The sequence below is a fragment of the Oncorhynchus masou genome, chromosome 18, assembly GCF_036934945.1.
Source record: "Oncorhynchus masou masou isolate Uvic2021 chromosome 18, UVic_Omas_1.1, whole genome shotgun sequence".
Taxonomy (NCBI): domain Eukaryota; kingdom Metazoa; phylum Chordata; class Actinopteri; order Salmoniformes; family Salmonidae; genus Oncorhynchus; species Oncorhynchus masou.
The window spans coordinates 69684116-69822148 of NC_088229.1; the positions used below are offsets into that span (position 1 = coordinate 69684116).

General features: G+C 43.8%; 5 protein-coding genes and 2 long non-coding RNA genes across 10 annotated transcripts in view; 4 read left to right on the top strand and 3 right to left on the bottom strand.

Annotated features, from left to right (window-relative positions):
- Positions 1-5947: 5947 nt before the first annotated feature.
- LOC135503777 (urotensin-2 receptor-like) lies at positions 5948-7093 on the top strand. The gene has a single exon (XM_064921922.1). The coding sequence runs from the start codon at positions 5970-5972 to the stop codon at positions 7062-7064; it is 1095 nt and encodes a 364-aa protein (XP_064777994.1). The 5' UTR covers positions 5948-5969; the 3' UTR covers positions 7065-7093.
- Positions 7094-22813: 15720 nt separating this feature from the next.
- LOC135559420 (2-oxoglutarate and iron-dependent oxygenase domain-containing protein 3-like) lies at positions 22814-43006 on the bottom strand. The gene is made up of 6 exons (XM_064993571.1): positions 42989-43006; positions 42719-42751; positions 42180-42244; positions 41861-41921; positions 41321-41470; positions 22814-23019 (listed from the first exon to the last, which is right to left on the bottom strand). Exons 1-6 carry the CDS (start codon positions 43004-43006, stop codon positions 22975-22977), a joined length of 372 nt encoding a protein of 123 aa, XP_064849643.1. The 3' UTR covers positions 22814-22974.
- A 1158-nt stretch (positions 43007-44164) lies between these two features.
- LOC135505197 (cytochrome b-245 chaperone 1 homolog) lies at positions 44165-49655 on the bottom strand. Its single transcript, XM_064924361.1, has 6 exons — positions 49440-49655; positions 48921-49008; positions 48725-48766; positions 46794-46964; positions 45416-45560; positions 44165-45204 (listed from the first exon to the last, which is right to left on the bottom strand). Exons 2-6 carry the CDS (start codon positions 49006-49008, stop codon positions 45039-45041), a joined length of 612 nt encoding a protein of 203 aa, XP_064780433.1. The 5' UTR covers positions 49440-49655; the 3' UTR covers positions 44165-45038.
- Positions 49656-50797: 1142 nt separating this feature from the next.
- LOC135505198 (nuclear prelamin A recognition factor-like) lies at positions 50798-70418 on the top strand. Its single transcript, XM_064924362.1, has 11 exons — positions 50798-51108; positions 52083-52154; positions 52357-52566; positions 53713-53845; positions 57167-57301; positions 59784-59902; positions 61879-62008; positions 66352-66424; positions 66592-66729; positions 69267-69424; positions 69619-70418. The coding sequence occupies exons 2-11, from the start codon at positions 52098-52100 to the stop codon at positions 69861-69863; spliced, it is 1398 nt and encodes a 465-aa protein (XP_064780434.1). The 5' UTR covers positions 50798-51108; positions 52083-52097; the 3' UTR covers positions 69864-70418.
- Positions 70419-71977: 1559 nt separating this feature from the next.
- On the top strand, positions 71978-86125 carry LOC135505200 (uncharacterized). 3 transcript variants are annotated; one of them, XR_010450231.1, is made up of 5 exons: positions 71978-72318; positions 73235-73308; positions 77118-77426; positions 77899-78069; positions 78160-86125. It is a non-coding gene; the product is annotated as an uncharacterized LOC135505200 (long non-coding RNA). The 3 variants fall into 3 exon arrangements; XR_010450232.1 differs by having other exon boundaries at positions 77118-77805; positions 77899-86125; XR_010450230.1 differs by having other exon boundaries at positions 77899-86125.
- A 17127-nt stretch (positions 86126-103252) lies between these two features.
- mmp25b (matrix metallopeptidase 25b) lies at positions 103253-121618 on the top strand. 2 transcript variants are annotated; one of them, XM_064924363.1, is made up of 11 exons: positions 103253-103297; positions 103441-103570; positions 107482-107614; positions 108054-108198; positions 108450-108760; positions 108959-109138; positions 112106-112205; positions 113274-113356; positions 120228-120380; positions 120658-120945; positions 121327-121618. In XM_064924363.1, the coding sequence occupies exons 2-11, from the start codon at positions 103460-103462 to the stop codon at positions 121575-121577; spliced, it is 1755 nt and encodes a 584-aa protein (XP_064780435.1). In that variant the 5' UTR covers positions 103253-103297; positions 103441-103459; the 3' UTR covers positions 121578-121618. The 2 variants fall into 2 exon arrangements, with proteins under 2 accessions (XP_064780435.1, XP_064780436.1); XM_064924364.1 differs by having other exon boundaries at positions 103259-103355.
- Positions 121619-135326: 13708 nt separating this feature from the next.
- The window catches only part of LOC135503778 (uncharacterized), a 3464-nt gene continuing 757 nt past the window's right edge, over positions 135327-138033 (bottom strand). The window contains exon 3 of the long non-coding RNA XR_010450001.1: positions 135327-135609. This is a non-coding gene — a long non-coding RNA (uncharacterized LOC135503778). The remainder of the gene's footprint in view (positions 135610-138033) is intronic.

A 138033-nucleotide genomic window follows, 5' to 3' on the forward strand; every position in this document is an offset into this window, starting at 1 on the left:
GTTATTGGAATGGTGAGAGGTTAGCATGTCTTGGGGGTATGATATAAAATGCTAACCTCCCCTGTTATTGTAATGGTGAGAGGTTAGCATGTCTTGGGGGGTATGATCTAAAATGCTAACCTCCCCTGTTATTGTAATGGTGAGAGGTTAGCATGTCTTGGGGGTATGATATAAAATGCTAACCTCCCCTGTTATTGGAATGGTGAGAGGTTAGCATGTCTTGGGGGTATGATATAAAATGCTAACCTCCCCTGTTATTGGAATGGTGAGAGGTTAGCATGTCTTGGGGGTATGATATAAAATGCTAACCTCTCCTGTTATTGTAATGGTGAGAGGTTAGCATGTCTTGGGGGGTATGATCTAAAATGCTAACCTCCCCTGTTATTGTAATGGTGAGAGGTTAGCATGTCTTGGGGTATGATATAAAATGCTAACCTCCCCTGTTATTGTAATGGTGAGAGGTTAGCATGTCTTGGGGGTATGATATAAAATGCTAACCTCCCTGTTATTGTAATGGTGAGAGGTTAGCATGTCTTGGGGGGTATGATCTAAAATGCTAACCTCCCCTGTTATTGTAATGGTGAGAGGTTAGCATGTCTTGGGGGTATGATATAAAATGCTAACCTCCCCTGTTATTGTAATGGTGAGAGGTTAGCATGTCTTGGGGGTATGATATAAAATGCTAACTTCCCCTGTTATTGGAATGGTGAGAGGTTAGCATGTCTTGGGGTATGATATTTATGCCTCTTTAACTTTCTCCTTCATTGTTATTCACAATTCATGACTATCCGTAACCATGGTAGCATCCACATTAATGTAGAAGTGTTCAATAAAATGTATTACACCATCCATTATTTACCATTCATTTCTATTGGGCACAAAATATTCTGAAACAGAACCAAAGCAAAGAGCAAATGCATCCAACAAGTATGTAGAATCACAAGCTTGATTGTGTCATTGTGTACTAGGAATATGGGACCAAATACTACACTTTTGACTACTTTAATACACATACATTCATTTACACATACGTTAATTTGTCCAAATACTTATGATACCTTCAAATGGGGGGACTAGATCCACAAAGTGCTTTAATATCTAAACGGTAAAACAGATAGGAAAATACCCTGAAATAAAAAGGTGACATTCTTCTCTGTCACCTCATATGAAACATTTGATCTCAAGTCCAAAATGGTGGACTATAGAGCCAAATTGAAAGCTATATTTTCACTATTGAAATAAATACATTTGGGTATATCACAGGTATACATAGTGGTAACACACACACACACACACACACACACACACACACACACGGAGGGAGTGAGCAGAGAACAATAGGTTGGCCTTGAAGACTGATGATGTAGTGTGGTTGTGTCTGACAGTGGCGCAGTGAGGCGGGAGAAGGGGTCCGTTTTATTCGGGCTTACTGTTGTTTTCTTCAGGGACACACCACCTGTTGTTGCTCTCTCCATCCGGAAACAGCATGACCCCCTCTGATCAGGAAAATTACCCGTACAGACACCTGACCTGTCTGCCCTTTCCTGAAGGAGCTTTTAAAAGAGCGAACTAATTGGAAATTAAATAATAACCGCTTGTCAAAATCTATATTTTGCGACTGGAATACAGAAGCCCAAAGTGCCCACACGTTCTCCATAAATTGGTAGATTACTGCTCAGGTAAACTATTTCCTCGACATCATATTTTCACATTTAATCAAGTTAATGGTATGTTATTATATGGCCTGTGCAGCATTATCAGCCTACTATAAATGTACAGGTGAGAAAGATTATGATCATGAGACCCTTTTCATGAGTTTTTATTACTACATTTCCCAGCCTGATTTACAGTCGGAAGGTATTCAGACCCCTTGACATAGTCTGAAACCAGATTGAACTCTTTGGCATGAAGGACAAGCGTCACGTCTGGAGAGAACCTGGCACCATCCCTACGGTGAAGCATGGTGGTGGCAGCATCATGCTGTGGGGATGTTTTTCAGCGGCAGGGACTGGGAGACTAGTCAAGATCAAGGGAAATATGAATGGAGCAAAGTACAGAGAGATCCTTGATGAAAACCTGTTCCAGAGCGCTCAGGACTTCAGACTGGGGCGAGGGTTCACCTTCCAACAGGACAACAACCCTAAGCACACAGCCAAGATAACACAGGAGTGGCTTCGGGACGAGTCTCTGAATGTCCTTGAGTGGCCCAGCCAGAGCCCGGACTTGAACTTGATTGAATATCTCTGGAGAGACCTGAAAATAGCAGTGCAGCGACGCTCCCCATCCAACCTGACAGAGCTTGAGAGCATCTGCAGAGACGAATGGGAGAAAATCCTCAAATACAGGTGTGCCAAGCTTGCAGTGTCATACCCAAGAAGACTCAAGGCTGTATTCGCTGCTAAAGGTGCTTCAACAAAGTAATGAGTAAAAGGTCTGAATACTTATGTCGGCTGTGTCATTATGGGGCAGTGTGAAGATTGATGATCGAAAAAACAACAACTATTTATTCAATTTTACAATAAGTCTGTTAAATAACAATGTGAAAAAAGTCAAGGGGTATTAACACTTTCCCAATTCACTGTACATTAAAAGGGCACCTTGGAGATCAAATTAGAGAGCAGTCGAAATGTATACAATTGTTTGCCAGGAGGAAAATGGGGGAGGGTCATGCCATTTCAATTTGAGTCACGGGGGATGGTTTAGTAATTTTTTTAGTCAAGGGGGAGGCTCATGTCATTTGTAATCGACTAATTGTCATATTGCTTAGTGTTAGAGAATTAATTGCTTATTATATCTTGATATTTACCCCCCATCCCTGATTCTCTGCTCTGCGCACAATACCAAGTGTGCCTAGTGTGGTCTCAATCAAATTACGCTCTGAGAAGGCACAGGGCAAAGTTAAATTTCTAACAAAATGTACTTCCTTTCCAGAGTTGTTTTGCTCTGCCGAGATGGTGTATAAAAACCAGCCTCCACTGCATTACACACTGCGGTGGACATGCTATCCCAATCATTAGCACCGGCCTGCCCAGCTCTAGCTGATGTTAACCCTTCTGTGCTGCCTGACCAATGACTGCACTTCAGGAGGCAAATCAAAGGCTTGTTCTGAAGAAGAACAAAAAATGTGTTGGTCAAAAAAAATGTCATATCTGTGCGAATGGACTAGGCCTACTGATGTTCTGTTCAGCTTGAGGGGTAGAGCATGAAGAGGACGAGGAGGACCGGAGGTAAGCTTGCTACTGCTCTAATTCATTTGAATAAAAACAATGTATTTTGTCACCCCTAATGAAGTTATTGACCTCACAGTGAGCCATATTCCAGAAATGTATATAAGATACATTACTTCGAAGCGGCATCAACGGAAAAGGACTGGGTCTGAAAGTAGGCTAATTCGAGAAGGACTAATTCATTTAAACTGTCTTCATTTTAATTGGACTTTAGGCTACTAACAACAAGAGTGCTTTGTGTCGGAGCCTGTTTCTTCCTATTCCAGAAATCAGAGGTAGGTCTACCTGTTAGACAGACTAAATGTAGTCTACTCTCCATAGATTTGGTCAGCCTATTCCTTTGGTCAGCCTATTCCTTCGGTCACCGTGCACTCGAGTTGAGGGGCTATGTGAGGCCATTGTTGCTAAAAGCATGGACCTATCCTTTGTTAGCATCAGATTGTTTTTTACTTATTAAATGGACTTGAGGGGTGGCCAGAAGAGGACTGGCCACTCCAGATAGCCTGGTTCCTCTCTAGGTTTCTTCCTAGGTTTTGGCCTTTCTAGGAGTTTTTCCTAGCCACCGTGCTTCTACACCTGCATTGCTTGCTGTTTGGTGTTTTAGGCCTGGTTTCTGTACAGCACTTTGAGATATCAGCTGATGTACGAAGGGCTATATAAATACATTTGACTTGACTTGATTATATAAAGTGATCTATAGCGACTCTTTAGTCCGCAATGCATTATGCTAGAAACAAACTATTAAATGCAGGGGAAAGACGTGACTCCAACGCACATGGGATATCTTAAGTTTGTCTCTTGCTGCCCTACAACTTTCTGTAGCCAAGGAGACAAAACTGACTTTTCCTGGGAAGTGGGATGAATGTGTGATTCTGTCACTGTCACAGGTGGCCAGTGGCACCTTATTCGGGGAGGACAGGCTCATAGTAATGGCTGGAATGGAGTCAATGGAATGGCATCAAAAAAATCTAACATGTTTCCCATGTGTTTGATACCTTTCCATTCACTCCTGTCCAGACATTATTATGAGACGTCCTCCCCTAACCAGCCTCCTGTGGTTGCTAGTAATTGACGATTGACATTTCAACAGGCTGTTAAACAACATACTAACTCTTAAGGCAGTCATGTGCAAGCCAGGTAGCATAAGAAGGAATGAAAATGTATGCTTTAGGCTATATTATTATTAAGCCAAGGCTATAGCCTGCAATTTGATCAATTAATTGTGAAGCATTTGTAGCACACTGCAGACTGGCAGGAGCACTCAGCATTTCAACAACAGCACTTCAACAACATGTCCATACATTTCACATTTAAGTTGTATAAAATAACATTTAATAAACTAATTTATAATTAAATAATAATGAAATGAAAAATGCCTTATTAGGTTACACAGTGCCTTTGAATTCAATTTTAGAAACACGAGTTTGACCAGTCTACGTTTTAAGGATCATCAGTATGCATGCCTACAGTAGTTTGTTAATGTAGCCTAGCGGATGTTCTTATAGTCCCACGCCCCAATCACAGTCAACACAAACCTATTTTGTGACAACAATATCATGGAATAAAATATAATACATTTGAAAATGTTTGTTTCCCACATGAAGAAAGAATACCTGGTGATATGCGCCTGTTGTGTGAATAATTGTTTTTTTTCAGCTTTTTCTCTAATCTTTTGACGATCAGATACTTCATTCGTAACTGGCTCTGCTGCGCTCACATTTTACAGTGGAAAGACAACTTTAGTATTGTTCGAAACAGACTGTCGTCATCTTAACAATAGCCTGTGTAGACATCAAAACGTTTCAGGTGCAGCTGCATGCGCTCATTCATTGTCATGCTCTGTTGTGGTACTAAAAAATATTCTGCTTGTCTCCATCATGTGACAGTAGAACTGCATGAAATGCGTTTCGAAAAGACAAAACAATTCAAAGACCACAAATAAGATGATAGATTCACACAGTGGTCTGGGAACCCACAACCTTGAAAAGTAATGCTTACAAAATGATTTTCTCCAGGTATCCCTCCTTATAAATAATGTACAGTCCCTTAGCGATGGAGACAAGTCACTGTTGTGTTAATAACCCCGAATGTATGTACGTAAAAGTGTCCCGCGCTCTGTCCTTGAAATGGGCGTTGTAAACATTTTACAACGAACTGTAATGAATCTGTAGAAAGAGGCAGCTGCTGAAGGCAGGACGGCTCATAATAATGGCTGGAACGGAACAAATGGAATGACATGGTTTCCATGTGTTTGATGTATTTGATACCATTCCGCTCCAGCCATTACCACGAGCCCGTCCTCCCCAATTAAGGTGCCACCAACCTCCTGTGGTAGAATGTCGACACTCAATTAATCTTCGTTTACCTTGCCTGCTAAAAATCCTGCATGAAAATGCAGCTTCTTGTTTCGAAAATTGATTTATTTTCTCACCTCATGGATGAACTCAATGAATTAAATACAGTGTAGGCTACTATATAGGGTACTGTATATTGTGTTATGTTTTTATATTTAATGAAAGACCCACGAGAGTGTCACTGGGGAAGAGTTCGATGACTGACGTCAGGAGAAGCCGAGAGGCGCAGAGGCAGCGAGCGCAGACCGATATCGCCAACGTTAACACACAACCTGCACCGGTGCGCTTCTCTAGCAAATTAAACTGCTGCGTCTTTTACAACTTCTCCACCATAAACACAACACTGTTACAACAACGGAACGACATCGGAGAGGCTCTACGCGGCGCGATGAACCACAACAGTACTGTTAACCAGAACGTCAGTCTGCCCGCTCCAAACAGCGGCTCGGGGAGCATTGTGGATGAGCTGGTTATCACCTCCACTTTCGGGACCTTGTTGTCGGTCGTCTACATAGTCGGCGTGACGGGGAATGTGTACACTCTGGTAGTGATGTGTCATTCTATCCGCTTCGCCACCTCTATGTACATCTCCATCATTAATCTAGCGCTAGCGGACCTCCTGTATCTCTCCACCATCCCGTTCGTGGTGTGCACCTACTTCCTCAAAGACTGGTACTTCGGAGATGTGGGCTGCCGCATTCTCCTCAGCCTGGACCTGCTCACCATGCACGCGAGCATCTTTACCCTCACTGTGATGTGCACGGAGCGATACCTGGCCGTCACCAAGCCCCTGGACACGGTCTGGCGCTCCAAGAGCTACCGCAAAGCCCTGGCCTGGGGGGTCTGGCTTCTCTCCCTGGTCCTCACCTTACCCATGACGGTCATGGTCACGGAGACCACCAAGAGCGCGCCCGACGGAGCAGTGAAGAGAATGTGCGCGCCAACCTGGGCACCCCGGGCGTATAAGATCTACCTGACCGTTTTGTTTGGCACGAGCATCGTGGCGCCTGGGTTGATTATCGGCTATCTGTATACAAAGTTAGCCGGCACTTATTTAGAGTCCCAGAAGAACTCAGTCGTCAACAAAAGGAACATGCGATCCCCAAAGCAGAAAGTCTTGGTAATGATTTTCACTATAGTTCTGGTGTTCTGGGCGTGTTTCCTTCCGTTCTGGATATGGCAATTGTTCCCGTTGTACCACAACAAACCGTTAAGCCTAGCCTCTAACACGCGCACCTGTATTAACTACCTGGTGGCCTGTCTCACCTACACCAACAGCTGCATTAACCCTTTCCTCTACACCCTCCTCACTAAGAACTACAGGGAATACCTAAAGAACAGACACAAGAGCTTCTACCGCTACACGTCGTCGTTTAAGCAGCGCGCTCCCAGCTTGTATTCCTGCGGGAAGTCGGCATCCTCCTCGAATCAGTTTGAGTTTAACTCGGAGACGCTGGTGATGGGGACTGTGAGGGGACAGTGAGCGTTACAAAGGGAGAGTGTTTTTTTAAAAACCGCAACAGGTAACCAGTCTATTTATTATCGTCCCTTTACGAACGAATATCAACCCTTTTACGCTCCTGTCAAGAGCACACACGTCATTTGTTAAGCTTTACATTGTGATATGGCTGGATATATTATGGTTGCTGTGTTATGCAAGAAAAAAAAGGAATGTCAGCAACTCTAGTATGGTGATTTTATCAGACACACAAACAATACAACATTTTGATCCTAGTTGAATCTTTGTCAAGTAATACACCTTATACATAGCAGCGGGAAGTAGGGGTGCTACAGCACCCCCTGATAAATCACAATAACTAAATATATATTAACAAATAAATATTCATTTGGGGAAATAAATATTTTTTTCACAAAAGTAGTGCACTGGGCCTTTAATAGTACTTGTATGGACCGATATTGTCTCCTGTGGAAAGAAGAATTTGCAGCCAAAAACAATTTCTGTTGTATTTTCCTTCCTTGCTTGTTTCCCTCCCCCTTCCTTCATTCATTCCTTCCTCCTTTCCTCCCCTCCCCTCCATTTGTTTCTTTCTATCCCTCAAGTTAGATATGACTGGACAGTGGACAGGTCAATCAGAGCCCGTGTCAACTCAGGGCAGAGAGAGTGCGTTTTTACGTCCTTTTGACTCTGAATTTCTTGTGCTATGTTCTACCTGACTTACTCCTGTTGTCTTTCAACGTGTAGTATCCGTGGAGACAGTGAGGCAGGTAGACTCTAAGTACTTTCATTGAATACCACCAGGGAGGAAGACACACCGTGGAGGTGGAAGATACAGCTCAGCAGACTGAACAGACAGGTGACGTGTAAATGCAGAGGTAACTGCCAAAATAAACACCAACATAGTGTTTTAATAAGGCCTTGGGCCACCACGAGCCAGAACAGCTCCAATGCACCTTGGCATAGATTCTACAAGTGTCTGGAACTCTATTGGAGGGATGAGACACCATACTTCCACCAGAAATGTGGTGTTTTGTTGATGGTGGTGGAAAACGCTGTCCCGGGTGCCGCTCTAGAATCTCCCAGAAGTGTTCAATTGGGTTGAGATCTGGTGACTGACAGCCATGACATACGATTTAAATCATGCTCATTCAACCATTCAGAGACCACTCATGCCCTGTGGATAGGGGCATAGCAATTGGTAGCCAAAATAATGGCCTTCCCAGCATTTCTATACATGACCCTAAGCATGATGGTATGATAATTGCTTAATAAACTCAGGAATCATACCTGTGTAGAAGCACCTGCTTTCAATATGACTTTCTATCCCCATTTACTCAAATGTTCCCATTATGTTGGCAGTTACCTGTTGATCAGTAGACTGAGTCACACAGAAGTAAAAGCACTTCCTCTTTCTGCCCTGGATCGTTGCTGTCTGGCTGAGAAGAACTGGGGGCAACTCAGTAGTGGAACATAGCTTCATATTCAAACGTTTCATTCCCAGCTATGAGGCAAGCCCAGAGCCTGCTCCAATGCATTACAACCGAAGTCACTGCTGGAGTACACCTCTCCATCTCTCAATATTGGCCATTTGAGTGATATAAAATAAAGTGTACTATACCTGACATTCTACATAGCCTATCTGAAATAGCATGATGTTTACTGATCATAGCCTATCTGAAATAGCATGATGTTTACTGATCATAGCCTATCTGAAATAGCATGATGTTTACTGATCATAGCCTATCTGAAATAGCATGATGTTTACTGATCATAAAAAGCATGCACTTACTTGTTGCATAGCTCTGATATAGAGCTAAATGTGAGAAATTATTTTGCATGTAATAAATCGTAAATAAGTAATTCTGCTCCATAAGAGGTGATCATATTACAACCAATAATAAGGGCATGCGGGTTTTAGCCACGCTGGGGGTATCGTTCTGCACCTTATTGGTACGTTTATTAATAACAACCTATGGGCTTTCCTCTCTTTCCTGCCCTCATCGCCTTCATTTGCACTAAGGTGAAGAAACTGTGTAGACCGTCCAGTCTTTATCCTCCGAGTGCAGAGTGGCTTCAGTAATACCTGACTGGTCTCTGTCTACTGTCATGTGGTGCTGAAGGCTGGAACATCTGGGGAAAAACGCAATGGCCACTGGCCATGGTGCTGAAGGTCAGAACTGCGGCCCTCCGGTATGACCGATGGCCATGGTGCTGAAGGTCAGAACTGCGGCTCTCCAATATGATCGCTGGCCATGGTGCTGAAGGTCAGAACTTCGGAAAAACGCAATGGCCGCTGGCCATGGTGCTGAAGGTCAGAACTGCGGCTCTCCAATATGATCGCTGGCCATGGTGCTGAAGGTCAGAACTTCGGAAAAACGCAATGGCCGCTGGCCATGGTGCTGAAGGTCAGAACTGCGGCTCTCCGGTATGACCGCTGGCCATGGTGCTGAAGGTCAGAACTGCGGCTCTCCGGTATGACCGATGGCCATGGTGCTGAAGGTCAGAACTGCGGCTCTCCAATATGATCGCTGGCCATGGTGCTGAAGGTCAGAACTTCGGAAAAACGCAATGGCCGCTGGCCATGGTGCTGAAGGTCAGAACTGCGGCTCTCCGGTATGACCGCTGGCCATGGTGCTGAAGGTCAGAACTGCGGCTCTCCGGTATGACCGATGGCCATGGTGCTGAAGGTCAGAACTGCGGCTCTCCGGTATGACCGATGGCCATGGTGCTGAAGGTCAGAACTTCAGAACACCCGTACTATATGAACACTGGCCTTGGTGCTGAAGGTCAGAACTGCGGCTCTCCGGTATGACCGATGGCCTTAGTGCTGAAGGTCAGAACTGCGGCTCTCCGGTATGACCGATGGCCATGGTGCTGAAGGTCAGAACTGCGGCTCTCCGGTATGACCGATGGCCTTGGTGCTGAAGGTCAGAACTGCGGCTCTCCGGTATGACCGATGGCCATGGTGCTGAAGGTCAGAACTGCGGCTCTCCGGTATGACCGATGGCCTTGGTGCTGAAGGTCAGAACTTCGGAACACCGGTATGACCGCTGGCCATGGTGCTGAAATCTACATGTTTGGTTTGTTTTCATCGGCCTTCTACACATCATCACAATTCTCCTTCTCCTGATCATATATCAGTGTTTCATTGATCATCAATGAATGATCATCCTATCAGGGTGTGCTCCAGAATTGATCTGACTGGATCAATATCTTTGTTTCATCCAATAGTTATGTATTTTACATTTGAAAGTATTTATCAGGACAGGGAGTCTGTTCTGGTTGTACTGTCCTCGTGGCAGCTACGATGGATGAATCATACCTCATGCTTTATGTACAGCACGGAATCTTGTTCAGTCCAATCTGCTTCATCAGGAACCGTATCAGTGTCACTTCACACCACCATCTGCTTTCACATCTCTACCTCCTCAAACTCACTGCTCACCCACAGGGACTTTTCTGCCACTGAAAACCTTAGCTGGGCCACCTAAGATGTTTTACTGTCCAAACAGTAAATAAAAAGTTTTAAGAACATACTTTTCTGTTTATGATACATTTTCGGGATGAGAAAACGCTTTCAGTGTAAATTTAAATGACCAAAATCAGATATAAAAGTATCTAGAAAATATAATGGACCTATATCTTTTCCAATAATATAACTTTTGAGAACTAACAATCACCAAAATAGACAGTCAGGGAGAATTGAAAATGTCTCAAACCATGAAGAAATGGCTTAAAAATGCTTATGTTTCTCTACACCGCCAAGATGGGGGCCTCTAAAATGTTTGTGTCCATGTGCTGACTTCACCCATTGCCACACCCCCTTCCACACACACACACACCACCTAAGCCCCTTCTTGATAACCCCCCTCTGAAATAAAACACACTTCCTTTCACACACGCATGCACCCACAGGATCACTTTCCCTCTCTTTTAAGTACCCACTCCCCCCTTGTCTCTGGCTCTCATGCTCTCCCTGCTCTCTCTTTTAAGTACCCACTCCCCCCTTGTCTCTGGCTCTCATGCTCTCCCTGCTCTCTCTTTTAAGTACCCACTCCCCCTTGTCTCTGGCTCTCATGCTCTCCCTGCTCTCTCTTTTAAGTACCCACTCCCCCTTGTCTCTGGCTCTCATGCTCTCCCTGCTCTCTCTTTTAAGTACCCACTCCCCCTTGTCTCTGGCTCTCATGCTCTCCCTGCTCTCTCTTTTAAGTACCCACTCCCCCCTTGTCTCTGGCTCTCATGCTCTCCCTGCTCTCTCTTTTAAGTACCCACTCCCCCTTGTCTCTGGCTCTCATGCTCTCCCTGCTCTCTCTTTTAAGTACCCACTCCCCCTTGTCTCTGGCTCTCATGCTCTCCCTGCTCTCTCTTTTAAGTACCCACTCCCCCTTGTCTCTGGCTCATGCTCTCCCTGCTCTCTCTTTTAAGTACATGCCCCTTGTCTCTCCCATGCTCTCTCTTTTCTTTTAAGTACCCACTCCCCCTTGTCTCTGGCTCTCATGCTCTCCCTGCTCTCTCTTTTAAGTACCCACTCCCCCTTGTCTCTGGCTCTCATGCTCTCCCTGCTCTCTCTTTTAAGTACCCACTCCCCCCTTGTCTCTGGCTCTCATGCTCTCCCTGCTCTCTCTTTTAAGTACCCACTCCCCCTTGTCTCTGGCTCTCATGCTCTCCCTGCTCTCTCTTTTAAGTACCCACTCCCCCTTGTCTCTGGCTCTCATGCTCTCCCTGCTCTCTCTTTTAAGTACCCACTCCCCCCTTGTCTCTGGCTCTCATGCTCTCCCTGCTCTCTCTTTTAAGTACCCACTCCCCCCTTGTCTCTGGCTCTCATGCTCTCCCTGACACTTCAGAAGACTCTCTCATCTGCATATGTCCTCACCGCTGAGGGAGGTCACAGCTCGTACCTTATGACTCCCAGAATCAAAACCTGAACTGATTTAATGCATACTAATCGTATGGAAGTGACGTCATATGACATCTGAAGCAGCTGCGTTAGAAAGCACCATATGTCAAGACCTGAAACCCCCCCCCCCACTACTAATGGTCTAGTGGTCATTTACAGTGGCGGAGACTCCTGATGTCCTTTCATTAAACATGGATTAGCTTGTCAGATCGCTGAGTCAGGCGGTCAGAGAGAGAGGCAGCGGTCACTGTGCCACATGACCTCACAGAGCCGCCTGGGGCACGCTCATCAATAATAATGATCCAAATTAGTCACAGACTAATATACTAGGCCAGCAGACACCACTGGAGCCTTGTTGAATGTTTCTCCGATGTCGTACTCCCAGGTAGCGACGTGTATTATCCCTATATACTACTTTTGATTAGGGCCAATAAAGGAATGGAGGAAAACAAGTAGTGCATTAGATAGGGAATAGGATGGTATTTGGAGCAGAGCCGAGTGGCTGCCTATCACCCATCTCTGTTTGTTATGGTGGAGCAGAGCCGAGTGGCTGCCTATCACCCATCTCTGTTTGTTATGGTGGAGCAGAGCCGAGTGGCTGCCTATCACCCATCTCTGTTTGTTATGGTGGAGCAGAGCCGAGTGGCTGCCTATCACCCATCTCTGTTTGTTATGGGGGAGCAGAGCCGAGTGGCTGCCTATCACCCATCTCTGTTTGTTATGGTGGAGCAGAGCCGAGTGGCTGCCTATCACCCATCTCTGTTTGTTATGGTGGAGCAGAGCCGAGTGGCTGCCTATCACCCATCTCTGTTTGTTATGGTGGAGCAGAGCCGAGTGGCTGCCTATCACCCATCTCTGTTTGTTATGGTGGAGCAGGACGAATAGGAAATTATAACGCAACGCATCTGCTTCAATTGTAAACACTGGGCTGTGCTTTAGCCAATGAAGGCTTGTGTTACTCATAGTGCTCCAGAAGACGCTGGGTCCAGCCTGTTACATACTCGAACCAGGAATGAGAGACAGTTGGAGGTTTTACAGTTGGAGGTTTCTTTTAATGACATTAAAGGGGAATGGAAACACTAGGATTTAGAACGCGAGGTCTATTTCCTAAAGTGTTTACATTCCCCTTTAAGGAAATTAAACTGGACTTACTGTGCATTCGGAAAGTGCTCAGACCCCTTGACTTTTTCCATGTTGTTACATTACAGTCTTACTCTAAAATGTATTAAATTGTTTGTTTTTGCTCATCAATCTACACACAATACCACATAATGACAAAGAAAAAACTGTTTTTTTGGTCAACTTGGCACCCCTGTATTTGGGGAGTTTCTCCCATTCGTCTCTGCAGATCTTCTCAAGCTCTGTCAGGTTGAATGGGTAGCGCCACTGCACAGCTATTTCCAGGTCTCTCCAGAGCTGTTCGATTGGGTTCACGTCCGGGCTCTGGCTGGGCCACTCAAGGACATTCAGAGACCTGTCCCGAAGCCACTCCTGCATTGTCTTGGCTGTGTGCTTAGAGTCGTTGTCCTGTTGAAAGGTGAACCTTCGCCCCAGTTTGAGGTCCTGATCTGGAGCAGGTTTTCAAGGATCTCTCTGTACTCCGTTCATCTTTCCCTCTATCCTGACTAGTCTCCCAGTCCCTGCCGCTGAAAAACATCCCCACAGTATGATGCTGCCACCACCATGCGTCACTGTATTGATGAGGTCAGGTTTCCTCCAGATGTGACTCTTGGCATTCAGGTCAAAGAGTTCAATCTTGGTTTCATTATGGTCTGAGAGTCCTTCTGGTGCCTTTTGGCAAACTCCAAGCGGGCTGTCATGTGCCTTTTACTGAGGAGTGGCTTCCGTCTGGCCACTCTATCATAAAGGCCTGATTGGTGGTGTTGAAGAGATGGTTGTCCTTCTGGAAGGTTCTTCCATCTCCACAAACTCTGAAGCTCTGTCAGGAAGACCATCGGGTTCTTGGTCTTCTCCTTGACCAAGGCCCTTCTCCCCCGATTTCTGTTTGGCCGGGTGGCCAGCTCTAGGAAGAGTCCAGGTGGTTCCAAACTTACTTCCATTTAAGAATGATGGAGGCCACTGTGTTCTTAGGGACCTTCAGTGCTGTATAATTGTTTTGATATCTTTCCCAGATCTGTGCCTCGACATAATCCTGTCTCAGAGCTCTACAGACAATTCCTTCAAACCTCATTGCTTGGTTTTTCTCTAATATGCACGGTCAACTGTGAGACCTTATATAGACAGGTGTGTGCCTTTCCAAATCATGTCCAATCAATTCAATTTACCACAGGTCGCCTTCAATCAAGTTGTAGAAAGATCTCAATGCTCAATGTAAACAGGATGCACCCGAGCTCAGTTTAGAGCCTCATAGCAAAGGGTCTGAATACTTATGTAAATAAGGTATTACTGATTTTTTTTTTTTTATGAATTTGCAAACATTTCTAATAACCTGTTTGTCGCTTTGTCATTATGGGGTATTGTGATGTCATTAAGGGGTATTGTAATGTCATTAAGGGGTATTGTGATGTCATTAAGGGGTATTGTGATGTCATTATGGGGTATTGTGATGTCATTAAGGGGTATTGTGATGTCATTATGGGGTATTGTGATGTCATTATGGGGTATTGTGATGTCATTAAGGGGTATTGTAATGTCATTATGGGGTATTGTGATGTCATTAAGGGGTATTGTAATGTCATTATGGGGTATTGTGATGTCATTAATTGTGATGTCATTAAGTATTGTAATGTCATTATGGGGTATTGTGATGTCATTAAGGGGGGTATTGTGATGTCATTATGGGGTATTGTGATGTCATTAAGGGGTATTGTGATGTCATTATGGGGTATTGTGATGTCATTAAGGGGTATTGTAATGTCATTATGGGGTATTGTGGGTAAATTGATGAGGGAAATCCATTTTAGAATAAGGCTGTAACAAAATGTGGAAAAAGTCAAGGGGTGTAAATAGTTTCCGAATGCACTTGATGTTTATCTTCCACTTTAGGGTCAAGTAACCGCAAGAACGTTTTCAGCCACGGATGGAGCCAAATCTAAATTAAGTTGATATTTTATTATGGAGAAATGATGAAAAGAGATTCATGATGAAATCTTTTGAAAACACAGCAATGTGGACAGCTGCTCTAGCAGGGTGGTGATGGTGGCCTTCAGTGTCCAGTCTGAACAGTCAGAATTTCAATGTTGTGTTTATTAATTAAACCTTATGTTATCTTGGTATTGATCAAAGTCCCTGTGTCCCTGGGACACATTGAACAAAGTATTTTCAAAAACACTCTTCAAACGAGACTGCATTGGATGTTAACTACTGAATCCCACAGGTTTTCTGTGTGACAACGGGGTAGATGTTTTTATCTCTATGGTGTCCTCAACTGGTTTCGTTACCCGAAAGATCATCTCAACAGACGTACACGAAACACATCCCCTAGTGTGAACCACAATTGTTATGCACAGCACTTCACCGCCTCATGTCTAACTCTACACTCTCCACGGTTTCTTTAACATGTTTTTCCATCCTGTTGTTTCTTTCTTCCGGTCTCTCCTAATTTCACACTCCTCCATGCTCCCTCCCACTCCTCTCATCCGTCTCTCCTCAGAGAGGATAGCTGGCTCTAACAGGCCCCATATGAAGTGCCTGTGAGGATGGGTTATACACCTACTGTCATGCACTAATGAAAAGTACACTTCTATCCCCTAAACAGAGCTTAAGGGAGAGATTTGTAGGTTCTAATGTCTCAGTGACACACACTAACTTCAAACTTTCACAATGTGTATAACAAATACTGAAACGTGCAGTTCTTTTCAATCATCCCTGTATTGATGTTTTCAACATGGCTTCCTGACAAGACAACAAACTGGATTATTAATATGCATCTGTTGTCCAAGACGGACGGACAGACGGCTCTGATTGAGGATGAAATAAACTGACAGATGGGGAGCTGACTGAGGATTTAAGGATCAAGTTAAGACATAATGGGATTTAAACCGTGCCAACAAAGCTTACTGGTCCTGTGTACCAGCCTTCTGCTACGCAACCAGACAGATAGCGCTCCCTGGGCCATAGGAAGTTGGTGGTACCTTCATTGGGGAGATTGGGCTCGGGGTACTGGCTGGAGCCATCTACACCTCAACAGAGCAAATGGTCCCAGACCTACACCTCAACAGAGTACATGGTCCCAGGCCTACACCTCAATAGAGTAAATGGTCCCAGGCCTACACCTCAACAGAGTAAATGGTCCCAGGCCTACACCTCAATAGAGTAAATGGTCCCAGGCCTACACCTCAATAGAGTAAATGGTCCCAGGCCTACACCTCAATAGAGTAAATGGTCCCAGACCTACACCTCAACAGAGTAAATGGTCCCAGGCCTACACCTCAATAGAGTAAATGGTCCCAGGCCTACACCTCAATAAAGTAAATGGTCCCAGGCCTACACCTCAATAGAGTAAATGGTCCCAGGTCTACACCTCAACAGAGTAAATGGTCCCAGGCCTACACCTCAATAGAGTAAATGGTCCCAGACCTACACCTCAACAGAGTACATGGTCCCAGGCCTACACCTCAATAGAGTAAATGGTCCCAGGCCTACACCTCAATAGAGTAAGACCTACACCTCAATAGAGTAAGACCTACACCTCAACAGAGTAAATGGTCCCAGGCCTACACCTCAATAGAGTAAATGGTCCCAGGCCTACACCTCAATAGAGTACATGGTCCCAGGCCTACACCTCAATAGAGTAAACGGTCCCAGGCCTACACCACAATAGAGTAAATGGTCCCAGCCCTACACCTCAATAGAGTAAGACCTACACCTCAACAGAGTAAATGGTCCCAAGCCTACACCTCAATAGAGTAAATGGTCCCTGGCCTACACCTCAATAGAGTACATGGTCCCAGGCCTACACCTCAATAGAGTAAACGGTCCCAAGACTACACCACAATAGAGTAAATGTTCCCAGGCCTACACCTCAATAGAGTAAGACCTACACCTCAACAGAGTAAATGGTCCCAAGTCTACACCTCAACAGAGTAAATGGTCCCAGGCCTACACCTCAATGGAGTAAATGGTCCCAGGCCTACACCTCAACAGAGTAAATGGTCCCAGGCCTACACCTCAACAGAGTAAATGGTCCCAGGCCTACACCTCAACGGAGTAAATGGTCCCAGGCCTACACCTCAATAGAGTAAATGGTCCCAGGCCTACACCTCAATAGAGTAAATGGTCCCAGGCCTACACCTCAACAGAGTACATGAGGTACCTATGCTTTTGTCCTTTCCTTAATCTGCACTGAAATAACTGCACAGGTGAAAGTAATATGGCGGATGCATTGTTCGGTCAATTAGTGCACAAAGGACAATATAAGAAGAGACACTTTCTAATATTAGGATGCAGCCTGTTCGGAATGTACAGTGTTCTATGTATTGATTATCAACTAACTTGTCACAGAATGACAATTGAGTTGATTAGATTCCATGGTTGTGGGAGTGGTAGGGACCCACATGACACAACCATGAAATCTAACCAACTCAATTTCCCTTCTGTGATGAAAGCCAGTTTCTTATTAATATGTTGATATTTGGACTATAAAAGTGAATCTTTGGGAAATGTGCAGGAATTTCTGCTTTTTGAATTATGCCAACTGGCCTGCATTTAGAAGGCCCCTGAGTGAGCGTCACTTGTCCCTCTAATGGAACAGATCTGTATGCATATTCATGACTCCTCCGTGTCACTATCTGACACACTCTTTCATCTTTCCCCCGGTAAGATTTGATCTCAAATTGTTTGGGAGTAAGTGGATTGGAGGGGTGAAGAATAAAGAAGGGCTGCTGATTTGTTAAGGGGAGAAGGCTTCATAAACAGGTGCTTGAACCATGTCCCGAGCTTGAGATTGTAAACTCTGTGTCTGGGTGTAAAATAGGAAAAGGCTCGACTTCTTTAAGGAGCTTAATGTGTTTCAGAAAGCTAAGGGTGAGTCATAAGCCCAATTCCAAAAACAGGTGACTTCCGGATATTTTATTTCTTCCAACAACAAAACACACACACACAGAGAATCTTCTCCTTTCACAGACATATCCCATTTGAACAATGATAAGCTTGACATATAAAAAAGACAAATTGCTTTTCAACTGTGGGGTTTCAACAGATTGATACTTTCACATGAAGATTACCACCAGTCCACCTCTCCAAAAGCCATTTCTCTAAAGCCTGGTTTTGCTTTGAGCCATTCGGTGTCTTGCTGCCATTCGGTATCTTGCTGCAGATCATAGGAATGGCCACAGGCATAGAAAAGCATTGGCGTACAAACACAGAGAGACAACAAGATAGAAATAGAGGACACAGGCATTTGACCCGTTCTGCAACATAATCAATACAGAAATACCAATGGGATGGAGACAACCCGTTCTGCAACATAATCAATACAGAAATACCAATGGGATGGAGACGACCCGTTCTGCAACATAATCAATACAGAAATAGCAATGGGATGGAGATGACCCGTTCTGCAACATAATCAATACAGAAATCCAATGGGATGGAGACGACCCGTTCTGCAACATAATCAATACAGAAATACCAATGGGATGGAGACGACCCGTTCTGCAACATAATCAATACAGAAATACCAATGGGATGGAGACGACCCGTTCTGCAACATAATCAATACAGAAATACCAATGGGATGGAGACGACCCGTTCTGCAACATAATCAATACAGAAATACCAATGGGATGGAGATGACCCGTTCTGCAACATAATCAATACAGAAATACCAATGGGATGGAGACGACCCGTTCTGCAACATAATCAATACAGAAATACCAATGGGATGGAGACGACCCGTTCTGCAACATAATCAATACAAAAATACCAATGGGATGGAGACGACCCGTTCTGCAACATAATCAATACAGAAATACCAATGGGATAGAGACGACCCGTTCTGCAACATAATCAATACAGAAATACCAATGGGATGGAGACGACCCGTTCTGCAACATAATCAATACAGAAATACCAATGGGATGGAGACGACCCGTTCTGCAACATAATCAATACAGAAATACCAATGGGATGGAGACGACCCGTTCTGCAACATAATCAATACAGAAATACCAATGGGATGGAGACGACCCGTTCTGCAACATAATCAATACAGAAATACCAATGGGATAGGGACGACCCGTTCTGCAACATAATCAATACAGAAATACCAATGGGATGGAGACGACCCGTTCTGCAACATAATCAATACAGAAATACCAATGGGATGGAGACGACCCGTTCTGCAACATAATCAATACAGAAATACCAATGGGATGGAGACGACCCGTTCTGCAACATAATCAATACAGAAATACCAATGGGATGGAGACGACCCGTTCTGCAACATAATCAATACAGAAATACCAATGGGATGGAGACGACCCGTTCTGCAACATAATCAATACTGAAATACCAATGGGATAGGGACGACCCGTTCTGCAACATAATCAATACAGAAATACCAATGGGATGGAGACGACCCGTTCTGCAACATAATCAATACAGAAATACCAATGGGATGGAGACGACCCGTTCTGCAACATAATCAATACAGAAATACCAATGGGATGGAGGCGACCCGTTCTGCAACATAATCAATACAGAAATACCAATGGGATGGAGGCGACCCGTTCTGCAACATAATCAAAACAGAAATACCAATGGGATGGAGACGACCCGTTCTGCAACATAATCAATACAGAAATACCAATGGGATGGAGACGACCCGTTCTGCAACATAATCAATACAGAAATACCAATGGGATGGAGACGACCCGTTCTGCAACATAATCAATACAGAAATACCAATGGGATGGAGACGACCCGTTCTGCAACATAATCAATACAGAAATACCAATGGGATGGAGACGACCCGTTCTGCAACATAATCAATACAGAAATACCAATGGGATGGAGACGACCCGTTCTGCAACAATATCAATACAGAAATACCAATGGGATGGAGACGACCCGTTCTGCAACAATATCAATACAGAAATACCAATGGGATGGAGACGACCCGTTCTGCAACATAATCAATACAGAAATACCAATGGGATGGAGACGACCCGTTCTGCAACATAATCAATACAGAAATACCAATGGGATGGAGACGACCCGTTCTGCAACATAATCAATACAGAAATACCAATGGGATGGAGACGACCCGTTCTGCAACATAATCAATACAGAAATACCAATGGGATGGAGACGACCCGTTCTGCAACATAATCAATACAGAAATACCAATGGGATGGAGACGACCCGTTCTGCAACAATATCAATACAGAAATACCAATAGGATGGAGACGACCCGTTCTGCAACATAATCAATACAGAAATACCAATGGGATGGAGACAACCCTTCTGCAACATAATCAATACAGAAATACCAATAGGATGGAGACGACCCGTTCTGCAACATAATCAATACAGAAATACCAATGGGATGGAGACGACCCGTTCTGCAACATAATCAATACAGAAATACCAATGGGATGGAGACGACCCGTTCTGCAACATAATCAATATTCGATCAAGTCTTATTGGTCATATATGTGTTTAGCAGATGTTATGCAGTAATATCTAACAATATCTAACCCTCTAAGGGAAAGGAATCGAGAATATGTAAATATATGGACGAGCAATGTCAGAGCGGCATAAACTAAGATACAGTAGAATAGTATAGAACCAAGTATATACATATGAGATGAGTAATGTCAGAGCGGCATAGACAAAGATACAGTAGAATAGAATACAGTATATACAGGAGATGAGTAATGCAAAATATGTCAATATTATTAAAGTGACTAGTGTCACATTTACTAAAGTGGCCAGTGATTTCAAGTCTATATATATATATATATATATATATATATATAGGCAGCAGCCTCTAAATATGCTAGTGACAGTCTGATGGCCTAGAGATAAAAGCTGTTTTTCAGTCTCTCGGTCCCAGCTTTGATGCACCTGTACTGACCTCGCCTTCTGGACGATATCGGCGTGAAAAGGCAGTTGTTCGGGTGGTTATTGTCCTTGATGATATTTTTAGCCTTCCTGCGACATTGGGTGCTGTAGGTGTCCTGGAGGGCAGGTAGTTTGCCCTTTTTTTAAAGTTTGCAGGGGCTTTAATTTCTTATTTCTCCTGAGGTTGAAGAGGTGCTGCTGCACCTTCTTCACCACACTGTCTGTGTGGTTGGACCATTTCAGTTTGTTCGTGACGTGTACGCCGAGGAACTTGAGGCTTTCCACCTTCTCCACTGCGGTCCCGTCGACGTGGATACCGGGGGGGGGGTGCTCCCTCGGCTGTTTCCTGAAGTCCACGGTAACCTCCTTTGTTTTGTTGACGTCGAGTGAGAGGTTATTTTCCTGGCACCACACTCAAGGAGCCCTCACCTCCTCCCATTCTGCAGCACAATCAACACAGAAATACCAATGGGGTGGAAACGTGACACAGAACAACAAAAGAGCATAAAACCTATTTACTTTTATATAACTTTATTTAGACTGAAGAACATACTGTATAGTAAGTGGAATGTGATGGAGGAGCAGTACAACGTTGTTTCCTTTGCCACTGATAAAAAGGGCACGTAAAGACTGATCCAGAGACAGTTTTGGTTTTGTAGCCCATGATGGAGGAGGGTGGAACTGGAGTATGGAAAACTGACCCGTGTGTATTTTAATCATTTTCATAATGTCTTCTCCTTTGTCCTTCTCCTCGCCTCTACCGTCAGTCATGTGATCAGCACCACATAGACAAGTAAAAAAACATACATTTCTGTTTTAATTAGACACTATATAGGGTATTTCAGGTGTTCCCGAAGTATCAGAAAAATATTTCAGATGTTCCCTAATTATCTAAACAAATCTGACCCCTCTCTCCCTCTTCACCCTCTCCCTCACCCCTCGCTCTCCCCTCCCTCCTCACCTCTCTCCCCCCCTCCCCCCTCCCTCCCTCCCTCCCTCCTCCTGCCCTCCCTCCCTCCTCACCTCTCTACCCTCCCTCCTCACCTCTCTCCCCCCCTCCCTCCTCACCTCTCTCCCCTCCCGCCCTCCCTCCTCACCTCTCTCCCCTCCCCGCCCTCCCTCCCTCCTCACCTCTCTCCCCCTCCCGCCCCTCCCTCCCTCCTCCCTCACCTCTCTACCCTCCCTCCTCACCTCCCTCCCTCCCTCCCTCCTCACCTCTCTCCCCTCCCTCCTCACCTCTCCCCTCCCTCTCCCTCCTCCCCTCCCTCTCTCCCTCCCTCCCTCCCCCTCCCTCCCCTCCTCCCTCCCCTCCCTCCCTCCCCTCCCCTCTCTCCCCTCCCTCCCTCCTCCCCTCCCTCCCTCCCTCCCTCCTCCCCCCTCCTCTCCCCCTCCCTCCCTCCCTCCTCCCTCCTCTCCCCCTCCCCCCCTCCCTCCCTCACCTCCCTCCCTCCCTCCTCATCTCCCCCTCCCTCCTCACCTCCTCCTCCCCTCCCTCCCTCCCTCCTCCCCTCCCTCCCTCCCTCCTCATCTCTCCTCTCTCCCCTCCCCGCCCGCCCTCCTCCCTCTCCTCCTCCCCTCCCGCCCCTCCCTCCTCACCTCTCTCCCCTCCCTCCCTCCCCCCTCCCTCCCTCCCTCTCTCCCCTCCCTCCTCACCTCCCCCCTCCCTCATCCCCCTCTCCCCCTCCCTCATCACCTCTCTCCCTCCCTCCCTCCTCCCTCTCTCCCCTCCCTCCCTCCTCACCTCTCTCCCCTCCCTCCCTCCTCACCTCACTCCCCTCCCTCCCCCTCCTCACCTCTCTCCCCTCCCGCCCTCTTCACCTCTCTCCCCTCCCGCCCTCCTCACCTCTCTCCCCTCCCGCCCTCCTCTCCCTCTGTTGTAGGAGTCCTCCAGGTCTACAGGTGACACTGTCACACAGAGGTGATGGGAAGGGCAGGGTCTGCGATGGTGTGGGCGGGGTCACAGGTGAAGCAGACAGTGATGGCGTAGAGCGTTCCCCAACGAGACCTGCTCTACGTGGTGAAGGTTCTCTGACCCCGAAGGAAAAGATACTCACCCTGGAGGAGGAGGAAGAGAAGAGAAAGAGGAATGGAAGAGAGATGGATTGATGTCTCTCTGACCCTGGAGTGGAAGAGAGGAAGGGGGAGGGGGGGTAGGAATGAGGGATAGAAGAGAGATATGGGCTGGTGACCATCCTTGGAGAGCAGTTGGTTAGACCAGAGGGAGAGTTAGACCAGAGGGAGAGTTAGACCAGAGGGAGAGTTAGACCAGAGGGAGAGCAGTTGGTTAGACCAGAGGGAGAGTTAGACCAGAGGGAGAGCAGTTGGTTAAACCAGAGAGAGAGTTAGACCAGAGGGAGAGTTAGACCAGAGGGAAGGTTAGACCAGAGGGAAGGTTAGACCAGAGGGAGAGCAGTTGGTTAGACCAGAGAGAGAGTTAGACCAGAGGGAGAGTTAGACCAGAGGGAGAGCAGTTGGTTAGACCAGAGGGAGAGTTAGACCAGAGGGAGAGCAGTTGGTTAGACCAGAGGGAGAGTTAGACCAGAGGGAAGGTTAGACCAGAGGGAGAGCAGTTGGTTAGACCAGAGAGAGAGTTAGACCAGGGGGAGAGCAGTTGGTTAGACCAGAGGGAGAGTTAGACCAGAGGGAGAGCAGTTGGTTAGACCAGAGGGAGAGTTAGACCAGGGGGAGAGCAGTTGGTTAGACCAGAGGGAGAGTTAGACCAGGGGGAGAGCAGTTGGTTAGACCAGAGGGAGAGTTAGACCAGAGGGAGAGCAGTTGGTTAGACCAGAGGGAGAGTTCGACCAGAGGAGAGTTCCCAGAGGGAGAGCAGTTGGTTAGACCAGAGGGAGAGTTAGACAAGAGGGAGAGTTCTGAGGGAGAGTTCGACCAGAGGGAGAGCAGTTGGTTAGACCAGAGGGAGAGTTAGACCAGGGGAGAGCAGTTGGTTAGACCAGAGGGAGAGTTAGACCAGAGGGAGAGCAGTTGGTTAGACCAGAGGGAGAGTTCGACCAGAGGGAGAGTTCGACCAGAGGGAGAGCAGTTGGTTAGACCAGAGGGAGAGTTAGACAAGAGGGAGAGTTCGACCTGAGGGAGAGTTCGACCAGAGGGAGAGCAGTTGGTTAGACCAGAGGGAGAGCAGTTGGTTAGACCAGAGGGAGAGTTAGACCAGGGGGAGAGCAGTTGGTTAGACCAGAGGGAGAGTTAGACCAGAGGGAGAGCAGTTGGTTAGACCAGAGGGAGAGTTCGACCAGAGGGAGAGTTCGACCAGAGGGAGAGCAGTTGGTTAGACCAGAGGGAGAGTTAGACAAGAGGGAGAGTTCGACCTGAGGGAGAGTTCGACCAGAGGGAGGGCAGTTGGTTAGACCAGAGGGAGAGCAGTTGGTTAGACCAGAGGGAGAGTTAGACCAGGGGGAGAGCAGTTGGTTAGACCAGAGGGAGGAGAGCAGTTGGTTAGACCAGAGGGAGAGCAGTTGGTTAGACCAGAGGGAGAGTTAGACCAGGGGAGAGCAGTTGGTTAGACCAGAGGGAGAGCAGTTGGTTAGACCAGAGGGAGAGTTAGACAAGAGGGAGAAAGGAAAGAAGGATGAAAGAAATAGTGGATTATAAGGGAAGCGAGAAATCGAGAGAGATGGGCTGTAGGTAAAATATGGTATAGCAACAGAGAGATAAGAGAAAGATACATTGGAGATAAACAAAAGAGCCAAGAAGATGAGATGGGGAACGAGATGAGGTGACAGGAAGTGGCAGAGAGGAGGTAACAATCTAGTAGTATGGAGAGATGAGGACTGGTGCAGAAGGTTCAATAAAAAAATACAAAAAATAGTAGTGAGCTCCCAAGCCAGCACTTTACAAGAAACAGAAAACACAGATGTTCTTAATGTCTGAACATAGACGTAGTCATATGTGCGGGTTGGCCAACAGAGCTGATTGGCTGGGTCAGCGAACAAGAATTAGGCCGAGATGCAGGAGAAAGTAAAATGATTTAAAAGCTCCTTAAAAAAGTTGATCCACTCAATGTTTCTGCTACAGACTGTGCTGAGCTGTTTACATAACCATGCCAGTGTCATTCTAGGGCAGAACTTTGTGTTTTTGTAAAAAAGTGAGTGTCATTAAATTTTTAACATAAAGCTGAAATTGTTTTCTGGTTGTTTAAAAGAGCATTTCCTGGGAGGAAGGTTGTGTGTGTGGTGTGTGTTCTATAGAAATACCCCTAGCTGTCTAGCAGAGGACAGCAGGGGAAATCAGTGCCAGGCGTTAGGTAATAGAATTTACGCTCTGAAAAACAACACAATGAGAAAAAGGACAGAAACAGTAAGGTGACAGCTAACAGAGACAGAGACCCAGACAGAGACAGAGAGACAGACAGAGAGACAGACAGAGACAGAGACAGACAGACAAATAAAGAGAGACAGACAGAGACAGACTGAGAGAGACAGACAGACAGAGACAGACCGAGACAGAGAGACAGACCGAGACAGAGAGACAGACAGATACAGATAGAAAGACAGAGACAGAGAGTATCTGATCTGATTGGTCAAAAAAGTCTCTCTCTCCCAAAATTGGGCAAACAATCAAAATTGAGCTGAAAACACAGTCATTGAACATGAAGGAGATAAGTGTTCTGTCTACCAGATAAAGTACCAAGATGCATCTCAAAAGTACCTGTGGTCTCTTCATATGAACAGACCACATGGGAGCAAGAAGTGTGGATGTAGAAAAGGAGACAAGGGAAGGAGGAAGAGAGAGAGATAGATTAAGACTATTGGCAGGAAGGTGTATGACTAATCGAACCATGTAGACAGTAGATGCTGCTTAACCTGTCACCCTAAAACCAGCCCATCACCAGTCTATCACCCTAACACCACCCTAACACCAGTCTATCACCCTAAAACCAGCCCATCACCAGTCTATCACCCTAAAACCAGCCCATCACCAGTCCATCACCCTAACACCACCCTAACACCAGTCCATCACCCTAAAACCAGCCCATCACCAGCCCGTCACCCTAAAACCAGCCTATCACCCTAAAACCAGCCTAACGCCCTAACACCAGTCTATCACCCTAAAACCAGCCTATCACCCTAAAACCAGCCTATCACCCTAAAACCAGCCTATCACCCTAAAACCAGCCTATCACCCTAACACCAGTCCGTCACCCTAACACCAGTCCGTCACCCTAACACCAGTCCGTCACCCTAACACCAGTCCGTCACCCTAACACCAGTCCGGCACCCTAACACCAGTCCGTCACCCTAACACCAGTCCGTCACCCTAACACCAGTCCGTCACCCTAACACCAGTCCGTCACCCTAACACCAGTCCGTCACCCTAACACCAGTCCGTCACCCTAACACCAGTCCGTCACCCTAACACCAGTCCATCACCCTAACACCAGTCCGTCACCCTAACACCAGTCCGTCACCCTAACACTAGTCCGTCACCCTAACACCAGTCCGTCACCCTAACACCAGTCTGTCACCCTAACACCAGCCTATCACCCTAACACCAGTCTATCACCCTAACACCAGTCTGTCACCCTAACACCAGTCTATCACCCTAACACCAGTCCGTCACCCTAACACCAGTCTGTCACCCTAACACCAGTCCGTCACCCTAACACCAGTCCATCACCCTAACACCAGCCTATCACCCTAACACCAGTCTATCACCCTAACACCAGTCTGTCACCCTAACACCAGTCCGTCACCCTAACACCAGTCTATCACCCTAACACCAGTCTGTCACCCTAACACCAGTCTGTCACCCTAACACCAGTCTATCACCCTAACACCAGTCTGTCACCCTAACACCAGTCTGTCACCCTAACACCAGTCCGTCACCCTAACACCAGTCTGTCACCCTAACACCAGTCCGTCACCCTAACACCAGTCCATCACCCTAACACCAGTCCTATCACCCTAACACCAGTCTATCACCCTAACACCAGTCTATCACCCTAACACCAGTCTGTCACCCTAACACCAGTCCGTCACCCTAACACCAGTCCGTCACCCTAACACCAGTCTGTCACCCTAACACCAGTCTGTCACCCTAACACCAGTCCGTCACCCTAACACCAGTCCATCACCCTAACACCAGTCCATCACCACCCTAACACCAGCCTATCACCCTAACACCAGTCTATCACCCTAAAACCAGCCTATCACCACCCTAACACCAGTCCATCACCCTAACACCAGTCCATCACCCTAAAACCAGCCTATCACCACCCTAACACCACACTAACACCAGTCCATCATCCTAACACCAGCCTATCACCCTAAAACCAGCCTATCACCCTAAAACCAGTCCATCACCCTAAAACCAGTCCATCACCCTAAAACCAGCCTATCACCCTAACACCAGTCTATCACCCTAAAACCATTCCATCACCCTAACACCAGTCCATCACCCTAACACCAGCCTATCACCCTAAAACCAGTCCATCACCCTAACACCAGTCCATCACCCTAACACCAGTCCATCACCCTAACACCAGTCCATCACCCTAAAACCAGCCTATCACCCTAACACCAGTCCATCACCCTAACACCAGTCCATCACCCTAACACCAGTCTATCACCCTAACACCAGTCTATCACCCTAACACCAGTCCATCACCCTAACACCAGCCTATCACCCTAACACCAGCCTGTCACCCTAACACCAGTCTATCACCCTAACACCAGTCCGTCACCCTAACACCAGCCTATCACCCTAACACCAGTCCGTCACCCTAACACCAGTCCGTCACCCTAACACCAGTCCGTCACCCTAACACCAGCCTGTCACCCTAACACCAGTCCGTCACCCTAACACCAGTCTATCACCCTAACACCAGTCCGTCACCCTAACACCAGCCTATCACCCTAACACCAGTCCGTCACCCTAACACCAGTCTATCACCCTAACACCAGTCCGTCACCCTAACACCAGTCCGTCACCCTAACACCAGTCCGTCACCCTAACACCAGCCTGTCACCCTAACACCAGTCCGTCACCCTAACACCAGTCCGTCACCCTAACACCAGTCCGTCACCCTAACACCAGTCCGTCACCCTAACACCAGCCTATCACCCTAAAACCAGTCTGTCACCCTAACACCAGTCCATCACCCTAACACCAGCCCGTCACCCTAACACCAGCCTGTCACCCTAACACCAGCCCGTCACCCTAACACCAGTCTATCACCCTAACACCAGTCTATCACCCTAACACCAGCCATCCATGCTCTCATCAGCAGAAACATATCGATATCCTTCAGACAATGAATCTATTCCTCCCACACTGCCATCATTAATTATCCCCCATTTTATTTTCTTTCTCCACAAACTCCTGGGTGAGTTAGTCATCTGATTTTAAAGTTTACATCTCTGAATTCCATAAATATATTTAAGTGTTTGGGTTGAATTATGTGTTAAAGTAAGGGACTCTCTCCTTTTCCTCTCATCTTCCTTGCCCTTCAAAATATTTACCTCTCCCTCTTCCCTCCATCCTCCCTTCAATCTCTCTCAATCTGTTTCTGTCGTGCTCTCTACCCCCGCTCTTCATCCTTTCACACTCTTCTTCACTTCCCTCCCTCTCTTCCCTCCCTCCTCCTACTTCTCTCAACCAGCTGCTGCTATCCATTTGATCCCTCCGGTTTCTTCTCTTTCTGATTGCCTGTCGTCATAATTAAACTCTATTCAGCAACACCACCTTCTCAAACAGCCTTGTTTATAGCAGTGAGGGGTTCACGACCTCATCAGACCACAGAAAAGGAAGGGTGATCGTCGTTCAACACAACGGCACGAGTCTCTTCCACGTCACTCACTTTGAGATTGTAGAGTTGGCTGTGGTGTAATGTGGCATGGTGAGCCAACTTCCTCTCGTCAAGGCAGGAGGTGCCTGTCAGTCCTCCACCTCTCCTCAAGGTGCCACTTGGATAAATCTGGTTATGAATCTGGCGAAGTGGAGGTGAATTTACATGGGAGGAAAAGGACTGATCCGATGTAACATCATGATTCCTGCTTGACTCTCGTCTCCCTCTCTTTTATCCTTCTTCCTTTGTATCTCCCTTCATAAAGCAGTGGCACACTGACACTCAGTTTCACGTTCTGCTCCATCTCATCTGTCACTCTGAAGGTGTCAGAGAAGGCACACAGCGGTCCCTCTCCCAAACCGTTCTGAGCCTTTAGTTGTCCATCCACCGCCTCCCTGTCATACATGGCTTTTATCTCTTTGAATAATAAGGACTTGGGTGGTGTCAGAGAAGGCACACAGCGGTCCCTCTCCCAAACCGTTCTGAGCCTTTAGTTGTCCATCCACCGCCTCCCTGTCATACATGGCTTTTATCTCTTTGAATAATAAAGGACTTGGGTGGTGTCAGAGAAGGCACACAGCGGTCCCTCTCCCAAACCGTTCTGAGCCTTTAGTTGTCCATCCACCGCCTCCCTGTCATACATGGCTTTTATCTCTTTGAATAATAAGGACTTGGGTGGTGTCAGAGAAGGCACACAGCGGTCCCTCTCCCAAACCGTTCTGAGCCTTTAGTTGTCCATCCACCGCCTCCCTGTCATACATGGCTTTTATCTCTTTGAATAATAAAGGACTTGGGTGGTGTCAGAGAAGGCACAAAGCGGTCCCTCTCCCAAATCGTTCAGGGCTCACCCTCTCTTTTCCTCGTCCTTAGCAGAGAATACATTAGATGTCATAGATACTCAACTGGCGGGTCTGATCCGGACCCAATAAAATACAGGTCCCAAATAAATAATAATAATAATAATAATAATAATAATAATAATAATAATAATAATAATAATAATAATAAATAATAATAATAATAATAATAATAATATAATATAATAATAATAATAATAATAATAATAATAATAAATAATAATAATAATAATAATATAATAATAATATAATAATAATAATAATAATACTAATAAATAATAATAATAAATAATAATAATAATAATAATAATAATAATATAATAATATAATAATAATAATAATAATAAATAATAATAATAATAATAATAATAATAAATAATAATAATAATAATAATAATAATAATAATAATAATAATAATAATAATAATAATAATAATATAATAATAATAATAATAATAATAATAATAATAATAATAATAACAAATAAATACTGTAGTGTTTATTTTTCTCAGGTCGGGCTTCAACCTCTGGTATCATATAAACACACATAAGACATGAAATAATGTTCAGAATGCAGGAAACTGTCTCTGCGCCAACAAGATGGGTGTGAACAGTTTGGGGGTTTCTTACAACGCCGATAAAATTACAATATCCATCCCGACCTTTGCCACCTAGGAAATGTGCGTGACCGGACCTTCTCATATAGCACTTGAGTTCCCCGGCTCTATATTTCATATAGAAATACTTTGGCGACGTGTAATTCTGAAGGTCTGTCACATGAAACACAGAACTCAATTCCATGAGATGTGAAAGAAAATAAATATCCATAGTCCATGAAAGAGACAAGAGGAGTTTCAGCAAAGAGGAGAGGTGGATAAATACAGAGCAGGATACAGAGAAAAGGGAGAGTGAGACAGGAACAGAGAGAGAGACGGAGACAGAGACAGAGAGAGAGACGGGGACAGGGACAGAGAGAGAGAGACGGGGACAGGGACAGAGAGAGAGACGGGAACAGAGAGAGAGACGGGGACAGAGACGGGGACAGAGACAGAGACGGGGACAGAGACAGAGAGAGAGACGGTAACAGGAACAGAGAGAGAGACGGGGACAGGGACAGAGAGAGAGACGGGGACAGGAACAGAGAGAGAGACAGGGACCGGGACAGAGAGAGAGAGACAGGGACAGAGAGAGAGACGAGGACAGAGACAGAGAGAGAGACGGGGACAGAGAGAGAGATGGGGAGATGGACAGAGAGAGAGAGAGACGTGGACAGAGAGAGAGACGGGGACAGAGAGAGAGACGGGGACAGAGAGAGAGACGGGGACAGGAACAGAGAGAGAGACGGGGACAGAGAGAGAGACGGGGACAGAGAGAGAGACGGGGACAGGAACAGAGAGAGAGACGGGGACAGAGAGAGAGACGGGAACAGAGAGAGAGACGGGGACAGAGAGAGAGACGGGGACAGGAACAGAGAGAGAGAAGGGGACAGAGAGAGAGACGGGGACAGAGAGAGAGACGGGGACAGGAACAGAGAGAGAGACGGGGACAGAGAGAGAGACGGGGACAGAGAGAGAGACGGGGACAGGAACAGAGAGAGAGACAGGGACAGAGAGAGAGACGGGGACAGAGAGAGAGAGATGGGGAGATGGACAAAGAGAGAGACGTGGACAGAGAGAGAGACGGGGACAGAGACAGAGAGGGAGACGGGGACAGAGAGAGAGACGGGGACAGGAACAGAGAGAGAGACGGGGACAGAGAGAGAGACGGGGACAGAGAGAGAGACGGGGACAGAGAGAGAGATGGGGACAGAGAGAGAGACGGGGACAGAGAGAGAAGGGGACAGAGAGAGAGAGAGAGAGACGGGGACAGAGACAGAGAGAGAGACGGGGACAGAGAGAGAAACGGGGACAGGAACAGAGAGAGAGACAGGGACAGAGAGAGAGACGGGGACAGAGAGAGAGAGATGGGGAGATGGACAAAGAGAGAGACGGGGACAGAGAGAGAGACGGGGACAGAGAGAGAGACGGGGACAGGAACAGAGAGAGAGACGGGGACAGAGAGAGAGACGGGGACAGAGAGAGAGACGGGGACAGAGAGAGAGACGGGGACAGAGAGAGAGATGGGGACAGAGAGAGAGACGGGGACAGAGAGAGAAGGGGACAGAGAGAGAGAGAGAGAGACGGGGACAGAGACAGAGAGAGAGACGGGGACAGAGACAGAGAGAGACGGGACAGAGACAGAGAGAGAGACGGGGACAGAGACAGAGAGACGGGGACAGGGACAGAGAGAGAGACGGGGACAGAGAGAGAGACGGGGACAGAGAGAGAGACGGGGACAGAGAGAGAGACGGGGACAGAGAGAGAGACGGGGACAGAGACAGAGAGAGAGACGGGACAGAGACAGAGAGACGGGTACAGGAACAGAGAGAGAGAGACGGGGACAGGGACAGAGAGAGAGACGGGGACAGAGAGAGAGACGGGGACAGAGACAGAGAGAGAGACGGGGACAGAGACAGAGAGAGATACGGGGACAGAGACAGAGAGAGAGACAGTAACAGGAACAGAGAGAGAGACGGGGACAGGGACAGAGAGAGAGACGGGGACAGGAACAGAGAGAGAGACGGGGACAGGGACAGAGAGAGAGACGGGGACAGAGAGAGAGACGAGGACAGAGACAGAGAGAGAGACGGGGACAGAGAGAGAGACGGGGACAGAGACGGGGACAGAGACAGAGAGAGAGACGGGGACAGAGAGAGATGGGGACAGAGACAGAGAGAGAGACGGGGAAAAAGACAGAGACGGGGACAGGAACAGAGAGAGAGACGGGGACAGGGACAGAGAGAGAGACGGGGACAGAGAGACGGGGACAGAGACAGAGAGAGAGACGGGGACAGAGAGAGAGACGGGGACAGAGAGAGAGACGGGGACAGAGAGAGAGACGGGGACAGAGACAGAGAGAGAGACGGGGACAGAGAGAGAGACGGGTACAGAGAGAGAGACGGGGACAGAGAGAGAGACGGGGACAGGAACAGAGAGAGAGACAGGGACCGGGACAGAGAGAGAGAGACAGGGACAGAGAGAGAGACGAGGACAGGGACAGAGAGAGAGACGGGGACAGGAACAGAGAGAGAGACAGGGACCGGGACAGAGAGAGAGAGACAGGGACAGAGAGAGAGACGAGGACAGAGACAGAGAGAGAGACAGGGACAGAGAGAGAGACGGGGACAGGAACAGAGAGAGAGACAGGGACCGGGACAGAGAGAGAGAGACAGGGACAGAGAGAGAGACGAGGACAGAGACAGAGAGAGAGACGGGGACAGAGAGAGAGATGGGGAGATGGACAGAGAGAGAGACGTGGACAGAGAGAGAGACGGGGACAGAGAGAGAGACGGGGACAGAGAGAGAGACGGGGACAGGAACAGAGAGAGAGACGGGGACAGAGAGAGAGACGGGGACAGAGAGAGAGACGGGGACAGGAACAGAGAGAGAGAGACGGGGACAGAGAGAGAGGGGAACAGAGAGAGAGACGGGGACAGAGAGAGAGACGGGGACAGGAACAGAGAGAGAGAAGGGGACAGAGAGAGAGACGGGGACAGAGAGAGAGACGGGGACAGGAACAGAGAGAGAGACAGGGACAGAGAGAGAGACGGGGACAGAGAGAGAGACGGGGACAGGAACAGAGAGAGAGACAGGGACAGAGAGAGAGACGGGGACAGAGAGAGAGAGATGGGGAGATGGACAAAGAGAGAGACAGGGACGGGGACAGAGAGAGAGACGGGGACAGAGACAGAGAGGGAGAGACGGGGACAGAGAGAGAGAGGGGACAGGAACAGAGAGAGAGACGGGGACAGAGAGAGAGACGGGGACAGAGAGAGAGACGGGGACAGAGAGAGAGATGGGGACAGAGAGAGAGACGGGGACAGAGAGAGAAGGGGACAGAGAGAGAGAGAGAGACGGGGACAGAGACAGAGAGAGAGACGGGGACAGAGAGAGAAACGGGGACAGGAACAGAGAGAGAGACAGGGACAGAGAGAGAGACAGGGACAGAGAGAGAGAGATGGGGAGATGGACAAAGAGAGACGGGGACAGAGAGAGAGACGGGGACAGAGAGAGAGACGGGGACAGAGAGAGAGACGGGGACAGGAACAGAGAGAGACGGGGACAGAGAGAGAGACGGGGACAGAGAGAGAGACGGGGACAGAGAGAGAGACGGGGACAGAGAGAGAGATGGGGACAGAGAGAGAGACGGGGACAGAGAGAGAGAGAGAGAGACGGGGACAGAGACAGAGAGAGAGATGGGGACAGAGACAGAGAGAGAGACGGGACAGGACAGAGACAGAGAGAGACGGGGACAGAGACAGAGAGACGGGGACAGGGACAGAGAGAGAGACGGTGACAGAGAGAGAGACGGGGACAGAGAGGGAGACGGGGACAGAGAGAGAGACGGGGACAGAGACAGAGAGAGAGACGGGACAGAGACAGAGAGACGGGGACAGGAACAGAGAGAGAGAGAGACGGGGACAGGGACAGAGAGAGAGACGGGGACAGAGAGAGAGACGGGGACAGAGACAGAGAGAGAGACGGGGACAGAGACAGAGAGAGAGACGGGGACAGAGACAGAGAGAGAGACAGTAACAGGAACAGAGAGAGAGACGGGGACAGGGACAGAGAGAGAGACGGGGACAGGAACAGAGAGAGAGACGGGGACAGGGACAGAGAGAGAGACGGGGACAGAGAGAGAGACGAGGACAGAGACAGAGAGAGAGACGGGGACAGAGAGAGAGACGGGGACAGAGACGGGGACAGAGACAGAGAGAGAGACGGGGACAGAGAGAGAGATGGGGACAGAGACAGAGAGAGAGACGGGGAAAAAGACAGAGACGGGGACAGGAACAGAGAGAGAGACGGGGACAGGGACAGAGAGAGAGACGGGGACAGAGAGACGGGGACAGAGACAGAGACGGGGACAGAGAGAGAGACGGGGACAGAGAGAGAGACGGGGACAGAGAGAGAGACGGGGACAGAGAGAGAGAGACAGGGACAGAGACAGAGAGAGACGGGGACAGAGAGAGAGACGGGTACAGAGAGAGAGACGGGGACAGAGAGAGAGACGGGGACAGAGACAGAGACGGGGACAGAGAGAGACGGGGACAGAGACAGAGAGAGAGACGGGGACAGAGACAGAGAGAGAGACGGGGACAGAGACGGGGACAGAGACAGAGAAAGAGACGGGGACAGAGAGAGAGACGGGGACAGAGAGAGAGACGGGGACAGAGACAGAGAGAGAGACGGGGACAGAGACAGAGACGGGGACAGAGAGAGAGACGGTGACAGAGACAGAGAGAGAGACGGGGACAGAAACAGAGAGAGAGACGGGGACAGGGACAGAGAGAGAGACGGGGACAGGGACAGAGAGAGAGACGGGGACAGAGAGAGAGACGGGGACAGAGACAGAGAGAGAGACGGGGACAGAGAGAGAGACGGGGACAGAGACAGAGACAGAGACGGGGACAGAGAGACGGGGACAGAGAGAGAGACGGGGACAGAGACAGAGAGAGAGACGGGGACAGAGACAGAGAGAGAGACGAGGATAGGGGACAGAGGGAGAGAGAGAGACGGGGATCGAGGACAGAGGGAGACAGGGACAGGGACCCGGGACAGAGGGAGACATACGGGGACAGAGGGAGAGAGACAGGGACAGAGGGAGAGAGACAGGGACATAGACCCGGGACAGAGGGAGAGAGACAGGGACAGAGGGAGAGAGACAGGGACAGAGGGAGAGTGACAGGTACCAGGACCCAGACCCGTGACAGAGGGAGAGAGACAGGGACAGGGACAGAGGGAGAGAGATGGGGACAGGGACCGGGACAGAGGGAGAGAGATGGGGACAAAGAGAGAGACGGGGACTGGGACAGAGGGAGTGAGATGGGGACATGGACAGAGGGAGAGAGATGGGGACAGAGGGAGAGAGACAGGAACAGAGAGAGAGACGGGGACCGGGACAGAGGGAGAGAGACAGGGACAGAGAGAGAGAGACAGGGACAGAGGGAGAGAGACAGGGACAGAGGGAGAGAGACAGGGACCGGGAAAGAGGGAGAGAGACAGGGACAGAGGGAGAGAGATGGGGACTGAGAGAGAGACGGGGACAGAGGGAGAGAGACAGGGACAGAGGGAGAGAGACAGGGACAGAGGGAAGGAGACAGGGACCCGGACAGAGGGAGAGAGACAAGGACAGAGGGAGAGAGACAGGGACAGCGAGAGAGACAGGGACTGGGAGAGAGACAGGGACCGGGACAGAGGGAGAGACAGGGACCGGGAGAGAGACAGGGACAGAGGGAGAGAGACAGGGACATGGACAGAGGGAGAGAGACAGGGACAGACGGAGAGAGACAGGGTCAGAGGGAGAGAGACAGGGACAGAGGGAGAGAGACAGGGACAGAGGGAGAGAGACAGGGACAGGGACAGAGGGAGAGAGACAGGGACAGACGGAGAGAGACAGGGTCAGAGGGAGAGAGACAGGGACAGAGGGAGAGAGACAGGGACAGAGGGAGGGAGACAGGGACCCGGACAGAGGGAGAGAGACAGGGACAGAGGGAGAGAGACAGGGACAGGGACATAGACCCGGGACAGAGGGAGAGAGACAGGGACAGGGACAGAGAGAGAGACAGGTACAGGGAGAGAGACAGGGACAGAGGGAGAGAGACAGGGACCGGGACAGAGGGAGAGAGACCGGGACAGAGGGAGAGAGACCGGGACAGAGGGAGAGAGACAGGGACAGAGGGAGAGAGACAGGGACAGAGGGAGGGAGACAGGGACCCGGACAGAGGGAGAGAGACAGGGACAGAGGGAGAGAGACAGTGACATAGACCCGGGACAGAGGAAGAGACAGGGACAGGGACAGAGAGAGAGACAGGGACCGGGAGAGAGACAGGGACAGAGGGAGAGAGACCGGGACAGAGGGAGAGAGACCGGGACAGAGGGAGAGAGACAGGGACCCGGACAGAGGGAGAGAGACAGGGACAGAGGGAGAGAGACAGTGACATAGACCCGGGACAGAGGAAGAGACAGGGACAGGGACAGAGGGAGAGAAACAGGGACAGGGACAGAGGGAGAGAAACAGGGACAGAGGGAGAGAGACAGGGACCGGGACAGAGGGAGAGACAGGGACAGGGAAAGAGGGAGAGAGACAGGGACAGAGGGAGACAGACAGGGACAGAGGGAGAGAGATGGGGACATAGACCCGGGACAGAGGGAGAGAGACAGGGACAGGGACAGAGGGAAAGAGATGGGGACATAGACCCGGGACAGAGTGAGAGAGACAGGGACAGAGGGAGAGAGATGGGGACATAGACCCGGGACAGAGGGAGAGAGACAGGGACAGGGACAGAGGGAGAGAGACAGGGACAGAGGGAGAGAGACAGGGACAGGGACAGAGGGAGAGAGACAGGAACAGGGACAGAGGGAGAGAGATGGGGACATGGACAGAGGGAGAGAGATGGGGACCGGGACAGAGGGAGAGAGACAGGGACCGGGAGAGAGACAGGGACAGAGGGAGAGAGACCGGGACAGAGGGAGAGAGACCGGGACAGGGACAGAGGGAGAGAAACAGGGACAGGGACAGAGGGAGAGAAACAGGGACAGAGGGAGAGAGACAGGGACCGGGACAGAGGGAGAGACAGGGACAGGGAAAGAGGGAGAGAGACAGGGACAGAGGGAGACAGACAGGGACAGAGGGAGAGAGATGGGGACATAGACCCGGGACAGAGGGAGAGAGACAGGGACAGGGACAGAGGGAAAGAGATGGGGACATAGACCCGGGACAGAGTGAGAGAGACAGGGACAGAGGGAGAGAGATGGGGACATAGACCCGGGACAGAGGGAGAGAGACAGGGACAGGGACAGAGGGAGAGAGACAGGGACAGAGGGAGAGAGACAGGGACAGGGACAGAGGGAGAGAGACAGGAACAGGGACAGAGGGAGAGAGATGGGGACATGGACAGAGGGAGAGAGATGGGGACCGGGACAGAGGGAGAGAGACAGGGACAGAGGGAGAGAGACAGGGACAGAGGGAGGGAGACAGGGACCCGGACAGAGGGAGAGAGACAGGAACAGAGGTAGAGAGACAGGGACAGGGACATAGACCCGGGACAGAGGGAGCGACAGGGACCGGGAGAGAGACAGGGACAGAGGGAGAGAGACAGGGACCGGGACAGAGGGAGAGAGACAGGGACGACGGAGAGAGACAGGGACAGAGGGAGAGAGACAGAGGGAGGGAGACAGGGACCCCGACAGAGGGAGAGAGACAGGGACAGAGGGAGAGAGACAGGGACCGGGACAGAGGGAGAGAGACAGGGACAGACGGAGAGAGACAGGGACAGAGGGAGAGAGACAGAGGGAGGGAGACAGGGACCCGGACAGAGGGAGAGAGATAGGGACAGAGGGAGAGAGACAGGGACAGAGGGAGGGAGACAGGGACCCGGACAGAGGGAGAGAGACAGGGACAGAGGGAGAGAGACAGGGACAGGGACATAGACCCGGGACAGAGGGAGAGACAGGGACCGGGAGAGAGACAGGGACGGGGACAGAGGGAGAGAGACAGGGACAGACGGAGAGAGACAGGTACAGAGGGAGAGAGACAGGTACAGAGGGAGAGAGACAGAGGGAGGGAGACAGGGACCCGGACAGAGGGAGAGAGACAGGGACAGAGGGAGAGATACAGGGACAGGGACATAGACCCGGGACAGAGGGAGAGACAGGGACAGGGACAGAGAGAGAGACAGGGACCGGAAGAGAGACAGGGACAGAGGGAGAGAGACAGGGACAGAGGGAGGGAGACAGGGACCCGGACAGAGGGAGAGAGACAGGGACAGAGGGAGAGATACAGGGACAGGGACATAGACCCGGGACAGAGGGAGAGACAGGGACAGGGACAGAGAGAGAGACAGGGACCGGAAGAGAGACAGGGACAGAGGGAGAGAGACAGGGACCGGGACAGAGGGAGAGAGACGGAGACAGAGGGAGAGAGACAGGGACAGAGGGAGAGAGACAGGGACAGAGGGAGGGAGACAGCGACCCGGACAGAGGGAGAGAGACAGGGACAGACGGAGAGAGACAGGGACAGATGGAGAGAGACAGGGACAGGGACATAGACCCGGGACAGAGGGAGAGACAGGGACAGGTACAGAGAGAGAGACAGGGACCGGGAGAGAGACAGGGACAGAGGGAGAGAGACAGGGACAGGGACAGAGGGAGAGAGACAGGGACAGGGACCATGACAGAGATGGGAACAGGGACCAGGACAGAGGGAGAGAGACAGGGACAGAGGGAGAGAGACAGGGACAGGGACATAGACCCGGGACAGAGGGAGAGACAGGGACAGAGAGAGAGACAGGGACCGGGACAGAGGGAGAGAGACAGGGACAGAGGGAGAGAGACAGGGACAGAGGGAGAGAGACATGGACAGGGACAGAGGAAGAGAGACAGGGACAAAGGGAGTGAGATAGGGACAGAGATGGGGACAGGGACCCGAGACAGAGGGAGAGAGACAGGGACAGAGGGAGTGAGATAGGGACAGAGATGGGGACAGGGACCTGGGACAGAGGGAGAGAGACAGGGACAGGGACAGAGGGAGAGAGACAGGGACAGAGGGAGAGAGACATGGACAGGGACAGAGGAAGAGAGACAGGGACAAAGGGAGTGAGATAGGGACAGAGATGAGGACAGGGACCTGGGACAGAGGAGAGAGACAGGGACAGGGGGAGAGAGACAGGGGGAGAGGGAGAGAGACATGGACAGGGACAGAGGAAGAGAGACAGGGACAAAGGGAGTGAGATAGGGACAGAGATGGGGACAGGGACCTGGGACAGAGGGAGAGAGACAGGGACAGAGGGAGTGAGACGGGGACAGGGACCTGGGACAGAGGGAGAGAGACAGGGACAGAGGGAGAGAGACAGGGACAGAGGGAGAGACAGGGACAAAGGGAGTGAGATAGGGACAGAGACGGGGACAGGGACCTGGGACAGAGACAGGGACAGAGGGAGTGAGACGGGGACAGGGACCTGGGACAGAGGGAGTGAGATAGGGACAGAGATGGGGACAGGGACCTGGGACAGAGACAGGGACAGGGGACAGAGACCGGGACCGCTTTCAAAAGTGTGTTTTTTCCCGCAACTACATTAAGGACGTTGTGCATTGACTGGGCTGTTTAGCTCCCTGTGCCACTCGCAATTAGAAAGCGCCTCAAGATGTATATCATTTTCTCGCATAGAATGTGACAAGCTGACCAATTGAATAGGTCAACTATTATTCTATGGGTTTGTCTGATGTTGATTGGCTGAGGAAATAATCATGTGTCTTCTGGATGATCATGGACAGAGTTCTGAATAAAAATCACAGTGTTATACATTAGTTTCCCCACGTCTTCCTGTCAGACATTAGATTAGTGCTGGGGCTGTAGAGAGAACGGTCACATTGCAGCAGAGAGGCCAGGGGTGTATGAATCCACCCCAGCAGTGTGATCGATTGGGGAGGGAACCAAAAAGACGCCGAAAGACATTTACATTTAAATTAGGTTGGGCCAAATACACCTAGGATGGGGGAGGGGACAGATGGGGGAGAGTGCTGGGGGGTTTAGGATGACATTGTTTTTCTCCAGCTGTTGAGGAGCCGAGAGAGAGAGAGAGAGAGAGAGAGAGAGAGAGAGAGAGAGAGAGAGAGAGAGAGAGAGAGAGAGAGAGAGAGAGAGACAGCGAGAGAGAGAGAGAGAGAGAGACAGAGATGATAAGGTGACATAAATTAATATTGCGAAAGACTATGGGATATGAATAATAATGATTGAGGCACCAGAAAATAAACAATGGTGAAAAATACAAATGAACGATTCCCAGAGACACACACACAAACTGATGATGGAGCGCTAGCAAATGAACAACGCTCAAAGATGGTAAAACACACATTAGCAAACAGATAAGAAACATTCAGACATTTCCATCGGGAGCCGTTTTCTGTAGTGTTCAACATGGATAAAAAGTGCAAAACAGTCGTATAAAATGAATAACCCAATGAATTACAAAGTTTGCTTTGCTGAGGACCACAGTCGAATAGCGAATGGGAGGAATCTGGTATGAAATGATCACTTCATTCTATTGCCCTGCTGGCTAAACAGTAATGAGATTCACTCACGTGGTGCAATCAAAGCCGCACAGAACATCTCACAGAAAATAGTAAATTTAAGATGAACCTACCGTCAAGACCATATTTAAAATCACTTTTTGGTGAGAAGAAAAACCTAAATGAATGAGAAGTTTTACTCTTCACCTCCTCACATTTAATATGTTTTAGTGTTCCTTCCATACGTTTTACAAAGTCATTGATACTGAACTACTGTACAAAACAGTTTCAGCTTATTTACATGTATATCAAATCTGTTTCATAAATATTAAAGGGGATATTTAAACACAGCTAGGAGGAAGTGTTGCCTTTGGTTTAGAAGAGTCTTGCTACAGCCAGTGTGTCAGCTATTGTGTGAAATAGAAAAAGGGGTCCTTCATTGCATTGTGGGATGCTATGACGCTTGAATACGTCTTGACTTCAAAACTAAAAGGTAATTCATGACACAGGATAACGCAGAAAAAAGTGTCTGTGTGTGTATATATATATATAATATGTATAAAACCTTACCTTCTATAATATTTTCTTACCTTGTCTATGTGAAGGTGCCAGTGCTCGTCTTGCTGTGTCTTGGCCAGAGCGCTGTTGACGCGTGAGAAGAAGGTGGGCTCGGTGAGGTACAGAAGAGGTGGGTCCAGGTCAAAGGTCGTTGCTACCACTGCCTGGATACGACCACGCACCTCCTTGGAGGGTGGAAATCCCCAAATCAAATTCAACCAATGAAACAGTCAGTCTCTCTATTAAAGAACATGTTATTTATACAGGGGCTTCTCGTAGCTGAACAGTAACCTGGGCCTGTAAAGTGCATTCACAGACACGCACAAACAATTTAAATGTGATGGAAACCAATTGAACTGTTTTTTATTTTTAATATTCTGTTAATTTAACCATAAAAGTAATTTTATGTGAACTACATCAAGACACACAGATTTTACCTGCAACAAGTCAATTTGATGGAAACACATATCTGGTTGGAAAATGAGCATTTTGTGTTGTATGCATATTTTAGAATATTCGCGTTAAAATCTATTGCAAATTGAATGGAAACCTAACTACACATACAAACACACCAACCTGTTGAGTCGGACGTCCTCTTCAGAGAATACATCCATTATCTGCTCCCTAAAGGGCCTGTCACCAGCCGCCACCAACCACCAGCCAGCCAGAGAGAACAGAACAGGGATATTAGCATCTATTACCATCTGGCAACACAGACAGCACAGTGCACAATTACCCAAGAGGCCATGACAGAGAAGCTATCCAAACAGAGCAGGATAAAGAAGAAGCAGGCAGATTGCTAGGCAGGAGATGCCACTGTTGTGGAAGCCAGATGGAGCGAGTGACATCATCTATAGTTAGGTTAGTTAGGGGACGGAGAGAGCGAGAGACCTGTAGATGTTGACAAACTGCTTCCTCATCGACAGAGCCCCAGAGTGCAGGTCCAGGATGGAAGCCTGGCGAGGCCAAAAAGAGAATGAGAAAACAAGCAAACTATTAGGACTTATTTCAGTCTACCTCTCTGTCCTTTACTTGTTATTGTTGCTTTGTCAGCTACCCAGGGATCCTCTGCTCTCTCTCACTAATCAGTAAATATATATATGTGTGTTTTTAATGTGCCCTGCTGCTTCCTCTCCCCTCACAACAGTATCTTAACAGGCCATGAACAGCAGGTCTACATTGGGTGGAGGGGAGAGAGGACGGAGAGGGGGCAACCAAGCAGCCATGAACGATAGGATTACACAGTAACTACATCAGCCCATCGGAACTGAACTTTGGATATTGAGCTCATAGAACTATTGTTGAACCACCCTGACCTCTAGTGGAGACAGAGGAAAGGTACAACTGGAGTCTGAGCAACAGTCTTCATCCTAGCCCTTCCCCGGGTCCTGTTTCAGTTCAAATATTCCTTCTTAAAAGTAGATACTCACCCCTCCATCTGAACCAGCCCCCTCTCTGCCAACCTAAGAGTAGATAGATACGTGACAGAGAGAGAGGAGTGTGGAGGGGGGGGGGGGGTTCTGCATTGAGGGCCATGGCCTCCTCCCTGGTCACTGAGTTGTCTGTATGAGGATCCTGGGGGGGGAAAGAGTATCTTACATCAGCTGCAACATCCCAGTAGGAACCTCCGCCTGCCTGTTCATCTTTGTTCAAATCACCACTAGAGGGAAGCCAACGCACAGGAATGGCAGAGCAGTTACCGTGGCAAGAAGAAGCATGTCAACCCTTTGGATTTACCTGGATCTCGGCATAAATTGGTCATCAGATTTGATCAAATCTTTATCTAAGTCACAACAGACAAACATAGTGTGCTTAAACTAAAAATGGCACGGCACACCAACAACAAAACCTCATCCCAACTGTACAGTATGGTGGAGGGAGTGTCATGGCTTGGGGCTGCTTTACTGCATCAGGGCCTAGACAGCTTGCTATCATTGACGAAAAAAGGTATTCCCATGTTTATCAAGACATTTTGCAGGTGAATGTTGGGTTATCGGTCCTCCAAATGAAGCTCAACAGAGGTTGGTTGATGCAACATGACAACGACCCAAAACACAGAAGCAAACCAACAACAGGATGGCTTCAACAGAAGAAAAGACACATTCTGGAGTGGCCCAATCAGAGTCCTGACCTCAACCCGATGGAGATGCTGTGGCATGACCTCAAGAGAGCAGTTTTATAAAGGCTTTCAATTACAAAAAAGAAAATGCAATTTAAAAAATTCCTGAAAGGCATCAGGTAAATTAATCCATAAAATTTTGCATATCTGAATATTCATGGAGAACTCAGGATGTTATTCTAGCCTTGCACTAATGCATCTAATTCAACTAAACTCTTTATATGGCATGCATCGTTTACAGATTGTGGCTTCAATACAAAACTGTTGTTTTAAACCCACCTGGGTAGCGTTTGTGGTTCTCACAGTCCTCAGAACACTCTACAGTGTAGACCCTGGGCTGATCAAACACCTCCGCATGTCTGACCAGGGTCTCTGTGACGTAAGGCCAGGTAGAGCCAGGTGAGGGTCCCCAACACAGCCAGGGCTGCCACCATCATTACTAGCAGAGAGCCTAGTGGTTAGAGCATTGGACTAGTAACCGAAAGGTCGTAAGATCGAATCCCCGAGCTGCCAAGGTACAAATCTGTCATTCTGTCCCTGAACAAGGTCCAGCACCTCAATCGGTTTATGTTATCTGATATGTGAGTCTGCTGCAAGTCATTCGTGGACTGGAGCCGGGGTGGGGCGAGTTCATAGCTGGTCCTAGTATCAACATTCAAATGTGTTAGTAGCAAACTTGTTAACGGATAAAGGCTTCTTCCATGGTTGACCAGAGAATCATTTATAGAACACAAATAATTTCATGATTATCAAAAAGCTAATTTAATTCCCTTTAATTTTATTTTTTTTACAAAAAAAAAATGCACAAATAAAATGTATGAAAGTTTTTTTTTTTTTAAAGAAGGTAAATCAGTACCTGCAGTCATCCAGCAGGAACTGGACACATAAAACAATGTTTTAAACTTACAAATCTCTCCTTCATCATCGTTTCTTTCAAGCAACACAAGGCATCGTCACTCACCTTCCTCTCATTAACAGACAGTAGTTATTACCGTCCACATGCAATGTAATACAGCATTCCCGTCAAATATACACATTATTACAAACACACTACAGTCTATGGACAGGAATGTTACCTGAGACAATCTGTAGCGTTCTCTATGAATATTAAACCATGTTAGATTAGATTAAGATGTTTTCAAGATGTTTCGCCTTCCCGGAATCTGTTTCGGCACGAGCAATAAGACCTATGAATGCTGACAGACACATGAACATTGACATTCATAAATATTCTTAACTGATCCCTGGAAATTCTTCATGCATTCAGGTGGATGGTTGTAGTGAGCAGAGTCATGCTCTTGGGTGGTCTCAAACACACCAATGTGTTGCCTATCCTGTTGGCATTTTGGAAGTTTTGAGTTTTTCCACACAAATACTGATTACATTTAAATAAAAAGGCACTGTAACTATAAGGATAGGTGTGTAACGCAGATACTATACAGTAATGATAATTGTTTGTTTTTAAAAGAACAGGCCAGACACCAAACTATGATTTAGTTTAAATCTTCTGTGGAAAACGACCACTCAAGAGAGTATTTCAGGCCATTTACAGTATCAGGGACAATACTACGAAATGGGGTAAAATATGTTTGTGTGCATTTCAAGTCTACAGTGGCTTCCTCTCCTCATCACTACTGCACTGAGGGTTCAAAGTCCCCCTCTTCTTCTGAGTCAGTGCTGGGGTCCAGGTCATCTTCCTCATCTTCCTCCTCTTCCTCTTCCTCCTGCTCCCAGCGACACTGGAGCTCCTCCAGACCCAGGAAACGCTTGAGCAACGAAGCCACCGCCTCCACATCACTGACAAAGAGGGAGAAATAAAATAATCAAACGAGTTGTGATCAAGAATAGACAGCGTGGCTGATTATACTTCTGCTCCATACCCTTCTTGGAAAATTCTACAATATTCTCCTATCCTGGGAAACCTGTGTTCTGATCCTTTAACACAGCATCTTCCATGTTAGATCTATTCCAAGACCCTATCGCTTCCCCCTCCAGAACCCAGTCGTACCTGCGTCCCCCCATGGTGGCGCTCTGTGTGAGGGGGTAGGAGAAACCAGTCGTCAGCCGCAGCACCAGCAGGTAACCCTTTCCCAGGTAGCGCACCTTCTCCTCCTGAACACACACGGCACGCAGGTGCCTCATGTCCAGCACCACTGAAAGATAGAGACAGGATGAGGGGATGGGAGGGAGAGGCGGGAGGAGAGAGGGACAGGGGGGACGGAGGGGATGACAATGGCGGGAGGAGGGGGTGCGGGGAGGGGTGATGGGACAGGGTGATGGGAAGAGGCGGGAGGAGGTGGAGGGGATGGGACGGAGGGGGATGGGACAGGGAGGGAGAGAGAGGCGGGAGGAGGCGGAGGGGATGGGACAGAGGCGGGAGGAGGCGGAGGGGGGTGGGAGGGAGAAGGGAGGAGGGTGATGGGAGGAGGGTGATGGGAAGAGGCGGGAGGAGGTGGAGGGGATGGGACAGCGGCAGAGGGGATGGGGGAGGGGATGGAAGGAGACGGAAGGAGATGGGGGAGGGGTTGGGAGTAGACGGGAGGAGGGGATGGGAGGGAGACGGGAAGAGGGGGAGGGGATGGGATGGAGACGGGATGAAGGGGAAGAGATGGAGACGGGAGGAAGGGGGATGGGATGGAGATGGAAGGAGGGGGAGGGGACGGAGGCAGGAGGAGGCGGAGGGGATCGGACGGAGGTGGCAGAGGGAATGGGAGGAAGCGGGAGAGACGGAAGGGAATGGGAGGGAGACAGGAGGAAGACAGGAGGGGATGGGACGGAGACAGGAGGAGGGGTAAGAGATGGAGACGTGAGGAGGGGGAGGGGACGGAGACAGGAGGAGGGGTAAGAGATGGAGATGGGAGGAGGGGACAGAGACAGGGGGAGGGGACGGAAACGGGAGAAGGGGATGGAGACAGGAGGAGGGGGAAGAGATGGAGATGGAGACAGGAGGAGGGGATGTGACAGATGGGAGGAGGGGATGGGAGGAAGATGGGATGGGAAGGGACAGAGGCAGGAGGGAGACAGGAGGGAATGGGAGGGAGACCGGAGGGGATGGAACAGAGACGGGACGGAGACAGGACGGGAGGAGGGGATGGAGATGGGAGGAGGGGGAGGGGATGGAGGCAGAAGGAGGGGGAAGAGATGGAGATTGGAGGAGGGGATGGGACAGAAATGGGAGTAGGGGGAGGGGATGGAGATGGGAGGAGGGGATGGGAGGGAGACGGGAGGAGAGAGGGCAAGTTTGTGAAGCAAAATTCTTATAGCTCTCCAAGACCAGGGTTGAAGACCTCTGGGTTTACCAGATCTGAAGACTCATCCCATCATCCTACCCATATTGTTAAAGGAGAGTGAAAGTACAGGACACATTACGTGATGATGTTCCTCACCTTTCTCCTGGCCTCTCCTCCACATGGTGAGAATCAGAGTGTACAGACTGAAGGTCTTCAGCTCTATCACATTCTTGGTTTTATCAAACACTGCCTCCTCCCACTCCTCCATGTTCTGCATGGCCACGAACAGACAGCCCGTCACGTAGAACAGCTTCCACAGGATACTGTCTGGAAAGACAAGAAAACAGAGGGGTGAGAGACAGGCAGGAAACCTGTCTTAATTATGTCAATGATGACTGGCCAAGGTACCAGACTGTTTCTGTATTCAACTAAAGCAGTGAGTGGCTGACACTGTATACTGGGTTATATCTGATCTGTAGTATAGTGATGCCTGTATACTGGGTTATATCTGATCTGTAGTATGGTGATGATTGTATACTGGGTTATATCTGAGCTGTAGTATGGTGATGCCTGTATACTGGGTTATATCTGATCTGTAGTATGGTGATGCCTGTATACTGGGTTATATCTGAGCTGTAGTATGGTGATGCCTGTATACTGGGTTATATCTGATCTGTAGTATGGTGATGCCTGTATACTGGGTTATATCTGATCTGTAGTATGGTGATGATTGTATACTGGGTTATATCTGAGCTGTAGTATGGTGATGCCTGTATACTGGGTTATATCTGATCTGTAGTATGGTGATGCCTGTATACTGGGTTATATCTGATCTGTAGTATGGTGATGCCTGTATACTGGGTTATATCTGATCTGTAGTATGGTGATGCCTGTATACTGGGTTATATCTGAGCTGTAGTATGGTGATGCCTGTATACTGGGTTATATCTGATCTGTAGTATGGTGATGCCTGTATACTGGGTTATATCTGAGCTGTAGTATGGTGATGCCTGTATACTGGGTTATATCTGATCTGTAGTATAGTGATGCCTGTATACTGGGTTATATCTGATCTGTAGTATGGTGATGCCTGTATACTGGGTTATATCTGATCTGTAGTATGGTGATGCCTGTATACTGGGTTATATCTGATCTGTAGTATGGTGATGCCTGTATACTGGGTTATATCTGATCTGTAGTATGGTGGTGCCTGTATACTGGGTTATATCTGATCTGTAGTATGGTGATGCCTGTATACTGGGTTATATCTGATCTGTAGTATGGTGATGCCTGTAAACTGGGTTATATCTGAGCTGTAGTATGGTGATGCCTGTAAACTGGGTTATATCTGAGCTGTAGTATGGTGATGCCTGTAAACTGGGTTATATCTGATGCTGTAGGGTTATATCTGAGCTGTGTATGGTGATGCCTGTATACTGGGTTATATCTGATCTGTAGTATGGTGATGCCTGTAAACTGGGTTATATCTGAGCTGTAGTATGGTGATGCCTGTATACTGGGTTATATCTGATCTGTAGTATGGTGATGCCTGTATACTGGGTTATATCTGATCTGTAGTATGGTGATGCCAGTATACTGGGTTATATCTGAGCTGTAGTATGGTGATGCCTGTATACTGGGTTATATCTGAGCTGTAGTATGGTGATGCCTGTATACTGGGTTATATCTGATCTGTAGTATGGTGATGCTTGTAAACTGGGTTATATCTGATCTGTAGTATGGTGATGCCAGTATACTGGGTTATATCTGATCTGTAGTATGGTGATGCCTGTATACTGGGTTATATCTGATCTGTAGTATAGTGATGCCTGTATACTGGGTTATATCTGATCTGTAGTATGGTGATGCCTGTATACTGGGTTATATCTGAGCTGTAGTATGGTGATGATTGTAAACTGGGTTATATCTGATCTGTAGTATGGTGATGATTGTAAATTGGGTTATATCTGATCTGTAGTATGGTGATGATTGTAAATTGGGTTATATCTGATCTGTAGTATGGTGATGATTGTAAATTGGGTTATATCTGATCTGTAGTATGGTGATGCCTGTATACTGGGTTGTACCTGAAGTGTAGTACGCAGCAGCCAGGCCAATGGACGCAATACCTGTTATCAGAAAAATGACCAAATGCTGGGTCACTTTATTTCATTACATTGCATTCAAACAAATAAATAAATATTTACACAGAATGTACACACACACACACACACACACACACACACACACACACACACACACACACACACACACCCTACCTACCTACAAGCAGCGACCAGGAGCGGATGCCAGGAGACCGTTTCAGATGTAACACGTTGGAATTGTGCTCCTCTACCTGCATATACCCCATCTGACAGACAGACATTACAGTTGTATACACGAAGGATAGGCAAAAGCTATGTAATATAGAAGAACCGTTGCTTACACTTCAATATCTATGATAGGTCAGTGGTTACTTCAAGGAAACAGGGAGAAGGGAGGATGTCTGCCAGGAGTAGGGCTTTTTGTACTTCAGATCTGCTTCCACATTCACTCATCTCTAACTATTTCCCGGTTCAAACATCCGGCATTGCATTCATCCGTAACCATACCTTGTTATTAATATTAAACCTACATCCCCAGCGGGTATGTTTTTTGTTGTTGTTGTGCCAAAGCCCCTAAAAGACAATCCTACCCCAGAGCATCGAAGAACCGTATGGTAGACTATTTACGATCACTCATAATCTCTATGATACTTTGAATTAAATCATGTGTATCCATACATATTACTTGTTGTCTTACCTTACACTCTTCAACGAAATTCCCGAAAATGATACGCACCGGAAACAATGTAACAAATCGGATTGATGATAGTGAAATTTACATTTACAATTTTTAGAGAAGTTTCAATTCATTTCAAAGCAACAACACACGGTGGGTGGGGTGTTGCTTCCTTCCGGGGTAAGTCTTCACTGATTGGATGAGCAGTTTAACGTTGTTGCAATGAGGGGATTCGATTAGTGTTTCGCGGGTGCCCGGGTAGGCGTGTCTGGCACCGGGTGAAAGATGTTTGTATTCGTTTTGGAGCTGAACTGCCTCCCGGGCGTGAGCCAGGTGCCCCGTTCAAAGTGAGGGCGAAATAAACCCTTAACAAAATGTACGTAATTAAGCACGTGGAGTAATGAGTAGGATTATGTGTTTTCAGGTGCAAAATGTATTGTTTAAAAAACTCTTTGACTGCCATCTCAGTGAAACTAGTTTGAAAATTCTAACATATATTTTATGGAAAAGATACGTATCTTCCCGAACAGTGCACCATGCTGTGGTGTTGACAACATGACCGAGCAGGGGAGATTACTGTTCCATTTCAGACGGGCGCTCCCAAAGACAGTACAGTATGAAGAGAGGCTAAAACTTATTCTCCAAGCACACTTGTAGGGGACGTTGCCAAACTGAACTCTTGCGTCGGTCATCTACACGTTTAACAGTCGTCTCAGGCCAAAGTGCGCATGTGCAGGCCTTCCAACTCAAAGGCACTCTTTCATAAAATGTTGTTTTCGACAACAAAAAATGAAAACGTGTAAGTGTATTACTTTCACGAGACCCGAGTAATAACATGTTCAACCATTTAAGGCATTGGCTCGAATCTAGGTCGTGCCTTTAGATTTTGAGAAAATTAACTAAGGAATATATTTTTTTTCTCATTGATTTGTCAAAGGCTAAAAACCAAGCACGGTCTGTTTGGTTTGTTTCACAAGCGTTGCCGGAAGTCTCGCAATATTGCACCTCTGGGTTTGAAACTATGGCGCTCCTCCCTCGCCGCTTTTGCCCGTGACGTCACGCGCCATAGACAGTCGCACAGTAACATAATCTCATCCGCCCAATATTTCTAACATTTTGTGTCTCTGATATTTTAAAAATCACACAAAAACATAGAGGAAAAAAACGCACCGTCTCTTTTATTTTCTGTGTATTTGATCATATACTATTTATGTCAAGTCTACGCATACAATTTGATGCATAAGTTGGAAATCCAACGTGCAACACACAGACCACGCTACAACTGTTTCTGTAACGCAATGCTGCAAAGCAAACGCAGCGTACCATTGTAATTTCTGGTGTACCAAAAAGCAATGACGATATCTGTCGAGGCGGGGAAGGTTTTACGCATGCGCTCTTCAATGACCGGTGAACACAATGGAGTCACGTAATTCTGAAGTCAAGTCGTCGTGAAAACTTGTCTGGAACCCCGGACCCGTTTCAACATTAGCAGGTCTTGTGACCGAAACCGTGGCCCAGTCGCATGTTGACCGTTGTTGCCTTTCAGCTGTACGGTAATCGCTCCAGATATTGCTGAGCAAGCTCTATGAGATCACCTGCTATCTAGAACACTGCTCGAACTCCCCCTTTCTTCTTGAAATGTTTTTGAACTATTTTGTTTAAAAGCAGAACAGTAGAAAACGTCCAACCGGTGAGTGCCCTGATAGAATATTCACGTATTTATTGAAATATACAATTGTACTAATACGTGGCTGACGATGGACCCTGGTATAGACGTATAGATGTAGCTTGTGTCGCCTTCATAGACGCTCGGGTTCTGGAGAGCAAGGTTGTCTTTTAGGCAAGCAAGAAATTACACATCTGCCTCCAATTAGTGTTTAGTTAGGGATTTAAAACTTACCAGAAAGCATAACAATAGATCCTTTAACCATATTACCAGGATTTGAATACTCGTTTCCACCACAATTGCTGTTTACATTTGTTCCTGACAATAGGCCGAAATGTTCTCACAGATGCTACAACCGTGATTTACCATGTATTGCATAAATATATCAGACAATTATAATAGTAGATTATTATTATATATCGTTATGTTATTTGTGTCTATAGTTACTGTATGATATGTAAGCCAATATTGAATACAGTAGCCCAGGGTTCTCCGTCCTTTTCTAGCACGAGAGATACTTTTATAAATAAATGAAACATGTGGCTCGAGCTACTCATTTGTTGTTGTTGTTTTGTTGTTTTAGTAGCCTACCAAGAGCACAGATGCTTTGGGTCTTCATCAACATGGGTACATTATGATAACTATGTAATAGCATGTACAAGAGTACGGCTTTATCGCCTGCCTGTTCACACATTTGGTGCAATTATGTGTGCTATTTCGTGATGACAGGACGCTGTTATGTCGCAACAGGCAGTTTAAAATCATTATAATATGCTGCTGTTAAGATAAGAAGAATTATCCTGATTGGTTAGGACAGGGTTAACAATGTAGAAGTTGAGTCACACACACACAAAAACAAACTCTAGCAATTTAGTTTGGATCTTAGTAGAGGGCAGTTGTCCAAGGAGAATGTGTAGAGGTGTTGTGGAGATTCAAGGTCTACTGTTGAGTTGGATGGCTCACTGACCTTGCTCTTGTGTTTGTGTGAAATCCAACAGCCATATCATTTAAAAATGTCCGAAGTGAACATTGGAAGACGCAAGGAGAAGTGTGAGAATTGCACTAAACAGGTAAGCCCATGTAATATTTGTGGTTTCACTGTGCAGCGTGGAAGTGGCTCTCTGCAACAGAAATTGTCATTCCAATCGTATCTGGTGTTGCTGATTATCTGTCCCAGTTGTTTGAGTGTGTTACTTTTAGCATATGATAGTCAAACATTTTATATCGTGGCCAATTCTAACCTTGATTGATGTATTGATTGATAATTTCCAGTGCAACAAGAAGCAGAGTGGTGCAGGCGTTAGCTCCCTTCCGGAGGAAGATGTAGCCAACAGAGAGGTCCCCGCCTCCTCGCCTCCCCTCCAGCAGCAGGTGTTGCTGAGTGCCTGTTTGTTCTGTGAGGGCTGTGTGTCAGAGGAGGAGAGCCTAAAGATCTCTCAACAGAACCTGGAGGAGGTGGCCCGGGTCCTGGGCCAGAACAAGGTACTACTGGACCACTGACCAGGCTACCTGGGTCATATTCAATAGGCACCAAACGGAAGAAAACTTGCGGAAACAGGGAGGGACTACCTGGACTTATGAAGGACAAAGGAAACCGCACACTGCTCTTGATAGTATCACTGATATTTAATAAGAACATGAATTATGTGCCTATTTAAGATTATCGATGTTTTTCGTACCTCACGGCCTGTCCTCATTGTCAGAGTGTTTCATATGTTTGTGATAAAGCATTTTAAAAAAGAGCACCCTTATGTGGACCTCGCCCCTCCCACAGCCGTTCCACATCGAAAGGGTTTGGAGGCGAAGGAAAACAAATAAGTGCTACCAAATAGGTAGATTTTGTGGCGTAGAGAAAGTTAAGATATCAGACAGGGGAGGTGATATTAAAGATGCAAAAAAAAAAACAGGAAGCATAGAAACAGGAAGCATAGAACAGATCTACCGATTTTTAGACTTGCTTTCAATGAGAATGACATTGTGGCTATGCTATCTAGTGGAAGCCAAGCGCTTGTGGAGATCTAAGTAGCTTTGTGATGTCAATGCTTCAATGGTAACTAAAGAGACAAGGGCTAACACTGTCTGGGAGGAAAGAGGAATGGTTGGGTTATCTTCACTGTACTTTCCAGGTCACCTGGCGTCAGGTTGGTTCTGATGTGTGTTGTTAATACGGGTCTTTTTGCCTGCTTTGCCTACTGATTGTTTGGTTAAACTTTGTTTCACTTCACTGAAATGTATGGGGCATTTAATGTGGATGTCAGGCAAATGGTCTCTCTCTTCCTGGATGAAGTGTGACCTCTCTATCTTCTATTACAGAAGTGTGACGTCTCTCTCTCTCTCTCTATCTACTATTATAGAAGTGTAACCTATATCTCTCCCTCTATCTACTGTTACAGAAGTGTGATATATCTCTCTCTCTCTATCTACTATTACAGAAGTGTAACCTATGTCTCTCTCTCTATCTACTGTTACAGAAGTGTAACGTGTGTCTCTCTCCCTCTACTATTACAGAAGTGTGACATATCTCTCTCTCTCTCTATGTACTATTACAGAAGTGTGTCTCTCTCTCTCCCTCTCCTATTACAGAAGTGTGACATATCTCTCTCTCTCTCTCTCTATGTACTATTACAGAAGTGTGACGTCACCAAACACCAGGTCCTGGTGGTGTCAGTGTGTTCCCAGTCTCTGCCTTTCTTTGCTGTCAAGTTCGGTCTGGACATTCCTGAGGCCACACGCAAACTCTGTGGCTTCCTCAAGAGCCTCGGTAAGGGACTGTGTATCTATGTCTCTGTGGTAGATTTCAATTGGCATTTCCAGAGACAAACCCTGTAGTTGCATTGGAGTGTGTGTGTGTGTCTGTCCGTGCGTTTTACTATAATTCTGACCTGAAGTCCCGATCAGAATAGTAATCCAAGGAGAAGGCTGACAGTTGAGGACATGTTTCCAGTCCTCACAAGGAAAACGGCAATTTTATGGTTAGGTTTAGGATTAGTGGTTAGGTTTAGGATTAGGGGTTAGGTTTAGGATTAGGGGTTAGGTTTAGGATTAGGGGTTAGGTTTAGGATTAGGGTTAGGATTAGGGGTTAGGTTTAGGATTAAATCAAATCAAATTTATTTATATAGCCCTTCGTACATCAGCTGATATCTCAAAGTGCTGTACAGAAACCCAGCCTAAAACCCCAAACAGCAAGCAATGCAGGTGTAGAAGCACGGTGGTTAGGAAAAACTCCCTAGTAAGGCCAAAACCTAGGAAGAAACCGAGAGAGGAACCAGGCTTTGTGGGGTGGCCAGTCCTCTTCTGGCTGTCCCAGGTGGAGATTATAACAGAACATGGCCAAGATGTTCAAATGTTCATAAATGACCAGCATGGTCGAATAATAATAAGGCAGAACAGTTGAAACTGGAGCAGCAGCACGGCCAGGTGGACTGGGGACAGCAAGGAGTCATCATGTCAGGTAGTCCTGGTAGATTAGGGGTTAGGATTAGGGGTTAGGGTTAGGGGTAAGGTTTAGGATTAAGGGTTAGGGGTAACGATTAGGGGTAAGGATTAGGGGTTAGGGTTAGAGGTTAGGGTTAGGGGTAAGTATTAGGGGTTAGGGGTTTAGGGGTTAGGGGTAAGGGTTAGGGGTAAGGATTAGGGGTTAGGGGTAAGGATTAGGGGTTAGGGTTAGGGGTAAGGTTTAGGATTAAGGGTTAGGATTAAGGGTTAGGGGTAAGGTTTAGGGTTATGGGGTAAGGATTAGGGGTTAGGGTTAGGATTAGTTAATGATTCTGACCCAATTTGTTAGTGTTAGGGGTAAGGTTTAGGATTAAGGGTTAGGGGTAAGGATTAGGGGTAAGGATTAGGGGTTAGGATTAGGAGTTAGGGTTGGGGTAACACTTTGTTTTTGCATTATTTAAAACAAATTGAACATGTTTCATTATTTATTTGAGGCTAAATTGATTTTATTGATGTATTATATTAAGTTAAAATAAGTGTTCATTCATTATTGTTGCAATTGTCATTATTACAAATACATTTTTTTAAAATTGGCCAATTAATCGGTATTGGCTTTTTTTGGTCCTCTAATAATCGGTATCGGTATCTGAGTTGAAAAATCATAATCGATGAGATGTGATCGTTGAGATGTGTCTGTGACTTGAAATCTGTGAAGCATTTATTTGGGCTGCATCTTATCCTCTGCAACAGAGGGAACTCTGGGTCTTCCTTTCCTGTGGCGGTCCTCATGAGAGCCAGTTTCATCATAGAGCTTGATGGTTTTTGTTACTGCACTAGAAGACACTTTGAAATGATCCTGATTGAATGACCTTCATGTCTTTAAAGTAATGATGGACTATCGTTTAGGCCGTCATTGTAAATAAGAATTTGTTCTTAACTGACTTACCTAGTTAAATTATTATTACACCTTTTATTTCAACAAGGAACACAGGCTGAGACAAGGATCACTTTTACAGCTGGGCCCTGCGTATACATGTTTACACATACAGTTTAGGTACAATGATTAAGAAACTACACAAGACAAGCAAAACCATCACAGATAACACAAAAACATACAGCAACAGATTACATTTACACACAGGTTATTTTACTAACAGCACAAGAACTTGCATTACCCGAAACAGTTAGAAGCAATACAAAAATAAAAATGCTCCAATAAATGTTTAAAATGGGGGACAAGAGTCTCAAGTTGAAGTTTAGTCTGCAGGCTTTTCCATTGGCCAGGAGTGTAACAGGAAAAGGCAGCCAAACCCAACTCTGTGGAAATCGCATGGGCCTCAAGTGGAATCCGTGCTTGAGACCTGGTTTTAGGAATTATATTTCTTATGTTGATGAGTGATGATAAATAAGAAGGTAGTTTATTCAGAAGTGCTTTATAGACAAACACGAGAGCATGTTGTTCTCGTCTCATGGACAGCGAAGTCCAACCTACATGTTAATATAAAATACAGTGGTGAGTTCTGTAGCTAGGACCTGTAATAAAAACCTAAGTGTGCAATGATAAGTAGCATCCAGCGATTTTAAGTGTTGATGCCGTAGCATGTAAATAATATCCCCATAATCTATAACAGACATAAAAGTAGCTTGCACAATGTGTCTTCTATTTGTATAGAGGACAAACATGTCCTGTTTCTATAGAGGAAGCCTAGCTTGATTTTTAGCCGTTTACAAAGTTCATCAATATGCATTTTAAAAGAGTATTGATGAATAAAGGTTAAATAAAAAATAAATAAAAAACATTACCTAATGAAGGTGGTTGAGAGAATGCCAAGAGTGTTCAAAGGGGGGCCACTTTGAAGAATCTAAAATATTGAATATATTTGTATTTGTTTAACACTTTTCTGGTTACTACATAATTCCATATGTGTTATTTCATAGTTTTGATGTCTTCACTATTATTCTACAATGTAGAAAATAAAGAAAAACCATTGAATGAGTAGGTGTGACAACTTTTGACTGGTACTGTGTGTGCGTGTGTGCGTGTGCACGTGTGCGTGTGTGTGTAATGTGTTAATGATTCTGCAATAACTGGGGAAGAAAGCTACAGCAACAAGGCATCGTGAGTCGGCCCCAGTGGAATGTTTTACATAGATCTTCAATAAGGCACTTAGTACATCATCGACATCAAATGAGCAATGTGTGTCTGGGAATGTATCGTTCTCTGCAACCTAGCTCGAGGTGAGTAAAGGACTCCCTCAACTGGAATCAGAGTTTTCCAAATATATTTCATCAAATAGGTGGCCTGAAGAGGCAGAGTGGTTATTAAATGCACCACAAATGTTCATCTTATCTGTTACGGGGGGGCGTGGAGTTTTGTTTCAGAGATTTGACTACCTTCTAGAAGGCCGCTGGATTATTTGTTAGGGAAAATAGCATTTTGAATGGGTATCAATTGTTGGTCCCCAAAAATCTTCACAAGTATAGTAAAACAAATGTGTGTGTGTATGTGTCGTAAGTGAGAGATTATGTGTGCGTCTGACTTAGTACAACGTAGCGTGTGTGTGTGTGAAGTATATGTGTGCGGTACATTCACAGGCATCTACCAGCTGAATCATTGTCTTCCCCTCCCCCTGTCTCCCTCTGTAGGGGTGCAGTATGTGTTCGATACCACTCTAGCTGCAGGCTTCAGTATTCTGGAGAGCCAGAGAGAATTTGTCCAGAGGTACCGCAAGAGGAACCATGACAACCAGGCCCTACCCATGTTCACCTCCTCCTGTCCAGGTAATATTTACACCTTTACATATTTACAGTGTAGGGAGTCATTGAACCATCTAAACCGCTGTGAAATGTAATTTACATAAAGTGTTTTCAGCTGTTTGAAGCTGGTGTACAAAACCTGAAACTAAAAAAAAAAAAAAACGCAAAAATGAGAATTAATAACAGGAAGCATAGTAATAGTGCTCATAGAACAGATCTATCACTTCTTAGACTTGCTTTCAATGAGAATGTCAGACCTATAACTCACATTTCTATGTGGCAATGATCAGCTCACCCAAAAAGGGACACATTGCAGCTTTAAGCTACGAATTAATCAAATCAAATGTATTTATAAAGCCCTTTTTTACAGCAGCAAATGTCAAATAGACCTTCTTACATCAGCTGATATCTTGAAGTGCTGAACAGAAACCCAGCCTAAAACCCCAAACAGCAAGCAATGCAGGTGTCGAAGCACGGTGGCTAAGGAAAAACCCCTTAGAAAGGCCAGGAACCTAGGAAGAAACCTAGAGAGGAACCAGGCTCTGAGAGTTTGTTCAGTGTTCTTCTGGCCGTGCAGGGTGGAGATTGTAAGAGTACATGGCCATTTCAGGCCAGATTGTTCTTCAAGATGTTCCAACGTTCATAGATGACCAGCAGGGTCAAATAATAATCAGTGGTTGTCGAGGGTGCAACAGGTCAGCACCTCAGGAGTAAATGTCAGTTGGCTTTTCATTGCCAATCATTCAGAGTTAGAGACAGCAGGTGCGGTAAAGAGAGAGAGAGAGAGTCCTAAACAGCAGGTCTGGGACAAGGTAGCACGTCCGGTGAACAGGTCAGGGTTCCATAGCCGCAGACAGAACAGTTGAAACTGGAGCAGCAGCATAACCAGGTGGGTTGGGGACAGCCAGGAGTCATCAGGCCAGGTAGTCCTGGTCCTAGGGCTCAGGTCCTCCTGGAGGAGAGAATTAGAGGAAGCATTCTTAAATTCACATAGGACACCAGATAAGATGGGAGAAGTACACCAGATATTACAGACTGACTCTAACCCCCAGGACATAGACTATTGCAGCATAGATACTGGAGACTGAGACAGGTGTGGGGGGGGAGACGACGACACTGTGGCCCCATCCGACAATATGCCCGAACAGGGCCAACCAGGCAGGATTTAGCCCCACCCACTTTGCCAAAGCACAGCCTCCACACCACTAGAGGGTTATCAACAGACCACCAACTTACTACGCTGAGACAAGGCTGAGTACAGCCCACGAAGATCTCCTCCACTGCTCAAACCCGATTGGGCGCAAAAAACAGACAGGAAGATCACGTCAGTGACTCAACCCACTCCTAGGGACGGCATGGAAGAGCACTAGTAAGCCATCCACAGGAGACAAACTAATATTTTTCCGACAGATAAGATCTAAACCAGGCCAGAGCTTGTCTGTGTCGACCAATTTGGGTTACCAGTCTCTCCAAAAGAATGTGGTGATCGATGATGTCAAAAACAGCACTAAGGTCTAGGAGCACGAGGACAGAGCCTTGGTCTGACGCCATTTAAAAGTAAATGTATCAGTGCAGTCTCAGTGCTATGATGGGGTCTAAAAGCAGACTGAAGCGTTTCATATACATTATTTGTCTTCAGGGAGGCAATGAGTTGCTGCACAACAGTTTGTTTTTTTTTAATTTTTGTTGTTGTTGAGTAATGGGAGATTTAATATAGGGCTGGGAGGGAGGGAGAGAGGTTTGGCTGGGAGGGAGATTGGGCTGGGAGGGAGGGAGGGAGGGAGAGGGTTTGGCTGGGAGGTAGATTGGGCTGGGAGGGAGGGAGAGAGGTTTGGCTGGGAGGGAGATTGGGCTGAGAGGGAGGGAGGGAGAGAGGTTTGGCTGGGAGGGAGCGAGAGAGATTTGGCTGGGAGGGAGGGAGGGAGGGAGGGAGCAAGAGAGAGATTGGGCTGGGGGGTGCGAGAGAGAGATTCTGCTGGGAGGGAGGGAGGGAGGGAGGGAGCGAGAGGGGCTGGTAGGGGGGAGGGAGCGCGAGAGGTAGATTGGGCTCGGAGTGAGGGAAGGAGCGAGAGAAACGGCTAGGAGGAGGGAGTGAGGGAGGGAGGGAGAGAGAGCTGGGAGGGATGGAGGGAGAGCTGGGAGGGAGAGAAAGTGCTGTAAGCGAGAGACAGAGCTGTGAGGGATGGAGGGAGAGAGAGAGAGAGAGCAGTGAGGGATGGATGGATCGAGGGAGAGAGAGACAGCAGTGAGGGAGGGGGAGAGGAGGGAGAGACAGTCAGCCTGACGTCGCTCACTTCCCTGGAGATAGGACCTGCAGGAAGGGAGTCGCTCTTCCTTTCCTGCTCTCTCATTCGCTCACTCTTGCGCTCATCCTCAGATTCACGTTTTGTCTGTTTTAGTCTTGCTCTACATTTTTCTCTGACCTTAATTAACCCTTTAGAAAAACACGAGCTTTAGGACTCAAAGGAGTTTCAGAAGGCTTCATCATGTATTCTGTTTCTTCCAGGGTGGATCCGGTACGCTGAGCGTGTCCTGGGCAGTCTGGGCACTCCTCACATCTGTACGGCCAGGTCTCCTCAACAGATCATGGGCTGTCTGGTTAAAGACTACTTCACCAAACAAAAGGTCAACACTTTCATCTGTTATAACAACCCATCCAATATGATTCAATGAAACGTATCACAACAGGTGAATACTGATTGAGCCCACACTACTCATCTGTTATAACAGTGTTATACTACTCATCTACTCATCTGTTATATCACCCCACACAACAGGTGAATACTGATTGAGCCCACACTACTCATCTGTTATAACAGTGTTATACTACTCATCTACTCATCTGTTATATCACCCCACACAACAGGTGAATACTGATTGAGCCCACACTACTCATCTGTTATAACAGTGTTATATCACCTCACACAACAGGTGAATACTGATTGAGCCCACACTACTCATCTGTTATAACAGTGTTATACTACTCATCTACTCATCTGTTATATCACCCCACACAACAGGTGAATACTGATTGAGCCCACACTACTCATCTGTTATAACAGTGTTATATCACCTCACACAACAGGTGAATACTGATTGAGCCCACACTACTCATCTGTTATAACAGTGTTATATCACCTCACACAACAGTTGAATACTGATTGAGCCCACACTACTCATCTGTTATAACAGTGTTATATCACCTCACACAACAGGTGAATACTGATTGAGCCCACACTACTCATCTGTTATAACAGTGTTATATCACCTCACACAACAGGTGAATACTGATTGAGCCCACACTACTCATCTGTTATAACAGTGTTATATCACCTCACACAACAGGTGAATACTGATTGAGCCCACACTACTCATCTGTTATAACAGTGTTATATCACCTCACACAACAGTTGAATACTGATTGAGCCCACACTACTCATCTGTTATAACAGTGTTATATCACCCCACACAACAGGTGAATACTGATTGAGCCCACACTACTCATCTGTTATAATAGTGTTATATCACCCCACACAACAGGTGAATACTGATTGAGCCCACACTACTCATCTGTTATAACAGTGTTATACTACTCATCTACTCATCTGTTATATCACCCCACACAATAGGTGAATACTGATTGAGCCCACACTACTCATCTGTTATAACAGTGTTATATCACCTCACACAACAGGTGAATACTGATTGAGCCCACACTACTCATCTGTTATAATAGTGTTATATCACCCCACACAACAGGTGAATACTGATTGAGCCCACACTACTCATCTGTTATAACAGTGTTATACTACTCATCTACTCATCTGTTATATCACCCATCTGTTATATCACCCACACAACAGGTGAATACTGATTGAGCCCACACTACTCATCTGTTATAACAGTGTTATATCACCTCACACAACAGTTGAATACTGATTGAGCCCACACTACTCATCTGTTATAACAGTGTTATACTACTCATCTACTCATCTGTTATATCACCCCACACAACAGGTGAATACTGATTGAGCCCACACTACTCATCTGTTATAACAGTGTTATACTACTCATCTACTCATCTGTTATATCACCCCACACAACAGGTGAATACTGATTGAGCCCACACTACTCATCTGTTATAACAGTGTTATATCACCCCACACAACAGGTGAATACTGATTGAGCCCACACTACTCATCTGTTATAACAGTGTTATATCACCTCACACAACAGGTGAATACTGATTGTTATAACAGCCCACACTAATACTCATCTGTTATAACAGTGTTATATCACCCCACACAACAGGTGAATACTGATTGAGCCCACACTACTCATCTGTTATAACAGTGTTATATCACCTCACACAACAGGTGAATACTGATTGAGCCCACACTACTCATCTGTTATAACAGTGTTATATCACCTCACACAACAGGTGAATACTGATTGAGCCCACACTACTCATCTGTTATAACAGTGTTATATCACCTCACACAACAGTTGAATACTGATTGAGCCCACACTACTCATCTGTTATAACAGTGTTATAACACCCCACACAACAGGTGAACCATGTTTTCTGTGTGTGCTTGTAGAAGCTGAGCCCAGACAAGCTGTACCACATGGTGGTGGCCCCGTGCTTCGATAAGAAACTGGAGGCAGTCCGAGAGGAGTTCTACAACAGTCTACTGGACAGCAGAGACGTGGACTGTGTCCTCACATCAGGTACTGCTGCTCCATCCTCTCTACCCCTCTTTCTATCCTCTCTACTAATATCTATCCTCTCTACCTCTATCTATCCTCTCTACTAATATCTATCCTCTCTACCTCTCTATCTGTCCTCTCCTCTAATATCTATCCTCTCTACCGCTCTCTGTCCTCTCCACCAATATCTATCCTCTCTACCTCTCCATCTGTCCTCTATCTATCTATCATCCTCTCTACCTATCATTCTGTCCTCTCTACTAATATCTATCCTCTCTACCTCTATCTATCCTCTCCTCTAATATCTATACACTCTCCTCTAATATCTATCCTCTCTACAAATATCTATCCTCTCTACCGCTGTATATATCCTCTCTACTAATATCAATCCTCTCTACTAATATCCATCCTCTCTACCTCTCTATCTATCCTCTCTACTAATATCTATCCTCTCTACCTCTCCATCTGTCCTCTATCTATCTATCATCCTCTCTACCTCTATCTTTCCTCTCTACTAATATCTATCCTCTCTACCTCTCTATCTGTCCTCTCTATCTAGCATCCTCTGCCTATATCCATCCTCTCTGCCCCTCTATCTATCCTCTCTACTAATATCTATCCTCTCTACCTCTCTATATATCCTCTACTAATATATCCTCTACTAATATCTATCCTCTCTACCTCTCTATCCATCCTCTACCTCTATCTATCCTCTCTACTAATATCTCTCTTTCCTTTCTCGCTCTAGGACTATATCTATATGTTCTAGCTCTAGCTCTATACCTATCCTCTCTATCTATCTAGATCTATCCTCTCTGCCTCTATCTATCTAGATCTATCCTCTCTGCCTCTATCTATCTAGATCTATCCTCTCTACCTCTATATATCTAGATCTATCCTCTCTACCTCTATATATACAGTTGATGTCGGAAGTTTACATTCACTTAGGTTGGAGTTATTAAAACTAGTTTTTCAACCACTCCACAAATTTCTTGTTAACAAACTATAGTTTTGGTAAGTCGGTTAGGACATCTACTTTGTGCATGATACAAGTAATTCTTCCAGTAATTGTTGACAGACAGATTATTTCACTTATAATTCACTGTATCACAATTCCAGTGGGTCAGAAGTTTACATACACTAAGTTGACTGTGCCTTTAAACAGCTTGGAAATTCCAGAAAATTATGTCATGGCTTTAGAAGCTTCCGATAGGCTAATTGACATCATTTGAGTCATTTGGAGGTGTGCTTGTGGATGTATTTCAAGGCCTACCTTCAAACTCAGTGTCTCTTTGCTTGACATCATGGGAAAATCAAAAGAAATCAGCCAAGACCTCAGAAATAAAATTGTAGACCACCACAAGTCTGGTTCATCTTTGGGAGCAATTTCCAAACGCCTGAAGGTACCACATTTGTCTGTACAAACAATAGTACGCAAGTATAAACACCATGGGACCACGCAGCCGTCCTCCCGCTCAGGAAGGAGAGACGTTCTGTCTCCTAGAGATTAACATACTTTTCAATGCCAGAACAACAGCAAAGGACCTTGTGAAGATGCTGGAGGAAACAGGTACAAAAGTATCTATATCCACAGTAAAACGAGTCCTATATCGACACAACCTGAAAGGCCGCTCAGCAAGGAAGAAGCCACTGCTCCAAAACCGCCATAAAAAAGGATTGCAACTGCACATGGGAACAAAGATCGTACTTTTGGAGAAATGTCCTCTGGTCTGATGAAACAAAAATAGAACTGTTTGGCCATAATGATCATCGTTATGTCTGGAGGAAAAAGGGGGAGACTTGCAAGCCGAAGAACACCATCCCAACTGTGAAGCACGGGGGTGGCAGCATCATGTTGTGGGGGTGCTTTGCTGCAGGAGGGACTGGTTCACTTCACAAAATAAATGACATCATGAGGAAGGACAATTATGTGTATATATTGAAGCAACATCTCAAGACATCAGTCAGGAAGTTAAAGCTTGGTCGCAAATGGGTCTTCCAAAGTTTTGGCAAAATGGCTTAAGAACAACAAAGTCAAGGTATTGGAGTGGCCATCCCAAGGCCCTGACCTCAATCGTATAGAAAATGTGTGGGCAGAACTAAAAAAGTGTGTGTGAGCAAGGAGGCCTACAAACCTGACTCAGCTTTGTCAGGAATGGGCCAAAATTCACCCAACTTATTGTTGGAAGCTTGTGGAAGGCTACCTGAAACGTTTGACCCAAGTTAAACAATTTAACGGCAATGCTACCAAATACTAATTGAGTGTATGTAAACTTCTGACCCACTGGGAATGTGATGAAAGAAATAAAAGCTGAAATAAATCATTTTCTCTACACATTTTCTGACTTTTCACATTCTTAAACAAAGTGGTGATCCTAACTGACCTAACTGATTTTTACTAGGACTAAATGTCAGGAATTGTACAAAAATGTAGTTGACAAAGGTGTATGTAAACTTCCGACTTCAACTGTATCCTCTCTACCTCTATATGTATCCTCTCTACCTCTATATCTATCCTCTCTACCTCAATATTTATCCTCTCTACCTCTATATTTATCCTCTCTACCTCTATATCTATCCTCTCTACCTCTATATCTATCCTCTCTCCCTCTACCTCTCTACCTCTATATCTATCCTCTCTACCTCTATATCTATCCTCTCTACCTCTATCTCTATCCTCTCTACCTCTATATTATCCTCTCTACCTCTATATCTATCCTCTCTACCTCTATATCTATCCTCTCTATCCTCTCTACCTCTATATTTATCCTCTCTACCTCTATATTTATCCTCTACCTCTATATTTATCCTCTCTACCTCTATATCTATCCTCTCTACCTCTATCTATCCTCTCTACCTCTATATTTATCCTCTCTACCTCTATATCTATCCTCTCTACCTCTATATTTATCCTCTCTACCTCTATATCTATCCTCTCTACCTCTATATTTATCCTCTCTACCTCTATATTTATCCTCTCTACCTCTATATTTATCCTCTCTACCTCTATATTTATCCTCTCTACCTCTATATCTATCCTCTCTACCTCTATCTATCCTCTCTACCTCTATATTTATCCTCTCTACCTCTATATCTATCCTCTCTACCTCTATATCTATCCTCTCTACCTCTATATTTATCCTCTCTACCTCTATATCTATCCTCTCTACCTCTATCTATCCTCTCTACCTCTATATTTATCCTCTCTACCTCTATATTTATCCTCTCTACCTCTATATCTATCCTCTCTACCTCTATATCTATCCTCTCTCCCTCTATATTTATCCTCTCTACCTCTATATTTATCCTCTCTACCTCTATATCTATCCTCTCTACCTCTATATCTATCCTCTCTACCTCTATATCTATCCTCTCTACCTCTATATCTATCCTCTCTACCTCTCTAGCTGTAATGTATTTGCCCCCTTTCTGATTTTCTCTGTTTTTGCATATTTTTGGTACTGAATTTTATCAGATCTTCAACCAAAACCTAATATTAGATAAAGGGAACCTGAGCGAAAAAATAACACAACAATTGCATACTTTCTTTATTCACAAAGTTATGCAACACCCAATGCCCCTGTGTGAGATATTCATTGCCCCCTTACACTCAATACCTGGTTGTACCACCTTTAGCTGCCATGAATCCAACCAAATGCTTCCTGTAGCTGTTGATCAGTCTTTCAGCTCGCTGTGGGGGAATTTTGGCTCATTATTCCATGCAGAACTGCAGTAACTCAGCAACATTTTGTGGGTTTTCAAGCCTGAGCTGCTCGTTTCAAGTCCTGTCATCTCAATTGGTATTAGGTCTGGATTTTGACTAGGCCATTCCAAACTTTCACATTTGTTGCTTTTTAGCCATTTTCATGTAGACTTAATTGCGTGTTTTGGATCATTGTCTTGCTGCATGACCCAGCTGCACATCAGCTTCAGCTACCTGACGGATGGCCTGAAATTCTCCTGTAGAATTCTGATACAGAGCAGAATTCATGGTTCCTTCTATTAAGGCAAGTTGTCCAGGTCCTGAGGCAGCAAAGCATCCACAAACCATCACACTACCACAAACCATCACACTACCACCAACCGTTGGTATGAGGTTCTTACTATGAAATGCAGTGTTTGGTGTTCGCCAGGCATAACGGGACCCATGTCGTTCAAAACGTTATACTTTTGACTCATTTGTTCACAGAACATTCTTCCATGAGTCTTGATGATCATCCAGGTGCTTGCAGGGGCTGTTCGGGAAACTCAAGTCAACTTTTGGGACGTGATGTGTCCCATTTATGTCTGATAAATATCAAACACTGCATTCCATATAAGTTGTCTGTTGTTTTAATGTGAGACTGAATGTGTGTGTGTTCTAGGGGAGGTGTTCCTCATGATGGAACAGATGAAGGTGTCCGTAGCAGACCTGGACTCTGTCCCTCTAGACCACGTGTGAGTGTTTCAATGTTCACTGGGCTCTTAACCAGGAAGTGTTTGTCAGTGCTCAATGTCAGGCTCATTGCTCAGTGAGGTGGCGATGTGTGTCTGTGAGTGTATTTCTGTCTGTTAGGTTCAGCTACTCCCAGTGTGTAACGTTCTTCTCTTTGTCTTCATGTTAGGCTGAGTGAGGCAGGGGGCCAAGGCTTGGTGAGACACGAGGGCAAAGGATCCGAGGGCTTCCTGGAACACGTCTTCAAATACGCTGCGAAGGAACTGTTTGATCTGGGTGTAGACCAGATCACATACAAGACTCTCAGGTGAGGAGGGGAGGAGATGGAAGACCTTGAACTGAGACCGTTGGAGAGGGAAGAGCGCTGACCTGGGTTCAAATACGCGTGTATTTGATTTTTGTTTATTTAAATACTTATTTTCTGTGTGTTTTTTTTTTTTTTTTTTTATTTTTTATTTTTAGATAATGTGGCTTGAATCAATTACGTCTATTCAAAGTATTTTCAAATAAATGATTTAAACCAGCAAAACAGATCTGGGCCTGCATCCACAAAGCGTCTCAGAATGGAGACATTTTACTCTTCTGGGTCAAATAAAAACCAGCATGAAGCCTCTTTAGTCATAAGAGTCACTCCAAGTCAACAGATATTTAGGAGACGTCATGAGCTGCCCTAACCAGTTAAGAGTTACCAGCAGGTATCTTGGTAACAGAACATTGCAGTGAGTCAGTGATTCCTGCATCACATGCAATTGCTTTTGAGTTGTTAAAATGATATTTCATCAACCATAAATAATCTAGACCTGTGACATACCTCTTTCACATGACATGCCTAAATACTTAGAACCACCAGGCTAATAAATAAACATGTTTTTCTTTTGATTATTTAATGACCTACTTCATGTTATTTCAAGTTATCCATTTGGAACGCAACATCACATTGTTTAAAATATCTCTAAATTGTGAAAAACCTATAAATTGGGAATTGAAGGCATCTATAGTGTTAACTTCAATAGTGTTAGATGAAAATGACAGCTCTTTCAAAAAGTTGCAGCGTTATATGCAACATTATGGGCAAGTGGCTTGATGCCTACTGTGCCAAAGGGATTTAGAGTCGTTGAACGTTAGTGACGACGAGTGTGTTGACAATGGTAATATTATAAAATTCTGCTTTTAACAACGTTCAAAATTTGTATTATCAAAAAAGGTTATGCATGCCAACATGTTAGGCAATAATTAAGAGTAGGCAAAGTGATCGTGTCAGGCAGAAATGATATCTACCTTTTTACCATTACAACATTTGATGTACAGTCACATTCACTGTAGTTGTCTGGAGCCTGCTATAGAGTTCACAGCTGGCGATGCCTCATCGTGATTGGTTATTCTCCATCATTTGCAGCAATGTCAATTTACGTCAACAATATCTTTCCTTTGGGGTACCTAAAACTGTCGTGATTACCAGCTGAGAAATACTTTTATAAGTCAATTTTATTCCTGGCTCAGAGTTTGGAGAGTTTTTGTTGTCTTATTAAAACAGGTTTTAACAGGATTCCTAGGACCTTTTCTGAGATGCTTTGTGGATACGGGCCCTGGTCCAAATGCATGGGAGTATATAAATATAATGTCTTTGAAAGTAATTGAAATGGCCGAAATAGTATTTGAACTCAGGAGAGGGAAGGATGAGAGCGGAGAGGGGTAGAAAAGAGAGTAAAGGAAGCAGGCTGTAAAAGAGGGAGTGAATTTAAAAATATATCCCATCTCCCTCTCTCCCTCCCTCTCTCCCCTCTCCTCACTTCCTCTCTCCCTCCCTCTCTCCCCCCTCCTCACTTCCTCTCCCCCCCTCTCCCCCTGCCTCCCTTCCTCTCTCCCTCACTCTCTCCCTCCCCCGCCTCCCTTCCCCTCTCCCTCCCTCTCTCCCCCCGCCTCCCTTCCTCTCTCCCTCCCTTTCTCCCTTCATCTCTCCCTCCCTATCTCCCCCCGCCTCCCTTCCTCTCTCTCTCCCCCTCTTCCCTTCCTCTCCCCCTCTCCTCCCTTCCTCTCCCCCCCCTCCTCCCTCCCCCTCTCCCCCTGCCTCCCTTCCTCTCTCCCTCCTCTCTCCCTCCCCCTCCTCCCTCCCTCCCTCCCTCCCTCCCCCGCTCCCTTCCCCTCTCCCTCCCTCTCTCCCTTCATCTCTCCCTCCCTATCTCCCCCGCCTCCCTTCCTTTCTCTCTCCCTCCTCTTCCCTTCCTCTCTCCCCTCTCCTCCCTTCCTCTCTCCCCCCTCCTCCCTCCCCCCCTCTCCCCCGCCTCCCTTCCTCTCTCTCTCCCCCTCCTCTCCCCCTCTTCCCTCCCTCTCCCTCACTTCCTCTCTCTCCCCCCCTCTCCCCTCTCCTCCTTCCCTCTCCCCCTCCCTCTCCCCCCGCCTCCCTTCCTCTCTCCCTCCCTCTCTCCCCCTCCTCCCTTCCTCTCTCCCCCTCCTCCTTCCTCTCCCCCTTCCTCTCTCCCCCTCCCCCTTCCTCTCTCCCCCCTCCTCCCCCGCATCCCTTCCTCTCTCCCTCCCTCTCTCCCCCCCCCTCCTCACTTCCTCTCTCCCTCCCTCTCTCCCCCGCCTCCCTTCCTCTCTCCCTCCCTCTCCCCCCTCCCCCTTCCTCTCTCCCCCCTCCTCACTTCCTCTCTCCTCTCTCCTCCCCCTCCTCCCTTCCTCTCTCCCTCCCTCTCTCCCCCGCATCCCTTCCTCTCCCCTCCCTCTCCCCCCTCCTCACTTCCCTCTCCCTCCCTCTCTCCCCCTCCTCCCTCCCTCTCTCCCCCCTCCTCCCTCCCTCTCTCCCCCCACCTCCCTTCCTCTCTCCCCCTTGCCTCTCTCCTCTAGGAACCGTGACTTCCAGGAGGTGTGTCTGGAGCGGGATGGGGAGGTGCTGCTGCAGTTTGCATCCGTCTACGGCTTCAGGAACATCCAGACTCTGGTCCACCGCATGAGGACAGGACACATCCCCTACCAACTGGTGGAGGTGCTGTCATGTCCCGGCGGTAGGTCACATCTACTTCCTGGTCCTGGTTTGGTTTTGGGTTAATGTGACGAGGCAGCTGTCAACCTGATTGTGTTGAGCTGAACTGGATATAGAAACGAGAAAAGGGATTTAGTGTGATCTTTATTTTTGTATTTTATACTTTGTTTAACTGCCGTTCTCCCCCCTCTCGCTCCCCTCTCTCTCTCTCCCCAGGCTGTTTGAGTGGTCGTGGGCAGGCGGAGGGAGAGACAGGGGGTCGGGTGGACAAGGCCTTGGTTCAGCAGATGGAAGACGCCTACAGCAGTCTAACAGTCAGGCTGCCTGACACAAACCCTGACCTACTCATACTCTACCAGGATTGGCTGGAGGGACAGGACTCAACGCACGCCAACACACTCCTACACACACAGTACACACAGCAGACCCCCAGCCAGACACAAACACACATACAGTGGTGAGACACACACACACAGAAACCCAAACACACCTCAACATCCAAAAGCCCAATCAATCACTGACCCTCTGTCTTCTAAGGACCCACTGCAGTGGTTTCCATAGGTACCATTGTATAGGCGGGGATGGCCAGAGGGCCTGTATGCTGTGTTTGTGTTCCTTTGCTCCCTGCCTAAAGAATCATCTCTGGAAAACACCCATATATCCAAGACTTGATTCTGAACTTCCTTACTCGAACAGAAGGCGATGCTGTTATTCCATCCGATGTACTGCTCTCGAGTGTTGTGGAGGCTGATCCACTGCTTTCACCATTTAGGGGAAACCGCAAATATTTGTGCTTTGTTCCAGAGGGAATTCATGATGTGACAGACACATTTGTGACATTGGGAAAACAATTGTGTCTGATCCAAGGGGATGAGGCAGGAAAACTATCAAACAAACTGTGTCCTGTTAACATGTAGTGAATGTGAAACCTGTCAGTAGGACTAAAACATTCTTAGAAGTGATCCAAACAGTGGAAATAAAACCAGTTGTACTTGTTGTTTCGACTGACAAATGGACACGTTGTTTTGTCTCCTGTGATTCCAACATGCTGAATGATCAATCAAGCGATTGAAAGTGCTAGTAGCTCTTCTCGCTAATAATGCTGGTAGTGTGGCTGCCATTTGCAATGCACGAGTTCATCCATGTCATGAGCACTGGAATTATCTTAGCTATATGATGTCCATATGAGATCCACTCACCGGACAGTTTATTAGGTACAGCACCCTGTTCACAAAAATGGAACACTTCTACAGACAGTGAGTCATGTGGCCTTGGCTTGCTATATAAAGCAGGCAGGCAGGCATCAAGTATTTCAGTTATCGTTTTATTGAACGTTAGGATGGGCAAAACAAGTGACCTAAACGACTTTGAGCGTGGTACGATCGCTGTTTCCAGGCACTCCGGATTCAGTATCTCAGAAATGGCCGCCCTCCTGGGATTTTCCTGCACCATAGTGTCTAGGGCAAAGCTCTGCAACAGGTCGATCGCGGACTACCAGTAGCTCGCAGTCCACCTACCAGTAGCTCGCAGTCCACCTACGAGTAGCTCGCAGCCCACCTACCAGTAGCTCACAGAACACCTAACAGTAGCTCACAGTCCACCTACGAGTAGCTCGCAGCCCACCTACGAGTAGCTCGCAGCCCACCTACCAGTAGCTCACAGCCCACCTACCAGTAGCTCGCAGTCCACCTACGAGTAGCTCGCAGCCCACCTACCAGTAGCTCACAGCCCACCTACCAGTAGCTCACAGCCCACCTACCAGTAGCTCACAGCCCACCTACCAGTAGCTCACAGCCCACCTACCAGTAGCTCACAGCCCACCTACCAGTAGCTCACAGTCCAGTAGCTCCACCTACCAGTAGCTCGCAGCCACCTACCAGCCCACCTACCAGTAGCTCACAGCCCACCTACCAGTAGCTCACAGCCCACCTACCAGTAGCTCACAGTCCACCTACCAGTAGCTCACAGTCTACCTACCTCACGCAGCCCACCTACCAGTAGCTCACAGCCCACCTACCAGTAGCTCACAGTCCACCTACCAGTAGCTCACAGCCCACATACCAGTAGCTCACAGTCCACCTACCAGTAGCTCACAGTCCACCTACCAGTAGCTCACAGTCCACCTACCAGTAGCTCGCAGCCCACCTACCAGTAGCTCGCAGCCCACCTACCAGTAGCTCACAGCCCACCTACCAGTAGCTCACAGCCCACCTACCAGTAGCTCACAGCCCACCTACCAGTAGCTCACAGTCCACCTACCAGTAGCTCACAGCCCACCTAACAGTAGCTCACAGTCCACCTACCAGTAGCTCACAGTCCACCTACCAGTAGCTCACAGTCCACCTACCAGTAGCTCACAGTCCACCTACCAGTAGCTCGCAGCCCACCTACCAGTAGCTCGCAGTCCACCTACCAGTAGCTCACAGCCCACCTACCAGTAGCTCACAGTCCACCTACCTTCATGAACCAACATCCATGAGGAACGTTTTTGACTTGAATATAATCCATTCCCCAAAGATTTCAGGCTGTTCTGGAGACAAAGGGGTGTCCGATCCGGTACTAGATGGGTGTACCTAATAAACTGTCTGGTGAATGTATAATCAGGGCCATGGTGTTCTTTCCTGTCTGGAAAATCTAGCGCAGCCTAAGAAAATGTCCTGGGAAAAAACCCTCTGTGAAAGTGAAATCACTGTAGCTTTGTCCTCCCTCAGTGCCCATATTAGGACTGTTGGGGATCTGTCCAAGAGAGAGAGAGAGAAAGAGAGAGAGAGAATGTGTTGCATTTTTCAAGAAGATTAGGGGTTGTGAAATGCGGTATCCACGGTCTCCACGCAATCTCTTCTCCCCCAGTTATTTTCTGGGACACTGTACTATACAACTTTATTTGATGGCAGAACATTCAGAGGCTGTAAGCGTGTAAGTACAGTATCCTTACCTACTTAGATTATTGTGTGTGCCTGCCTGCCTGCCTGCCTGCCTGCCTGCCTGCCTGCCTGCCTGCATGTCCTTAAAACACAACTGAGTGAGTGAGTGAGTGAGTGAGTGAGTGAGTGAGTGAGTGAGTGAGTGAGTGAGTGAGTGGTGAGTGAGTGAGTGAGTGAGTGAGTGAGTGAGTGAGTGAGTGAGTGAGTGAGTGAGTGAGTGAGTGAGTGAGTCAGGATGTGTTGGTCACGTCACCTCGACGGACATCTCATGATTACTCTCAGGGTCTCAATCTCAGAAGGTTATTTTGTTTTCCTCAGCGCTAATGACAGTCTGTGTTCGATGGTGAATTCAGCTGAACTCTGGGTGTTTCTTTGGTAGGCCTACTAAGGCTGTGGAGAGACGAAAATGCATAAATGTGGAAAAGTTCAGGCTTTGCAGATTGCATGCAGGGTGGAAAAGTTTCGGGGCGGGGGGAGCCCCAGGTTGCAATTCAGAACCTCTCATACCCATTTTACAACGCCAAAGTATTTTTTAACTCATTGCCTTTTGTAGATAAGTCTAAAAAGCTCTATTTTTCTCAATGTCTATTTTAAAGCTTAAGTGTGTATACACTACTGTATTTATACTTTGGATATTGTCTTTCATCAGGAAAAGTAATTTAAAAAACTGCTTGAGTTGGACTTGAAAACTATTCAGATTCACCCAGAATTTCTCCTGACCTGTTCTTAAATATCAATATAGCTCCACAGTTGCCATGACTACAGATCAGGGCTGTGGTTAATTCCAGTACCTTCAAGGCATATAACTACTGCTTGAAGCATACAGTCTATGTCCAATCTGATGTAGGTTAATGTAGGTTAATGTATAAGCTATTCATGTTTTGTGGTATTTGTTATTTGTGCTTTAGGACACATGGCAAAATGCTTCTGCTGTTTCTGAGTCTCGGTTTGCTCACTTCTAATGTCCAGTCAGAAAAACAAGGTAAACTGCACACTTTATACATTATTATGGTTGTTATGGTTGTTATAGGTTCAAAGATCATAGCCCCAAGACATACTAACCTCCCCTGTTATTGTATTGGTGAGGGGTTAGCATGTCTTGGGGGTAAGATCTTTGACCCTCTCATCATTATTCACAATTAAATCAGGAGTATTCATCATCGTGGTAGCAAACACATTATTGTAGAGGTGTTTAGAAACATATGCTGTTCTTATTTATAATAAAAGTGACTCCAAAATGACACAATACATTATTTACCATTCATTTCTATTGAGCAGAAAATAACTGAAACACTAACAACAAATGCATCCAACATGTTTGAAGAGTCAAATTGCATGCTAGGAATATGGGACCAAATACAAAACCTTTCAATACTTTATTAATAAGAATCTTCATTGGTGTCAATAATTATGAACCCTGCCATGTTGAGAGAAAAAAAGACATTTGATGAAATGTCATTGTATTGTCATGTTCAGATTGAACACACAGTTTTGTAGCTTCATTGATGCTGACAGAGGTGTATAAATTCCAGTGGTGGAAAAAGTACCCAATTTCCATACAAGAAAAGACGCCTTTTAATAGAAAACAACTGAAGTAAAGTGAATGTCACCCAGTAAAATACTATTTGATTAAAAGTATTTGGTTTTAAATATACTTCAGTATCAAAAGTAAAAGTAAAAATAATTTCACATTCCTTATTTAAGCAATCTAGACGACAAGATTTTGCATTATATATTTGATTACGGCTAGCCAGGGGCACACTCCAACACTCAGCGTTTTGCATTAAACAAGGGGGCGGTTCTACTAAGCTACAGTGCAGTTGGAAAGTTTTCAGACCCCATTCCACATTTTGTTACTTTCCAACCTTATTCTAAAATGACTTAAATAAATAAAATAAAAAAATAAATACAAATAAATAAATACAAATTAATAATCAATACATAATACTCCATAATTTACTCCATAATTTACAAAGCAAAAACAAGTTTGTATGTACATTTTTGCAAATGTATTAAAAATAATATCAGAAATACCTTAATGTAAGTATTCAGACCCTTTGCTATGAGACTTGAAATTAAGCTCAGGTGCATCCTGTTTCCATTGATGATCGTTGAGATGTTTCAACAACTTGATTGTAGTCCATCTGTGGTCAATTCTATTTATTGGACATGATTTGTAAAGGCAAACTTTTTATTTTTTAAATTTATTTAACTTTTATTTAACCAGGTAGGCCAATTAGGGTTAGGGGTTAGGGTCAGGGGTTAGGCAAAAGTGGCAAAGTAATTACAATTTAGCAATTAACATTGTAGTGATAGATGTGTAGATGACAATGTGCAAGTAGAAAATACTGGTGTGCATAAGAGCAGAAAAAAAGAAAAAAAATATGGGATGAGGTAGGTAGTTAGTTGGATGGGCTATTTACAGATGGGCTGTGTTCAGCTGCAACGATCGATAAGCTGCTCTGACAGCTGATGCTTAAAGATAGTGAGGGAGAAATAAGTCCCCAACTTCAGTGATTTTTGCTATTTGTTCCAGTCATTGGCAGCAGAGAACTAGAAGGAAAGGCGGCCAAAGGAGGTGATGGCTTTGGGGGTGACCAGTGAAATATACCTGGTACTGTGGTAGACTGTCATTTCTTCGGAATGAGATGGAAAAAAGTGTCCCACGAAATTGAAAACACCATTTTTTTCTTTCTGAGTTTGCGAGTTTGATCTTAACAGCTTTAACTTGTAACCTTTTTTTGGCATTTCACACAGACTATCCAAACCCGAAATCGGTTCTATCCCAGCCACCATAAAGAATGAGTCCTGTATTGCTGCTGACCCTTCTGTAAACAGGAAGGGAAGTAACTGCATAACTCTTAACTCTGTCCCTGTTAGACCACATGCTCCACATCAGAGACACGGCTACAAAGATTTGCGCTTTAGGACACTGTAGTCAACCCCCCCCCCCCCCTTGCATCTTTGTCCTTCCCTGGCCTGTGGCACCACTGTTGGTTATCTGCACACCCGCGGTATTGCCAACTCGCACAGCTGCAGTGAGCAGAATTTGATTTGACTCTCAGAGCAGCCTGCACTATTTTGTTCCAGTAAGAATGCTGAGCCATGACACGGCAATAGCACCATATCTACACTGGACCATGAATGTTCCTGAGTGAATGTTCCTGTTGTGAAATTGTTCCATTACTTGTTGGTTATTACTGCATGGTCGGAAATAGAAACACAAGCATTTCGCTACACTCGCATTAACCTCTGCTAACCATGTGTATGTGACCAATAACATTTGATTTGATTTGAGTGGCCGAGTTACAGGTTTGACTTAAATCTACCTGAACATCTATAGCAAGACCTGAAAATGGTTGTCTAGCAACAACCATCTTGGCAGAGCTTGAAGGTTTTGAAAAGAATAATGTGCAAATGTTGCACAATCCAGGTGTGCAATGCTCTTATAGACGTACCAGAAGGACTCATAGCTGTAATCACTGCCAACGAGGCTTCTATTATTGACTCATACTAATGTAAATTCAATATTTCTGGATATAATGTTCAATACATTTTACTGAAATGTCTAATCAAATGCATTCACTTTGTCATTATGAGGTATTATGTGTAAAACCTATATTTAATAAAATTTGTAAAACAAAATGTGAAATGAGTCAAGGGGTACTAAACGTTTCTGAAGGCACTGTACGTGATATTTGTTTACTCTCGTATGCCCACAAGACTTACAAGACTTGTCTGAAGGTAGCCCAGTACCACTGCTATAATATCCATAAACACTCAATATTTGTCACGCCATGGTCGAAATATATTATGTTTATTCTTCATTTATTCGGTCAGGCCAGGGTGTGACATGGGTTATTGTGGTGTGTTTTTGTCTTGGGGTTTTGTGGGATGTCTAGCGTTAGTCTATGGCTGCCTGAGGCGGTTCTTAATCAGAGTCAGGTGATTATCGTTGTCTCTGATTGGGAACCATATTTAGGCAGCCATATTCTTTGTGTGTTTCGTGGGTGATTGTCCTTAGTGTCCTTGTTCCTGTCGCTGTGTTAGTTTACATAAGTATAGGCTGTTTCGGTTTTCGTTACGTTCATTCCGTTCTTGTTTTTTGTAGTATTTTGTATTGATTCGTGTTTACGTTTTTTGATTAAACATGGATCGCAATCTACACGCTGCATTTTGGTCCGACTCTCCTTCGCCTACAGAAAACCGTTACAATATTATGAAAATTATGAACCAGAATGACATTTACGCTAACGGGTGGCCATAAAGAACTAGCTAAAAGCCACACCTCCAATAAGCCATGCATCTAATCTGACAGTCTGTCACCTCTACAATATGTTAATAAAAAGGTTCACATTTTAACCCCTCACATTACCAAAGGTTTCCAGTTTGAACTTTCACACAGAGGTTCCTCTGAGACCCTTTTCAGAGGGGTTACTCAAGGACCTGCAAAGGTTCAGCTGGTGTGGCAAACCAAAAGGTTCTTCCAGGCAGCTCTACTTCTAAGAGTGTACAGTCATTATTGGTGATCTTTATGAAGGGTGTTAATCATTTCAGGACATCACTGAATGATAATGTACATGTGAATGCACACGTTTGTCATTGTATGTACAGTATATGAACACGTTTATCATAATGTAAAATGTACTGGAACAATGCTATGATATTATGTTGCATGTTCAATTCTTGATATTGTTTGATACCCAATATTATCCATGCATATCCTTTAATTAATTGATATACGATATTATGTTGCTTGTTCATTCATTCATGTCCCTGTTTGTTTTCCAGGGGTTGATGTCACGTGTGAAAATCAATCGGTTGTACCAGGACAGAACCACAACCTGACATGTAGAGTGGAATACAGAGATGTAGATCAGAATAATCTGGGATGTAAAACGACAAATTATTTCTGGAAACATAAATCAAAATCTCCAATACGAAATTGTGATTGTACAAAAGATTGTAACACTACGATAACAACCAACACCTACTTTTGTGAGATCAAAAATGTTACCAAAGCTGATGAGGGAAACTACACTTTTACCATAATCACAAACTGTGGCAACGGAAATGGCACATTGAATGTTTCCGTTACATGTGAGTACAATGTTAATATACAGTGACCAGTGTTACACAGGTTAAATGGGTTCATGTGATATGACCAGGAAAAGGTTTTCAAATTAGTAATTCAAATTAAATGTGATAATACAGTATTCATATACACTGAGTTAACAAAACATTAGGAACACCTGCTCTTTCCATGACATAGACTGACCAGGTGAATCCAGGTGAAAGCTATGATCCCTTATTGATGTCACTTGTTAAATCCACTTCAATCAGTGATGATGAAGGGGAGGAGACAGGTTAAAGAAGGATTTTTATTTATTTAGATTTGAGATAAATGAGACATGTCTTGTGTATGTGTACCATTCAGAGGGTGAACGGGCAAGACAAGATTTAAGTGCATTTGAATGAGGTATGGTAGCAGGCGCCAGGAGCACCGGTTTGAGTGTGTCAAGAACTGCAACGCTGCTTGGTTTTTCACGCTCTTTTTCTTGTGTGTATCAAGAATGGTCCACCACGCAAAGGACATCCAGCCAACTTGACACAACTGTGGGAAACATTGGAGTCAAGATGGGCCAGCATCCCTGTGGAACGCCTTCGACACCTTGTAGGGTCCATGCCACAACGAATTGAGGCTGTTCTGAGGGAAAAAGGGGTGCAACTCAATATTAGGAAGGTGTTCATAATGTTTTGTACACTCAGTGTATACATTCCATATGGGGCTTGATACTTTCACATTTGTGCTAACTTCTCTTTATTTTCTCAGGGAGAAATGAGAAACCAGAGGTGGTCAAAGGGGGATCGTCACGTCACATATCACCATTATCATCACTGTTCTGGGTGTTCTACTGTTTCTCATCACTTCTGGTTATGGCAGAAGATTGATGGATCGACTTCAGTTCCTTGAGAAAAATGACAACACTGACCAGAGCCCTGAAGCTACCAGAAAGGCTCTAAACCTGGTGCCTGGATAACATTCAGTTCATGGAGGAGCCGTGTGTGTGTTAATTATTCTATCCTTGTGGAGACATCCCACGTCCTCATGAAGACACAGGCAATTTTAACTTCTTGCATCGAGCCATCCCGGATCCGGGATCGTGACTACAGCCTCAAGCCCATTACCATAACGCGACGTTAACTATTCATGAAAATCGCAAATGAAATGAAATAAATATGCTAGCTCTCAAGCTTAGCCTTTTGTTAACAAAACTGTCATCACAGATTTTCAAAAATATGCTTCTCAACCATAGCAAAACAAGCATTTGTGTAACAGCATTGATAGTTAGCATAGCATTTAGCGTTAGCATTCAGCAGGCAACATTTTCACAAAAACCAGAAAAGCATTCAAATAAAATCATTTACCTTTGAAGAACTTAGGATGTTTCAATGAGGAGACTCTCAGTTAGATAGCAAATGTTCAGTCATGTTTGGCTACCAAAAAAAAACGAAAATTCATTCATCAAAATGCCGAACTTTTTTCCACATTAACTCCATAATATCGACTGAAACATGGTAAACGTTGTTTAGAATCAATCCTCAAGGTGTTTTTCACATATCTCTTCATGATATATCGTTCGTGGAAGTCTCCTCTCTGTCTCAATCACATGGAAGAATGGAAGAATGCGTAAAGCCTGGTAAATGTAGTCTCTTATGGCCAATCTTCCAATGATATGTCTACAAATACGTCACAATGCTGCAGACACCTTGGAGAAACGATAGATAGGGCAGGCTCATTCCTGGCGCATTCACAGCCATATAAGGAGACAATGAAAAACAGAGCCTCAAAAATCCTGCTCATTTCCTGTTTGAAGTTTCATCTTGGTTTCGCCTGTAGCATCAGTTCTGGGGCACTCACAGATAATATCTTTGCAGTTTTGGAAACGTCAGTGTTTTCTTTCCAAAGCTGTCAAATATATGCATAGTCGAGCATCTTTTTGTGACAAAATATTGCGCTTAAAACGGGCACGTTTTTTTTATCCAGTAATGAAATAGCGTCCCCATAGCTTCAAGAGGTTAAGCTTAGGTTATGGGTTACAATTAGGGTTAGGAGTTAGGTTTGGGTTAGTGTTAGGGGTTAAAGTTAAGGTTATGGTAAGGGTTAGGAGTTAGGTTTGGGTTAGTGTTATGGGTTAAAGTTAGGGTTATGGTAAGGGTTAGGAGTTAGGTTTGGGTTAGTGTTATGGGTTAAAGTTAGGGTTATGGTAAGGGTTAGGAGTAAGGTTTGGGTTAGTGTTATGAGTTAAAGTTAGGGTTAGGAATTAGGTTAGTGTTAGGGGTTAAAGTTAGGGCTATGGTAAGGGTTAGTGTTATGGGTTAAAGTTAGGGTTATGGTAAGGGTTAGGAGTTAGGTTTGGGTTAGTGTCATGGGTTAAAGTAAGGGTTATGGTAAGGGTTAGGAATTAGGTGTGGGTTAGTGTTATGGGTTAAAGTTAGGGTAAGGGTTAGGAGTTAGGTTTGGGTTAGTGGTATGGGTTAAAGTTAGGGTTATGGTAAGAGTTAGGTTTGGGTTAGTGTTATTGGTTAAAGTTAGGGTTATGGTAAGGGTTAGGAGTTAGGTTTGGGTTGGTGTTAGTGTTACGGGTTAAAGTTAGGTTTATGGTAAGGGTTTGGAGTTTGGTTTGGGTTAGTGTTATGGGTTGAAGTTAGGGTAATGGTTAGGAGTTAGTGTTATGGGTTAAAGTTAGGGTTATGGTAAGGGTTAGGAGTTAGGTTTGGGTTAAAGTTAGGGTTATGGTAAGGGTTAGGAGTTAGGTTTGGGTTAGTGTTATGGGTTAAAGTTAAGATTTATGGTAAGGGTTAGGAGTTAGGTTTGGGTTAATGTTATGGGTTAAAGTTAGGGTTAAGAGTTAGGTTTGGGTTAGTGTCAAGGGTTAAAGTTAGGGTTATGGTAAGGGTTAGGAGTTTGGTTTGGGTTAGTGTTATGTGTTAAAGTAAGGGTTATGGTAAGGGTTAGGAATTAGGTGTGGGTTAATGTTATGGGTTAAAGTTAGGGTATGGGTTAGGAGTTAGGTTTGGGTTAGTGTTATGGTTTAAAGTTAGGGTTATGGTAAGAGTTAGGTTTGGGTTAGTGTTATTGGTTAAAGTTAGGGTTATGGTAAGGGTTAGGAGTTAGGTTTGGGTTGGTGTTAGTGTTACGTGTTAAAGTTAGGGTTATGGTAAGGGTTTGGAGTTTGGTTTGGGTTAGTGTTATGGGTTGAAGTTAGGGTAATGGTTAGGAGTTAGGTTTGGGTTAGTGTTATGGTTAAAGTTAGGGTTATGGTAAGGGTTAGGAGTTAGGTTTGGGTTAGTGTTAGGGGTTAAAGTTAGGGTTATGATAAGGGTTAGTGTTATGGGTTAAAGTTAGGGTTATGGTAAGGGTTAGGAGTTAGGTTTGGGTTAGTGTTAGGGGTTAAAGTTAGGGTAAGGGTTAGTGTTAGGGGTTAAAGTTAGGGTAAGGGTTAGTGTTAGGGGTTAAAGTTAGGGTTCTGGTAAGGGTTAGTGGTTAAAGTTAGGGTAAGGGTTAGTGTTAGTGGTTAAAGTTAGGGTTATGGTAAGGGTTAGGAGTTAGGTTTGGGTTAGTGTTATGGGTTATGGTAAGGGTTAGGAATTAGGTTTGGGTTAGTGTTATGGGTTAAAGTTAGGGTAAGGGTTAGGAGTTAGGTTTGGGTTAGTGTTATGGGTTAAAGTTAGGGTTATGGTAAGGGTTAGGAGTTAGGTTTGGGTTAGTGTTATGGGTTGAAGTTAGGGTTATGGTAAGAGTTAGGTTTGGGTTAGTGTTATTGGTTAAAGTTAGGGTTAGGAGTTAGGTTTGGGTTGGTGTTAGTGTTATGGGTTAAAGTTAGGGTTATGATAAGGGTTTGGGTTAGTGTTATGGGTTGAAGTTAGGGTAAGGGTTAGGAGTTAGGTTTGGGTTAGTGTCATGGGTTAAAGTTAGGGTTATGGTAAGGGTTAGGAGTTAGGTTTGGGTTGGGTTGGTGTTATGGGTTAAAGTTAGGGTTATGGTAAGGGTTAGTTGTTAGGTTTGGGTTAGTGTTTGGGGTTAAAGTTAGGGTTATGGTAAGGGTTAGGAGTTAGGTTTGGGTTAGTGTTAGGGGTTAAAGTTAGGGTTATGATAAGGGTTAGTGTTATGGGTTAAAGTTAGGGTTATGGTAAGGGTTAGGAGTTAGGTTTGGGTTAGTGTTAGGGGTTAAAGTTAGGGTAAGGGTTAGTGTTAGGGGTTAAAGTTAGGGTTCTGGTAAGGGTTAGTGGTTAAAGTTAGGGTAAGGGTTAGTGTTAGTGGTTAAAGTTAGGGTTATGGTAAGTGTTAGGAGTTATGTTTGGGTTAGTGTTATGGGTTATGGTAAGGGTTAGGAATTAGGTTTGGGTTAGTGTTATGGGTTAAAGTTAGGGTAAGGGTTAGGAGTTAGGTTTGGGTTAGTGTTATGGGTTAAAGTTAGGGTTATGGTAAGGGTTAGGAGTTAGGTTTGGGTTAGTGTTATGGGTTAAAGTTAGGGTTATGGTAAGAGTTAGGTTTGGGTTAGTGTTATTGGTTAAAGTTAGGGTTAGGAGTTAGGTTTGGGTTGGTGTTAGTGTTATGGGTTAAAGTTAGGGTTATGATAAGGGTTTGGGTTAGTGTTATGGGTTGAAGTTAGGGTAAGGGTTAGGAGTTAGGTTTGGGTTAGTGTCATGGGTTAAAGTTAGGGTTATGGTAAGGGTTAGGAGTTAGGTTTGGGTTGGGTTGGTGTTATGGGTTAAAGTTAGGGTTATGGTAAGGGTTAGTTGTTAGGTTTGGGTTAGTGTTTGGGGTTAAAGTTAGGGTTATGGTAAGGGTTGGGAGTTGGGTTTGGGTTAGTGTTAGGGGTTAAAGTTAGGGTTATGGTAAGGGTTAGTGTTATGGGTTAAAGTTAGGGTTATGGTAAGGTTTAGAAGTTAGGTTTGGGTTAGTGTTAGGGGTTAAAGTTAGGGTTCTGGTAAGGGTTAGTGGTTAGTGGTTAAAGTTATGGTAAGGGTTAGTGTTAGTGGTTAAAGTTAGGGTTATGGTAAGGGTTAGTGTTATGGGTTAAAGTTAGGGTTATGGTAAGGGTTAGGAGTTAGGTTTTGGTTAGTGTTATTGGTTAAAGTTAGGGTTATGGTAAGGGTTAGGTTTGGGTTGGTGTTAGTGTTATGGGTTAAAGTTAGGGTTATGATAAGGGTTAGGAGTTAGGTTTGGGTTAGTGTTATGGGTTGAAGTTAGGGTAAGGGTTAGGAGTTAGGTTTGGGTTAGTGTTATGGGTTAAAGTTAGGGTTATGGTAAGGGTTAGGAGTTAGGTTTGGGTTAGTGTTTGGGGTTAGGGTTATGGTAAGGGTTAGTGTTATGGGTTAAAGTTAGGGTTATGGTAAGGGTTAGGAGTTAGGTTTGGGTTAGTGTTAGGGGTTAAAGTTAGGGTAAGGGTTAGTGTTAGGGGTTAAAGTTAGGGTTCTGGTAAGGGTTAGTGGTTAAAGTTAGGGTAAGGGTTAGTGTTAGTGGTTAAAGTTAGGGTTATGGTAAGGGTTAGGAGTTAGGTTTGAGTTAGTGTTATGGGTTATGGGTTATGGTAAGGGTTAGGAATTAGGTTTGGGTTAGTGTTATGGGTTAAAGTTAGGGTAAGGGTTAGGAGTTAGGTTTGGGTTAGTGTTATGGGTTAAAGTTAGGGTTATGGTAAGGGTTAGGAGTTAGGTTTGGGTTAGTGTTATGGGTTAAAGTTAGGGTTATGGTAAGGGTTAGGAGTTAGGTTTGGGTTAGTGTTATTGGTTAAAGTTAGGGTAAGGGTTAGTGTTAGTGGTTAAAGTTAGGGTTAGTGGTTAAAGTTAGGGTAAGGGTTAGTGTTAGTGGTTAAAGTTAGGTTTATGGTAAGGGTTAGGAGTTAGGTTTGGGTTAGTGTTATTGGTTAAAGTTAGGGTTAGGGTTAGTGTTAGTGGTTAAAGTTAGGGTTATGGTAAGGGTTAGGAGTTAGGTTTGGGTTAGTGTTAGTGGTTAAAGTTAGGGTAAGGGTTAGTGTTAGTGGTTAAAGTTAGGGTAAGGGTTAGTGTTAGTGGTTAAAGTTAGGGTTATTGTTAGTGGTTAAAGTTAGGGTTATGGTAAGGGTTTGGGTTAGTGTTAGTGGTTAAAGTTAGGGTAAGGGTTAGTGTTAGTGGTTAAAGTTAGGGTTAGTGTTAGTGGTTAAAGTTAGGGTTATGGTAAGGGTTAGTGGTTAAAGTTAGGGTAAGGGTTAGTGTTAGTGGTTAAAGTTAGTGTTATGGTAAGGGTTAGGAGTTAGGTTTGGGTTAATGTTAGTGGTTAAAGTTAGGGTAAGGGTTAATGTTAGTGGTTAATGTTAGGGTAAGGGTTAGTGTTAGTGGTTAATGTTAGGGTAAGGGTTAGTGTTCGTGGTTAAAGTTAGGGTTAGTGTTAGTGGTTAAAGTTAGGGTTATGGTAAGGGTTAGGAGTTAGGTTTGGGTTAGTGTTATGGGTTAAAGTTAGGGTTATGGTAAGGGTTAGGAGTTAGGTTTGGGTTAGTGTTATGGGTTAAAGTTAGGGTTATGGTAAGGGTTAGGAGTTAGGTTTGGGTTAGTGTCATTGGTTAAAGTTAGGGTTATGGTAAGGGTTAGGAGTTAGGTTTGGGTTAGTGTCATTGGTTAAAGTCAGGGTAAGGGTTAGTGTTAGTGGTTAAAGTTAGGGTTAGTGGTTAAAGTTAGGGTAAGGGTTAGTGTTAGTGGTTAAAGTTAGGGTTATGGTAAGGGTTAGGGAAAATATGACTGAATGTAAATAAATGTTTATAAATAAATAAATATATTTTACTCTGTACAGGCTTCCATCTTTTCCATCCATCTTTTCACCCATCCATCTTTTCCATCCATCTTTTCACTCAATTATCAATTATTGTCAATTATTAATATACCTTTATTTAACTAGGCAGGTCAGTAAAGAACAAATTCTTATTTACTATTTTTTACCTTTATTTTTTTTTTACCTTTATTCCCCACAAGGATAAAATAATGTGTGTGTTGCTTGTTAGTAGTGGTTTTCAAAAATATATTTTACTCTGTACAGGCTTCCATCTGTCCATCAATTTTTTTATTTTACCTTTATTTAACAATGCAAGTCAGTTAAGAACAAATTCTTATTTTCAATGACTGCCTAGGGACAGTTGTTTAACTGCCTGTTCAGAATGACAGATTTGTACCTTGTCAGCTCAGGGATTTGAACTTGCAACCTTCCAGTTACTAGTCCAACGCTCTAACCACTAGGCAACCTGCCGCCCCATCAAACTAGTCAAGGTTAGTATTGTGGAGTAACTACAATGTGTTTGATCCATCCTCAGTGTTCTCCTATCACATCCATTAAACTCTGTAACAGTTTTAAAATCACCATTAGCCTCATTGTGAAATCCATGAGCGGCTTCCTTCCAGTCTGACAACTGAGTTAGGAAGGACACCTGTATTTTTCTAGTGACAGGATGTATTGATACACCATCCAAAGTCAAGTTAGTAATTCCACCAAGCTGAAAGCGATATTCAATGTCTGCTTTTTGTTTTACCCATATACCAATAGGTTCCCTTTACAAGGCATTTGGAAAACCTCCCTGGTCTTTGTGCTTGGATCTGTGTTTGAAATTCCATTAAAAAATCATGTTAAAACACTATTATTGCACACAGAGTGAGTCCATGCAATTTATTATGTGATTTGTTAAGCAAATGTTTACTCATGAACTTATTTAGACTTGTCACAACAGAGGGATTGAACACTTTTTTACTCAAGACATTTAAGATTTTTATTTTTTTCATTATTTGTAAAACTTTTGAAAAACCAAATTCCACTTTGACATTATGGGCTATTGTGTGTGGACCAGTGACCCAAACATCTCAGTTGAATCTATTTTCAATTCAGGCTTTAACACAACAAAATGTGGACAAAGTCAAGGGATGTGAACACTTTCTGAAGGCACTGTGTCATTTGATGTGTTGTATTATTCTGCAAAACTCACAAGCACTGATTTACCACTAAACTTGGTTTGTATAATTGATGTGATATTCTGCATGGGAATTTTGTTATGAATATCATTATTGATTGATGTAGAAATACACCTTTGGAAATAACCAGTCGTTATAATGTTACTTCTATCATATAGAGCTTGTTGTCTTGTATTTAATTATTATCTACACCAATAATGTATATTTCAGACATCGCAGTACATACAGTAGCTCGCAGGTTGACATTTATTTGGATGACTTATGTATGTGGAGGCAGCTCTGCAGAGTGGTCACTAGCTGGCACAACAACAAAGTCATAAAACCTAACCATAACTTTAACCCTAGATAGCATTTTTCAAATCAACAATTTTACATCTACAGTGTTAAATGTAACACTGAATGTGTGTATGTGACCCATCAAAATAGCGTTATTAAACTAACACTGTTCAAAGTGTTGACAAACTAACACCCCTAGAGCGTTGGTTCCCTGACACCATGGGTGTTGCAAATTCAGACTTTAAAACTATTAGAGATGATGCTGCTACACTTTTTAGTTTTATTCCATAACACAGTATTTTGGGGGAGAGTGTTGTTACCACTGTAAGACCATCTGCATTTTTAACTCAAATACTTAGTAAGTTCAATGAAAAGTAATTATTACTTAAACTGACTCCAAACTAAATGAGAAGTCAAATCAACAACATTATGCATGCTCTACTGCATGTCCATTTTTGTGAATTGTTTTTAAAATCTGTGTTTTTGCCAGAACATCAAGTGATTTATTGATTCATCTTATGCTGCACAAAGATTAATAAAAATGTCTAAACTAATCATTTAGTTTTTTTGCACCCTTACTAAAATGGTTATTCTAGTTTAAATGGATTAGGTAGTCTCTCACACTGTTCTGAACCGTGGCAGTCATTATGAATGCAGGTTGCGGGTGAATAGAATTTCCAGCTGTTGTATATCCTATTTCTGTCTGGATTCCAATAGGAATAACACATCACTTTGCAAGCCTGCATAATGTGACTTGCAGGTAAGGAAGTAAGTACGTCACTGTAAGGTCTAAACCTCTTGTATTCGGCACATGTGACATTTTTACTTGAGGTAGGGTTGCAAAATCTTGATACACTTTCCAAGTTTTCCAGAAATCACATTTGGAAGATTCCTGAAACCCCTACAAACAGAATTCATTTTTTTTATCTGGGAATTTTTGCAACCCTAATTACAGGTTAGGTAAAAGGTTTAGCTGCAATAAAAATAACTGATTTGCCTAGTTAATTAAGTAAAGGTTTAAAAAAAAAAGTTCAATAATTTTTGACTAACCTTGCTTGCTTTAAGTCATGTAACTCTTTGTTACGTTCAATACGTTTTGTGGATTTCACCAGACAGATGTTGCTCTCCGGTTTTATAATGAAACAAATGTGTGGTTGAATTTATTCTACCACTGTGTCTTCTGATTGTTTTGGCCTTAAGCCTATATATTACGGTGTCAAGGCCTATGAACTAATTATGGAGTAAACAACGTCATCAAAACACATAAGCTGCATTCGGAAAGTTTTCAGACCCCTTGACTTTTTCTACATTTTGTTATGTCGCAGCCTTATTCTAAAATTTGATGAAATCATTTTCCCCTCTCATCAATCTACACATAATTACAAAGCAAAAACAGATTTTTTGAAATTGTTGCACATCTTTTCCTAATTAAAAAAAACAGACATCACATTTACATAAGTATTCAAACCCTTTAAGTCAACTTGAATCATGGGTATTATTTGACTGGTTTTGTGTGTGTGTATGTGTACCGAGGACAGACAAGTTGGTGGCCTGTGTCCAGCTTAATTAATGGGGTTGGACCAGAGTTGTGTGTGTGTGTGGTCAATGGATCTTCTTCACTTCTTGGTTGTCGAGTCCTCTGGTCCCTATGCCCTGTGTGTGTGTCAGGTGGGACCAGGTATGTCTCTAGGCCCGGGCCACCTGCAGCATGTCAGAATTGTTTTATTTCACCTTTATTTAACCAGGTAGGCTAGTTGAGAACGAGTTCTCGTTTGCAACTGCGACCTGGCCAAGATAAAGCATAGCAATTCGACACAGAAAACAACACAGAGTTACACATGGAATAAACAAATGTACAATCAATAATACAGTAAGAAAATCTATATACAGCATGTGCAAATGAGGTAGGATAAGAGACGTAAGGCAATAAATAGCCATGGTGGCAAAGTAATTACAATATAGCAATTAAACACTTGAATGGTAGGATGTGCAGAGGATGAATGTGCAAGTTGAGATACTGGGGTGCAAAGGAGCAAGACAAATGAATAAATACAGTATGGCGATGAGGTAGATTGGATGGGCTATTTACAAATGAGCTATATACAGGTGCAATGATATGTGAGCTGCTCTGACAGCTGGTGCTTAAAGCTAGTGAGGGAAGTAAGAGTCTCCAGCTTTAGAGATTTTTTGCACTTCGTTCCAGTCATTGGCAGCAGAGAACTGGAAGGAGAGGCGGCCAAAGGAAGATTTGGCTTTGGGGGATGACCAGTGAGATATACCTGCTGGAGAGCGTGCTACGGGTGGGTGCTGCTATGGTGACCAGTGAGCTGAGATAAGGTGGGGCTTTAACTAGCAGAGATTTGTAAATGACCTGGAGCCAGTGGATTTGGCGACGAGTATGAAGCGAGGGCCAGCCAACGAGAGCATACAGGTCGCAGTTGTCATGCCCTGACCGTAGATTGCTTTGTACGTTTCTATTTTTTGTTTGGTCAGGGTGTGATGTGGGTGGGTATTCTATGTTGTATGTCTAGGTGTTGTTTTCTATGTTTAGGCCTGGTATGGTACACAATCAGAGGCATTTGTCAATTGTTGTCTCTGATTGAGAACCATACTTACCCACTTTTGTTTGTGGGTGATTAGTTTTAGTGTTTTCATGCAGGACTGTTTCGGTTGTCTTTTATTCTCTTGATTCGTTTGTATTCAGTGTTCAGTTTATTAAAGGTATCATGAACACGTACCACGCTGCGCTTTGGTCTACTCCTTCTTCCACAACGAAAATCGTTACAGCAGTACAGTACAGTACAGTATATGGGACTTGGTGACAAAACGGATGGCACTGTGATAGACTGCATCCAATTTGTTGATTAGAGTGTTGGAGGCTATTTTGTAAATGACATCGCCGAAGTCGAGAATCAGTAGGATGGTCAGTTTTACGAGGGTATGTTTGGCAGCATGAGTGAAGGATGCTTTGTTGCGAAATAAGAAGCCGATTCTTGATTTCATTTTGGATTGGAGATGTTTAATGTGAGTCTGGAAGGAGAGTTTACAGTCTAACCAGACACCTAGGTATTTGTAGTTGTCCACATATTCTAAGTCAGAACCGTCCAGAGTAGTGATACTGGACGGGTGGGCGGGCAGGTGCACGCAGCGATCGGTTGAAGAGCATGCATTTAGTTTTACTTGTATTTAAGAGCAGTTGGAGGCCACGGAAAGAGAGTTGTATGGCATTGAAGCTCATCAGGTATTTACCCCCATAGAGACAGCCAGAGGTCCGGACAACAGGCCCTCCGATTTGACATACTGAACTCTATCGGAGAAGTAGTTGGTGAACCAAGCAAGGCAATCATTTAATGAACCAAGGCTTTTGAGCCTGCCAATAAGACTGTTGTGATTGACAGAGTCGTAAGCCAGGTCAATGAATATGGCTGCACAGTAATGTCTCTTATCGATGGCGGATATGATGTCATTTAGAACCTTGAGCGTGGCTGAAGTGCACCCATGACCAGCTCTGAAACCAGATTGCATAGCGGAGAAGGTACGGTGAGATTCAAAATGGTCGGTAACTTGGCTTTCAAAGACCTTAGAAAGGCAGGGTAGTATAGACATAGGTCTGTAGGTCTGTAGCAGTTTGGGTCTAGAGTGTCTCCCCCTTTAAAGAGGGGGATGGCCGTGTCCGCTTTCCAATCTATGGTAATCTCAGACGATACGAAAGGGAGGTTGAACAGGCTAGTAATAGAGGTTGCAACAATTTCGGCAGATAATTTTAGAAAGAGAGGGTCCAGATTGTCTAGCCTGCCTGATTTGTATGAGTCCAGATTTTGCAGCTCTTTCAGAACATCAGCTATCTGGATTTGGGTGAAGGAAAAGTGGGGGATGTTTGGGCGAGTTGCCATGGGGCTGCAGGGCTGTTGACCAGGGTAGGGGTAGGGGTAGCCAGGTGGAAAGCATGGCCAGCCGTAGAAAAATGCTTATTGAAATTCTCAATTATTGAGGATTTATCGGTAGTGACAGTGGTTCCTATCCTCAGCACAGTGGCAGCTGGGAGGAGGTGCTCTTATTCTCCATGGACTTTACAGTGTCCCTGAACTTTTTTGAGTTTGTACTACAGGATGCAAATTTCTGTTTGAAAAAGCTAGCCTTAGCTTTCCTAACTGCCTGTGTATATTGGTTGCCATCTTCCCTGAAAAGTTGCATATCACAGGGGCTATTCGATGCTAATGCAGAATGCCACAGGATGTTTTTTTGCTGGTCAAGGGCAAGGGCAGACAGGTCTGGAGTGAACCAAGGGCTATATTTATTCCTGGTTTAAATTTTTTTTGAATGGAGCATGCTTATTTAAGATGGTGAGGAAGGCACTTTTAAAGAATAACCAGGCATCCTCTACTGACGGGATGAGGTCAATGTCATTCCAGGATACCAGGGCCAGGCCGATTAGAAAGGCCTGCTCGCAGAAGTGTTTTATGGAGCGTTTGACAGTGATGAGGGGTGGTCATTTGACCACAGACCCATTACGGATGCAGGCAATCAGGCAGTGATTGCTGAGATCTTGGTTGAAAACAGCAGAGGTGTATTTGGAGGGCGAGTTAGTTAGGATGATATGGTCGCCAGGTCGCAATTGTAAATGAGAACTTGTTCTCAACTTGCCTACCTGGTTAAATAAAGGTGTAATAAATAAAATAAAAATATATCTGGAGAGTGCCCGTGTTTACGGATTTGGGGTTGTACCTGGTAGGTTCATAGATAATTTGTGTGAGATTGAAGGCATCAAGCTTAGATTATAGGATGGTCAGGATGTTAAGCATGTCCCAGTTTATGTCACCTAGCAGCACAAGCTCAGAAGATAGATGCGGGGCATTCAATTCACAGATGGTGTCCAGGCCACAGTTGTGGGCAGAGGGTAGTCTATCGCAAGCGACAATGGTGAGAGACTTGTTTCTGGAAAGGTGAAAGTAGAAGCTCTAATTGTTTTGGTACAGACTTGGATAGAAAGACAGAACTCTGCAGGCTATATCTGCAGTAGATTGCAACACCACCCCTTTTGGCAGTTCTATCTTGGCGGAAAATGTTATAGTTAGGGATGGAAATTTCAGGGTTTTTTCTGGTTTTCCTAAACCAGGATTCTGACATGGCTAAGGAATCCAGGTTGGCAGAATGTTCTAAAGCAGTGAATAAAGCAAACGTATGGAGTAAGCTTCTAATGTTAACCTCTTGAAACTCTGGGGGCGCTATTTCATTTTTGGATGAAAAACGTTCCCGTTTTAAACAAGAACAACAAGATATTTTGTCACAAAAAGATGCTCGACTATGCATATAATTGATAGCTTTGGAAAGAAAACACTCACAAACACTCACAACACTCACAATTTTCCAGATATTGTCTGTGAGTGCCCTAGAACAGGAGCTACAGGCAAAACCAAGATGAAACGGCAACCAGGAAATGAGCAGGATTTTTGAGGCTCTGTTTTCCATTGTCTCCTTATATGGCTGTCAATGCGACAGGAATGAGCCTGCCCTATCTATCGTTTCCCCAAGGTGTCTGCAGCATTGTGACATATTTGTAGGCATATCATTGGAAGATTGACCATAAGAGACTACATTTTCCAGGTGTCCGCCCGGTGTCCTCCGTCGAAATTGGTGCGTCATTTTCAGCTGCTGTTATTTTTCCATGGGATTCTGAAGGGAAAGCAGGCTTCCACGAACGGCATATCAATGAAGAGATATGTGAAAAAACACCTTGAGGATTCATTCTAAACAACGTTTGCCATGTTTCGGTCGATATTATGGAGTTAATTCGGAAAAAGTTTGACGTTTTGGTGACTGAATTTTCGGTTCATTTTGGTAGCCAAATGTGATGTACAAAACGGAGCGATTTCTCCTACACAAAGATTCTTTCAGGAAAAACTGAACATTTGCTATGTAACTGAGAGTCTCCTCATTGAAAACATCCGAAGTTATTCAAAGGTAAATGATTTTATTTATTTATTTATTTATCTGTTTTTTGTAAAAATGTTGCGTGCAAAATGCTAAGCTAGCTTGCAATACTCTTACACAAATGCTTGATTTGCTATGGTTCAAAAGCATATTTTGAAAATCTGAGATGACAGTGTTGTTAAGAAAAGGCTAAGCTTGAGAGCAGGCATATTATTTTCATTTCATTTGCGATTTTCAGAAATTGTTAACGTTGCGTTATGCTAATGAGCCTGAGGCTGTATTCACGATCCCGGATCCGGGATGGGTAGTATCAAGAGTTAACATGCATGAAACCAAGGCTTTTACGGTTACAGAAGTCAACCAATGATAGCACCTAGGCACTGCTGGTCCTGGATTAACCTCTACATCACCAAAGGAACAGAGGAGAAGTAGGATAAGGGTACGGTTAAAGGCTATAAGAACTGGCCGTCTAGTACGTTCGGAACAGAGAGTAAAGGGAGCAGGTTTCTGGGCACGATAGCATAGATTCAAGGCATAATGTACAAAGGTATGGTAGGAAGAGAGTACATTGGAGGTAAATCTAGGCATTGAGTAATGATGAGAGAGATATAGTCTCTAGAGACATTTAAACCAGGTGATGTCATCGCATATTTAGGAGGTGGAACAACATGGTTGGTTAAGGCATATTGAGCAGGGCTAGAGGCTCTACAGTGAAATAAGACAGTAATCACTAACCAGAATAGTAATGGACGAGGCATATTGATATTAGGGAGAGGCATGCATAGGCAAGTGATCTTATGGGTCCAGTGAGTGTTTGGGCTGGCTGGGGACATGTAGATTCAGACAGTTAGCAGGCTGGGGCTAGCAAGCTAGCAGGCCGGGCCTAGCAAGCTAGCATAAGGGCCTTAGAGGGATGTCTCGATGGGGGAAAGTCTGTTTTTGCCTCCTCGTGCGAATGACACTGGCTTTAGTCCTACAGTTACACACAAGGATGGCCGATATGGTCATATAGTTATAGTCATATTGTTATGGTACTATAGTTATAGTCATATTGTTATGGTACTATAGTTATAGTCATATTGTTATGGTAATATAGTTATAGTCATATAGTTATGGTACTATAGTTATGGTACTATAGTTATAGTACTATAGTTATGGGAATATAGTTATGGTAATATAGTTATAGTCATATAGTTATGGTACTATAGTTATGGTAATATAGTTATGGTAATATAGTTATGGTAATATAGTTATGGTAATATAGCTATGGTACTATAGCTATGGTAATATAGCTATGGTACTATAGTTATGGTAATATAGTTATGGTAATATAGTTGTGGTACTATATCTATGGTACTATAGTTATGGTAATAAAGTTATGGGAATATAGTTATGGTAATATAGTTATAGTACTATAGTTATGGGAATATAGTTATGATAATAAAGTTGGACACTAACACCTTTGTTTGCTGATATGTTGTCCTCAACATACATAGTAAACAAACAAAAAAAACATAAAACTGGGCTTCACTGAGTTCGTTTAATGCAGGACTACCATTTTATGACTCTTTCAACCACACACACCACATATCATATTTAAACCTTTACAGTTCAAATCCTTTATTTTTATCCAATCATCTTTACAGTTTACTTATGGGGCAGCAGGTAGCCTAGTAGTTAGAGCTTTGGGCCTGTATCTGTAAGGTTGCTAGATCAAATCCCAGAGCTGACAAGGTAAATGTCTGTCGTTCTGCCCCTGAACAAGGCAGTCTTTGGATGGGGCCACAGTGTCTCCTGACCCCTCCTGTCTCAGCCTCCAGTATATATGCTGCATATACAGTATATGTGTCGAGGGGCTAGGGTCAGTCTGTTATATCTGGAGTACTTCACCTGTCTTAACTGTGTCCTGTGTGAATTAAAGTATATTCTTTCTCTCTCTCTCTCTCGGAGGACCTGAGCCCTAGGACCATGCCTCAGGACTACCTTGCATGATGACTCCTTGCTGTCCCCAGTCCACCTGTGCTGCTGCTCCACTTTCAGCTGTTCTGCCTGCGGCTATGGAACCCTTGACCTGTTTACCAGACGTGCTACCTGTCCCAGACCTGCTGTTTTCAACTCTCTAGAGACAGCAGGAGCGGTAGAGATACTCTTAATGATCGGCTATGAAAAGCAAACTGACATTTACTCCTGAGGTGCTGACTTGTTGCACCTTTGACAACTACTGTGATTATTATTATTTGACCATGCTGGTCAGCTATGAACATTTGAACATCTTGGCCATGTTCTGTTATAGTCTCCACCCGGCACAGCCAGAAGAGTACTGGCCACCCCTCATAGCCTGGTTCCTCTCTAGGTTTCTTCCTAGGTTTTGGCCTTTCAAGGGAGTTTTTCCTAGCCACTGAGCTTCTACACCTGCATTGCTTGCAGTTTGGGGTTTTAGGATGGGTTTCTGTCCAACACTTTGAGATATCAGCTGATGTAAGAAGGGCTTTATAAATACATTTGATTTGATTTGATTTTCACCCACTGTTCCTAGGCCATCATTGTAAATAAGAATTTGTTCTTAACTGACTTTCCTAATTAAATAAAGGTAAAATACCATTTTTTTTAAACAGTCAGGCCCAGTGTTTTGAGTCATAGCGACGGAGAAATGTCAGTGTGGAGGCAGCAACAGAACAGATGCTATGGCCCTGAGGTCATTTCCTATCTGTGGGGACAAATCATCAGTGTCCCATCAGCCCTGCAGCTGTATTGGTTAAATTGCATCGATACATAGAGATGGCTGAATGTTACGGTACAATCGATTGCATACAAGGCTCATAGTTCGTGTTTTGCGATAACACCCAGGATGAAAATGAAGGAGAGGGCATGGAGACCAGCATAACATGGGGCGGCAGTGTAGCCTAGTGGTTAGAGCGTTGGACTAGCAACCGGAAGGTTGCGAGTTCAAACCCCCGAGCTGACAAGGTACAAATCTGTCGTTCTGCCCCTGACCAGGCCGTCATTGAAAATAAGAATTTGTTCTTAACTGACTTGCCTGGTTAAATAAAGGTAAAAAAATAAATAAAATGGTGTCATGACTGTCCTGCTCAGCTCAGGTTACCAGGGACCACAATCCTACAAAGAGATTTCTCACCCACCAGAGGAGAAGAGATCAAGGGGAATGAAGATGGGGGGTGGTTTATGACACCTCACGCCCATTGTAAATCTAAGGCAGCAGAAAAAATTTCTTTGTCCTCTCACTATGGAGAACCGGCCTCAGAACATTAACATACAATAAATGGACTTTTGGACAATGGGCTTCATCAGCCACAATGGTGGTAATGATGGAAGATGGAATATGAAAATTAATGTCATTTTTGTTTTGGTAATAAAAGTTAAAGGACAACGTTATAACGAAAACAGTGTAACTTTAACAGTTGTCCTAGTATATGCTTGATGTTTTGTCACGCCCTGACCATAGAGAGCTTTTATTCTCTATGTTAGTTAGGTCGGGGTGTGATTTAAAGGTGGTTTATCTAGGTGAATTATATTTCTATGTTGGACTTGTATGGTTCCCAATCAGAGGCAGCTGTTTATCGTTGTCTCTGATTGGGGATCATATTTAGGTAGCCATTTTCCCATTGTGCTTTGTGGGATCTTGTCTATGTTTAGTTGCCTGTGAGCATTATTATAGCTTCACGTTTCGTTGTTTGTTTTGCTCTTTTAAGTTTTCAATTCCATAATAAAGGATGGAAACATACCACGCTACTTGGTCTACTCCTTATGACGAACGTGACAGAAGATCCCACCACAAACGGACCAAGCAGCGGGGCCAGGAGGAGAAGACATCCAGGACTTGGGAGGAGATAATGGCAGGAGACGAAAGCCTTCCATGGAAGCAGACGCATGAGGATCAACGGCGACTCTGAAGTTCACGACCACAACGGAAGCCCGAGATGCAGCACCCCAAAATTTTTGGGGGGTCACACGGGTTGGTCGGCGAAGCCGAGTTGCGAGTCTGAGAGCCAAGAGGAATATTGGGATAGACTGAGCGAGGAGTATTGTGAGATATTTGAGGGGAGTGATGAGGTAGACAAGACAGAGATACGCAATGTGTCTCCAGTGTGCATCCACAGCCTGGTGCGTTCTGTGCCAGCTCCTCACACTTGCAGTGTGAAAGTGAGCATCCAGCCAGTATGGGTTGTGCCGACTCAGTGGTCCTGGTCTTCAGTACGCCTCCTCGGTCCAGGATATCCTGCGCCGGCGCTATGCACTGTGTCGCCAGTTCGCCTTCACAGCCCGGTGCGTCCTGTGCCCGCGCCCCGCACTTGCCGAGCTAAAATGAGCATCCAGCCAGGACGCGTTGCGCCAGCTGTATGCTCCAGACCTCCAATGCGCCTCCATGGCCCAGTATATCCTGCGCCGGCCATACGTACTGTGTCTCCAGTGCGCCTTCACAGCCCAGCGCATCCTGTGCCTACTCACCGCACTCGCCCTGAGGTGTCATCAGCCCGGTGAGGACAACCAGAGAGTTACACCAGAGAAGTGCGTCATCCAGAGAAGCCTAAACGGTCCACACGGAGACCCCCATCGGGGATCTTCAACATGTAATTACATCATTATATTCTGACCCATAAGAGCGGCAGTTCGGGGCAAGGTTAGGGTTAAAATAAGCATAGCTGACAAATGCACCCAAATGTATATTTCTCTCATGTACTTTAGATTTTTCTCTCTCTTTTAAATCCCCATTTTGGGTAACATGTGTCATAGTGTGTTGGCCCTTTGTACTAAGTTCTAATCAATAGCCTTGACTGTGTTTGGTGTATGTGTGTCTTATATTATCATTTTTGCTTGCTAGTAAATAAATAATCAACTAGGTTTGTATGGCACAGACTCATTGGTATGATACAGACTCATTGGTGGGACACGGGTTTGTGCAGATTCCTGGATTATGTGATTTTCAGAATTAGACTGTAGAGGAAATTGATTAATTAGCGACTGTTGAAAAATCAATATTCTGATATTCTTTGAGTTAATATGGAAAATATAAACTCAATAAAACCAAATTTCCCATGGTGCCCCAGGTTAATGAGTTAATAATTGCCTGATTCATTTAATCACGCAATTGTAAACAGTTAATCACTCGATGAGCAGCGCAGTCGTCACATTAACTGATACAACTTCACAACAATGGGTATAGAAGGTAACGTCTGGATGGTTCTGTCCCTAGTTGTAGTCACATCAATGGGTATAGAAGGTAACGTCTGGATGGTTCTGTCCCTAGTTGTAGCCACATCAATGGGTATAGAAGGTAACGTCTGGATGGTTCTGTCCCTAGTTGTAGTCACATCAATGGGTATAGAAGGTAACGTCTGGATGGTTCTGTCCCTAGTTGGTGGGCAACATTTTTTAAGAAAAACCAACAGGACAATGCTTTTCTTTTAGGTCCAAGGCTCTTACAATGGAAAAATATGGGTCCTATGTAATTCCATCTCCCAGATTGCAATTCCTATGGCTTCCACTAGATGTCAACAGTTAAAACCCTGTGGTTTGATGAGGAATTGAAAAATGGTATGGTTGAGAGGGATGAGGCAAAAAGATTTGCAAATAAGTTTGGCTGCACAACAGACAGACAAACGTATTACATTTCGAGTTATAATCTTACTAAACTGAAATTACACTATGAAACAAGGATAAATTACATAAAGAATGATAGTAAAAAGCTTTGAAGAACCTTAATCCACAGGCCCAAACGCAGTCAAAACAGGCAGACAAAAAAATCCAAATTGTATCCATAAAGTTCATAGGGACATGTCAAACGATATTTATATTCAATCCTCAGGTTGTTTTTAGCCTAAATGATCTATAATATTTAAACCGGACAATAACGTTGTCAATATAAAACTTAAACAAGAAATGCACTCTCTCGGGATTGCGCATGAAAAAGCTCTGTGTTCACTCATTCAGACTGGTCTTACTCCCTCATTTATCAGAATAAAAGCCTGAAACAATTTCTGAAGACTGTTCACATCTAGTGGAAGGCATGGGAACTGCAATGTGAGTCCGAAGTCAATGGATACTCTAATGGCATTGAATAGAAAACTACAAACAAAAACAAAAACTACTTCTTAGGTTTTCGACTTGCCAAATCAGTTCTGTTATACTCACAGACACTATTTTAACAGTTTTGGAAACTTTCGAGTGTTTTCTATCCAAATCTACCATGCATATCATATCTTCTGGGACCGAGTAGCAGGCCGTTTAATTTGGGCATGCTTTTCATCCAAAATTCGGAATGCTGCCCCTACCCTAGAGTTTAAGTTTTAAATAAAATTTTGGTAAAAAAAATGCAAACTCAGCTCCATCATTCATTGAATGAGATGGCTCATCACAAAACCAACTGATATTGCCAACTGCTTTAATGATTTTTTTGATTGGCAAGATTTAACAAATATGGAGGAGGGAAGCAAAAAAACCTGGAGGGAAGCAAAAGTAATTCCGCCACCTAAAAATAGGAAAGCCCCCTTTACTGGCTCAAATAGCCAAACGATCAGCCTGTCACCAACCCTTAGTAAACTTTTGGTAAAAAATGTGTTTGACCAGATACAATGCTATTTTAGAGTAAACAAATTGACAACAAACTTTCATCACACTTATAGGAAAGGACATTCAACAAGCACAGTAATTACAAAAATTAATGATTGGCTGAGAGAAATTGATGATAAAATTATTGTGGGGGCTGTTTTGTTAGTCTTCAGTGCGGCTTTTGATGTTATCAATCTTGGTCTGCTGTTGGAAAAACGTTATGGCTTTACACCCCTGCTTGATTGTGGATAAAGAGTTTCCTGTCTAACAGAACACAGAGGGCAAAGCCAGTGTGTCTATGTATGCAGATGACTCAACACTATACATGTCAGTTACTACAGCGACTGAAATGACTTCAACATTTAACAAAGAGCTGCAATTAGTTTCAGAGTGGGTGGCAAGGAATAAGTTAGTGCTAAATATTTCTAAAAGTATTGTATTCGGGACAAATCATTCACTAAACCCTATACCTCAACTAAACCATGTAATAAATAATGTGGAAATTAAACAAGTTGAAGTGACTAAACTGCTTGGAGTAACTCCGGAATGCAAACTCTCGCAGCCAAAACATATAGCTAAGATGTGGAGATGCCTGTCCATAATAAAGCGTTACTCTACCTTAACAGCACTATCAACAAGGCAGGTCCTACAGGCCCTAGTTTCTACCTTCTTAACAACACTATCAACAAGGCAGGTCCTACAGGCCCTAGTTTCTACCTTCTTAACAACACTATCAACAAGGCAGGTCCTACAGGCCCTAGTTTCTACCTTCTTAACAGCACTATCAACAAGGCAGGTCCTACAGGCCCTAGTTTCTACCTTCTTAACACCACTATCAACAAGGCAGGTCCTACCGGCCCTAGTTTCTACCTTCTTAACCTCTTGAAACTCCCCATCCCGGATCCGGGATTGTGACTAAGCCTCAGGCTCATTAGCATAACGCAACGTTAACGATTTCTGAAAATCGCAAATAAAATTAAAATAATGCGTTTGCTCTCAAGCTTAGCCTTTTCTTAACAACACTGTCATCTCAGATTTTCAAAATATGCTTTTGAACCATAGAAATTGACTAATTTGTGTAAGAGTATGCAAAGCTAGCATAGCATTTTGTGTAGCATGTAGCACGCAACATTTTCACAAAAGCCAGATAACCAAATAAATAAAATCATTTACCTTTGAAGAGCTTCTGATGTTTTCAATGAGGAGACTCCCAGCCACATACCAAATGCGCAGTGTTTCCTGAAAGCGTCTGTGTGTAGGAGAAATCGTTCCGTTTTCTACATTGCGCCTGGCTACCGAAACGAACCGAAAATGCAGTCACCTACAACGTGAAACTTTTTCCGGATTAACTACATAATATCGACCGAAACATGGCAAACGTTGTTTGGAATCAATCCTCAAGGTGTTTTTTCACATATCTCTTCATTGACATGCAGTTCTTGGAAGCTTGCTTCTCTGTCTGTGCCCCATGGAAAAATACTGGCAGGTGACTTTTGCGCACCAATTTCGGCGCAGGACACCGGGCGGACACGTGGTAAATGTGGTCTCTTATGGTCAATCTTCCAACGATCTGCCTACAAATACGTCACAATGCTGCAGACACCTTGGGGAAACGACAGAAAGGGCAGATTCATTCCTCTTGCGTTCACAGCCATATAAGGAGATCATGAAAGACAGAGCCTCAAAAATCCTTGTCATTTCCTGGATGCCAAGTCATCTTGGTTTTGCCTGAAGCTCACGTTAAAGGGCACGCACAGAGAAGATATTTGTATTTCTGGACACGTCAGAGTGTTTTCTTTCGAACAGTAGCAATTATATGCATAGTCGAGCATCTTTTTGTGACAAAATATCTTGTTTAAAACGGGAACGTTTTTCTTCCAAAAATGAAATAGCGCCACCATAAGTGTAAGAGGTTAACACCACTATCAACAAGGCAGGTCCTACCGGCCCTAGTGTTGTCACACCTGGACTACTGTTCAGTTGACATGACACAAGATGTCTCTTCACAGTCCCCAAGTCCAGAACAGACGTTGGGAGGTGCAATGTACAATATATAGCCATGACTACATGGCACTTTATTCCACAACAAGCAGCTGATGCAAGCAGTAAAACTTGATTTAAAAACAGATAAAAATACACCTTACGGAACAGCGGGGACTGTGAAGCAACACAAACATAGACACATGCATACACACACACGTACACATGGATTTTGCACATGCACTTTATATATGTGGTAGTGGTGGAGTAGGGGCCTGAGGGCACAGAGTGTGTTGTGAAATGTGTGAATGTATTGTCATGTTTCTAAAATTGTATAAACTGCCTTAATTTTGCTGGACCCTTTGGCAGCAGCGGATGGTGATCCATAATAAATACAAATACATCTTGATTGGAGTCCACCTCTGGTAACTTCATTTTATTGGACATTATTTGGAAAGGCAAACACCTGTCTATATAAAGTCCCACAGTGCATGTCAGAGCAAAAACTAAGCCATGAGGTTGAAGGAATTGTCCGTAGAGTTCCAGGACAAGATGGTGTCAAGGCACATATCTGGGAAAGGGTACCAAAACATTTCTGCATCACTGAAGGTCCCCAAGAACACAGTGGCCTACGTCATTCTTAAATGGAAGAAGTTTGGAACCACCAAGACTCTTACTAGAGTTGGCCGGCCAGGCAAACTGAGCAATTGGGGGAGAAGGGCCTTGGTCAGGGAGGTGACCAAGAACCGGATGGTCCCTCTGACAGAGCTCCAGAGTTCCTCTGTGGAGATGAGAAAAACTTCCAGAAGGCCAACCATCTCTGCAGCACTCCTCCAATCAGGCCTTTATGGTAGATTGACCAGAGGGAAGATACTCCTCAGTAAAAAGCACATGACAGACCGCTTGGAGTTTGCCAAAAGGCACCTAAAAACTCTCAGACCATAAGAAACAAGATTCTCTGCTCTGATGAAACCAAGACTGAACTCTTTGGCCTGAATGCAAAGCGTCACGTCTGGAGGAAACCTGGCACCATCCCTATGGTGAAGCATGGTGTGGGGATATTTTTCAGCGGGAGGGACTGTGAGACTAGTCAGGATCGAGTTAAAGATGAACGGAGCAAAATACAGAGAGATCCTTGATGAAAACCTGCTGCAGAGTGTTCAGGACCTCAGACTGGGGCAGAGGTTTACCCTCCAACAGGACAATGACCTGGAGGTGTGTTGGGTCATACTGTGGTAGCCATGCTACTTACTGTAAGTGTGCCTTGAATTCTAAATAAATCACAGACAGTGTTACCAGCAAAGCACCCCCACATCATCACAACTCCTCCTCCGTGCTTCACGGTGTAAACTACACATGCAGAGATCATCCGTTCACCTACTCTGCGTCTCACAAAGACACGGCGGTTTGAACCAAAAATTGCAAATTTGTACTATTCAGACCAAAGGCCTAATTTCCACTGGTCTAATGTCCATAGTCTCTTTTTCTTATTGGTGTCCTTTAGTAGTGGTTTATTTGCAGCAATTCAACCATAAAGGCATGATTCACACAGTCTCCTCTGAACAGTTGATGTTGAGATATGTCTGTTACTTGAACTCTGTGAAGCATTTATTTGGGCTGCAATTTCTTTGGCTGGTAACTCTAATAAACTTATCCTCTGCAGCAGAGATAACTGGGTCTTCCTTCCTGTGGATGTCCTCATGAGAGACAGTTTCATTATAGCGCTTGATGGTTTTGCAACTGCACTTTAAAAGTTCTTGAAATTTTACGGATTGACTGATCTTCATATCTTAAAGTAATGATGGACTGTCATTTCTCTTCAATTATTTGAGCTGTTCTTCCCATAATATAGACTTGGTCTTTTACCAAATAGGGTTATCTTCTGTATACCACCCCTACCTTTTTGATTGCCGGGAGCAGGTGTGAGGATCTGTGTACTTTTTAAATATTATTGCCTGTCTGTGATCTGAACTCCTCACAAAAACGGGTCAAATGTATAGAAAGTATGTTAGTTTATTGGCATCAATGTTTAATTTAGTTTACCAGTATTCAAGATGATAATTATTATTACAGAGGTATATCAATTTATTTAATTGCTGTCACGTTCTGACCTTAGTTCCTTTGTTTTGTCTTTGTTTTAGTATGGTCAGGGCGTGAGTTGGGGTGGGCAGTCTGTGTTTGTTTTTCTATGTTGGTTTCTGTGTTCGGCCGAGTATGGTTCTCAATCAGAGGCAGGTGTCGTTTATTTGTAATGCTGTGAAAAAACGTCCTTTCTATTCTTTCTGCATTGATGTTTTTTGTGGGTTTTGATGGGTTTTGTGAGCTTGTCTCTGTGAAACACTGGGTAGGCCTACTATAGGGAGCGATAGAGCCATACAGAAAGTCACTAAGAACTGAAAAGACATTTGTGTAATCGTATCGGTGTATTTCATTGTAAATCCGTTTTTAAACAAGCAAACCTACGCCTGAATTATTTAATCAACTTTGCTTGTTTGTTATATCTGTCACAGACTGTTTCCCTAAATGGGCCTCGAGAACCGGTGACTTTGATTAGATAGATGTTATTCTAATACAATGTATTTCCTTATGGTGAACATTTCTCAGGTTGAACTGGAGTTAGCTAATTGCTCATTTCTAGCTATTATCATCCATGCAGCATTACTTATGGGATACAACATTCTCCCTTTGTACGATTGACAACATCACAATGGTGGAAGTAGCAAAGTTTCACAATGCGGAAAAGGCAAATGTGATTTATTGCTTCTTTCGCTTTTGATGCAATCTCTCACCTCCGAATCCTGTTGAGCAGCAACAGACATGCAAGTGCTACACTTCAAAACAATGGACAAAGGCACATTTTTTTGCCAGATTGTGATGATACAAATACAAGATCTTTAAAGCATCCTAAAACATTGGCATTTCTGTCTGATGTCTCGATACACAGTATCTAGTTCTTAATGATTGATACCAAAACCAAAATTACTGATCATATTGTAACTTGATCTCATGCAAATACATTCTTTAAGCATGTTTAACTGACTTTCTACAGAATGTGGTATGAAATACTTTGAACAAACGTAGATGTTTTTTGGCAGTTTTATTGTGTATGTGTGTGCAATGACACAGAGGAAGTGAGGGTGGAGAACCACTAACCACATTGATCAATTCCTTTTTTCCCTGCCTAGTCCTTAGAAGAAACTAACACAGCAGGAGATACAGAAACGGTATAGTACAGCGATTCACAAAATATCATCAGAAGCAACATAACAGTGAAGTGAAAAGGTTGTTTTAAGTTTTTATAGGATGCCAACCTGTGCTGTGTTTGGAAATGTTTGGACAGATTTCTAATGGTAAATGTGTGATGCAGGGTTGATATTCACGGGAAAATGTTTGGCACTGTGTATGGACTGATATGGATGACTGGTACCATGGGCTTGTTCATCTCAACGGGACATCCCTCGCCCACACCGATGCCTGACCAGTATGCCAGAGGACTGGTGAGTTGTTCTATGTTGTCTTCATTTTTTACCTTGTCAAAACCGCTTTACTTAGTATAAAATAAATGTGCTCCATCGAAACCATTCGTATACTTTTTGTTTATAGACTTTTTTTTGTTTCGCTTATAGCCTATGTATGTAAATCATTGTTTGGAATTTCAGACGTAGCCACAACGATATTTAGAAAATGTATAGCTTACATTTTTTTGGGGGGGGGAATAAACATATATTAATACCACCCATAGTGTTTGAAATGTAAAATGGAACCAACCGTTAAACGTTATTGACTTTAGGAACAATGTGTGGTAAACCACTATGGGGCACACCCTTTTTTGACAGTTGACAAATCAAAATTTCATATGACTGATGAACAGTCCTGAGATTTAACTCCCTCAGTGCTGTAGTGCACTTACCAATAATCGCTACAATACACAGTAGGCCTCTGCATTAACTCGCTCTGCTCCAGCGAGTTAGTGCACGTAGATTAGAGCAGTGGTTCCCAAATTTGTTATAGTCCTGTACCCCTTTAAACATTCAACCTCCAGCTGCGTCCTCTAGCAACGGGGTCAGCGCACTCTCAAATGTTGTTTTTTTGCCATCATTGTAAGCCTGCCACACACACACACTATACAATACATTTATTAAACATAAGAATGAGTGTGAATTTTTGTCACAACCCGGTTTGTGGGAAGTGACAAAGAGCTCTGATAGGACCAAGGCATAATAATCAATAATTTTGCTCTTTATTTATCCATCTTACATATAAAACCTTATTGGTTAATCGAAAATTGTGCTTGAAAGGATGCACATAACTCTGCAATGTTGGGTTGTATTGGAGAGAGTCTCAGTCTTAAATCATTTTCTACAAACAGGATGGGCCTGTATTTAGTTTTCATGCTAGTGAGGGCCGAGAACCCACTCTCACATAGGTATGTGGTTGCAAAGGGCATCAGAGTCTTAACAGCACGATGTGCCAAGGCAGGAAACTCGGAGCGCAGCTCTATCCAGAAATCTGGCAGTGGCTTCTGATTAAATTCCATTTTCACAGAACCTCTTGTTGCAATTTCGATGAGGCTCTCTTTTTCAGATATTGATAAGTGGACTGGAGGCAGGGGTAACGAATCCAGTTGTTTGTGTCATCCATTTCGGAAAGTACCTGCGTAATTGTGCACCCAACTGACTCAGGTGCTTCGCTATATCACATTTGACATTGTCAATCATACAATGATGGAAAGACCTGTGTGTTGTCCTTGTTAATGCAGACAAAGAGGAGATCAAATTTGTCCTGCACATTGAATATAGTTGTGGAGAGTCCCTGTAATTCCAGATTCAGACTATTCAGGCGAGAAAAAACATCACCCAGATAGGCCAGTCGTGTGAGAAACTTGTCATCATGCAAGCGGTCAGACAAGTTTACATTATGGTCAGTGAAGAAAACTTTAAGCTCGTCTCTCAATTTAAAAAAAATGTGTCAATACTTTGCCCCTTGATAACCAGAGCCCTTCTGTATGTTGTAAAAGAGTTACATGGTCGCTGCCCATATCATTGCAAAGTGCAGAAAATACAAGAGAGTTCAGGGGCCTTGCTTTAGCAAAGTTAAACATGTTCACTGTAGTGTCCAAAATGTCTTTCAAGCTGTCAGGCATTCCCTTGGCAGCAAGAGCCTCTCAGTGGATGCTGCAGTGGACCCAAGTGGTGTTGGGAGCAACTGCTTGCACCTGCGTTACCGCTCCATTATGTCTCCCTGTCATGGCTTTTGCACCATCAGTACAGATACCAACATGAGCAGCAGCTACGTTTGGCTACATACGGACCGTAGGTGGAATTCCCGCAAGAGAGTAACGGTTAATGTGATTGGATGTTCATTGTTTGACTAGGCTACCTGTATTTGACATTTTGTTGTTATTTCGCTGAACACGAGATGCTTGAATTTTATTTTTGGCAGTGAAACGAGGCTACTCAGGCAAGAAAAAAAATCCTCACCCAAATGTATAGCTGTTACATCTCCCCCTGCCACGCCGCCAACTCCTCATCCAGTGTCTCTCTAAACCTGCCGCCACTCCCCCAGTGATCTCTCGCTCTCTGTCTCTATGTGGGTGTATGTGATTGTGTGAGTAGAGACATGTGCTGGAGGCAGAGCAGATCCCCACCATCTGGCAGTATTACGAGGGTATTATTGGCAGCATGAGTGAAGGATGCTTTGTTGCGAAATAGGAAGCCAATTCTAGATTTAACTTTGTATTTTAGATGTATGATGTGGGTCCTCTAAGGAGAGTTTACAGTCTAACCAGAGACCTAGGTATTTGTTGTTGTCCACGTATTCTAAGTCAGAGCCGTCCAGAGTAGTGATGTTGGACAGGCGGGCAGGTGCAGGCAGCGATCGTTTGAAGAGCATGCATTTAGTTTTACTTGAATTTTAAGAGCAATTGGAGGCCACGGAAGGAGAGTTGTATGGCATTGAAGCTAGTCTGGAGGGTAGTTAACACAGTGTCCAAAGAAGGGCCAGAAGTATACAGAATGGTGTCGTCTGCATAGAGGTGGATCAGAGACTCACCAACAGCAAGAGCGACATCATTGATGTATACAGAGAAGAGAGTTGGTCCAAGAATTGAACCCTGTGGCACCCCCATAGAGACTGCCAGAGGTTGGACAACAAGCCTTCAGATTTGACACACTGAACTCTTTCGAAAAAGTAGATGGTGAGCCAGTCGAGGCAGTCTTTTGAGAAACCTTAGTTTCTCTTTAAATACCTTAGTTACCTTATCCCTGTTGGGTTCACCTGCTCTGCCCCGCCGAACAATAGCCGTTGGAAAATATAAATGGACTGTTTGAAAATGTGAGAAAAAAAAGTAAAACAAAAAAATATTTATTTAGAAAATGTGAATCACATTTTTATTTGGCGTACCCCGAAGGCATTGCGCAGTAGTACCTGGGAATACCTGGACTAAAGGAACGGAACGTGCAATATAAAGCCCTGGATCAGAGCTAGCATTAACCCTGCAAACCTCATTAACCCTCTATCTGACACCAGGTTATGAAATATTTACAGTATAGTTAAACAATGAGCAGATTCTTCGTCACAAACAGCCACACTAAACAATGAAAATACCCATTGTATCACCGCCGTTGTGTCTAATGTGTTGAATCAGTTATGTGTGTAAGCTTTCAGGGCTAGGCCTAGCTAGTTGGCTATCCTGAGCTTGATCTGGTTGCTAGTTGGCTATCCTGAACGCGATCAGCTAGCTACTTTGGCTATCCTGAGTGCAATCAGCTAACTAGCTGGCTATCCTGAGCGCAACCAGCTAGCTAGTTGGCTATCCTGAGTATAATCAGCTAACTAGTTGGCTATCCTGAGCGCGATCAGCTAGCTAGTTGGCTATCCTGTGAGCGATCAGCTAGCTAGTTGGCTATCCTGAGCGTGATCAGCTTCAGTGATCAGGGATTCACAGTCTGGTTTCACTCAGGATTCACTGCATTACAGCAAGACCTGAAGAGAGAAACACTATGTTATTGGTAATTGTGTGGTGCTAGAACATCTGGGGGATGAACACAAACCACATGACCTTGACAAAGGTTCAAGGGTTTTTATTAGTCACATTTGAAAACATGAAATGACAGGAATTTAAGACAGGAACTAAAAAAAAACATCAAAATACATCAAATATAAAAGTCTTTCAAATAGCAAAGTGCAGTTTATGATTGAGATATTGTCTCAGGCCATATTGTCTGTTTTATGTTATACCGGGAATGTCTCTGGTTATTAAGGTGTATAACACTGGGAAGGAAAAGTCCCTGAGGTGGTTTGTCACGGGAGCGCCGTGTGCAGGGGGTGGCTTTCATCAGCTGTGATGCTCCTTAGTATCACAACAACTGACATCAAAGTATGCTTCTCCTCCTCTGCTCTCTGTTAGGATTGGTTGAGTCGGTATGGGTACCTCCCTCCTCCTGACCCTCGCACGAGCAAGCTGCAGACGAAAGATGGGGTCGAGCAGGCGATCCGCGAGATGCAGAGATTCGGAGGGCTCGAGGAAACGGGCAGACTGGGTAACCCACTGTCAACTTACAGTAAAGCTTCGTCACTTGACCCTTTAACCAAGTCTTTCATTGCAACTTGTGTTGTGCACAAACACTGCTGATATTCTGTGAGGGGCCTTGAAGACACAAATAAGGGTTTTCAAATAACATTAAGATGCTTGAAACCATTGGTAACACTTTAACAATTTTTAAGCAGGGGTAAGCATGCATGATATTCTACAATGTCTTATAACAAGGCTCATAAATGTTCTGTCTCTACGCATAAAGTGTTCCACCGTCTCAAATTGACTGTTTGGATCATTATAAGATGCTTATAAAACATTATAAATGGGTCATACATGCTCATGATGAGTCTTACAATGCATTATAACAGTATCATAATGCATTATACCTGGATGCTTTAAGTCACCGTTTGTCATGTGTGACTGTCTTGCCTCTGTATTTTCAGATAAAGACACTCTCAATCTCATGCAGATGCCTAGATGCTCTCTCCCTGACATTGTGGGATCAGAGGACATGTTGAAAAGGAAGAGGAGGAGGAAGAGATACGCCCTGTCAGGCCTTCGCTGGGATAGGACCGACCTGACATGGAGGTGTGCAAAATTTGTCGTTGGGACAAACAGTTTCACACATTTGAGTATTCTTCTGAGTAGTGTAATACTGCGCAGACCTGGGTTCAAATAATATTTGTCATCTTTCAAATGCTTTGAGCATTTAGCCTGCCTGGAGTGTCAAATGGGTGTCATTGGTTCCTTTGCACCAGGTACTGTGCCATACCTGGTAAGTAGTATAATAGTGTGTTTTATTTATTTGTTTGTACTACTGATGTCCTTCCTGTATCCAGTGTCCACAGTTACCCAAACCCCTCCCGTTCGAGCTCTGTCTTCCGCCCGGACACGGTGGAGGCGATCCTGACTCTGGCCTTCAAGGCCTGGAGTGACGTGGCCCCCCTCAGGTTCCGACAGCTCTCTGGGAGCGACAGAGAAGATAAGGGGCCCAGAGGGGACATCCGAGTGTCTTTTACCCGCTCGCTCCATGACGACGGGTACCCTTTCGACGGTAGAGGGGGCACCCTTGCCCACGCCTTCTTCCCGGGGAGGGATGACGTCGCCGGGGACACGCACTTCGATGACGATGAGTACTGGAGCTATGGAGGTATTTAAAGATAGTCAGATGGATGGATGGATGGGATGGATGGATGCATGGATGGATGGATGGATGGATAAATGCATGGATGGATGCATGGATGGGTGGGTGGAAGGATGGATGGATCTTCAATTACCACAATAAATACAGACAGAGAGAGAGATGCTATTGACCAACTGATTAACACAGCACCTGCTGGTTTCTCAGGGGACAGCAGTAGCACAGACCTCTTCACAGTGGCGGTGCATGAGTTTGGCCACGCCCTGGGTCTGTCCCACTCTTCCTCGGATCCCTCCATTATGAGGCCCTACTACCAGGGAGCTGTGAAAGACATCTCCTCCTACAACCTCCCTCTGGATGACAGGATGGCCATTCAAGAGCTCTACGGTAGGGTGTCTTATTTGATGGACTGTTTTTTTTTAAATAGATTCTTTAAAGATTCTATATTATGTTGAGAGTTGTGGGAAAGATAGACAGAAAATGTGTCACAAAGGCAGTGGGCTGGATTCAAAACCCACGCCGGAATCCGACAAACGTGTGTGTAGTATGCAGCAGCACTAACCGCTAGACCACCCAGGCCACACCAACCCATAACTCTAACCCTAACCCCACCCCAACTCTAATTCTAACCCTAACCCCAGAACCTTAACACTAACCATAAACCAACATAAACTAACCATAACTAAATGGGAAATTCAATGTAGGTTTCTTGGTCAGTCATGTCACTTAGTTTTTCCCCTTGGTGCCACATCTGTCCTTGTCTTTTACACCACCTCTATTTGCATAACCCAAACCTCCCTCTTTCCTCAACCATTTTCCTTCCTCTTTCTGGCTTAACAGTGGTGGGGTTATTTCCTGCCCTTACGCTACTGTTGTTGTTTACAAACTCTTTACTTATAAAATACGACATTACAGTGTTAGGATTTCACAATGCAATTCAGGGAAACAGATCCTAATTTTGGTGCACATAGAAAGGAATCCTGAGTTCATTCAGGTGAATGTGACGCAACAGATGTTCTTAAAATAGACAAAACATCAAACATAGTGATCGTAAACATTGACACTGAGGGAAATGCTGTAAATTAAGACAACTCTATGCGGTTTGAAAGATGAGACGTTGAGTATTATAAGAAACACCGCTTTGATGTCATACAAGCAACACCTGACTGTAAGTAAGCATTTCACGGTAAGGTCTACACCTGTTGTATTTGGCGCATGTGACAAATAAAATGTTATTTAATTTTGACATGAGTTTTATGATATGAAAATGTGAAGTGCATATTTGGAACGTTTGAGCCAGAGCTCTGAAGTCATACAGATCATGTTACTGTACACCCACTGCGTTCCAATTTAGCCATTTATCTGTGGCCAAATCTGCCATTGACATTTTCAACCTGTCCCTGACTGAGTCTGTTATACCAACATGTTTCAAGCAGACCTCAATAGTCCCTGTACCCAAGAACCCCAAGGTAACCTGCCTAAATGACTACTGACCCATAGCCCTCATGTCTGTAGCCCTGACGTTCTTTGAAAGGTTGGCTCAAATTAACACCATTATCCCAGAAACACTAGACCCACTCCAATTTGCATACCAGCCCAACAGATCCATAGATGATGCAATCTCTATTGCACTCAACACTGCCCTTTCACACCTGGACAAAAGGAACACTTTTTGAGAATGCTATTCACAGACTACAGCTCAGCGTTCAACACTATAGTGCCCTCAAAGCTCATCACTAAGCTAAGGACCCTGGGACTAAACAGCTCCCTCTGAAAATGGATCCTGGACATCCCGATTGGCCTCCCCCAGGTGGTGAGGGAAGGTAACAACACAACCGCCACGCTGATCCTCAAAATGGGAGCCCCTCAGGGGTGCCAGGTCAGAGTACTCCTGTACTCCCTGTTCCCTCATGACCAGGCACGACTCCAACACCATCATCAAGTTTGCCGATGACACAGTGGTAGGCCTGATCATCGACAACAATGAGACAGCCTATAGGGAGAAGGTCAGAGACCTGATGGTGTGGTGCCAGGACAACAACCTCTCCCTCAATGTGATCAAGACAAAGGAGATGATTGTGGACTGCAGGAAAAGGAGGACCGAGCACGCCCCCATTCTCATCGATGGGGCTGCAGTGGAACAGGTTGAGAGCTTCAAGTTCCTTGGTGTCCACATCACCAACAAACTATGATGGTCCAAAAACACCAAGACAGTCGTGAAGAGGGCACGACAAAGCCTTTTCCCCCTCAGGAGACTGAAGAGATTTGGCATGGGTCCTCAGATCCTCAAATGTTTTACAGCTGCACCATCGAGAGCATACTGACTACTTGCATCACTGAATGGTATGGCAACTGCACAGCCTCCAGACACAAGGCCCAAACAGAGGCTAGTGCGTATATCCCAGTACATTACTGGGCCAAGCTTCCTGTCATCCAGGACCTCTATATCAGGCGGTGTTAGAGGAAGGCCCTAAAAATTGTCAAAGACTCCAGCTACCCTAGTCATAGACTGTACTCTCGGCTACTGCACGGCAAGCAGTACAGAAGCGCCAAGTCGAGTTCCAAAAGGCTTCTTAACAGATTCTACCCCCAAGCAATAAGACTCCTGGACAGCTAATCAAAGGGCTACCCAGACCCGTCTTTTAAGCTGCTGCTACTCTCGGTTCATTATCTATGCATAGTCACTTTAACTCTACCTACATGTACATATTACCTCTGTACCAGTACCCCCTGTATGTAGGCTCCACATTGACTCTGTACCGGTAACCCCTGTATATAGCCTCAACATTGACTCTGTACCGGTATCCCCTGTATATAGCCTCCACATTGACTCTGTACCGGTACCCCCTCTATATAGCCTCCACATTGACTCTGTACCAGTAACCCCTGTATATAGCCTCCACATTGACTCTGTTGACTCTGGTACCCCCTGTATATAACCTCCACATTGACTCTGTACCGGTAACCCCTGTATATAACCTCCACATTGACTCTGTACCGGTACCCCCTGTATATAGCCTCCACATTGACTCTGTACCGGTACCCCCTGTATATAGTCCTGCTTGTTATTTTACTGCTGCTGTTTAATTATTTGTTACTTTTATTTTCAATGTTTTACTTTTTTCTTAACTACTTGGTTAAGGGCTTGTAAGTAAGCATTTCACTGTAAGGTCTACAGCTGTTGTATTCGGCGCATGTGACAAATAACATTTGATTTGATTTGATATGAGTGTAAAGGGTTAAGTCATAACGCGTTAGAGAAGATCCAAGGTTCCTCCCTTTTGACCTTTTCCGCCAATGCGTTTTGAGAAGGAGGCAAGGAGAGAGTACGATTCACGCTTTCTCTCTCCCCAGGGAGGAAGGAGAGCAAGCCTACAGTGCACCCTGGTGGCAGTGTTTCAACTCCCAGTCACCCCCGCCTGCCCAGTCCTCCACCTCCAAAGCCAACAAAACAGTGAGTGAAAACATGTCTATGCCTGATTCACACTATAGACCAGACTGGAACAATACTGTGCTGGCCGGAATGGTTTCTTTTCACATTGTCCTTTCCAGCACGGTTCCAGCAACTATGTTAACCAGGCCATCCCAGTACAGCTTGGCTTGGCTCAGCTCGGTTTGACTGAGTAGTGTGAAATGGGTACAATATTTCTTATCTGTCCAAAGAGGATTAAGCTAATTGTTTCTCCATGGTTCTCAGACGCAGATGTGTGACGGACACGAAGGACAGACATCAAACATTTTTGTCCATCATTTTTCACGTGCATCTTAAATTCAAAATGTTACCTAGCTAAATACATAAATGATACTGTAGCCGCTGAGATTTAACCTGATAAGAAAATCGTTATTAGATATTTCATAAGTGTAGCTGATGTTGACATTATGACACAACATATTTGTAATATTGAGTTGCACCCCTCCCCCCCCCCTGCCCTCAGAACAGCTTCAGTTCATTGGGGCATGGACTCTACAAGGTGGCGGTCCAGAGGGCAGTCCACAGGGATGCTGACCCATGTTGATTCCAATGCTTCCCACAGTTGTATTGGCTGGATGTCCATTTGTGTGGTAGTCCAGTCCTGATACACACGGAGAACTGTTGAGCGTGAAAAACCCAGCAGCGTTGCAGTTCTTGACACAAACCGGTGCACCTGACACCTACTACCAAACCCCGTTCAAAGGCACTTAAATCTTTTGTCTTGCCCATTCACCCTCTGAATGGAGCACATACACAATCCATGTCTCATTTGTCTCAAAGCTTAAGAATATGTGTTAATAGCCTGTCCCTTTATCAACTCTGATAGAAGTGGATTTAACAAGTGGCATCAATAAGGGTCTTTGACTTCACCTGGATTCACATGGTCAGTCAATGTCACGGTCAAGAGCAGCTGTTCTTCATGTTTTGTATACTCAGGGTATACAGTAACTATGTCCTTAATCAATCACTCAAATCACTCACAGTATTGAGTGTCAGGTTGCCACTGAAGTCCAGTGTCTTTACTCTTCTCTGTCTTTCTTCCATGACCAGTTCGGACCGCTCTTTCCAAAGTCGATGTGAGGGCGGCTTTGATGCTGTGGCAAATATCAGAGGAGAGGTCTTCTTTTTTAAGGGTAAGAGAAATACAACAGCAGTGACAATGTGTTTACACAATTACACAAACATAAATGCTTTGTTGAACGGCCTATTTTGTCTGCAGAATTACCGTCGTCACAAAATAAATCTTCAGAGGGGAGGGTTTTTCTTAACAGTAAAAGAGTTTTTACCTCTTCAGCTAAAATGGATCCCCTACAGTGACAGAAATACTGCCCAGAAATTACTTACTTGAACAGAAAGGGGCACTCATACCCACAGCCATGATAACTAGCCTAACAACTAAGGATTGTGAGGTTTCATGATTTAAAACATTGATAAATGTTATATCTTATGTGTATGGGACATTCTTGCGGTGGCATTTGCATCTCTCACCTTTACATCTATGATAAACACTTTAAAATGAAAAAATAGTTACCAGGGGTGGAAGTAACCAATTGCAAATATTCTGTAATTACTGTAGTTTAGATATTGTTTGAGTGCTTGTACTTTTTAGATTTTTTTTCTAAGTCAGTAATTTAACTTTCACTTAAGGACGTTTTGAATGAAGTACTTCGCTACCTTTTTATAACCATCCATTACAGAATGCAATTTTGTACGTTATCCATAATAGTAGATCCCTCTCGGAGCCAGAAAAAAAACTGCTCAACGTTGTTTAGTCAGTGACCATTCAAATCAAATTTCACATGTCGCACCAGTACAGGCCAATCAAACCAAGCTATGCATACAATATGAGTGATGATGGTCGGAAGGTTTTCAAAAAGGCTAAAATAACTTAAGTTTAGTTCAAGATGTATCATGAAAAATAGGAAACGTTTTTATCAAAGTGACATGTGTGAAACCAATGGAGACTTTGTATTTTAAATTATAGAAATATTTTTGCAAGTAGCCGGCCCGAACAGCAACAACATTCTCAGTAACAGTTACAAAAACATTTTTCTTGTTGTGACTGTGATATGTTGTTGTTTATCTACTTTAAAAAGAGTAGATAAGAGTGTCTGCATGTGTATGTGAAAATGAACATTCGAAAATTACCTACAAAGCACACTGGGTATTATTATTGGCCTGGTTTCGGGGCAGAGCTCATTTCAATAATACCCAGCGTGCTTTGCAATTGTTAATTTTTCATTACATTAACATTGTATTTATTTAGCTGATGCTCTTATCAAGAGCGACTTACAATTAGTGCATTGATTTTTTTTCTAGGTGATACAACAACATATCACAATTGGATCAATTACATTTTCCCTCAACAATATACATGTATATTTTGTTGATTTCCCAGATGCTCTTATCACACCATAGTGCTTCACACTTCTGATATTAATGTACAGGTGAAAGGGTGGGGTCACAAAATTTGAATTTAAAAAATGGTCTGGAAAAGTATTTTGTATTTTGAAAATATAAATTACAGTATTTTGAAAATACAATATACAAAATACGTTGGAGTGTAGTTTATTATCCCAGTGTAATTCCAATTTCAAAATGGCGTGGAAATTCAAATCGAAAGGAAGAGAGACTGTAGATTCTTCAAACTTTATTATGAGATTTGCAAATCTGGAGCAGTGAACAATCCACTCAACAGTGCAGAGTTAAGAGCCCAACGAACAAGAGTTGGGTCTCAGCTTTTATAACCTTTGTCTACGTGGCAGTTTAGCAGGTGTGTGAGATCATGATGTGAACATGGTGTACAAACAAGTAATAGTGCCAGTTTTGTTAATCCTTTCTGCTGATAAAATTGCCACTTCTACTCAAACTAGCCTCTGTTCTCTTCACATCTCCACACCGCTATGCCCTTGAAAGATCTGAAAAGAACAGGAGGGACCAAAAACTGGTGACTCTCAAATGGCCCTTTGTCTTTGGCCGCCTGACTAAGTTACTCAGAAACAAGGAAAAACACTGGCTTCTTCTTACATGAGAGTAGCAGACAGTGGAAATGTACAGGTTTAAGGCTCATACAGTGCATGTGCATAACAAAATTTGTAATTAAATTAAATTAAGTAATTAAAATGCGTATTTCAAATACATCTCTGCTTGCAGCTAAGTTAGCCTGTTAGCTAAATGATTAACTATCACCTGATGATGATAGCCATTGTGGCTAGCATGTCCCTATGTGTGGTGATGGCTAGCTAGCTAGCTATCGATGGAGGTTATCTGGGCTGGCTAACAACATTAGACTAAAGACAGCAAGTGAGCTAGCTAGTTAAGTGAAATAACTAGCTAGCTAGCTAAATGCATTTAGAGAGATATAGGATTTAGAGAGACCTAGGATATTTAGCTATGTATTGTGCTTTGTGTGTGTAAATTAGGATAACGTCAACCTAAAAGCCACAGAATCAGTAAGTCAAACTGTGCATGCAACTGTGTGAGTCTACACAATAGGTACAGCTAAACATGGACTCATCTCAACATTAGACAACATTTTAGGTTTGAGAACATCTGACAAACTTACGTCAGTGTCAATATCTGAGAATAAGTATGGAAAGTGCGTGTTTGAGCTATTGCAATGTCAGTGATATGATGATTTAAATTACCACATAAATTTGCTGAAGTATTCAATATGTGTATGTTGTGCATTTGCCACTATAAAGGTTTAGTCTACCTGAAGCATCATTTGACATATTGATAGGTGACGAAACAGAGCAACGGACCCAATCTGCTACCTAATCTGATAAAGATGATTTCTTATCATCACTGATGCCCAAAAGGTCATAAGGAACAGGGGAGCTGGATGGGTACCTTGTCTTTGTGTCAGTCAAGGTGGATTTGCTTCATTTCTTTCCATACCTCTGGTATTTTGGTATTTTATTAGGATCCCCATTAGCTGTTGCAAAAGCAGCAGCTACTCTTCCTGGGGTCCACACAAAACATGAAATGTGAAATAATACAGAATATTAATAGACAACAGTTCAAGGATAGAACTACATGAATGTAAAATAATGACAAAAAGCACACACAGCCTACATATCAATACATACACACAAACTAACTAGTTCAAATAGGGGAAAGAAGATGTGCCATGAGGTGTCACTTCATCTGTTTTTAAACCAGATTTGCTGTTTTTTCTGTTTATTTGAGCAATATAAGATGGAAGGAAGTTCCATGCAATAAGGGCTCTATATAATACTGTACACTTTCTTGAATTTGTTCTGAATTTGGGGATTGTAAAAGGGTTGGGGGGAAAAGGGTCTGGTGGGGTAAGTGTGTGTGTCAGAGCTGTGTGTAAGTTTAATATGCAAACATTTTGGGATTTCCAGCACATTAATGTTTCTTATAAAAAGAAGAAGTGATGCAATCAGTCTCTCCTCAACTCTTAAGAGAGACTGGCATCATAGTATTTCTATCAGCCCTCTGATTACAATGAAGAACAAGACATACTGCTCTATTTTGGGCCAGCTGCAGCTTAACTAGATGTATGTCCTTGCTGCACTCAACCACACAGCTGGACAATAATCAAGATTAGACAAAACTAGGGCCTGCAAGACTTGATTTTTGGAGTGTGGTGTCAAACAAGCAGAGCATCTCTTTCTTCCTGACAGACCTCTCCCCATCTTTAAAATCATTGAATCTATATGTTTTGACCATGACAGTTTACAATGTAAAGGAACGCCAAGTAATTTAGTCTCCTCAATTTGTTCAAAAGCCACAACATTCATTACCAGATTCCGCTGTATCAATATGTTTCGACCATGACAGGTTACAATCCAGGATTACTGCAAGCAGTTTAGTCACCTCAACTTGTTTCAATTTCCACATTCTTTATTAAAATATTTATTTGAGACTTAGGGTTTAGTGAATGATTTGTCCCAAATAAAATACGTTTAGTTGTAGAAATATTTACAACTAATTTATTCTTTGCCATCCACTCTGAAACTAACTGCAACACTTTGTTAAAGAACACCCTCTGTGTTCTGTTAGACAGGTAACACTTTATCCACAGGGCGTGTAAAGCCATATCACATACGTTTTTCCAGCAGCAGACTATGATCGATAATGTCAAAAGTAGCACTGAATTCTAACAAAACAGCCCCCACAATCGTATTATTATAAATTGTTGAATGTCCTTCCCTATATGGGTGCTGAAAGTTTGTTGTCAATTTGTTTACGATGAAATAGCATTGCATCTGGTCAAAACATTTTTTTCCAAAGGTTTACTAAGTGTTGGTAACAGGCTGATCGGTCGGCTATTTGAGCCAGTAAAGGGGGCTTTACAATGCCTGTCTTTCATAATTTGGTCAGATGTACTTGGATATGTAGTGTCAATGTTTGTTACTGGCATGTCATGCCTGTTTGCAAATCTTGACAATTTTTATTTAACCTTTATTTAACTAGGCAAGTCAGTTAATTAAGAACAAATTCATATTTAAAATGATGGCCTACCAGGAACAGTGGGTTAACTGCCTTGTTCAGGGGCAGAATGACAGATTTGAACTTGTCCGCTTGGGGATTCAATCCAGCAGCCTTTTAGTTACTGGCCCAACGCTCTAACCACTAGACTACCTGCCACCCCAAATGAAAAAAATCATTAAAGTAGTTGGCAATATCAGTTAGTTTTGTGGGCGGCAGGGTAGCCTAGTGGTTAGATCGTTGGACTAGTAACCGGAAGGTTGTGAGTTCAAACCCCCAAGCCGACAAGGTACAAATCTGTCGTTCTGCCCCTGAACAGGCAGTTAACCCACTGTTCCCAGGCCGTCATTGAAAAATAAGAATGTGTTCTTAACTGACTTGCCTGGTTAAATAAAAGGAAAAAATTAACTTGTAAGTCGCTCTGGATAAGAGCGTCTGCTAAATGACGTAAATGTAAATGTTGTGATGAACGAGCCAACTGGTTCAATGAATAATGGAGCTGAGTTAGCTTTTTTCCCCAGCATTTCATTTAAGATACTCCAAAGCTTTTTATTATCATTCATTTTGTAATGTATAATTGTTTCATAGTTTCTTCTTCTTTTTATTCAGTTTAGTCACATGATATCTCAATTTGCAATACATTTGACACGGCGGTTGGAACCGAAAATCTCAAATTTGGTCTCATCGGATTTCCACCGGTCTAATGTCCATTGCTCGTGTTTTTTGGCCCAAGCAAGTCTCTCTTTATTGGTGTCCTTTAGTAGTGGATTCTCGTCAGCAATTTGACCATGAAGAGCTGATTCACACAGTCTCCTCTGAACAGTTGATGATGAGATGTGTCTGTTACTTGAACTCTGTGAAGCATTTATTTGGGCTGCAATCTGAGATGCAGTTAACTGTAATGAACTTATCCTCTGCAGCAGAGGTATCTCTGGGTTGTCCTTTCCTGTGGCGGTCCTCATGAGAGCCATTTCATCATAGCGCTCGATGGGTTTTGGACTACACCTGAAGAAACTTTTAAAGTTCTTGACATTTTGCAGATTGACTGACTTAAAGTAATGATGGACTGTTGTTTCTCTTTGCTTATTTGAGCTGTTCTTGCCATAATATGGTATTTTTCCAAATAGGGCTATTTTCTGTAAACCACCCCTACCTTGTCACAACACAACTGATTGGCTCAAACGTATTATGGAAAGACATTCCACAAATGAACACTTAACAAGGCACTTTGCAATGCATTCCAGGTGACTACCTCATGAAGCTGGTTGAGAGAATGACAAGAGTGTGCAAAGCTGTCATCAAGGCAAGGGTGGCTACTCTGAAGAATCTCAAATATAAAATATATTTTGATTTGTTGAACACTTTTATTGGTTACTACATGATTCCATATGTAGAATGTCTTCACTATTATTCTACAATGTTGAAAATATTCAACATTATGAAAAACCCTTGAATGACTAGGTGTGTCCAAACCTTTTCTGGTACTATACTGTATACAGTTATATATAGTATATAGTTATATATACATATATATATATATATATATATATATGTATACATATATATATAGGTATACATGCATATATATATTCTTTGTATACATATTATTTTAAATGCTTTAAAGTAAAGCAAATGATTTTATATGTTGTTTAGATCAATCAAAAAAAGACTTAAAATACCTTTTTTTATTAAATGTGTGGTACTATACTGTATACAGTTATATATAGTATATAGTTATATATATATATGTATACATATATGTAGGTATACATGCATATATATATTTTGTGTATACATATTATTTTAAATGCTTTAAAGTAAAGCAAATGATTTTATATGTTGTTTAGATCAATCAAAAAAATACTTAAAATACCTTTTTTTATTATTAAATGTGTCTCTACGTTTCATGTAATTGGCGTTACTGTCTTGAAAATCACCAATTACAAAGATATACAAGGACCTTCTATTTCCAATGTCAAAGTGTTATCGGGGGCAGGGTTTCAATGTAAGAAAATCCTTAGCTAATCACACCCTTTGAGTTTGTCATAAGGATTCCATTGATATTTTAGTGTGTCTATTTTATGAGCGTAATTGGTGTTACTCATTTTAAATGGGAAATTACATTGTGATCAAAATGATTAACCAAATCACTTTAGTAAATGCATTTAAAGGGGTTATTAATTACCATAGATTTAAGCTTTAAGAAAATCCTGAATTACCAAGAATCTGTCATTGGTGTGACCATCATTGCTGTTACTACTCTTTCTGGTGGCACAATGTTATCATAATGGTTAAACAATATCATTAAGTCATTAAGCTGCCAAATTAGTTGATTTAGAATGGCAAAATGTACCCAAATACATTTAAATAAAATACAGCATCTGGAAGTCCTTTTTGTTGTTGTTGCCTTGCCCAAATGACACAGCAAATCAAGAACGACCTGTATATGAACCATACAGGCAACACTCAAGCCCAAATTTGCCGTAAATAATTAGCATCTCATTTTCCACACAGCCTCTTTAATTATTATGTTGTTTGTGTCAGGTCCACATTTCTGGAGGATGCAGAGGACAGGTAATCTTGTCTCCCTCAACCCAGCCCTGATTAGAAACTTCTGGATGGGGCTCCCCCCTGAAACCAACAAGATCGATGCCGTTTACGAGAGGAAGAGCGATGGCATCATCATCTTCTTCATCGGTGGGAAAGACAACAGCAATGTTGTCATGTTATGTCATGTTCATTATGGGATGCAACGGAAACATTTTGCAAAGGAAAATGAAAATAAGCATTTCTTATTGGAGGTACTCCCTCCCTGTTTCAGTCCGTTTTCTTCTGTTTGGTGCCTAATGAACATGCCCCGAGTTAGAATTGAAAACACAAGAATTATGCTACAGTGGCTAATATCCTTATGAATGTCATTGGTGTTGTGATGTAAAACAAAAGTGATTTCCTCCTCCTATCTTTTCCTGTGCAGGGGCTCAGTACTGGGTGTTCAAAGACAATGTGGCCCGCCCCGGCTACCCCAGGCCTCTGGCAGAGTGGGGGATGAGGACCAAGGATGGCGGGAAAGTGCAAAGAGTGGATGCTGCCTTTGTGTGGGCCCACAACGGGAAGACCTATCTATTCAGCATGGGTGAGTTCTGGAAGTTCGACGAGGGCCGAAAGGAGGAGGGGAGGAAGCCGGAGGGAGGCTACCCCAAAGACGCAGCCCTCTGGAGAGGGGTGCCAACGGACCCCGATGACATCATCAGCTGGGGTGAAGGTGAGGCCTTGAAAAAGACTTTAGCCTTGATGAGATGAATGTGGGCTGCAGTGTTAATGTAGAGAAAGTGATAGTTCAGTGTTGTTCTACATAGCTAGGGCCAATTGGTTTTCTGGGCCATGTGACGTGTCAGGGAAAGTCTCTGCTTGGACAACTTGATCACATGTAACCACCGTTGAGCTCTAAAACAATAGTTAGTTATTGTTCAGTTTGTTGAAATTAGTGAGCAAAATACTTTCTAGACCTCAACTCTGCTTAAAGTCCAACCAAATATATTATCTAAGTCTGCATCTTAGCTTGCAATGTAATACACAATCATTAAACAGCCCACCTGCGTTTCAAAGCATTTTAAACCAATTGTTTGATTATGTTACCTTCTAGGAGATGCTTACTTCTTTAAGGACAACCTCTATTGGGTCATGCAGAGAGGAGGACTGGACCAAGATAATGTCGGTCCAAAATCCATTGCGGTGGATTGGCTCAGGTGTCCACATGTACCCACACCTACACCCCACCTTCCAGCCAATCCTCATCCAAGGGGAAAAGACTGCAGCTGTGACTTGAGCAGAGCATCTGCAATTCCTATTTGCAGTTGGTTGATTCTGCTATCTGTCGTGGTAGTATTCAGCTGATTTGTTTTAAATTAACAAGGTAATAAAATTTGTAAAACACAGTCATGTCTACTCCTTTCTGAAAGTTGAATGATTATTTGAAAGGTATGTTTTGAGTCTGTCTTTCTCTCTGCTATAGTCCTGCACTTATACCACTGGAGGGTAACATTGTCCTTCACGGTAAAACATAGACAGATGTTGATGCAACTCAAAATTAGAAAGGTATTCTTAATGTTTTGTAAACTGAGTGTACATATATAAATGACAGATACTTCTATAATGTATGTAGGCACCAGAGTTGTGCTAAATTCAGAACCGAATTGAGAAGACCTCCTAAATTCCTATTCAATTATTTGTATTTGTATTGAAGTAGTAAACGGGATACAGATTTGCAATTCAAATTTGAAAAAAGAAAATAGAATAGAATTCAGTGAAATTCAATGAAATTCAAATGCTTCTACTATTCTATATTAGGTGTAGTCTACAAATATACATCTTGTACATAAAGATCTTGTACATGAATATTTATGAAACAATTGATTTTCATGACTAACCCTTAAAAAAATGATCAGGGAAAACTAACCCTATATGCAAATATTCTAAGTTATTATATTTCATTAATCACTTCAATTTTGTTCAATATGCTACATTTCCCAGAATTTGTTTAACCCTCAAGTTGACCCTGAAGCTTTCACAAAGAGGCCAAACAAATGAAATGGTTGGTGGAAATGTAATTGGCTATTCTAAGCACTAAGGTTATAAGAGTATATGAGCATTGTTTCCAGAGAAAGGGTATATATTATTATCTATCTGGAAGTGTGACTTGACAGATTCTATGCCTGAGTGGAATTTATTTTTATTAAATTCAACTTCCTGTCACTCCAACTCAAATTCTACATCCTGTGTGGCCAATTAAATTCGAATTTCAACTCATGAGTTGAATGGAATTTAATTCCAAAATTCTGAATTGAGCACAACCCCGGTAGGCACCTGAACTGAACCATAGTTGTCCCCCCACCTTTGATCTGAAATCCCCATCACCCACTTACAAAATTGATTGATGTCCTCGTTATGAAATTATCGACATTACCCTGTATATCTAAAAAGTATTCCGACTTTTTTTTATAGCAGAACTATCAAAACTACTGCTGATGGTGAACCTGAACAATCAAAATAAAATCTATACTGTATGTAGGCCTTGATCAGCAGGTAACCAGGCGAGAGTTGTGCCTCCGAACCGGTAGCTTACGCTACTTATATTCTGGTAAAACAGCATTTTCAACAGCTGATTTGATAACAATAACATAGCAAGTTACATTGGTTGTCACTCTACTAATGAAGCCTAATTATGCTTACTTGACACTGAAGGAGAGGATGCATCAGCTGTCACAAAATATTAGGTATTTTCAGAAGGTAGAAGAAAGCAAGGGTGGATAAAGTACCCAATTGTCATACTTGAGTAAAAGTAATGACATCCTAATAGAAAATGACTCAAATAAAAGTGAAAGTCACCCAGTAAAATTCTACTTGAGTAAAAGTCTAAAAGTATTTGGTTTAAAATATACTTAAGTATCAAAAGTCAATTTTATTGCTAAAATATATTTTTTAAGTAAAAGTATAAATAGTTTCAAAGTCCTTATATTAAGCACACCAGACAGCACCATTTTCTAGTATTTATTTATTTACGGATTGCCAGGGGCTTCTCCAACACTCGGACATCATTTACAAAGGAAGCAAATCAAATCAAATCAAACTATTTGTCACATGAGCCGAATATAACTGGTTGAAGACCTTACCTTCAAATGATTACTTACAAGCCCTTAACCAACAATGCAGTTCAAGAAAGAATTAAGAAGATATTTACCAAATAAACTAAAGTAAAAAATAATAAAAAATAACACAATAAAATAACAATAACGAGTCTATATACAGAGGGTACCGGTACCAAGTCAATGTGCGGGGGTACAGGTTAGTCGAGGTAATGTGTACATGTAGGTAGGGATAAAGTGACTCTGCATAGATAATAAACAGAGAGCAGCAGCAGTGTAAAAACAAATGGGTGGGGGTGTCAATGTAAATAGTCCGGGTGGCCATTTGATTAATTGTTCAGTAGTCTTATGGCTTGTGGTGTAGAAGCTGTTAAGGAGCCTTTTGGTCCTAGACTTGGCGCTCCGGTACTGCTTGCAGTGCGGCAGGAACGAAGATCAAGGGCCTCTTCCAGGGATGGAGAGCCGAGGGACATGCGGAGAACACCTTTATTTTGATGCATGTGCACCAGTTCCCTGCTCTTGTGGTGCGTAGTCCACAGTTTGGACTAAACTGTGGACTGCTAAACCACTCACCAGTGGTGCCGGAGCACCCTCTTGTGACAGAGCGAGTTGCCCTTTCCTTTCATTGGTTTTATTTGAAGGGACAGTGTTAAAACACGAGGATATGGGGACAGAGCTCGGTACCGACTGACTGTTTGTCTTCCTGCCTTGGCTACATTTTGGAGGGTTGTCTGGGGGAAATGTAGGAATGGTTCCCAGATTGTGTTTTGTATTTGTATATATATATTAAAAATATATACAAATACAAAACACAATCTGGGAACCAGATATATTAAAAATATATATATTGTATATATATATTATGGATCCCTATTAGCTGCTGCCTAGGCCCAGGCTACTCTTCCAGGGGTACAGCAAAATGAAGGCAGTTATACCATTTTAACAACATTACAATATATTCATTACAGAATTCATAACATGCTAAGTGTGTGACCTCAGGCCAATACTCCAGTACTACATACCTACAAAGCACAATCCATATGTACGTGTGTGTGTGTATAGTGCATATGTTATCAGAAAGTGTATTTTTACCTGCTTTTTGAATCTGATTTTACTGCTTGCATCAGTTACCTGATGTCGAATAGAGTTGCATGTAGTCATGGCTCTATCTAGTACTTTGCGCCTCCCATAGTCTGTTCTCGACTGTTCTGGACTGGTGGCATGTCTTGTGGGGTATGCATGGGTGTTCGAGCTGTGTGCTAGTATTTTAAACAGATAGCTCGGTACCTACAGCTTATCAACACATTTTACAGAAACAAGTAATGAGGAAGTCAATCTCTCTTCCACTTTGTGCCATGAGAGATTGACATGTCATTAATGTTAGTTCTCCTTGTACTTTTAAGGGGCCAGACGTGCTGCCCTGTTTTGAACCAACTGCAATTTTCCCTAGTTCCTCGTTGTGGCACCTGACCACACGACTGAAAAGTAGTCCAGGTGAGACAAAACCAGGGCCTGTAGGACCTGCCTTGTTGATAGTGTTGTTAAGAAGGTAGAAACCAGGGCCTGTAGGACGTGCCTTGTTGATAGTGTTGATAAGAAGGTAGAAACCAGGGCCTGTAGGACCTGCTTTGTTGATAGTGTTGATAAGAAGGTAGAAACCAGGGCCTGTAGGACCTGCCTTGTTGATAGTGTTGATAAGAAGGTAGAAACCAGGGCCTGTAGGACCTGCCTTTTTTATAGTGTTGTTAAGAAGGTAGAAACCAGGGCCTGTAGGACCTGCCTTGTTGATAGTGTTGATACGAAGGTAGAAACCAGGGCCTGTAGGACCTGCTTTGTTGATAGTGTTGTTAAGAACGTAGAAACCAGGGCATGTAGGACCTACCCTGTTGATAGTGTTGTTAAGAAGGATCCGCCCCTTTTTTTCAATTTTTGCCTAAAATCACATACCCAAATTTAACTGCCTGTAGCTCAGACCCTGAAGCAAGGATATGCATATTCTTGGTACAATTTGAAGGGAAACACTTTGAAGTTTGTGGAAATGTGAAAGGCATGTAGGAGAATATAACACAATAGATCTGGTGAAAGAGAATACAAAGGGAAAAACAACCGTTCTTTTGTATTTTTTTGTACCATCATCTTTGAAATGCAAGAGAAAGGCCATGATGTTTTGTTCCAGCCCAGGTGCAATTTAGATTTTGGCCACTAGTAGTTGTCTATGTGCAAGGTTTTAGATTGATCCAATGAACCATTGCATTTCAAAATTTGTATCAAGACTGCCAAAATGTGCCTAATTTGTTTATGAATAACTTTTCATGTTCAAAATTGTGCATTCTCCTCAAACAATAGTATGGTGTTCTTTCTCTGTAATAGCTACTGTAAGTTGGACAGTGAAGTTAGATGAACAAGAATTTATCAGAAAAGCACAAAGATGAAAATTCCCATTCCAGTCCATCATCTTTTCACTTGTGATAATAATCATAACATTTTAATGTAAGCATTTAGATTTTAGCTGCTATATCAAAAAATGATATACTCCTATTAAAGTAATGGAAATAAACACAAAAACAATCAGACACTTCATCATTTCAAACCCTTCATTCTGGGTTGTACAATCCACTTAGTATGGTCATACTAAAATTATAATAAAGGATATTGCTTTTATTAACCTCTTGGATTTAGGGGGCGCTATTTTAATTTTTGAATGAAAAACGTTCCCGTTTTAAACAAGATATTTGGTCACGGAAAGATGCTCGACTATGCATATAATTGAGGGCTTTGGAAAGAAGACACTCTGATGTTTCCAAAACTGCAAGGATATTGTCTGTGAGTGCCACAGAACTGATGTTACAGGCGAAAGCCAGATAAAAATCCAAACAGGAAGTGCCGCATTTTTTCAAACCGCCTCATGCCAATGACTCCTTATATGGCTGTGAATGAGCTACGAATGAGCTTACATTTTCCACGTATTCCCCAAGGTGTCTACAGCATTGTGACGTCTTTTTACGCATTTCCATTAAAGAATAGCCGTAAGGGAGCATATTTAGCAAGTGGTCACATGGTGTCTCCCGCAGAAAATCTTGCGTAAAATACTGAGGTCGCCATTTTTCCAATCGCTTCTTATGAGAAACTAATTGCTTCGACGGATATATTATCGAATATATATGTTAAAAACACCTTGAGGATGGATCCTAAATAACATTAGCCGTGTTTCTGTTGATATTATGAAGTTAATTTTGAAAAAAGTTTGGCGTTGTAATGGTAGCATTTTCCGGTCGATTTCTCAGCCAAGCTTGATGAAAAAACGGGAGCTATTTCGCCTACAAAAATAATATTTTTGGAAAAAAGGAACATTTGCTATCTAACTGGTTGTCTCCTGAGTGAAAGCATCCGAAGTTCATCAAAGGTAAATTATTTAATAGCAGAGCTAGCATAGCATTATGCCATGATAAACTTACACAAATGCTTGTCTGAGATGTCAGTGTTGTTAACAAAAGGCTAAGCTTGTGTTTGAATATATTTATTTCATTTTGTTATTGACCAAATACTTATTTTCCACCATAATTTGCATGTAAATTCATTAAAAATCCTACAATGTGATTTTCGGGATTTTTTTTCTCATTTTGTCTGTCATAGTTGAAGTGTACCTATGATGAAAATTACAGGCCTCTATCATCTTTTTAAGTGGGAGAACTTGCACAATTGGTGGCTAACTAAATATTTTTTTGCACCACTGTATATGGGATCTATAGATTCAGAGGTGAATACATTTCTCAATGTTAACCATTGTTTCCATGTTTCTTACCACCATTGGGTTGCATTGACCTATGTTTTCACTAACTGTCCCTGGGACATCAACTTAGTCAAAGTATAAAACACACTTGTTTAACTTCTTGGTGACAGGGGGCAGTATTTTCATGTCCGGGTGAAATGCATGCCTAAATTCAATTGCCTGCTATTCGTCCCCAGAAGATAAGATAAGCATATTATTGGCCAACAACCTCCTTCCCTCAGTAAGAGCATTGAAGATGGGTCGTGGCTGGGTCTTCCAGCATGACAACGACCCGAAACACACAGCCAGGGCAACTAAGGAGTGGCTCCATAAGAAGCATCTCAAGGTCCTGGAGTGGCCTAGCCAGTCTCCAGACTTGAACCCAATAGAAAATCTTTGGAGGGAGCTGAAAGTCCCTATTGCCCAGCGACAGCCCCGAAACCTGAAGGATCTGGAGAAGGTCTGTATGGAGGAGTGGGCCAAAATCCCTGCTGCAGTGTGTGCAAACCTGGTCAAGAACTACAGGAAACATATGATCTCTGTAATTGCAAACAAAGGTTTCTGTACCAAATATTAAGACTCCATACACTGGGCCTGACTGTAAAGATGAGGGGATGACAATAAAGCATTTGTACTGTGAAGGTTTAAATAGGATACGTGGTATGTGTGTGTGTGTGTGTGTGTGTGTGTGTGTGTGTGTGTGTGTGTGTGTGTGTGTGTGTGTGTGAAACATTGTCATAAAATGTTCGTCATGCATTAAACAAACTCAGTGAAGCCCAGTTTTATGTGAGATATCGCATTTTGTAACACACAGTTTGGAAAAGCATGTGATCAAACGAAGCTTCTGATAAAGTGAAACACGTATCGGCAAACTGCTTCGAAGATGGATACTTAGCATTTTTGACGCACGCCTCAGAGCATGGTATGAAACGTAACATTACTATTGGCCTGACACCGATGATTTAAAGGCCACGTCAGGCCTATATTTAGGGTTGCACAATTCCCAGATAAAAAAAACAAAAACTGTTTGTAGAGTTTCCAGGAATCTTCCAAATGGGATTTCTGGAAAACTTCCGGCGCCGACAGAGATGGCCGCCTCGCTTCGCGTTCCTAGGAAACTATGCAGTTTTTTGTTTTTTTTACGTGTTATTTCTTACATTAGTACCCCAGGTCATCTTAGCTTTCATTACATACAGCCGAGAAGAACTACTGTATATAAGATCAGCGTCAACTCACCATCAGTACGACCAAGAATATGTTTTTCGCGACGCGGATCCTGTGTTCTGCCTTACAAACAGGACAACGGAATGGATCGCATGCAGCGACCCCAAAAACGACTCCGAAAAAGAGGGAAACGTAGCGGTCTTCTGGTCAGACTACGGAGACGGGCACATCGTGCCCCACTTCCTAGCATTCTTCTTGCCAATGTCCAGTCTCTTGACAACAAGGTTGATGAAATCCGAGCAAGGGTAGCATTCCAGAGGGACATCAGAGACTGTAACGTTCTGTGCTTCACGGAAACATGGCTCACTGGAGAGACGCTATCCGATGCGGTGCAGCCAACGGGTTTCTCCACGCATCGCGCCGACAGAAACAAACACCTTTCTGGTAAGAAGAGGGGTGGGGGTGTATGCCTTATGGCTAACGAGGCATGGTGCGATGAAAGAAACATACAGGAACTCAAATCCTTCTGTTCACCTGATTTAGAATTCCTCACAATCAAATGTAGACCGCATTACCTACCAAGAGAATTCTCTTCGATTATAATCACAGCCGTATATATCCCCCCCAACCAGACACATCGATGGCTCTGAACGAACTTTATTTAACTCTTTGCAAACTGGAAACCATTTATCCGGAGGCTGCATTCATCGTTGTTGGGGATTTTAACAAGGCTAATCTGAAAACAAGACTCCCTAAATTTTATCAGCATATCGATTGCGCAACCAGGGGCGAAAAAACCTTGGATCACTGTTACTCTAACTTCCGCGACGCATATAAGGCCCTGCCCCGCCCCCCTTTCGGAAAAGCTGACCACGACTACATTTTGCTGATACCTGCCTACAGACAAAAGCTAAAAAAAGAAGCTCCCACGCTGAGGTCTGTCCAACGCTGGTCCGACCAAGCTGACTCCACACTCCAATACTGCTTCCATCACGTGGACTGGGACATGTTTCGTATTGCGTCAAATAACAACATTGACGAATACGCTGATTCGGTGTGCGAGTTCATTAGAACGTGCGTTGATGTCGTTCCCATAGCAACGATTAAAACATTCCCTAACCAGAAACTTTGGATTGATGGCAGCATTCGTGTGAAACTGAAAGCGCGAACCACTGCATTCAATCAGGGCAAGGTGTCTGGTAACATGACTGAATACAAACAATGCAGCTATTCCCTCCGTAAGGCTATCAAACAAGCTAAGCGTCAGTACAGAGACAAAGTAGAATCCCAATTCAACGGCTCAGACACAAGAGGCATGTGGCAGGGTCTACAGTCAATCACGGACTACAGGAAGAAATCCAGCCCAGTCACGGACCAGGATGTCTTGCTCCCAGGCAGACTAAATAACTTTTTTGCCCGCTTTGAGGACAATACAGTGCCACTGACACTGCCTGCAACGGAAAAATGCGGTCTCTCCTTCACTGCAGCCGAGGTGAGTAAAACATTTAAACGTGTTAACCCTCGCAAGGCTGCAGGCCCAGACGGCATCCCCAGCCGCGCCCTCAGAGCATGCGCAGACCAGCTGGCTGGTGTGTTTACGGACATATTCAACCAATCCCTATACCAGTCTGCTGTTCCCACATGCTTCAAGAGGGCCACCATCGTTCCTGTTCCCAAGAAAGCTAAGGTAACTGAGCTAAACGACTACCGCCCGTAGCACTCACTTCCGTCATCATGAAGTGCTTTGAGAGACTAGTCAAGGACCATATCACCTCCACCCTACCTGACACCCTAGACCCACTCCAATTTGCTTACCGCTCAAATAGGTCCACAGACGATGCAATCTCAACCACACTGCACACTGCCCTAACCCATCTGGACAAGAGGAATACCTATGTGAGAATGCTGTTCATCGACTACAGCTCGGCATTCAACACCATAGTACCCTCCAAGCTCGTCATCAAGCTCGAGACCCTGGGTCTCGACCCCGCCCTGTGCAACTGGGTACTGGACTTCCTGACGGGCCGCCCCCAGGTGGTGAGGGTAGGTAACAACATCTCCTCCCCGCTGATCCTCAACACTGGGGCCCCACAAGGGTGCGTTCTGAGCCCTCTCCTGTACTCCCTGTTCACCCACGACTGCGTGGCCACGCACGCCTCCAACTCAATCAACAAGTTTGCGGACGACACAACAGTGGTAGGCTTGATTACCAACAACGACGAGACGGCCTACAGGGAGGAGGTGAGGGCCCTCGGAGTGTGGTGTCAGGAAAATAACCTCACACTCAACGTCAACAAAACTAAGGAGATGATTGTGGACTTCAGGAAACAGCAGAGGGAACACCCCCCTATCCACATCGATGGAACAGTAGTGGAGAGAGTAGCAAGTTTTAAGTTCCTCGGCATACACAACACAGACAAACTGAATTGGTCCACTCACACAGACAGCATCGTGAAGAAGGCGCAGCAGCGCCTCTTCAACCTCAGGAGGCTGAAGAAATTCAGCTTGTCACCAAAAGCACTCACAAACTTCTACAGATGCGCAATCGAGAGCATCCTGGCGGGCTGTATCACCGCCTGGTACGGCAACTGCTCCGCCCTCAACCGTAAGGCTCTCCAGAGGGTAGTGAGGTCTGCACAACGCATCATCGGGGGCAAACTACCTGCCCTCCAGGACACCTACACCACCCGATGTTACAGGAAGGCCATAAAGATCATCAAGGACATCTACCACCCGAGCCACTGCCTGTTCACCCCGCTATCATCCAGAAGGCGAGGTCAGTACAGGTGCATCAAAGCTGGGACCGAGAGACTGAAAAACAGCTTCTATCTCAAGGCCATCAGACTGTTAAACAGCCACCACTAACATTGAGTGGCTGCTGCCTACACACTGACACTGACTCAACTCCAGCCACTTTAATAATGGGAATTGATGGGAAATTATGTAAATATATCACTACCCACTTTAAACAATGCTACCTTATATAATGTTACTTACCCTACATTATTCATCTCATATGCATACGTATATACTGTACTCTATATCATCGAATGCATCCTTATGTAATACATGTATCACTAGCCACTTTAACTATGCCACTTTGTTTACATACTCATCTCACATGTATATACTGTACTCGATACCATCTACTGTATCTTGCCTATGCTGCTCTGTACCATCACTCATTCATATATCCTTATGTACATATTCTTTATCCCCTTACACTGTGTATAAGACAGTAGATTAGGAATTGTTAGTTAGATTATTTGTTGGTTATTACTGCATTGTCGGAACTAGAAGCACAAGCATTTCGCTACACTCGCATTAACATCTGCTAACCATGTGTATGTGACAAATAAAATTTGATTTGATTTGATTCGATGATTTGAAAATGTATCAAGATTTTGCAACCCTACCTCAAATTATTTTATTTTATTTGTCACATGCATCGAATACAAGAGGTTTGGACCTTACAGTGACGTACTTACTTCCTTACCTGCAAGTCACATTATGCAGGCTTGCAAAGTGATGTGTTGTTCCTATTGGAATCCAGACAGAAATAGGATATACAACAGTTGGAAATTCTATTCACCCGCAACCTGCATTCATAATGACTGCCACGGTTCAGAACAGTGTGAGAGACTACCTAATCCATTTAAACTAGAATAACCATTTTAGTAAGAGTGCAAAAAAACGAAATGATTAGTTTAGACATTTTTATTGATCTTTGTGCAGCATAAGATTAATCAATAAATCACTTGATGTTCTGGCAAAAACACAGATTTTAAAAACAACTCACAAAAATGGACATGCAGTAGAGCATGCATAATGTTGTTGATTTGACTTCTCTTTTAGTTTGGAGTCAGTTTAAGTAATAATTACTTTTCATTGAACTTACTAGAAGTATTTGAGTTAAAAATGCAGATGGTCTTACAGTGTTAAAACAACACTCTACCCCAAAATACTGTGTTATGGAATAAAACTAAAAAGTGTAGCAGCATCATCTCTAATAGTTTTAAAGTCTGAATTTGCAACACCCATGGTGTCAGGGAACCAACGCTCTAGGGATGTTAGTTTGTCAACACTTTGAACAGTGTTAGTTTAATAACGCTATTTTGATGGGTCACATATACACATTCAGTGTTACATTTAACACTGTAGCTGTAAAATTGTTGATTTGAAAAATGCTATCTAGGGTTAAAGTTATGGTTAGGTTTTATGACTTTGTTGTTGTGCCAGCTAGTGACCACTCTGCAGAGCTGCCTCCATATACATGAGTCTTTGAAATAAATGTCAACCTGCTACTGTATGTACTGCGATGTCTGAAATATACATTATTGGTATAGATAATAATTAAATACAAGACAACAAGCTCTATATGATAGAAGTAACATTATAACGACTGGTTATTTCCAAAGGTGTATTTGTACATAAATCAATAACGATATTCATAACAAAATTCCCATGTAGAATATCACATCAATTATACAAACCAAGCTTAGTGGTAAATCAGTGCTTGTGAGTTTTGCAGAATAATACAACACATCAAATGACACAGTGCCTTTAGAAAGTATTCACATCCCTTGACTTTGTCCACATTTTGTTGTGTTAAAGCCTGAATTGAAAATAGATTCAACTGATATGTTTGGGTCACTGGTCCACACACAATAGCCCATAATGTCAAAGAGGAATTCGGTTTTTCAAAAGTTTTACAAATAATTAAAAAAAATAAAAATCTTAAATGTCTTGAGTAAAAAGGTGTTCAACCCCTTTGTTGGCACAAGTCTAAATAAGTTCATGAGTAAACATTTGCATAACAAATCACATAATAAATTGCACGGACTCACTCTGTGTGCAATAATAGTGTTTTAACATGATTTTTTAATGACTACCTCATCTCTGTACCCCACACATACAATTGTCTGTAAGGTCTCTCGGACGAGCAGGGAATTTCAAACACAGATCCAAGGACAAAGACCAGGGAGGTTTTCCAAATGCCTTGTAAAGGGAACCTATTGGTAGATGGGTAAAACAAATAGCAAACATTGAATATCCCTTTCAGCTTGGTGGAGTTGCTAACTTGACTTTGGATGGTGTATCAATACATCCAGTCACTACGAAGATACAGGTGTCTTTCCTAACTCAGTTGTCAGACAGGAAGGAAACCGCTCATGGATTTCACAATGAGGCCAATGGTGTCCTTAAAAAAAAATAACCCATAACACTAACCCAAACCTAACTCCTAACCCTTACCATAACCATTAACTTTAACCCATAACACTAACCCAAACCTAACTCCTAACCCTTACCATAACCCTTAACTTTAACCCATAACACTAACCCAAACCTAACTCCTAACCCTTACCATAACCCTAACTTTAACCAATAACACTAACCCTTACCATAACCCTAACTTTAACCAATAACACTAACCCAAACCTAATTCTGAACCCTTACCATAACCCTAACTTTAACCCATAACACTAACCCAAACCTAACTCCTTACCCTAACCCTAACTTTAACCCCTAACACTAACCCAAACCTAACTCCTATCCCTTACCATAACTTTAACCCATAACACTAACCCAAACCCAAACCTAACTCCTAACCCTTACCATAACCCTTAACTTTAACCCATAACACAAACCCAAACCTAACTCCTAACCCTTACCATGACCCTTAACTTTAACCCATAACACTAACCCAAACCTAACTCCTAACCCTTACCATAACCCTAACTTTAACCCCTAACACTAACCCAAACCTAACTCCTAACCCTTACCATAACTTTAACCCATAACCCATAACACTAACCCAAACCTAACTCCTAACCCTTACCATAACCCTAACTTTAACGCATAACACTAACCCAAACCTAACTCTTACCATAACCCTAACTTTAACCCCTAACACTAACCCAAACCTAACTCATAACCCTTCCCCTAACTTTAACCCCTAACACTAACCCAAACCTCACTCCTAACCCAAATTGTAACCCTAAACCTAAGCTTAAAATAGCCTGTGTCTTCATGAGGACGTGGGATGTCTCCACAAGGATAGAATAATTAACACACACACGGCTCCTCCATGAACTGAATGTTATCCAGGCTCCAGGTTTAGAGCCTTTCTGGTAGCTTCAGGGCTCTGGTCAGTGTTGTCATTTTTCTCAAGGAACTGAAGTCGATCCATCAATCTTCTGCCATAACCAGAAGTGATGAGAAACAGTAGAACACCCAGAACAGTGATGATAATGGTGATATGTGACGTGACGATCCCCCTTTGACCAGCTCTGGTTTCTCATTTCTCCCTGAGAAAATAAAGAGAAGTTAGCACAAATGTGAAAGTATCAAGCCCCATATGGAATGTATACACTGAGTGTACAAAACATTAGGAACACCTTCCTAATATTGAGTTGCACCCCTTTTTCCCTCAGAACAGCCTCAATTCGTTGTGGCATGGACCCTACAAGGTGTCCAAAGCGTTCCACAGGGATGCTGGCCCATCTTTACTCCAATGTTTCCCACAGTTGTGTCAAGTTGGCTGGATGTCCTTTGCGTGGTGGACCATTCTTGATACACACAAGAAACTGTTGAGTGTGAAAAACCCAGCAGCGTTGCAGTTCTTGACACACTCAAACCGGTGCTCCTGGCGCCTGCTACCATACCTCATTCAAATGCACTTAAATCTTGTCTTGCCCGTTCACCCTCTGAATGGTACACATACACAAGACATGTCTCATTTATCTCAATGCTAAATAAATACAAATCCTTCTTTAACCTGTCTCCTCCCCTTCATCATCACTGATTAAAGTGGATTTAACAAGTGACATCAATAAGGGATCATAGCTTTCACCTGGATTCACCTGGTCAGTCTATGTCATGGAAAGAGCAGGTGTTCCTAATGTTTTGTTAACTCCGTGTATATGAATACTGTATTATCACATTTAATTTGAATTACTGAACCTTTTCCTGGTCATATCACATGAACCCATTTAACTTATTTAACACTGGTCACTATATATTAGCATTGTACTTACATGTAACTTACATGAAACATTCAATGTGCCATCTCCGTTGCCACAGTTTGTGTTAATGGTAAAAGTGTAGTTTCCCTCATCAGCTTTGGTAACATTTTTGATCTCACAAAAGTAGGTGTTGGTTGTTATCGTAGTGTTACAATCTTTTATACAATCACAATTTCGTATTGGAGATTTTGATTTATGTTTCCAGAAATAATTTGTAGTTTTACATCCCATATTATTCTGACCTACATCACTGTATTGCACTCTACATGTCAGGTTGTGGTTCTGTCCTGGAACAACCGATTGATTTTCACACGTTACATTAACCCCTGGAAAACAAACAGGGACATGAATTAATGGACAAGCAACATAATATCGGATGCCAATGAATGAAAGGATATCAATGGGTAATATTGGGTATCAAACTATATCAAGGAATGAACATGCAACATGATATCATAGCATTGTTCCTATACAATTTTACATTATGATAAACGTGTTCATATACTGTACATACAATGACAAACGTGTGCATTCACATGTACATTATCATTCAGTGGTGTCCTGAAATGATTAACACCCTTCATAAAGATCAGCAATAATGACTGTACACTCTTAGAAGTAGAGCTGCCTGGAAGAACCTTTTGGTTTGCCACACCAACTGAACCTTTGCAGGTCCTTGAGTAACCCCTCTGAAAAGGGTCTCAGAGGAACCTCTGTGTAAAAGTTCAAACTGGAAACCTTTGGTAATGTGAGGGGTTAAAATGTGAACCTTTTTATTAACATATTGTAGAGGTGGCAGACTGTCAGATTAGAGACATGGCTTATTGGAGGCGTGGCTTTTAGCTAGTTCTTTATGGCCACCCGTTAGCGTAAATGTCATTCTGGTTCATAATTTTCATAATATTGAGTGTTTATGGATATTAGAGCAGTGGTACTGGGCTACCTTCAGACAAGTGTTGTAAGTCTTGTGGGCATACTAGAGTAAACAATTATCATGTACAGTGCCTTCAGAAACGTTTAATACCCCTTGACTTATTTCACATTTTGTTGTTTTACTAATTTTATTAAATATATTTTTTACACATAATACCAAATACATAATGACAAAGTGAATGCATTTGATTAGACATTTCAGTAAATGTATTGAACATTATATAAAGACATATTGAATTTCAAACGTGTACATTCACATTCATATGTACAGTGGGGGGGAAAAGTATTTAGTCAGCCACCAATTGTGCAAGTTCTCCCACTTAAAAAGATGAGTTCTGTAATTTTCATCATAGGTACACTTCAACTATGACAGACAAAAATGAGAAAGATACAGAAAATCACATTGTAGGATTTTTAATGAATTTATTTGCAAATTTTTTGCAACCTGCCGCCCCATCAAACTAGTCAAGGTTAGTATTGTGGAATAACTACAATGTGTTTGATCCATCCTCAGTGTTCTCCTATCACAGCCATTAAACTCTGTAACAGTTTTAAATTCACCACCAGTCAAAACTGTAACTCGGCCACTCAAATCAAATCAACTGTTATTGGTCACATACACAAGGTTAGCAGATGTTAATGTGAATGTAGTGAAATGCTTGTGCTACAGTGTCCTAAAGTGCAAATCTTTGTAGCCGTGTCTCAGATGTGGAGCATGTGGTCTAACAGGAACAGAATCAAGAGTTATGCAGATTCTTCCCTTGCTGTTTACGAAGGGTCAGCAGCAATACAGGACTCATTCTTTATGGTGGCTGGGAGAGAACCGATTCCGGGTTTGGATAGTCTGTGTGAAATGCCAGGGGAAGGGATTCTAAAAGGTAACAAGTTAAAGCTGGTAAGATCACACTCGCAAGCTCAGAAAGAAAAAAATGGAGTTTTCATCTATCACTACAATGTTCATTTCTGGGTACTTATGTAAATAAGGTATTTCTGATATTATTTTTAATACATTTGAAAAATGTACATACAAACTTGTTTTTGCTTTTGTCATTATGGGGTATTGTGTATTGATTATTATTTTTTATTTATTTAAGTACTTTTAGAATAAGGTTGGAAAGTAACAAAATGTGGAATGGGGTCTGAAAACATTCCTACTGCACTGTAGCTTAGTAGAACCCCCGCTCTTGTTTAATGCACAAAAATGTAAGAGGGTAATTCTACCCAATGCAAACGCTGAGTGTTGGAGTGTGCCCCTGGCTAGCAGTAAAACAATAGAAAATAGAAAATCTTGTCGTCTAGATTGCTTAAATAAGGAATGTGAAATTATTTAAACTTTTACTTTTGATACCGAAGTATATTTAAAACCAAATACTTTGAATCAAGTAGTATTTTACTGGGTGACATTCACTTTACTTCAGTCGTTTTCTATTAAAAGGCGTCTTTTCTTGTATGGAAATTGGGTACTTTTTCCACCACTGGAATTTATACACCTCTGTCAGCATCAATGAAGCTACAAAACTGTCTGTGTTCAATCTGAACATGACAATACAATGACATTTCATCAAATGTCTTTTTTTCTCTCAACATGGCAGGGTTCATAATTATTGACACCAATGAAGATTCTTATTAATAAAGTATTGAAAGGTTTTGTATTTGGTCCCATATTCCTAGCATGCAATTTGACTCTTCAAACTTGTTGGATGCATTTGTTGTTAGTTTTGGTTGTGTTTCAGTTATTTTCTGCTCAATAGAAATGGATGGTAAATAATGTATTGTGTAATTTTAGAGTCACTTTTATTATAAATAAGAACAGCATA

What these genes read in the sequence shown, in the direction of transcription:
- LOC135503777 (XM_064921922.1), top strand. Translation starts at nt 5,970, where the DNA reads ATGAACCACAACAGTACTGTTAACCAGAACGTCAGTCTGCCCGCTCCA.
- LOC135505197 (XM_064924361.1), bottom strand. Translation starts at nt 49,008, where the DNA reads ATGGGGTATATGCAGGTAGAGGAGCACAATTCCAACGTGTTACATCTG. An exon ending in GAGGAGAGGCCAGGAGAAAG is followed by an intron (nt 45,561 to 46,793) that starts GTGAGGAACATC and finishes TCTATCTTTCAG; the next exon opens with TGGTGCTGGACATGAGGCAC. An exon ending in GCCACCATGGGGGGACGCAG is followed by an intron (nt 45,205 to 45,415) that starts GTACGACTGGGT and finishes CCTCTTTGTCAG; the next exon opens with TGATGTGGAGGCGGTGGCTT.
- mmp25b (XM_064924363.1), top strand. Translation starts at nt 103,460, where the DNA reads ATGTTTGGCACTGTGTATGGACTGATATGGATGACTGGTACCATGGGC. An exon ending in ACCAGTATGCCAGAGGACTG is followed by an intron (nt 103,571 to 107,481) that starts GTGAGTTGTTCT and finishes GCTCTCTGTTAG; the next exon opens with GATTGGTTGAGTCGGTATGG. An exon ending in CATCATCAGCTGGGGTGAAG is followed by an intron (nt 120,946 to 121,326) that starts GTGAGGCCTTGA and finishes GTTACCTTCTAG; the next exon opens with GAGATGCTTACTTCTTTAAG.
- LOC135559420 (XM_064993571.1), bottom strand. An exon ending in ACGTCCGACTCAACAGGTTG is followed by an intron (nt 41,471 to 41,860) that starts GTGTGTTTGTAT and finishes CCCTCCAAGGAG; the next exon opens with GTGCGTGGTCGTATCCAGGC. An exon ending in GGCACCTTCACATAGACAAG is followed by an intron (nt 23,020 to 41,320) that starts GTAAGAAAATAT and finishes CTCCTCCTCCAG; the next exon opens with GGTGAGTATCTTTTCCTTCG.
- LOC135505198 (XM_064924362.1), top strand. Translation starts at nt 52,098, where the DNA reads ATGTCCGAAGTGAACATTGGAAGACGCAAGGAGAAGTGTGAGAATTGC. An exon ending in GTGAGAATTGCACTAAACAG is followed by an intron (nt 52,155 to 52,356) that starts GTAAGCCCATGT and finishes GATAATTTCCAG; the next exon opens with TGCAACAAGAAGCAGAGTGG. An exon ending in GGGTCCTGGGCCAGAACAAG is followed by an intron (nt 52,567 to 53,712) that starts GTACTACTGGAC and finishes GTACTATTACAG; the next exon opens with AAGTGTGACGTCACCAAACA.